The sequence below is a fragment of the Rhizophagus irregularis genome, chromosome 9, assembly GCF_026210795.1.
Source record: "Rhizophagus irregularis chromosome 9, complete sequence".
NCBI classification, from domain to species: domain Eukaryota; kingdom Fungi; phylum Glomeromycota; class Glomeromycetes; order Glomerales; family Glomeraceae; genus Rhizophagus; species Rhizophagus irregularis.
In genome coordinates, this window is record NC_089437.1 from 996,478 (window position 1) to 1,118,373 (window position 121,896).

The window sequence follows — 121,896 nt, forward strand, 5'->3', positions numbered from 1 at the left end:
GATTTCCGCCTCATGGAACGTTGTAATATTATTATCAACAGGCGCCTTAGTACTAGGGATTGTGATGAGCAAAAACTTAATGAAGATTGTTCTCAAGAATGTGCACATGGTCCGAAATGTAGGGAGGATCCGATCTCTCACACTTTTTCTTGTAAAGACAACTAGATAAGTATTAATTGGCACTAAAATCGAAAAGGTCCATCATATGAAAACATTTTTTTATCAATAGATGAAATATTTTTATACATTTATAGCTTGAATTTTGTTTTTTTTTTTTTCGCAAAAATTAAAATGAATTTTTTTCACTTATGTAACTTTCAAATTTTTATTTTTGAGTTCCTGAATAAAAATAATCAGAAAGTCTTTAAATATAATTCTGTTCATTTCCAGTCGATTGCATTTTTCGGTTGCAAATTGAGTTTGATTTGGTTCAAATTTCGAACGCGTTGATAATTCAATAATTTTTATTACTTACTCATGGTATTACTTATTTAAAATAAATGTCACATAAACGTAAAGAATTACAGCACACTATACCCTACATACAAAGGTATCCATACACTACATGTTACCCGGATTTTGGATGGTGTAATACTTTATATGGATCCTAAATTTTTTGAAGAAAATCATTCATATGGTTTAACTGAAAAATCAGATATAAATAATTTGGGAGTATTATTCTGGGAATTAACAAGTCGTTTATCACCGTTTGATTTTGAAAATAAAAATCATCTTGAAATTATTCAAATTTTAAAAGCAAGATATTCTTAATAATAAGCTGAGAGAAACCCCTATTCCAAGCACAAATGATAAATTTGTTTCGCTTTATAAAAGTATGAATAAAAGTATAAATTTCTGCAATAAGATTTAATATAATTCATTTATATAATAGAATACGGCAACATGAACGGCCATATTTTAACCAAGTAATTCAAGAACTTGACAGTTTTAATCCTATTGATCCTATTGATCGCGAAAACAAAAATATATTAACTGGTCTTAATTCTAACGAAAGTGAATCAAGTTGTGAAGAATATGACATAAACTCCGATAAATACAATATAAATGTTTATAGATAATTTCATATCATTTCTTTTTTATCTATTTTCGGACGGAATTTTCGTGTTTATAGATTATTATTTTCTTTATATTTGTAATTTTTAAAAATAAAAATAAAAAATTTACTTAAAAAACTATTCAAAATAATTTTAAATTAAAATAATTAATAAATTGATATCATAACAAATGGATTAATTTTTATTAATCAAAAAATATTAATATTGGTAAACGAAAATATTTAAGTTGGGTCACATTATAAATATTAAATAATTTGTATTAATATTAAAAAAATAATAAAATAAAATAAAGTTTTAGGAAAATTTATATGAATTTTCCCAATTAAAGATTACTAAATTGAAAATTACAATTATATAGGGAAATTATAGTTTTTCATAGTTATACTTATTTTAGTTCTTTTTTTTTTTATTTTTATCGACTTGCCAACATATTATTTTTATCATTTCAACCGTATCACTTTTAATCGTATCGCTTTATAAACAACTGTTTAAAGCAGTTTTTAATGCTTACCGTTCGTTATTTTATAATTTGTAAATATTGTAAATACGTCCAAATTCAATTTAAAATTAATTTAACTTCTCCTATTTTTAGAGTTTTGAATTCCGAGCTTTAATAATATTTTATTTAAATGATCCTTACATTCTTTTAAGATTCAGCGCGAAGAGATAATAAATATATTACTATTTTTGAATAACCTACATTAAAGACCAATTCCACCATTAATAAAATTATTATTATATAAATATTACAAACTCTTTAATTTCTTTGATTTTAATAATAGTAAATCCTACTTTGATGATTTAACTTAACAGCAATACTTACATATTTGTAATCATTAACCAATTATTCGTTATTCGTGAACTGTATACTCAAAAAATAAATTAGTGTCAATAATTCTTAATAAATTATTTTATTGAAAGTATTATTAAAATTTAAAAATCTTTGTAACCAACTTGACAATGATATGATTTTATATGTAAAAAAAGTATTTTTTATTATTTAATCAATTAAACAAATTTTATAACAAAATCATCAAGTGTATCGTATAATTAATTTCAAATGGAAAAAAACGAGCGAATCGAAGAATAATTACAATTATAGTCAATTTTTATTTTTCTTAAAAGATCCAAAAAAATGATAGAATATAAATTATTCAAATTATTTTAGTTGATTAACAGTTATTAATAATGTTAATGTTTTTAAATAAGTATTTATTTATATCTTGATCTTTTAAAATAAATAAAAAATAACCACAATAGTGAAAAAAACCTCGAAATCGAATGTAAAGACATTTTTTCTAAAATGGCCACATGATTTTCAAACCAATGTAATACAGCTGTAGCGTAACACAGCATGTGGGTGAAATTTCATGTAATAACGGATTTCATTATTTCATTCTAGTGTTTTTTAAATTTTTATTTCTTTTATTTTTATATTTAACACATCGTTAAAATTATTTCATTTCAAATTTCTAGTGTTAAAAAACTACCTTCTCATTTCCCTTAGTCGTCATATTTAGGTATCAAAAAATCATCATCCTTTTATTCCGGTCAATATTAAAAACATATTTTGCCGTTATTGAGCTATTTCCAGCGTTAAAAAAATTATAAGTTAAAAAAAATTTTATAATTAACTTACATTCCAAAACGAAAGACACTCAAGAAAAAACTGCGCCACAGCAAAAGAACCCGATATTTAAATGGTTTTTTTTTATCGCTGAGGACAAACTTTGTTGGTGGGCGTAAAACCAGTATATGCATGCGACAAACGCCGTACATTACGTAAATCACTTAATATGTATAATTAATAATCCACGCTTCAAGGAATGTGTTACTAAAAATAGACTAAAGGCATTAAAGATATTATTGGATGATGAGGTATTACAAATAATTTATGACTCTCAAGACTTTAAGAATCTTACTGAAATCGATTCTGGAGGATCCGCCTTGGTTTATGATGTATATTGGAAAAGTACATCAAGATTCGCAATTAAAAAATTCAACAAAAGTTCTAATAAAGAATCCATTATTAATGAGGTGTGTTACCGACTTACCGATACAGTTTTTGTTATTAACTTTTTTGATCTTTGCTTCTTATTTACAATAATAATAATAATATACTTTTCAGATTCATTTAACGGGAATGGTCAGTTCTCATCAAAACATAATTCAATTTTATGGAGTTACGAAATTAAAAGGTAAACATTAATAAATTATTTAGTAAATTTATATAAAGTTATTTATTTACACTTTTGTTTGTATTCTAGATGAAATGAATTATTCGCTTGTTCTTGAATATGCAGATGGTGGAACATTAAGAAATTATTTAAGGAATACTATAACTTTTGAATGGGACATCCAATTAAGATTTTCTAAAGAAATTGCGAGTGCGGTTTCGTGGTTACATGATTATAAGGAAATCATACACGGAGATCTTGTAAGTTTATTCAAATTATGATATTATTATTACGATTATTTATTTACGTAATTAACACACCTTTTTAGCATCCAAATAATATCTTAATACATAAAGATACAATAAAATTAGCAGATTTTGGACGTTCATGTCAAAAAGGATCATCTAATCATACCGAAGCAGTGTGTGGTGTAATACCTTATATGGATCCTAAATTTTTTGAAGAAAATCATTCATATCGCTTAACCGAAAAATCAGATATATATGGTTTAGGAGTATTATTTTGGGAACTAACAAGTCGTTTATCACCATTTGATTTTGAAAATAAAAATAAACTTGAAATTATTCAAATCAAGCAAGATATTCTTAATGGTAAAAGAGAAATTCCTATTCCAAACACAAATGATAAATTCGTTTCTCTTTATAAAGGTAATTATAAAAATATAAATATAATTACTATATTTCATGAAATAATATTTAATATAATTAATATAATTTTAATTCATTTAAATAGAATGTTGGCGGCACAATCTAGATGAAAGACCATCTATTTGCAAAGTAATTGAAGTACTCGATAGTATTAATCCAATTGATCTTATTGATCCCAAAAACAATAATGTATCAACTGATCTTAATTCTAACGAAAGTGAGTCAACAGAAAATGAAGATTCTGACTTGCCAAGTTGTGATGAATATGACATAAATTCCGATAGATATAATATATAGATAAATTTCATATCATTTCTTTTTTTTTTATTCTTCGGACGAAGTTTTTCGTGTTTATAGATTATTATTTCCTTTTTAGTATTTGTAATTTCAAAATAAAAATAAAGTTTTAAAAAACTAAATAATTTTAATTAAAATTGATAAAACTTGTCATACCGAAATTTACTAATTAAATAATTTTATTAATCGTATACAGTATTTATGATCGATAAGTTGTCAAAGAAAATTGGCCCGTCTACACGCTTCGCTCCGTCAAGAAGACATAATCAATGGAGGTAAACATGGATATATAGAATTGAACCAAGAAAATACGATGAAGATAAAAAATTAGAAAACTCGAAAAAACATATTAAAAATAGTTAAAATTAAATAAAAATAGGAAAACATAAGGTAACGTATTTAGGATAGGTAGTTTTAGAAAAATTTTTAGATAGATTAGGTTAGCATCATAATTGGATAAGTCAAAATTTAATTTAGCTTTTGTTAGAAGATGACTCAACAATGTAATTAGTCGTTTTAAAATTTTTAACGATAGCTCTACAAATAATTCTGTTTTTGTTTTTGTTTTAGTTGATTAGGTATAGAAATAGTTAATTTAGAAAATCTTTGGTTACGTTTATCCTCGCCTCGGTTAGATAACCCTGGCTTTGGTATGGAGGGATTCATTGTCGAAAGATAGTGAATTTCAATGTATGATTGTTATAATTATTATGTATTATGATGCGTTATATATACTAATAAAATTAACTAAATACGTTTATCAAAAAAAAAAAAAAGATATATTATGATACTATGAATTTAATAATTAGTTTATACACAATTTTTTTTTTAAAAAAAAAATATGTGAAATGATCCGAATCATGAGTATTTTAGACAAATAATATTTTAACAAAATTAATAAAATTTATTTTAAATATATTTTTTTTATTTTTTTATATACGGTAATAATTCCTTTGCTTTGTAAATAAAATCTTCAATGTTTATTTTTCAATAAAAATTTTAGAAATCGTTAATAAATTTAATCAATTTAAAGTTCTTGTAATCTCGGAATGAAATTTCTGATATTAAACTTATTTTTAACTTTATGTTTATTTACCAGCTACAATAAAAACAATAAAAATAAGATTCGTAACCAATAGAGTATACATCATTCATGTAATAAAGCAGATAAGAAAAAATTGTATAGCGCCATGCATACAATTGCTCTTTAACGTTGTTGCAATTGTGAAAAGCTACAATGGCAAAACATTCTTTCTTATTCTTGAATGGATTATGGATATATAGAAAGGGCCGAGGGCGTGATACATTGTGTTAACAAACAACTCTGCAGCAAAAAGGAATTTACATACCAAGAAATCGAAATTATTAATTTCATATTCACTGGGCCAAATTAAATACTATTCCAAGTCTTACCGCAAATATCATAACATCGGTATCATTCTTGCTTTCCATTTCTCGGTTAATATTTTAAAATAATTTAAAGATCAGTTACGTTACTATTAATTATCAAGATTCCCTGTATATCTTCCGCGTGATACAGCAGCTAAAATTCTAACCTGTTTATTGAATAGATCTTAGAAACTTCTGGATAAAATGAATAATAAACGAATATGTATTGAGAAAATGAAAATGGAGAATTGAAATTCAGATTTTCTCTAGTTAAAATATTAAACTAAGTTTTCGGTTTTGTAATTATAATACTATAATTATATAATATTAATAAAGGTAAATCATTATTTGCACATTAATTATACTTTATTATTTTGAGTGTGTTTAGACCCAAGTACAATTCAATTATGAAATAAAGTTATGTTAAATGTTAACAAGTTGTGGTGAACAATAAATGGCTCATCGGAGACTTGGTCGACAATGCCGGCGAAAGTAAAAAGAAATTTAGAAACTAATGTACTATAAATTGTACAAAATTCACAATTAAAAATGAGTTAAAAGTGTTTAAATACATGTTAGTTTGTAAAGTTTGTAATTTTTAAAAAGAGAAAATTTTTTTTACTAAACAAAAAATAAATAAGATAATCACATGACACTGGAATTAATTGTTGATGATAGCAGCAAATAATAAAATTATTAAAAAATTCATGTCAGGATAATTTATATTATGTAAGCAAAAAAATATTTTTGTAATATATTGAACCATTTCCGTGTCTGGTTGGACGTTGATACAAACAAGACAAAAAGTAGTATGATGTGCCACATTTTTTTCTGACATTTATATGTTCGCTCACTATATCATCTGTAGATTGTGATTTATGTATTTACCTTCTTAGAGGCAACTGCTCTTCATTTTCATGAGGTCGCTGGCTTTACAGAAAGACAGAAACCTTCAATTTTCCTAAATATGTTTATAATATTTTTACAATATAACAGTTTAGCATTTCTGTTATCTTCGTTCTAACTGTATTTATGCTTACAATATGTAGAAAATATTACATGAAAATTTGTAAAAAATATGTTTCGAATTTATATATTATGTGACAATCATATATCAAGCACATATTAGAAATGTAATTATGAAATTTAATTTTATATAATATGACAACTAAACATGTATTAGAGGTATAATTATTTAGAAAATTAATTTCATATGACAACCATATATTAAAATACACTATTACTCCTTTCATAGCAATTATATGTCTATTATATTGCAAAATTATAATAATATAATAATTACAGTAAATGCCGAAATATAATAACAGTGACTAATAATGATTACATGCCGAAAATATAAATGTAAGCAAATATAGGAAAGTAATTCAGATAATAGCCAGACTAGATTGGATGCCGAAACAGCTATGGTTTCCTCTGATTTAATAAAATCCGAACGTGACTTGATTGTATTTCTTTCATAACTACTGTATAGAAATTAACGAGCACTATTAGTAAATTAAGGATACTATAATGACCGGAATTTATCTAATGAATTTATTAAGTGTGGGGCGCAATATTATATTTGGTTTAATTTAATTTTTATTTTTTTTATTGCGTCCGCAATTGACGTTAAACTATGCGCGTTATTTTTTTAATTTTATTATGGAATTATTTTAGTAATTTTTAATGTTACATGAAGATCAAACTGAAAAAGGAATATGATTAGTAAAAAGAAGTTAAATGAAGATCATTTAAATATTAATTAAAAAGTTTAAAATGGAAATACACGTGAGGGATATATAACAATGGGCACGAATTTTGTTATAAAGGTCAATTAAAGTGATCGATAATCATGCCCTATAAGTTTATATTCTATAACGGATAAAAGATCATTTTCTATAGTATAAATTATCGTTATATAAGAAATATTATTTATTGAATTTGAAAAAAAAACTGAAGTCCGCTCAATGTCTATTTTGCGGTTCCTATTAAGTGTAAGCTGTAAAATTTCGTTTTTCCGATCCATATTTGAAGTTTTGAACTTGAACCTTTAATATATTGTACATATATGATCCGCATCCATATATTTAAATTTGACAGATCGCTTAGTTATTAACGTTAAGTATTAAAAAAATCTATTAATTTTAAGTGGTGATTCGCCGGAGAAGTAGAGAATGTTCTTATTTCTTTTCGGGGAAAGGGAAGTATCTCAGATTCCGGGTAGTTATGGCCCCGAAATTGATTTTGCAAAAATCCCGAAATTCGAAATGCCGAAAATCATATCGATCATTTCTATATTGGCGATAGCCGTTCCCACAAAATCGATTTCGATATGGAATCAAGTCATTCAAGTGTAACATCGATTTCAATTTTAGGAAATTCGATAATTCCTGCTGGAATTAAGTGCATAATTCCGGCCAAATTTACATATTTAATTTCGGAATTTCGGCTGGAATTTCGGATTTAGGAATTTCGGAATTTCGGAATTTCGGCAAATCGGTTTCGGGGTCATCTTTAGTTATTTCTACATGTGTCTAAAAGCCAAGAGTGGTAAAATAATGTTTTAAATAACTAAGCTTGCCTATTTCATGTAGAAGTAGTGTAGACACAAATAATAATCAATTTTTATTTGCCGGCCGTACCTATGCTGGCTATGCATGTAATGGATGTTTGAAACTTCATGTCAAAAAAAAAAACATTTGATTGGTCGATCAAATAAAAAATTAATTGTATATCGATCAATTAGTCGATCATTAATCCCTACAACGAATCAACATTACATCCGAAATTTCAATCAAAAAATTAATTGCGCGTTTGATATGCTCAAAAGAACTGAAACAATCATTACTTCAATCAACATCACGAACTTTGCTAAAAGCAAGAATTTTAAAAATGAGACATAAAAATTAATTAGTCTGAAATTTTCTATATTTATATAACGTCTGTTCAGAATGGTTGATAACTTAGTTTTAAAAAAAAAATATTTCTGTTTTTATATCACATTCTTTTCTCCTTAGATCTTCTGTTCTGGATAACAGTAAATTTGATTTTACCATTGATTTTTAACTCATATTCATTACCCTATCATCCTACCTTACAAAAACGATGAAATATTTTCTTTGGCTTCTCATTATCAATTTTATCGTCTGTAATATGCTGGTTCATGCATTACCTAGTCATGAAGGTTAAAATTTACTTTATATTAAATTTTTCTCGTAAATATTCAAGTTTCTCATATTTAATACTTGATTGAAATTTCATCAATAGATCAATCTTTCCGCCTCGTGAAACGTTGTAATTTTTTCAAGCGGCTTATTAGCGGTTGTGGCGAGCAAAAACTTAATGAAGATTGTTCGACTCAAGAATGTGCAGATGGTCTGAAATGTAGGGAGGATCAGAACACTCGCAGCTTTACTTGTAGAGAAAATTAATCAGCACTTTTTTTCATAAAAAAATCGAAAAATTCCATCATAAGAAAACTTTTTTTTTTATCAATAGATGAAATATTTTATACATTTATAGCTTGAATTTTGTTTTTTTTTTTTTTTGCAAAATTAAAATGAATTTTTTTCACTTATTTAACTTTCAAATATTTATTTTTTGAGTTCCTGAATAAAAATAATCAGAAAGTCTTTAAATATAGTCCTGTACATTTCCGGTCGATTGCATTTTTCAGTTGCAAATTGAGTTTGATTTGGTTCAAATTTCGAACGCGTTGATAATTCAATAATTTTTATTACTTACTCATGGTATTACTTATTTAAAATAAATGTCACATAAACGTAAAGAATTACAGCATACTATACCCTACATACAAAGGTATCCATACACTACATGTTATCGTAACACCCGGATTTTGGATGGTGTAATACCTTATATGGATCCTAAATTTTTTGAAGAAAATCATTCATATGGTTTAACTGAAAAATCAGATATATATAGTTTGGGAGTATTATTCAAGTCGTTTATCACCGTTTGATTTTGAAAATAAAAATCATCTTGAAATTATTAAGCAAGATATTCTTAATAATAAGCTGAGAGAAACTCCGTCCTATTCCAAGCACAAATGATAAATTTGTTTCGCTTTATAAAAGTAAGTATATAATTTATTTCTGCAATAAGATTTAATATAATACATTTATATAATAGAATGCTGGCAAAACGAACCAGTTGAAAGGCCATATATTGACCAAGTAATTCAAGAACTTGATGGTTTTAATCCTATTGATCCTATTGATCCCGAAAACAAAAATGTATCAACTGGTCTTAATTCTAACGAAAGTGAATCAACAGAAATTAAGATTCTGACTTGGTTGTGAAGAATATAACATAAATTCCGATAGATATAATGTATATAGATAAATTTCATATTATTTCTTTTTTTTTATATTTTTCGGAGTTCGGACGAAGTTTATTAACGAACACAGCCATATTTTTCGTGTTTATAAGTTATTAATTTCTTTTTTATATATAATTTTAAAGTAAAAATAAAGTTTTTAATTTAAAAATCTATTATATTGTTTTTTTAATAGCAAGAGCACTTGTTAATAATTATAAAATAGGATTCAATTTAAAATATTTATTAACTGAAAAATTTTATTAAATATATTATCTAAAATACGATCATTTTCCATATTTTTTTTTTTTTAAAAAAAATATTTTTGAGACTAATTTTTAAACGTATTAATTATTAAAATTCATACGATAGTATCAAATTTTCCTTTGCTTATCGATCATGATATATGACTAATAAAATTATTTAAATTATTTTGACATTAGTATAAAAATAAAGTTTTAAGAAAATTTATATGAATTTCTCAATTAAAGATTTATAGATTAAAATTACAATTATCTAGAGAAATTTTCATGTATGTTTTACTTAATTGTGCTTATTTTAAATATGATATTTTTTTTTCTTTGCTTTATTTTGTATTCATTAATTCCTTTATTTTGTGAATAAATATTTTTCAATATAAACCTAATCTTCAATGTTTATAATCATTTAATCAATTTAAAGTTCTATAGTAGTAATCTTGAAATGAAATTTCTGATATTAAACGCATTTCTAAATTTATTTATTATCCTATCAGCTACAATAAAATAAAATTTATAATCAATATATCAGATATATACACCATCTTGTAATAAAAAGGTTTAAAAAAAAAAGATGTATCGGCACAAAGCATACAAATATAGTCTTTGTATTGTAATGCTAGTGAATTTATTGATTGTGGGGCGCAGTATTATATTTAGTTTAAGTGTATAAAATTTTAGAAATATATTTTACGTGTAACGTACTATTCTTGTATTTATATCATTAATCCTTTTATTTTTAAGAATATTATTTTAATATTACTAAAAGGGAATATTTCTTTGAGGATCAATTTTTGGGAATTTTTAAAGATTGATAATGAAGCTAGTTTGGATAATGATATATTTGGATTTCCGACAACGAGAGGAAAAATGTTTACTAAGATCAAAATTCGTTGGAAAGTAATAAATGGGGGAAGTTAAAAGGGAAGAGTAAAACAAAATATTTGATGAAAATCATTTTATTATAAGTAGGTTAAAGGCAGAACTGTTAGATTATCATTATTGTCATATAATCTTGTATTATTAAATGAAATATTTTTGTAGATCAAGGTGGAAAACGTGCTTTGAGTATATAACAAAGAATGTGTCACAAAAGGTGATAAATAACCATTTTTTTACGAAATAAAATTCTTAAGCGGAGATATAGAATGGCGTGACACAACTGACACATTGTGATAACTAACAATCATTGCCGCCAAAAAACTCCGCAGCAAAGGGAATATACGGCTTCAAGAAATTTACATACCAAGAAATCGAAATTATTAATTTTATAGTCAATCATTCAATGAGCTAAATAAATACTATTCCAAGTCTTACTGTAAATATCATACTAAATATGAAGTAAAGAATTTAAAAAAAGAACAATTAATTTACTTTGAACAATTTTACGTTTAACAAATTAAATAATGGTAAAAAAAAGTTTTGATACTATATTTTTGATACGAGTTAGTAAGCATGTATTAACTAGTATTAACTTTTTTTAGCTTTAATCTAATGGATAACGGCCGCACTATCGACTATGATTTTGATTGGTTATAATAGGAGTATGAAAATGTAATTAATTCACGCATAATCAGTGTGAATTATTTATGATCAAAAACGTCAATGGACGATACTCTGAACTGAACAATAAATTCTTACTTTCCATTTCGGTTAATATTTTACGTTACTATTAACCGGGAATCTATGATATGACTTATCGAGATTACCTGCGTATTTTCCGTGTGGTACAACAGCTAAAATTATAGATGAAATAATAACCTATTTATTTAATAGAACTATAAACAGCAAGAACAGCAAACGTAGCGCGTATTCAGAAATTCGTGCTCGGGTGATTTGAATAAGTAACACTAAAAATGTCAAGAAGGAAATTTGTTTCAAGAGTGACATAAATTTAAAAATATAAATCACTCATATACGTAAGATTAATACAAAAATTATAATTTTACGCTAACGCAACGTGTTTATTCATTGATCTTACTATTTAACATCACTTTTATAACCAAGTAAACCAACTATGTATTTAATAAAGCTTACTACGTAATTTGTGCTCAATATGAAATTATCACAAATATCAATTTATTTTCATATAAAATACACCCAAATTCAACTTAATAATAATTTTTTCACTTTTTTTTCTTTCTCCTACTTTTTAAGCTTTTAAGTCTGAGCTCATATATAAAAATGCCATTAAATAACAGGAATTTACACGTTTCTTTTTATCTTATTCTTCGTAGACGTAGAAATCAACGAAGAATTCGACGGTATGGAAACAGAACTATGAGATTACATAGAAGGCGTGCAATAAATACGTTAAACCGGATTACACAATTACCTTTACAAATTACAAGTAATCCACTCGCAAATCAATTTTTTAATGGATCTCCTTTCTTTTAAAGTTATACTGTAAATTTATAACTCGAGGTAAGAAATGAATAATTGAATAGTATATATACTGTATGTACAGTATGTATATATTATTTGAGTATTATTCTTTCTTCCGTGCGTTCCATATATTTTACAACTAGATTTACACTCTTTTCTTTAAAAATTTCACGTAGATTAAATCTTCGACGCGAAATGACTTTGGCTCAATTGATCTGCAAATTGATCATCCAACTAATTACTATATGATGTATATAATTTCATTATATTATTATTAACGTTTTTTAAAATGAGTTTTGTCGAGTTGATAGGATAAGTAGGATAAGGATAAGATGATCAAGATGATCATTCATCATTTTTTTTCTTCCTTCTTTCATGTTTTCCTGTTATAGAAAGATCACGTGATATTTGACATATTTAAGTCATATGTACTAAAGATAAAAATAAACTTTAAAATTGTGCGAGAAAAAATTTTTTTTTTATTGAGCTCGTAAGATGTAAAATAAGTCTAAAATAAATGTCGGAAAAAAAACAAAATAGTGAGCATATATTAACTTTTTTATATCTTTAACCTAGTAGATGACAACCGTCTATCGACGGGCGGTTTTAGAGTTTTATTTGAAAGATAGAGCAGATCTTTTATTAGGTTAGCATTGACAGACAGTTAACTAACATTGCGGATTAAAGACATAAATGTATTTAAGGCGAGAAGGTTTTTAACAAATCCTTTTCAATTTTCTTATATATATTAGATGTTGTAAAGGACATTTTAATTAGAGTATCGTATATATAGAAAAAGAAATTTTACAAACGTCTTCAAGGCTTTTACTAGGAAAAAAATATAGAAAATTTTGTGTTGAACATAAAATGTAAACAATTTGAATTTTATAAGATTTATTCAAATAAATACAAGTTAAAATTAATTATAATAATTAATGTAATAAAATACTTGTAATAATTTTAATGAATTCTATTTAAACATTCTTTAGACCCTCCTAAATTTAAGCGACAAGCGGCAAAGAATATGTTATTATTTTTGAACATTCGTCTTTTAAAACTAATTCCATCATTAGTATAATTACTATAGGAACGTAAATAATTGGAGCGTATTCGTTATATAATTGCTACAAATTCTTTCTCTAATTTGAATAATAATAAATCCCTATTTTGATGATCTGATGATTTAGTTTAATAAGATCACTTACGTATTTAATGATTTTAATCATCGATAATATTCATAAAAACCCTTGTTTTTTAGTTTCCTAGACGATTTCAATCCAATTATCTGATGTTCATAACCTATATCCCTAAAAAATAATTTAAATATCAATAATGTTTTAAATAATAAATCATTCTATTGAAAATATTATTAAAAACAATAAAATCTCGTTATCAACTTGATAAAGAATATGATGATTAAGAATTAGACGTAATTCTGGGGATAATTGTCTTAAAAAAAAATTTTTCTATTAATTTATTAATTCAGTAAAATTTGTCAACAGAAGCTAAAATCATCGAGAGAATCGTATAATTAATTTTTAAAAAAAGCAAAATAAAATTATTACCTCATTTATCTTTTGCCATTGTATAAACCAGCCAAATATTAATATATAAAATAAATTCAAAGGGTTAAACATATAGAAAGAGTACTGCAAATACAAATCAATAATCTATAACTACAGTATAACGAAAGAAATCTATAAAAAAAATTAATGAATGAAGAAAAGTCAATGCAGATAGAATAAATAATTAAAAAATTAAATAGCCAATAAAGCAATGTCGCCAAAATATTAAATATTCTATGACTAGAACAAACTCATCATGAGTTTTGAATGTTTTGAATATAAAAACAGATATAATCAATAATTAAATAGAAAATCACATTAAATAAAAAATCACATAAAGCATAAAATACCCATCAAAAGAAAGAATAAACCTTAACTAAATAAAATCAACATCGCGAAGGGACCTAATGTATGTCTAAAAGATTTCCTGAAGCAAAAATAAACCTTTTAGCATAAAATCTTGGTAAAAAAAACTTGCAGTTAATTAGACAAGAATCTTGTTCTTACTTTCCTATATTTAAGGGCACATATGGGTATAAATTCCTAAGCTCCTAATTTAAGTTGCTATAAAAAAAACCTTCCATAATTGAGTTTTCTGTCATTCACCTAAAGTTATAATAATGAACTTTGAATTAAAAAAAAGAAGAAAGTTATCAAGATTAAAATTATCATTTTATCTTGCATGTGACCTATGAAGATCGGCAATTACTCCAAATCACCTGTTATATTCGTTTCAACATTGCCGCATGTATACAACGAAATTTATAGACACATTTGAAACTAATTTATTCTTGGCATATTTATTGTAGTACTTTAACTCATTGTAGAAACAAGAAAACAAAACTAAAACAAACAATTTATGGGCGTAAACCCAGTCTTTTGAATTTGCATGGGGTTGTTACATTTTTAAACTATACAGGTTTCTATCCTGTCGATAATGAGCTAATCAGCAATACGCAGCTGTAGCGTAACACAACAGAATGAGTTTATATATAACGGAGGTAAAAAAAAATTACATTTCTTTTATTTTAATTTAATTTACCTATATTAAAATTTATACACTTTTATTCTGGTCAATATTCAAAACACATTTTGCTGTTATTTGAGTAATGCCCAGCGTTAAAAAATTTTAAGTTAAAAAATTTATAATTAAATCAGAACATTAATCTCTGAAGCTTAAAGACATCATTTAGAATTGTTGACTTGGAAAACTGCGCCACGACTATCTTCAAGAACTCGATATTTAAGTGGTTTTTTTTTTACCACTGGGCCGAAAATTTTAATGTACACATTTTCATATATACAAATATGCCATTATTGAACGCCAAATGATAATTACTTTACCTAATTAATAATTCGATTATGACAGCTGCGCTTCAAAGAATGTGACACCAAAAATGGACTAAAGGTATTAAAGATATTATTGAATGACGAGATATTACAAATATTTCGTTGTTATGACCCTCTAGACTTTAAGAATCTTACTGAGGTTGCTTCGGGAGGATCCGCCTTGGTTTACAATGTATACTGGAAAAATATATCAAAACTTGCAATTAAAAAATTCGACAAAAACTTTAATCAGAACACAATTATCAATGAAGTGTGTAACCGATACATTTACTGTATATATTGATATTATTATTATTTATTAAATTCATTATTTTTTTCCAGATTCTTCTAACAGGGATAGTTAATTCTCATCCGAATATAATTCAATTTTATGGAGTTACGAAATTAAAAGGTAAAAATAATAGATCTTTGATATTTTTATGTTATGCAATATATTTACATGTTTTTTATTTACTCTCTTTAGACGAAATAAATTATTCGCTTGTTCTTGAATATGCAGATGGTGGAACATTAAGAAATTATTTAAGGAATAATACTATAACTTTTGAATGGAAGAATCAATTAAGGTTTGCTAAAGAAATTGCAAGTGCGATTTTGTGGTTACATGATAACACTAAGGTCATACATGGAGATCTTGTAAGTTCATTCATATTATTAAATAATTCGTTTATATTTACATAATTAACACATTCTTCTTTTTAGCACCCTAATAATATTTTAATACATAAAGATACAATAAAATTAGCAGATTTTGGACGTTCATGTCAAAAGGGATCAGCTAATCATACCAAAGCGTGTGGTGTAATACCTTATATGGATCCTAAATTTTTTGAAGAAAATCATTCATATGGTTTAACTGAAAAATCAGATATGTATAGTTTGGGAATATTATTCTGGGAATTAACAAGTCGTTTATCACCGTTTGATTTTGAAAATAAAAATCATCTTGAAATTATTCGAATTAAGCAAGATATTCTTAATAATAAGCTGAGAGAAACTCCTATTCCAGGCACAAATGATAAATTTGTTTCGCTTTATAAAAGTAAGTATGAATAAAAGTATAATTTTATTTCTGCAATAAGATTTAATATAATTTATTTATATAAACTAGAATGCTGGCAACACGAACCAGATGAAAGGCCATATATTGACCAAGTAATTCAAGAACTTGATAGTTTTAATCCTATTGATCCTATTGATTCTGAAAACAATTGTAATTGTGTATCAACTGGTCTTAATTCTAATGAAAGTGTATCAACAGAAAATGAAATTTTTGACTTGCCAAGTTGTGAAGATTATGACATAAACTCCGATAGATATAATATTAGTGTCAGATAGTTTCGTATTTCTTTTTTTTATTTTTCGGGCGAAGTTTATTACGAATACAGCCATATTTTTTGTGTTTATAGGTTATTATTTTCTTTTTTATTTGTAATTTCAAAATAAAAATAAAGTTTTAAAAAACTATTATTCAAAATAATTTTAATTAAAATTGATAAAATTTGTCATACCGAAATTTACTAATTAAATAAGTATAACATACAGTATTTATGATCGATAAGTTTTCAAAGAAAATTTGATACTATGAATTTAATAATTAGTTTATACACAAATTTTTTTTTAAAAAAAAAAAATATGTGAAATGATCCGAATCATGAGTATTTTAGACAAATAATATTTTAACAAAATTAATAAAATTATTCAGTTAATTATTTTAAATATATTTTTTTTATTTTTTTATATATGGTAATAATTCCTTTGCTTTGGGCACAGAAAAAAGCCAATGGAATTCTCTGTATCGCTTTTTGAAGAATAAGGTAACGAGTGATACAATAGAAATTCACGAAAAATACAAGACGCTAACACAATACAAGAACTTTATGTCCACCATCGTTCTTACCAATGAGAACACTCTCAGAGTGGAAAACGACGATAGGCGTACAGTGTTCTTAGATGTGTCACCATCCCGCAAGGGAGACCTTGAATATTTTAAGAAACTTGGTGACGCCATAAAATACCCAGGTGCTAGTGAGGCGTTCTATGCATACTTGAGAGCCATCACGGATGCTTATATTCCAACTATTGCGAAGCATGTCGTATTCACTCCTATCAAAGATTAATGCTACTAGAACTATATCAAATGAGTTAGGCATAAAAAGTAAAAAAATGCGTGTAGGTAAAACAACACCACAGGTTTACAGCATATCCAGGGAGGATCTATACAAAAAGTTCCTCAGCAAAAACTGGATTCATGAAACAGATGAAATAAACATAGAAGGAATTGATACAAATACTCCTGAGAAACCTGCATCTGATTCCAAAGCCTTGAAAAAGTTCTTGGCAAATATATATAGCATTCCTGCTAAGGATCCACTAGAAATTATATCCAAATTATTATAACACAATCTGCTCTACAAAAACTCGAATGCAAAGTAGTTGCAGATTCAGCTCCCAAAGAACATTTACAAGAGTTAAGGGAAAAGCAACTGAATCCCATTAAAGACACTAGTGAATAAGATACCAATGAAGTTATAGATAGTTTCTCAGACTGTTATCTGTCTGATGAGGAATCTGACCAAGAAGATAACTTACCTGCTAAGAAGTCCGTACCTAAAGAAGATGATGACTACGACATTTTAGATGACATGCTATCTGACTCAGATTATACAACCATAGATCCAGTTCCTGAACAACACTCAATTCCTAAACAACAATCTGAGTCTCCTGCAGAATAATCCACAAAATCCAAATCCCTCTCTGATCCTAAATCTTCTACAGAGTCTGTAGTAGATAGAACCAGCTTCTGAAAAGCAACCTGAGCCTATCCCAGAACTAGCTTCTGAAGAGCAACCTTATCACGAAGTTTAACCAAATGGGAGTCTTGTATTCATTAAATGACAATATTTGATAAGTATTAAAAATTTGCATTTCACTAGTCGAACGATGTCAAATCGGGGACCAATCAGGTGACCGAATTCCACCTGATTGGTTCCTATTTTTTTAAAAATTTTCATCAATCAGTAAACCCGATTGCTGCCAAAAGATGGCACAAAAGGAGGATACTCAGGTACCAATCGGGATATTCAATAGAGTATAATCGAGTATTAATAGTTACCAATAGGATATTTACTGGATATTTACTATTTGACATATCAGTATACCGATTGATAACTTTTTAATAAATTTATAACAATAAGAAATCTGCCGATTGCATACATTTTTATTTAAATTTATTTGATATTTTACAATAATTACATTTAATAATTTAAATTTATTAATTATTAAAAATACAAAATCAGAAATACTACTAATACTGAAATTTTATCTGGAATCCGGTATCCAGGTTGGAGCAAATTCCCTACAAAAGAAATAAAAAAACATTAAAGAAAGTTTTTTAAAAAAAGTTTCAAAAGTTAAAACTTACTTATGAAATTCCGGTATATACATCTATCAGAGCCGATTCCCTATAATAGAATAATAAAAAAATGTTTATTACCGTTTTTTTTAATAGTTTCAAAAAAAATTTCCGAAACTTATTACTTATGGGATTCTATGGAATTCGTTATACCAATTTCCTATAATAAAACATTTAAAAAAAACGTTAAAAACGTTTTTTTAATAGTTTCGAAAAATTATTTTTCAAAACTTACCTATGGGATTCGTTATACCGATTCTCTATAAAAGAATTAAAAAAAAAACGTTGACGTTTTTTTAATAGTTTCGAAAAAATATTTTTCGAAACTTACCTATGGGATTCGTTATACTGATTCCCTATAAAAGAATTAAAAAAAAACGTTGACGTTTTTTTAATAGTTTTGAAAAAATATTTTTCAAAACTTACCTATGGGATTCGTTATACTGATTCCCTATAAAAGAATTAAAAAAAAAACATTAATGTTTTTTTAATAGTTTCAAAAAAATATTTTTCGAAACTTACTTATGGGATTCATTATACTGATTCCCTATAATAGAATTAAAAAAAAACGTTAGTTAACATTTTTTTAAAAGTTTCGAAAAATATTTTCGAAACTTATCTATGGGATTCGTTATAACTGATTCCCTATAATAGAATAATAAAAAAATGTTAGTTAACGTTTTTTTAATAGTTTCGAAAATAATTTTCGAAACTTACCTATGGGATTCGTTATAACCGATTCCCTATAATAGTGTATTAGAAAAAAAACGTTAAAAACGGTTTTTAATAGTTTCGAAAAATTATTTTTTGAAACTTACCTATGGGATTTGTCCCTATAATTGATAATTGAATATTAAAAAAAACGTTTTAAAAAAATGTTAAAACATTTTTTAATAGTTTCGAAAAATTATTTTTCGAAACTAATCTATGGGATTCGTTATAACTGATTCCCTATAATTGTATATTAAAAAAAAGAGTTTCGAAAAATTTTTTCGAAACTCACCTATGGGATTCGTTGTAACCGATTCCCTATAATAGTGTATTAGAAAAAAAATGTTAAAAACGTTTTTAATAGTTTTGAAAAATTATTTTTCGAAACTTACCTATGGGATTCGTCCCTATAATTGAATATTACTTTACAGAAACTTTAAGTTTTCAAGTGATATCATTTTGATATCATTTCGATATTATTTCAATATCGATTTAATATCGATATGATATCGAAATGATACCGTTAAGATAAACTTAACGATATCGATTCTATATTGATTAAAAATGGTAAGTTTCTGTAAAGTAAAAAAAAACGTTTTAAAAAAACGTTAAAACGTTTTTAATAGTTTCGAAAAATTATTTTTCGAAACTAACCTATGGGATTCGTTGTAATTGATTCCCTATATTTGAATAATAAAAAAAAATGTTAAAAACGTTTTTTTAATAGTTTCGAAAAATTATTTTTCGAAACTAATCTATGGGATTCGTTATAACCGATTCCCTATAATTGTATATTAAAAAAAAAGAGTTTCGAAAAATTTTTTCGAAACTCACCTATGGGATTCGTTGTAACTGTAGTTTCGAAAAAAAATTTTTTGAAACTCACCTGGGATTCGTTATAACCGGGTCCCTACAATTGAATAATAAAAAAAAATGAGTTTCGAAAAATTATTTTTCAAAACTCACTTATGGGATTCGTTATAACCAATTCCCTATAATTGTATATTAAAAAAAAAGAGTTTTGAAAAATTTTTTTGAAACTCACTTATGGGATTCGTTATAACCGATTCCCTATAATTGTATATTAAAAAAAAAGAGTTTTGAAAAAATTTTTCGAAACTCACCTATGGGATTCATTATAACCGATTCCCTATAATTAAATATTAAAAAAAAAGTGAGTTTCAAAAAATTATTTTTCGAAACTTAACTATGGGATTCGTTATAACCGATTCTCTACAATTGAATAATAAAAAAAAATGAGTTTTGAAAAATTATTTTTCAAAACTCACCTATAGGATTCGTTATAACCGATTCCCTATAATTGTATATTAAAAAAAAAGAGTTTCGAAAAATTTTTTCAAAACTCACCTATGGGATTCGTTATAACCGATTCCCTATAATTAAATATTAAAAAAAAAGTGAGTTTCGAAAAATTATTTTTCGAAACTCACCTATGGGATTCGTTATAACCGATTCCCTACAATTGAATATTAAAAAAAAAAGTGAGTTTCAAAAAATTATTTTTTGAAACTCACCTATGGGATTCGTTATAACCGATTCCCTACAATAAAATGTTAAAAAAAAATGTTAAAAATCGTTTATTAATATCTTCAAATAAATGGTTTTTTCAGTTTAATAAAGTTTCGAAAATAAAATGTTTGAAACTTTTGTGGGATTCTGGTATCCAAATCGGAACCAATTTCCTAAAAAAAAAAATTTTTTAAAAGTTTCAAAAGTAAATGTTTGAAAAAAAATGTTAAAGATAGTATGAAATAGTTTAAACTTTTTTTTAAGTTTCAAAAGTAAATATTCGAAAAAAATGTTAGTGTAAATTTCAATAGTATAAAATAGTTTAATTTTAGTTAAAGAAAAATAGTTTATCAATAGTCTAATTGAAACAATAGAAATCAATCGGTAAATTTAAACTGAACGATAGTTATCAATCGGGTATTAACCTGATTGATATTCGATTGAAGTGTACACCAATTTCTAACTATTGAATAAATCAGGTGACCGATCAAAAAAAAAGTTACCAATCAGGTAGGTACCCGATTGGTCAGCGTTTTACCTGTGTAAGTTGAAGGAAGAGTTTTTTTATTTTTTCTTGTCTTTAGGAACGTAATTAACATTCCTTTTACTTCTTTTCTTTAGGGAACGCCTTCTTGGACTTTGATTTTAGCTTGGATTATAAAGGTAAATTGGATGAAGGGTATTTTGTTTTTTTGTCTTTAGGAACGTCATTAACGTTCCTTTTTGCTTATTTTCTTTAGAGGGACGCCTTCCCAGACTTGGATCTCAGGCTTGGGTTATAAAGGTAAGATGGGGAAGTGTATTTTTTTTATTTTTGTCTTTAGGAACGTAGGGTTTTGATCTGGATCTGGTCAATCCGGATTCAAATCCAGATTCCCTTGTTTTTTGGACATCTGGATCTTACTTTTTTGTAACAGATGAATCTGTTTTTATTAATTTGAGCCAGCACTATAAATTTGGCCAGAGCTAGCAAATTTTGCAGACAATTATTAATCTTTGACGTTTAATACTAATTCTGGTCAAAATTATAATTTTGGTCAGAGTTAAGGTCAAATTTAGAATCTGGATTCTATCTGAATTGCTTTAAAAAATAGGATCGAAACTCTATAGGAACGTAACTAACGTTCCTTTTTACTTCTTTTCTTTAGAGGGACGTATTTTTGGACCTGGATTTCGGCTTGAGTTATAAAGGTAAGATGGGGAAGTGTATTTTTTTTTTTTGTCTTTAGGAACGTAATTAACATTCCTTTTGCTTCTTTTTTTAGGGAGACATCTTCTTGGACCCAGATTTCGGCATGGGTTATAAAGGTAAGTTGGGAGAAGAGTATTTTTGGTTTTTTCTTGTCTTTAGAAACGTAATTAACGTTCCTTTTATTTCTTTTTTTAGGGGGACGTCTTCCTGGACCTGGATTTCGGTTGAGATATAAAGATAAGTCGGGGAGGGTAATTTTGTTTTTTTAGTCTTTGGATAGTCTTTAACGTTCTCTTCTTTTTTTTTCTTTAGGGGTTTTCAAACCGGTTCGATTCAAATCTTAAACTTTTTATAAATATTGTGTCAAATAATTTGTTAAAAATCATGTGTAATAACGTAAAAATAAATACTATGTTTATTATTAAAAAATTTCTAATTGTCAATTAATATTAATAAAAAGTATTAAGTAGAAAAAATTGAATTCAGATTCATCGGATTCATCGGATTCATCAGATTATTCAGATATCCGGTCAACCATCTGGTCAAATTGGTGAGCAAGTATTGACCGGATATCCGATGATCTATCCGGTCAATCCGATGAATCATCCAGATCAATCCGAATCTGGTCAAATTTCGGATGGATGACCGGATATCTGGATTGACCGGATTCGGAGCATACCTCTAAGTGGCCTGCCAAAAGTGACCGACCACTTAAAAATTAATGACATCAGTTATTTTCATTAATAATTTTTATATTTATTTAAAATTAGAAATATAAAAACCTATTTTAAAGTATTTTTATACTTAATTAATAATAAAATTGTGTATAAATATCTAATTTTAATGTGAAAAAAAAAATTGACCTTTTAACCAGAGCAGCTAGAGCAAAATAGATAGCAAAAATCGATTTTTCAACTAAAAATTAGCTTATTTTCAAAAAATCAGAAAATTTTAATCAGCAGTTCTTGGAAAAATCTGCTTTTAAATCATGAAATTTGGTGAAATTTTATAATTTTTATATGTAGATTATCAATTTTGCCGATTTTTAGGAGGGGATTTCTCAGCAACTACTAATCAAATTTTTCTGATTTTTTGAAAATAAGCTAATTTTTAGTTGAAAAATCGATTTTTGGCATCTGTTTTGCTTTAGCTGCTCTGGTTAAAAAGTCAATTTTTTTTTTCACATTAAAATTATATATTTATACACAATTTTATTATTAATTAAGTATAAAAATACTTTTTAAAATAGGTTTTTATATTTTTAATTTTAAAATAAATATAAAAATTATTAATGAAAATAACTGATTTTATTAATTTTTAGGTGATCGGTCACTTTTGGCAGGCCACTGTATATGATATATCAGATAGTTATATCTAAATTTAGTAAAAAGAGCAATGGATCATAGATAATATTTAAGTATATCCAGTATCCCATAAGTTCATGATGCCAATAAGATTTCAGAGATATAACCGTATAGATGATTGTTGTCATGTGCCATACAGTGGCACAATCTTTCAACACCCACCTCCATATTAAATACTTCATGCCTAATAACTCTATAATATTAATTAATAATAGGTTGTTTTGAAGGTTATATTTAATTGTGTTTTTATGCCTGTAAAATTAATTTTGATAATAGTGATGATTATAAAAGCAGTGGTGAAGATGGAAGAACATTTGATTAGTAGCGTATCTCAAGTTGCACCACATTGTGTTATGTCATTGACATGAATTCAGTACGGCTTAACATATCAAAAATATAATTATCATACAATATTGATATCAATAGTTTATTTGTGTACAATATCAAATATCAATAGTTTATTTGAGAATGATCTGCATTAGCCATAAATATTATACGGTTGTATTTATATTGGTTAACGTAGTGACATTAACCAGTATAAATACAACACCGTACAATATCATAAAATATTCTTTAACAAATTTGAAAACTAGTATTATGTATTAAAAAAATAAATTTCATTTTCCTTTATTGTGTTTATACTCTTTAATTAGCAGTACTATTTATCTCTTAATCTATTTAAAATATTATTAATTAAATTAATTGGATCGAAATCCATATCATATGGGCCGATCCTTGGAATCTAATTTTTTTACACAAAAATAATTTTATTAAAGCAAATATAAATTATCATTTATATAAGAATAATAAATTTATACTAGATAATGCAAAAAAAACTAATTAATTATATAATTTTTAATTTTTTTTTAATATAAGATATCATTAAAATTTAAAAGATCAAATATAACTCTCATGACAAAATCATTGATAATTCTTCGTAGAAATAAGCTATACAAATAAATTTACATTCATTTGAAAGAGAAAATCGAGATCTATCTAATGAATCTAAAATCAAGTAAATTGAATCACTAGTTGCTCAGTAATTACGTTCAGTATATTTATTGAATTTTATCTAAATTTGATCATTAATTACTTCACATGTAGTGATTCAATTTGAATGATCTTTGCTCCCTAAGGTGATGCCAACTTTTATCTTTAAAATAAATTTAAAATAATTCGTTTAATATATGTAGATGTTTAGGAATCATCAATTATATTATTAATATAAAATTTTATAAGTTTGATAAAATCTGATATAAAAAGATTTATTAAATACCTGTAGATGCAAGCTACACGAATGAAATTATATTCATTTGAAAGAGAAAATTGAGGTCTATCTAATAAGCCTAAAATCGAATGAATTGAATCACTGGATTGTGAATAATTACGTCTAATATATTTATTTTTAATTTTTAAATTTGATTTGACTTTGATCGTTAATTACGCCTCATCCAGTGATCCAATTTTCCTGATCTTTGATTCTTACGATAGAGCAAATTCTCAGCTTTCAAATGAATGTAAAATAATGACGTTAGCATATCTCCAGGAATAATAATGCACGATTTTGTCACCTGCATAAAGTCCGATCTGAAAATTTTATTTCTTACCAAAAAATGCTTTCATAAGAGAATCCCAAATTCTTTTACTTTATTTAAAAGATTTTATTTGCCATTTAAGGATTTTAGTAGAATAAATCTAATAAAATAATTTTAAAAAATAAAAAACAAATATATAATTAGTTATTTTGAAAAAAAAAGAATATCTTATTATTCATTTTACAACTATTTTACATCATAATTATTTTTTATTTCATGTATTTTTTACAAAGAAAAAACAATAAATTAAAGCTAAAAATTATGAAAAAATATGTCTTATCTATGTATATAAAATATTAAGTTTTTTCTTTTACTTACCACTTAAAAATAACTGCTATATTTGCTTATAAACTTTTTTGTCATATTTAATAAAAGTGAATAGAAAAATGATGGAAAAGTGATGGGTAGTGATGGGGAAAAAGAAGTGATTATTACCGTTATTTTTGAATATTGATTAAAAAAATTTTTTTTATTTTTTATTAAATCTGAGTTACGTAAATATGTAACACATATTTAATTTAGATTTGTGTAATGTTAATCTTACTAAAATATTAAATTTTTATAAAAATCTTAATTTAGACTAATTCCAAAAATCAGCACATATGTTATTATCATTATCATCTTATCTTATTAGCATTAGTTTAATATTTATATTTTTTCCTAATGGAATAAGAGAAAGATTAGTGGCTATATGCCTAGCTGATATTTCTGTTTTCTTATCATTATGGTAGTTCGTAAAAAAAAAACTTAAAACTTGAACACACATAAGTGCATGTAACAATAAATTTAAAAGACATGAAAATGGAATGTCACTGACATGACGCTAAAAATAGTTTACATAACTATAAAGTCCTCCTATCATGAAAAATTATATGAAAAAAAGATGAATCAAAATTAAGCACCCTTTTTTTACTATAGAGATGCTTAATTTTAGGTGATTTTATAAATATTACTTTCTCTTTAAAAATTTTCAAAAATTGCATCACAAAATTGAGATTTTAGACTGCTAATTCATACTATGATGGTATTATGATTGATAATTTGTATAACTGAATGATTTTTATAAATATGGAATTTACACAAAATACATTTCGTAACCTGTTTGAAACTCTCACAAAAAATGCTGAAGGCTTTGTGCAATAGAACTGTCAAGCAAAAATGTTTCTCATATTCTGTTTATCAGAAGAAACAGGTTATCACTTATGCTAAACTACACAGATAAAATAAAGCAGCAAGACACTTTGATCTTAACGCCAGTATCACTGGTCGAAATAGTCCAAATTGGCTAAAAATTGGATGTCCGATTTTAGGCTAAATTTGGTGATAAAGATGGCTGAATTATCAATCCAAAAAAAGTTCTGATTGGCAGGCCAATCAATACCGATCAGAATGTCTGAATTGTATCTGAATTGCTTAGTATTTTTAATCTGAATTGTTTAAAAAATATATTCATAAATTTACTGAATTGCAGTGAATTTATTCTAAATTATGATAAATTTTGATAAATTGCGATAAATTTTAATCTGAATTACAGTAAATTTTAATCTGAATTACAGTAAATTTTAATCTGAATTACAGTAAATTTTAATCTGAATTACAGTAAATTTTAATCTGAATTGTGGTAAATTTTATTCTGAATTACAGTAAATTTTAATCTGAATTGCAGTAAATTTTCAATTATAAATTTTATTCTGAATTGCGGTAAATTTAATCTGAATTGTGGTAAATTTTATTCTGAATTGCGTCTGAATTGCAGTTAATTTTATTCTGAATTGCATCTGATTTGCAGTAAATTTTATTTTGAAATTTAAAATATTACATATATATATAAAACAATTTTATCCAATTAATATTACAGTTGCCTGAAAACTTGAAAGATGAAGTAGCCGTTTAAAATCACTTTACTGAATTTCCATATATCTAAAAGACCTCAGAATAACATTAAAAATGTTTAATTGCGTAAATAATAAAATACTTTTTTATAAAAGTTTTGAACTTTTTATTTTGAAACTAACCTAGGAATTCGATATACGTTAAATTCCTTAATTCCCAGAAAATCAAAACGTTACCTGTAGAATGGCAAATCAGAGACAATTTCCCTACAAAAAAAATAATAAAAATAATAAAAAAATGTTAAATTAAACGTTTTTTATTAAGTTTCGTCAAAAAGTTTCAAAAATCGAAACTTTACTTGCAGGATTCCGGTATCCAAATTGGAGCTGATTTCCCTGCAAAAAAAATCAATAAAATATAATTAAAAAATGTTAATATTTTTTATTAAGTTTTGTCAAAAAGTTTTGAAAATCAAAACTTTACCTGCGGAATTCTGGTATCCAAATTGAAGCCGATTTCCCTGCAAAAAAAAAAATAAAAAATAATTAAAAAACGTTAAAATAAATATTTTTTTATTAAATTTTGAAAATACGAAATTTTACCTATAGAATTAGCCAAATCAAAGCTGATTTTCTATAAAAAATATAAAAAATGTTAAAAATAAACGTTTTTTATGAAAGTTTTGAAGAAAGAAACTTTGAAACTTTACCTATAGTAGGATTGGCCAAATCGAAGCTGATTTTCTATAAAAAATATAAAAAACATTAAAATTAATGTTTTTTTATTAAATTTCAAAAATATGAAACTTTACCTGTGGATTTGGCCAAATTGAAGCCCCGCACTTTGGTATTCTGAATCCACAAAATTAAGAACAAATGTTAGTTAACGTTCATTAAAATAAAATAAAAAAAAATTTTTTTTTTTCGAAGTTTCACCTTCGAAATGCAGCTCAGAAAGCCAAAACCCTAAAAAAGAAAGAAATCGAAATGTTAGTCAACGTTTTGTTCAAATAAAAAAAAAGAAAAAAAATGCAGAATTTCGAAAAGGTACCTTCGAAATTCCATCCAGACATACGGAAACTAGAAAACCAAAAACCTAAAAAAAAGAAAATCGAAATGTTAGTCAACATTTCGTTTAAATAAAAAAAGAAAAAAAATGCAGAATTTCGAAGAGGTACCTTCAAAATTCCATTCAGACATACGGAAACTAGAAAGCTAAAAACCTAAAAAAAAAGAAAATCAAAATGTTAGTTAACGTTTCGTTTAAATAAAAAAAGAAAAAAAAATGCGGAATTTCGAAGAGGTGCCTTCAAAATTCCATCCAGAAATATGGAAACTGGAGTGCTGAAATCTAAAAAAAAAAATAAAAAGAAAATCGAAATGTTAGTAATGTTTCGCTAAAATAATTTTTTTTTCCCTAAATATCTATTCTTTCTCCTTTAAAGAAAGTTAAAGAATTGAAATCTCCTTCTTTCTTACATCATGTTAAATACAGTCAACTCCCTCTATAGTCACTCCCGTTATAGTCACATTCTACTATATAGTCACACCAGTTGAATGTTCAAAACACTTTATTATTAAAATCTATCCTATATAGTCACAATCTATCTATAGTCACTATCACACCTATCCTCAAAAATCTTATATTAAAAAGAACTATTTATAATCACAGTTATATAAAGAATATATTAAATAACTTGGCATCTAATAATCGTACAAAGATGTATCATAGCTAGTGCTCTGAACGAGTCGAGTCAAGTCGATTATTGAACAAAATCATACTTGACTCGGAAAAATTGAGTCGAGTCGAGTCGAGTCGAATCAAAATTACAATAATTTTAGACTTGGCTTGACTCGACTCATAAAAAGCATTAAATCGAATCAATTCGAATCAATTCGAGTCTAACTCTGAGTTCGAGTCAAGTCGAGTCGAGTTTAAACCGAATCAGACTCGAATTTTTTATATTTTTTCATTGTAAAGTGTAAATGATTTATATAGATTATTTATATTATTAGTTATTCTTTATTTAATAAAATAATGTAAATAGCAAACATTAAAAGTTAAAACATATTACAAATTTATATTGATTATATTATATAAAAGTATTTACGTAAATAAAAAATTATTATAAATTTATAATTCCACTTTTCACCAAGACTTTAGGCACATACACGCCCAGATTGTTTCAGCTGAAAGACTGCATCTTTTTTGTGTCACAAGATCAGTTCTACCAGAAAAAGCTCTTTTAACAGGAACACTAGTTGCTAATGTTAAATATAAAATAAATATTAAATAAAATATTTTTAAAACCAATAACTGTAGTTTTAATGGTTTATTAAAGGTATATTTACCAGGAATAGTAAGGATTAATATAAAATTAATATAATTAATACGAAATTATTTAATTTTGATCATACTGTACCTTCCACCATTCTAGTATATTAATTTCTGCAGATAAAACCGGATATTCAAGAAACAATTCTAGTTCATTTTCATTTGTTGAACGTCTTTTTTTATATATGTGATGGAATAGGTTATCGTTAGGCTCACTATTTCGATCTGATTTAATAGTCATTGATGGTGAAGGTGTATATTGTGTGTTATATATATTAAAAATACTTGTTCGTATTTCAGTAATGTATTCTTCTTCCCAATCGTTGTCTTTATAGTATTGAAGTTTTAATCGGGGATCAAGAACTAAAAAAAAATATTAAAAAGTTAAAATTAGAAGAAAAAATACAATATTAACATAGAAATATAAAAAATATACCTGTAGATATATTATACACTAAGGCGGATGTATAGTGGTAATATTTTTGAATTTTTTCCATAGCATTCTTTGCCGCTATTTTTATAACTTCATTTGTATTTTTATTGGTTTGAAGATCTTCAATTTCATCCATAAGCCAATTATAAACTGGCACGGAGTTTGAGATTGTTAGGAATCGTGAATGGGAAATATGATTTGTAGCACGAGAAAATATCTAATATAATTATAAAAATTAAAAATTAATAGGACAATTACATATAAATTTACATACTCCTATAGTTACATATCAGGGTCCAACAAGAAAAATTCGCGCGAACTTTTCTTAAAATAATAAATCTTACACATAATAAATTTTTAATTTTTTCCAATAATTTCCATTCGGAATCTACTAACTCCCATTTTCTTAAATCTCTATCTGCTGTTACAGTGTTATCCAAAGCCTAGTATAATTATTAAAATAATTAAATAGTAAATAATACAATTTATATAAAAAAATTTTATTATTAATCATCATTAATAATAAAAAATTACCTCTCGTAATTCACAACTTTGTTCTATCATCGCGTAAGTTGAGTTCCACCTTGTTTTCACGTCGGATATAAGTTCTTTGTTTGGGAGGTGAGCAGCTTCACATTGACGTCTCATTTTGCGCGAATTTTAATAATAAGTTTGCGAAGCTATAGATATAAGATATAAATATAATATAAAATCAGTTTAATCTTATAATGATATAATTACATTAACAATTTAACCTAAGTACCTAACCTTTGGAATTACTTCAGTTATTTCATCAGTATCATTTAAAAGTACGTTTTCATTTTCCACATATCCAACTTTTAAACTAGAAAGCGCTGCTTGTGCGGCAAGGTTAATGATATGAGCCAGACATCGAACATGATTGTTTTTTGTGGTAAAATCTATACTCCTCTCTTGACAAACTGATTCTAGTGACTTCATTAAAGTATCATTATTAGAAGCATTGTCTGTTGTATATGCTATAATCTATTATTTTCCATAAAAATAATTTGTATTAAATAGATTATAAATAAATTTTTTTTTTTTTTTTGATAAACGTATTTAGTTAATTTTATTAGTAAATATAACGCATCATAATACATAATAATTATAACAATAATACATTGAAATTCACTATCTTTCGATAATGAATCCCTTCATACCAAAGCCACGGGTTATCTAACCGAGGCGAGGATAAACATAACCAAAGATTTTCTAACTAAACTACTTCTATGCCTATTCAACTAAAACAAAAAGAAAATTATTTGTAGAGCTATCGTAAAAAATTTTAAAATGACTAAATACATTGTTGTATCGTCTTCTAACAAAAGCTAAATTATATTTTGACTTATTCTATTATGATGCTAAACTAATCTATATAAAAATTTATCTAAAACTACCTATCCTAAATACGTTACCGTTTATATTCCAATTTTTAATTGATTTTTAAACTATTTTAATCTGTTTTTTAAATTTTCTAATCTTTTTCTTCATTGTATTTTCTTGATTCAATTCTATATATCCATGTTTACCTCCATTGATTATGTCTTCTTGACAGAGCGAAGCGTGTAGACAGGCCACTTTGTTGTTTCCACTCCATACGAAAGCTATTTGATCTTGAGGCGTCTCTCTTATAATCCGATCGTCTATTAAGTTCTTGCAATTCTCTGTTTTTGTCGATGTAATCATTTTCTTTCTTTATCCATAATCCTTGTTCTAAGTCATTGATCTTTATAGATTCGTTAATTGCATTCATCAGATTCATTTCCTTGATAAAATATAAAATAATAAAGCGTGTCCCTTTGACTCTAATGATTTTTCCAAAAAAAGCGTAATAGGTCTTAATATATTCTTTATCACTAGTACATCATCATTCTGAGCATCAACTTCCAATCGTTTGACCGCTTGCCAACGCAATTTTTCTTTAACTTCTTTATAAGATAATCGCGAGTCAAACATTCTAATAAAATATTGTCGACCATTTCTTGTTAAAGACACGTTCACGCCGCCCTCTTTGTATATCTTTTCGTATGCATTGCTAAAGCGCAGCGTCACTCTAACGGTCTTGTATTTGTAACATTTCTTAGTCCTCATGTATTCCACAAAACCTACATTGTCCCTTAGTTGGTAAAAAATTTCTTCGTCGCTCCAATATGCTGGTATATCGTAAAATGTGATGTTACGTGACCTAGCGGTAAAATGTTTTTCCAGACGATCTTTATCATTATCACCAATCACTCCTAACTCGATTACGGTGATCGTCCTATTTTTAGCTTGTTGTACTCGCGCCCTTTTCCTCTTTTTGTTGAGGTGTTTTTTCTTTTTCTGCTTTTCATTATCTATTTCCATTTTTGTCACTTGACTCGTTAAATTTTCCTCTTTTTCTTCTAGCGCTTTTATTTTTTTCCATAAAATATTATTTGCCTCTGATTTCTTCAATATTATTTATTCCTTAGCAATCACTTCTGCTTCTAAATTCCTAATTCTATTTTCTAAATCTTGTATTACTAATTCGTTTGTCAAAGCACTTTCTGCCAAACCTTTTTCCAAATTCTCAATTATTTTTTGAAATTCTGAATTTTGAAATTCCATTCATTGAAGTGTAGTCGCAGCTGTTTTCTCACGTCGAAGAAGTACTTCTAAACTAGTTTCAACATGTACTCCTGCAAATTTTATTAGGAATAAAGATAAAAAATAATACACCGCTGGCACTTTCGTCTCCGGTTTGTTGAGGCGTATAGGTATCTTTCCCGGTTTTGAAACAGAACCAACTCTTAAAATTATCGATTTTTCCAAATCTATGTATTCTTCAATTTTTTTACACTTCACGACCTCTGCTAAAAAAACATCATAAACATCGTGAAATTGGTCAAAAAATTTTTTCATATATATCTTCTTGTCATTGTTAACCCACGTCGTGACCTCTTCATCGTCGTTAATTATTCCTGCGTCCATATTATATATCTTTAAAAGCGAAAATAAATTTTATTTTTTGTAAAAAAAAAAAAAAAAATTGGTTTAAGAGATCAGCGGAAAGAGTTCTTCCTCAGATTATAAATAAATAAAAAACAATAAAGAATTAATAGTTATTATATCAATATACTTACTTTAGTAAGAATTCTCATATCATCACAACATTGGATAAAAGTTTGAAATAGATTTTCTCCAGAATGCGGGCCAGATAATTTACAAAAATCGATCAAAATTTCTTTTAATTCCCAGTTTTGGGAAATCCAATGCACTGTAATTTCGAGAAATGAAAGGAAGTTTGAAAAAGTCCACGCATCAAGTGTAAATGCAAGATGACCTGGAGCATTCTATTAATATTCTAATGTGTTAATATTTATGAGAATTATTAAATAAAAAATAGAGGTACCAAATATACCTGTAAAATATTTTGTATTTTATTTCTCTCTTCCTTAAACGCATCTATAATATCATTACGGGCTGTATCTGCTGATATAGTTTTAATATTAGGGAATAATAATCGAAATATTTTTCGAAGTTGTTCATTTTCTACAACTGTAAAGGGTTGGTCATCACAGTCCATAGACGATCCATTTAGTGATAAATTCATGAAATATTGTTGCAGAGTTCCGAACGAGTCAAGTCGAGTCGAGTTATATGTAAACTCGATTCAACTCGAGTTAAATCGAGTTGAGTCGAGTCGAGTTAAAATTATAAAAATATAAACTTGATTCGATTCGAGTCAAGTTGGCCCGTCAAACCAAATCGAGTTGAGTCGAATTAAATCACGTGATTTTATTCGGCTATGCCGATCATTTCCTTTTTTTGGCGATAGCCGTTCCACAAAATTCCATTTTTGTAATTTTCAAAAATTTTTCGTCTCAGATTTTGTGTAACATAATTTCCAAAAAAGGAAATTCCATAAATTTGGCCGGAATTATGTTTAATTCGGCTTAACTTGACTCGACTCGATTTTATTAAATTATTAACTCGATATGAATCGATTCGATTTGATTGTAATTTTCAACTCGACTCGACTCGACTCGACTCAACCAACTCACGAGTCAACTCGACTCGTTTCGAAGCACTAAGTATAACGCTAAATTTTTATTAATAATTTTTATTTATCGTTAAATATTGTATAAATGTATAAGGGCCGTGACATATATTACCTCATATCATTTTATTATAGGTGTGTTATACCCACCCCCAGGTAAGATATCTGATTACGTGAATGTCAATCATTTTCCTTTTATAGATCTAGAATTATAAAAAGGGCTGAAAATTTTTTTTTAAAAAAAAAATGTTCGAATTTTGTTTTTTTTTTTATCGGCTTATTAGCACTCACTCCAAACAAAATACACTAAATAAAAACGATAGATAAAAAATTTAATTGTATAGTAGTTTATTTTGTATTCAAAAATATATTTATTGATTCTCGAGCATTAAAAAATTCCATCCAAAAAAATTATGCCAACATTTTTAATATGACGATCATGCATATTGCTGCATATTGCTGCGTATTGCTGCGTATTGCTGCAAGGAGAGAAGATTATCTCGCTAGTCGCTACAAAAAAAGAAATTTGAATTGCTGCGGAGTTCATGACACGTTCAACTTTCAAGATTTGATTTTAAAAACTTTTAATAAAACAAATGCGTCAATAATTTTATTTCCAGTGCTAAAATGAGTTGTCAAACCTTCTTTCTTAGCCCCAAATTTAATAAGAAATCAATTTTTCATTCACCAACAAATAAGTACCAAGAGTTTGTTAATGCTTATGTATATAGTATTATGGTTAAGAATGGGAACGGAACTCCCAACCGTGCTGATATTTGTAGTGAAGCAGCAAAAGAGTGGAACAAAATTAAAATCAAGAGTAGACCGGAAATTGATGACATGATTAGAAATTATCTGGCCATGCCACATAATCTATGTAATATGCAAACAATAAGGCCATTACCTTCTGCACCTAGAGAAGATTCACATCCTCCTCTTCCTACTCTTCCTGCAATTTGTTCGGCAGATCCTATACTGGAAATTTTTGTCAATGCATCAGCACAAAGAAAAGCGGTAAATGAGATAAAAATAGCCGAAAAAAAGATTAGTGAATTCGAGCAGATCTACAATATTTCAACAGATTATCAATTTCGACATGATACGTACTTAAAAATAGGAAGTCATCGAGCTGAAATTGAATCTAACAGGAAAAGAATTATTAAATTAAAAAGGAATGCTGATTATGCTCAAAAATGCAAAGAAAAAAAAAGAAAAATACTTCACGAAGACCAGATGGTAATACTATATGATAAGCCTGGTCGGCCCCCATTTCTTTTTGAACATCCAAATTTGCATGATCATATCCACGATTCGATCGAGTTTGGAGCAGCTGATAAAAAACGATGAAAGAAAGTGATTAAAGTAGTGCGAACTATCGAACATTTGCACAAAAATCTTGAAGAAAATTATGATGTTTATATGGCGAGAACAACATTGAACAATTACCTGCTGCCTCGCCAATCCAATTCTATAGCCGCAAAAGCACATCATCATCCAGCGTGGGTCTCAGTAGCGGGAGTTTCACGTACTGAAACACGCGACCATCCTGATGGTCATTATTGTCTTGCATCTACTAAATATGCAAGGCAATTTGCTACCGCCTTTGCCGATAATTCCGTTGTTATTTCACAAGATGACAAGGCGAAGATAGGTTTTGGAGTACCTGCTGTAGGTCGAACATTTCATTCGTTGCAGTCAGTTAATGAACCTGTTAGTGTAGCCGACCATGATTTTCCTCTAGAAAATGCGCAGAAGTTGGTTCTGTCAGTTTACCTTATAACAAAACCAAACGAGTCAAATGATAAATTACGAACAGGACAACTTGCCATTTTTGTACGCTGTCAATGGTCTCTTGGTACGTCTTCACTCACACACATGCAAGATCTTGAAAGCCTTGTCCTGGATCCTCAATATGATGATGTATTGAAAACCAGTGGAGAAATTCGACCGATCTGGGTATTACTGGTAGATGGAGGGCCGGACGAGAATCCAAGACATCTAAAGAACATTAAAATATACTGTCAACTTTTTTGAAAGTTTGATTTAGATTACTTGACTGTTCGAACACATGCCTTAGAACAATCCAAGTATAATCCTGTCGAAAGAGGCATGGCTACACTATCTGGAAAATTGGCAGGTATTACACTACCGATTGATCACTTTGGATCGCACCTAAATACACAAGGTAAAGTGATTGTTCCAGAATTGGCCCTGCGAAACTTCCGATATGCTGGAGAAACACTTTGCGATATTTGGCGTCGAGATTTGATTTTTGGGAAAAAAGTTGATGCACGGTATGTTGAAGAGCTATCTAATCCATTCGAAAATTTAGAGTTTGAAGGTACAGACAAAGAAAAAGCAGAAGAACAAAAACAACAAAAAAGAAAACAAGAAAAAGGAGACGACTCACCAGAATGTTTTATGCTATGGTCATGGATCGAAAATCACTGCTGTAATTTATGCCAGTAGTATTCTCTTGATATTAAACGTTGCATGAATACAAGCTGCTGTGGACCACCTCGTGCAAAAGAAGCCATGGATTTTCTTTTTTCGAATAATGGCTTTTTGCCTCCAGTTACAAAAGCTAAAGACGGACATTTCACAAATGCCATACATCTCCTTGAATATTTTGATCTCATGAAAATTCCTGGGTACGATTTTCACTGCCTGTCCCTTGATCCACTAGTCGAAATAAGGCAAATCGGCTAAAAATCGGATATCCGATTTTAGGTCAAATTACGGCTGAAATATGTCCGATTTTTACAAAAAAATATATTCCGATTGTTATCCGATTGACTGCCAATCAGATGTACTTTGGAACTTAAATCGGACATAAATCAGAACTAAATCATACTAAATTCGGACAGTCAATCAGATGTACTTCGGAACTTAAATCGGATATAAATCAGAACTAAATCATACTAAATTCGGACAGTCAATCAGATGTACTTCGAAACTTAAATTGGACATAAATCAGACTAAATCATACTAAATTTGGAAAATTATTATATATAGAAAATTCGATTTAAATTTATTATCGTTATATATTAATTATCAGAAATATTTACAAATAATACATGAAAAAAAAAAATTTAAAATAAATGTAATCAATAGTCCCGCATCATTCAGCTAAATCATCACCGGCTCCACTTTTTTGACTATCGATTAACACCTCTTCCGTTTCTTTACCATAGTCTTCATCATCTTCGTCGAAACCACTTCTACTATCGATTTCCGTATCATATATAAAATCCTCTTGCTCGACATATGACCATTATGGAGCATCTTCAGGGTGCATTCGGTCGAAGTGTTAAACTTCATCATCATACTGGCGAGGTCGTTGTAATTTTGCTGTTTGAATATCTGCCGAATGTGAGTCGATGACGTTTCGAAGTAAATTTTTTAGCTAAAAAAGACAATATAAATAAAATAAATACAAAATAAAAAAAAGGAACAAGAGTGATATATCGAAGTATAAATATCGAAGTATAAATATCAAAGTATAATAAATATCGAAGTATAATAAATATCGAAGTATAATAAATATCGAAGTATAAATCTCTTGTGATCGCCAAAAATAATCATAGACGCATACGATCGTCTTATCTGGATTCTCTTCATCTGACTCACTGATTTCCGGCGAGTGGTAAGATCGATTTGCCAACATTTTTAATAATTGGCATTTTTCATAACCAATTATTCTTTCGTCACTTTTCCTATAAAGATCCTTTGCAGCCTTAATTCAACGCAATTTTTTCTTAAATGATAAATATATAAGAAAATTAGCATAAATCATTAACATGATGATAAAGGAAAAAATTCGACAATTTTACATTTTGTATGCGACTGTTGTTGTGAACTCTGCGACTGTCCTCGTCACTTTTTCCACTTTTTTTCAGTTGTGTTTGTGATCTTCGCGACTTATGGAGGGCACTTAACCAGTTCGTCAATTGTGCTACTGAAGGTTTATAATTCAGAAACATCGCCCTTTGAAGTTCGGGAATTAATCTACTGCGAATTTCAACATTTTTTGGACTATTAAACGTTTCGTTATCATCCAAATTGTCATTAGGTTTAATAGTTTTGAGGATCATTTTCATTTCAATCTTTAAATCAGAACAATTAGTATAAAAGTATAAAGACTGTACAATTCTGCCTAAAATTACAAAATTACAAACCCTCACCTCCTTTTCACGTTGTTCTTCTTGTTCTTCTTTTGGTTGATTTTCGGCGTAGTGTACCGTCTTCTTTACTTTTTTTGACCCATCCGATTTGAACCGTTTTGCTAACCGTTCTTCTGGAACATCAATAAAATCAAGGCTTTCAGATGATGATCGTATCTGGTATTGTTCGAGTTTCGTTTTTAATTCGTTAACCTCTTCTTTCAAGTCATCATTTTCAGAACCAAATTCTGCGTTAACACCAGCAAGAAATGCGTTATCTTCTCGTAAGCGAGCTATTTCAGTGGCAACGACAGCTGTATGTTTGGTTAATTCATTATTTCATCATTCTAACTGTAAACACTTCGCACGCAAATCGGATACTTCTTGAGATAACCTCTGATTCTCTGTATAAAAATGTAAAATCAACAAAAAAAAATACTAAATCTAACTGACGATATATACACGATACAGACCTGTTGATGCATCATCATCATCGCGGGTAGGTTCATTAGTTTGATATCTGACCGGAAGCTGAAGATTTTTATATCTCTCTTTTACACTTTGAGCTCGTTCATGACTTGGCATAGCAGATGGTGGTTGAGTATTGGACGAACTTTTATTGATGTTAGTAGTTTGAGCTCGCTCATGAATTGGCGTGGCAGTCCCTTCAACAGCTTGTTGGATATTAGACGAACTTTTATTGATGTTAGTAATCGTTTTATTTCGATTATCACTAGCCAAACCTTTTTCAGTATTTTTATTTTTTCTATTTTGGATCATTATTTTTTTTGGTTGCGAATTTTGGCTCATTATTTTTTTATTTTTTTTTTTGGTTGCGAAGAGTATTAGACGTTAAAACTCTAAAAAGAAAGGTGAGAAAAAATGAAGTTTTATTTAAAAAATTAAACTTTAAGAAACTTTCGCCATCATACTGATCGAATAGTCTATTTTATTATTAATATTATTAATCGAACGATTTGAACGCAAATCGACATCATGTAATATTTATAATTTAAGTGATAGTTGATGATTTTAATAAATTTAATATAATTTAAGTATTATATTGACAATTAAACTCTAAAAAGATTAAACTCTAAAAAGAAAAAGGTTGGTGAGAAAAAATGAAGTTGTTTAAAAAATTAAACTTTAAGAAACTTTCGCCATCATACTGATCGATCGAATAGTCTATTTTATTATCAATATTATTAATCGAATGATTTATATTTATAATTTAAGTGTAGATTGATGATTTTAATAAATTTAGTATTACATCGACGCAGTTGATGATTTTAATAAAATTTATTCTAATTTAAGTATTTTAAACGAATTATATTGATATTATTGATATATTATTAACAATTAACTTTATTTCAAAAAACGTTCACAAAAATGACGAGAAAAAGATCATTATCAAGTATACTCAATGAAGAATCAGATTTTAGACCTCATGCCATACCTTCATCACGTATACAAAGAACCAGATCAGTGTCAAATATAATTGACGAAGAATCTTCAAATCAATCTTATCCTACATCATCACGTATTGGAAGGTTAGTTGCATGTAATTGTTCTGAATGTAATGGACGATTAGTAGATCCTCGTACGAAAACTATCCATGAAATTAACCAAGATTCAGAGGATGATGATTCAGAAAGAACAGAAGTACATCTACCTGATGAAGCTGAATTGCCTAGTGACGAACCATACGAAAGTGCCTCAATATCAAATGAACCACGAATGAGAGAATTGGAAGCTGAATTGCTTAGTAGACAATGATCAAGAAAATATGTTCGACCGGTTATAATTGCTGAATTAGGAGATATAGTAGATGATAAATCTTCTGAATCTTCTGAATATACTACGGAGGAAGATGCAAATATCGATGATAGAAATGAATCATCTGATAATGAACCATCTAATGATGACGAATACCACGAAATTTTTAAAGATTATTCATGTCCACCTTTTGAACCATTTCAAGATTCTGATACTGAACAATCAATAAATAATCGGTTCTTATAGATATTATTATGGATCATGAGCTTCTGAACCAGGTTTAACTTACCAGAAACAGCTACAGAATCATTGATAAAATTCTTGAAGCTTGTTCTAACAGAAATCAGTAGTCCTGATTTTGACACATTTCCTGACACTTTATATCTAGCAAGAAAAGCCCTTAATCTTGAAGACCAGTTTCATAGTTTTGTGGCGTGTTCCAAATGCCACAAATTATACAACAAACAGGAAATAAAAAGTTTTCTCCAAAATGAGCAACCTGCCATCATGAAGTGTTGCCATGTCGAATTTCCTAATTCGACAACTCGAAGATTAAGGTTGTGCCAAACACATTTGGCACAGAAAACAACATTGTTAAATAACCAAATTTCAATCAAACCTGAATTATTATTTCCGTTTGTGAGTATTAAGCAGCAATTGGAAGCAATGTATCGTCAACCTAACTTTGAAAATTCTCTAAGACATTGGATAAATCGTCCAACTTTCGATAATATTCTAACTGATATATACGATGGTGAAGTTTGGAAAACTTTTAAAGAAACGACAGATGAAAGTTCAAATAATTTTTTTCGATCTGATGTTGCTGATTCGCACCTCAGATTGATTTTGAATTTGGATTGGTTTCAACCCTTCGACGGCACAATCCACAGCACCGGAGTAATATACGCTGCAATCGGTAACCTTCCGAGGGATATCAGATTCAAGCGCAATAATATCTTGATTCTTGGCTTATTACCTGGCCTAGATGAAGTAAGTTTACATAAGATTAACCACTATCTGGCGCCAATCATTAATGAGTTGAAGTCACTTTGGGAAGGAGTGACATTAAATAAAACGTACATCAGGAAATTATATAGTGCGAAAAGTTGCGCAAGTTTACACATCATAATATTTCGTAAGCTTTCAGACCCGCCGCAAGTTTGCGTAAGCGTAATATTTCGTAACTTTTTAAAATATTTCGAAATATTATGATATGCAAAGCTTTGTAATTTTACGATTTGTAATATTCCGTAATTTTGCGGTTCGCAATATTTCGTAATTTTACATAATATTTCGTAAGTTTTCAGACCCGCCGCAAGTTTGCGTAAGCGTAATATTTTGTAACTTTTTAAAATATTTCGAAATATTACTGTATGCAAGGCTTCGTAATTTTACGATTCGTAATATTCCGTAATTTTACTGCGTAATACTTCGCAACTTTTTAAAATATTTCGAAATTCTATGATGCGTAATGTTCCATAATTTGACGATTCGTAATATTTTGTGATTTTACACAACTTAATATTTCGTAATATTTCAAAATATTTCGATAAATAATACTTCATTTTCTGTACTATAAGTTTATATAATGTATGTTTTATTAGATATAATCATAAAAAATTACAAGTATTTATTAATATATACAGAATACATAAAAGTAAAAAAGAGAAAGAGTAGAGTAACAATATTATTAGACGTAAAAAGAAGAGAAACAGCTATAGTAACGTTAGTATTAGATATAAAGATAAAAGAAATATTGTTATTATTGTTAGTATTAAGGTAAAAAGAGTTAAAGAAACAGTAAAAGGAGTAAAAGAAACATGGATATTATCGTTAGTATTAAAGTACAAGTAAAAAGAAATAAAGGAAACGTAGATAGTATTGTTAGTATTACGACATAAAGTAACAAAGAGGTAAAAAAAAACGCGTTAATATTAAAATAATTAGTATTAATAAATAAATATTTCTATACCTGCAAAGTAATTGAACAAAAGAATAAAGAAATAAAGAGAAAGGAAAAAATAAACATGTTGTTAGTATTGTTAGTATCGTTAGTATTAAAGTACAAGTAAAAAGGAATAAAGGAAACATGGATATTATTGTTAGTATTACGATACAAAATAACAAAGAGGTAAAAAAAAATGAAAATAATTAGTATTAATAAACAAATATTTCTATACCTGCAAAGCAATAAATTATGAAATATATGTAAATATATTGTATATAATTAAAGAAATAATAGAAAGAAGAGACAAAAAAATTAAAAATATTGAATAAAAGAATAAAGAAATAAGAAACAAAAATAAATAAGACAAAAACGCGTGCATGATTAAATGATTAAATGATTAAATCACATGCAAGGATCAGCCTAATTTGATTGGCCAGAAAATACGATATCGTAAAATTACGGAAATCCGCATTTTAAAAAATCACAGAAATTGTATATGCACAATTACTAAATATTATCCCCTCGTGATAAATTAAAAATTATCAACACAAATTCAACACAAATTTAACAAATTTAACGAAATTTGGCCAAAATTAACAAATTTTTACCAGAATTATCAACACAAATTGAACACAAATTGAACACAAATTTCAGCCACGATTTATTTATGTCACACCCGTGTTGTTAAGAATTAATAACCATTTTATTTATTAAAACTATATTAATTATGGTAAAAAAAATGCTATTACGTGTGATATATATAAAAAATAATATTTATTTTTTATGCAACCCATAATTCTCTAATAAACTATTTACATACCGACCTTCCTCCTCCGTGTTATAAGAGTCAATAGAAAGTATATCATCGTCAGCTATGCCATCATTGGCCGCACCATCGTTGGCCGTACCATCGTTGGCCGCATCATCGTTAGCCGCACCATCGTTAGGCCTACCATCGTTAGTCACATCATCATCAGCCGCACCTGCTCTATCGTCAGCTGCTCTATCACCACCATCGTCTACATCATTACCATCATGAGAATCATCGTCCGAATGTGTAAATTTATCCCTATTTTCCAACTTTTGCTAAAAATCAATAAATAAATAAATAAACTGTAATTCAAATAATTCACATTTTGCAAATTGTAAATTAAAAACTTACTAAGTTGTTGATTATCTTCGACTTCATTATACTTTTGCTCATTTGAATGTTTTGATTATTAGGATTTAAGTACGTTTCACATATGCTAATCGCATACGCTATTTATGTTTTTGAGGGATTTTTATTTTCTTTTCGCAACTTATCAATTATCAGCGACATATATGTCGTAGGTTGCCCATCTTTAACCTTTTTAAATAGGTTGTTGTAACATCTTTTCACCTCCGCCTTACTCTTCCATTCCTGAATCTTTGACGGACTAGCCTGAGTGTTAATAGACGGTAATTTATGCCCAGTCGCTTCGAAAACAGAATACATAACGTCTTTAACTCTAGACGTGAACGTCCCTCGTATGCTTCTATGTTGTTGTACTAACTATTAAAAAAAAATGTTAGTATGAAATTTAATAAAATTCATAATTGCTTTAACTTACAGTCGGGGCAATTTTTTTTTCGAAAAAAATAATCCATTGATTTTTTTTGAACTGGCGCATAAATTCCGGATTTTCGTCTTTTAAATATTTTTCGGTAGCGAGTTTGTACTCGTCTTGCGAAGGATAAACAAAATTTTCAAATAAAATTTTCGACACCTTCTTAACGAGCTCCTAATCAAACGAGGTTAGCATTTCAGATTTACATTAAATAATATTCATCTTTATTACCTTTACATACTCCAGATCTATTGTATTATTATTATTTTTGTTATTATCGTTGAGCTTTTTTTCTATGCTCGAGAGACGGGTTTCGAGATTTTTTTGTCCGGTGATAAGAACTTCAAGCTTAGAAATTATCTGCGAATTGGTTCTTAATAGTTTTTCTATTGTTTTTTTATTAACTTTAACAATAAAATATAATTTAACTATATATTATATAATTTCTTTTATAAAGAATATGATACATATTATGTCATATATACCATCAACACTATCATCAGATATTCTCACTCGCTTCTCAGCTTCGCTACCCTCAGTACTACGTTTTGAAAATCTTTCATTATCGTCAATTCTTCGTTTCTCGCCACGCTTTGTAGCCATTATGATAATAAATTTGAAACGAAAATATGAGAAAAAGGAGGAAATATATGAGAAAAAAGAGGAAATATATGAGAAAAAAGAGGAAATATATGAGAAAAAAGAGGAAATATATGAGAAAAAGGTGAACTAGAAAATTCGAAAAGGATGAGGAAAAAGGGGGAAATACATGAATCAGAAATTCAGAAAAAGGAGGCAAGCTGTCATAAGGTAATTTCCGCCATTCTATACTAAAAAAGAAAAAAAACTTGCGAAATATTGCGAAAAATGGATGAACTAATGCGAAATATTACGAAAAATGAATGTACTAATGCAAAAATTTTGCATCGTGATATTACGAAAAAATATTGTAACACTTTCATAAGAGAACTTTAAAAAAAAACTCTCGTAAAAGCACATAGTACAATCGAAATATTAATCAAATCCAATTTATAAAAAAATAACATGTTACACATGTTGGGGCTTTTATGCATGGAAAAAAAAGTTGCAGCCAGTGAACTCATTTGGCTGATCAGATTGATAGTGCTTATAACCTGATTATCGCATAAATTTGTGGCTGATCATCCGTCCATTATTGTAAAAGCGATTTGCCGTGTTAAGCCAATAAATTTGCGGCTGATTATCAGATGATTAGCCGATTGAATAAGCCATCCGAATTCTTACAGCCCGTTACAGCAAATTCAAAATATGCGAAACACTCAGCACTTTTGCTGTCAGATTCACTTGGCAGGTTGCCGGCAAATTGAAATAGTAAATAAAATAATAAACAATATTTATATGGTACATCATAGACTTGTTACATTTATTTTTAGATTTGCCAACCCACGAACTCGGCAAGTTCCCGACAGCAAAATTGCTGAGTGTTTCGCATATTTTAAATTTTGCTATAATGCGTAAAATTGCGAATGATTCCGCGATATTAGCCACCAGATTCTTACAGCCAGTTCCATTCATTAATGCGTAAATTTGCGTAGTCGTGTCTATTCAAATAACTCAATCAATTGTAATCCATTCAATTAATTCATTAAATTTTTACAATGAATTTGCAATATAATTTTATTAGCACATATAATCTCATATAAATTAAATAGTGAATTGATACTTTTCATCAAATTTGACGCGTTAATTTAGTAACATGAGTTTCAAATGCCCCCTTTGTATGCGAATATTCAGTCAACGCTTTGCATATACTCAACACGCCCAAAAATGCTTAAAAAATGTAGAAGTAGAAGTAGAAGATGATGATGATAATAATGATAGTGAAAAATATAGCAGTGAAATGGATACAAGAAGTAATCTAAGTAGTGAATATGAAAATGATAAAGTTGAGGTAATTATGTTATTCCAGATTATTCTTTTTAAAGAAAAAGCTCAAATTATACTAACTCATTTTGGTTTATAATTTTAGGTGAATGATGATAATAATGTACAAAATATGTCATTTGACAGTATTGGAAGTGCAATATCAGAGATGAGCCTTGAAGATAGTAACTTTGAAAATATATTAGATTCATCTGAAGAGCCTGAAATTTTTGAAGAACCCAAAAATCTCAATACCAAAACTTGCACAGAATTTCCTAATGATGCTTATAAAGATCTAATGTTATTAGTAACGAAATATAAAATAAACAATAAAGGTGGTAATGAAATAATACGTTTTTTTAATAAACATTCAAATCTTACAGAATCACCATTACCAAAAAATATCGAACAGGGACGAGCATTTATGAATAATATGAAGTTTTCTAATTTAGAATTTAGTAAAGTTCTTATAACAAAACATAAAGATAAAGATTATTTTCTTTATTATCAAAACTTAATACAGTGCATCAAAAATATCTTAACTGTTCCTGACATAACACAAAATTTTGCGCTATCTTACGAAAACTATGAGGTAAATAGTAAATATTAGTTAATTCAATAATTTAAATAATATTTATTTTAATTTATTTATATTATTTTATAGTATAATAGAGAAAGTATTTACAGTGAACAAAACACTGGAAAATGGTGGAAAACTACGCAAGAATCCTTACCTACTGGTTCCAAATTATTATCAATTATTTTATATTCAGATGCAACAACTACAGATACATTAGGAAAAAGTCAATTGCATCCAATATATATTACATTAGGTAATATCCCAATATGGCGTCGTAATAAACAGGATGCAAAGCAACTTTTGGGATATTTACCAATTTTAGAAGCTGCAAATAAAGATCTGGTTCGTGATACCTTTCATAAATCTTTACGTCATTTACTAGAACCTATTATTTTATTAAAAGATGGTATAGACCTTTTTATAAATAATGAAAATACCTGGTTTTATCCTAGAGTTTCAACTATTATTGCAGATTGGCCGGAGGCCGCAAGTTTTTGTTTAGTTTATAAATCCTCCAATTCAAACCTTCCATGTCACTCCTGTTTAGTTAAAAGGGAAAATCTTGCAAATATAGACTTATCGGTTAACGATGTAATACTAAGAACTCATGATGAAATGCGTAAACATTTTGAAAATGATACACAAAGATCTGTTTGCATAGAATCTGTACATAATTTTTTTTGGGATTTACCGTAAGTATGCAAAAGTAGAAATAATTATAATAACATATATATCTATTAATTATAAATATTTATATTATCAAGGAATATAAATATCTACTTGGCTACTGTTCCTGACAGAATGCATCATTTAGATTTAGGTTTATTTCGTTATCAAATTATCTTCACGTGCGATATCTTAAAATTGCAACATGTTAATGGTAATAAATTAGTTGAAGAAGTAGATCGCCGTCTAGCAGCAATCCCACGTTTTCCCGCCATTAAAATTTTTTCCAATGGACTGCAGTCAATTGCAAGATTAACTGCTAATGAATATCGAAGTTTGATGAAAGTCATGATATTTGTTATTGATAATTTATATGATGAAAATAACAATGAAGTAGATAATTTTGTAAATAATGATGATCTTACGAAATTGTACGAATATTGGAATGAAATGTATATTTTAAGTAGATATGAAGAATTTAGTGAAAGGGACTTGGAGAAATTTAATGTATGTATTAAAATTTTAGTAAAATTGAAAATTTAAATTAAATAAATTAAATTAACATTTAAGTTTTAGAATGCAATACATAGATGGGCCCGGATGTTTGTCAAGGCTTTTAAATTTGTTTCTCCTTCCAATTTGAAGTTACCTAAATTGCATTCATGGGTTTATCATATTATTGACTCAATACGATCTTATGGCGCAATAAATGGCTATACTACAGAAACTTACGAAAGTCTTCACAAATATTTCGTTAAAATACCCTACCGAATTAGCAATAAAAAAGATGTCAAACCTCAGATTTTACGAACTGTAAGTATTTGAAAATTTTATTTATTGTATATATTTATTATATAACTTAAGATGGAAATTAAATTAATAGATAAAACGTCAAGCAATATCTATTAGAATGTCTCAACATTCAGTGAATCCGGCAAAAACACCTCGCACTTGTAAATTTTCTGCAAGACTCTTTGAATTCTCTTTACAAGATGCAAATACATTTTTTAATGAAAAAAAAGATTCTGTAGACAATAAAATGCAGACTGGTTTTGCTAGATTTATAAGTTGTCTGGATTCATATCTAGATTTACTTGATGGTTTCACAATTATTGGTGAAACCCGAATAAACATATACGGATCGGTAACACTGGAAAATGGTGCCATAATGCGTGCCACAAACAGGTATCATAATAAAGTATGGTTTAGCGACATAGCTATTTCAATGGATTCTGAAGAATCAAATGATTATATATCAGACAAAGGACTTTGTTATGGACAGGTATTTTTCCAATTTATGTAATAATTTATTATAAAAGTATTAATAAATATTTATTATTTATAGGCCTTATTGTTAGCAGAAGTATTAACAGACCCACCGCTAAATCTCGCATTAATTCAATGGTACGATTTTAAATCTAAAAGGAACCCATATTTATATGGATGTCCTCACTTAAAATTGATAGAATTATATAACTTTGTAGCTATAGAGTCTATACATGGTGTCGTTCACATAGTACCCCGATTTGATAAACAAAATGAATATTTCGTAAATAAATATATTTTTTAGTCACTTGATATAGGAGTTTTGATTTATTTTAATAAAATTATATCCTTAAAAGAATTTATGGTCACGTTTTCCATATCATAAATAAAATGCAGATTTATTTATTTAATTATTAACAACATGGGTGTGACATAAATAAATCGTGACTGAAATTTGTGTTCAATTTGTGTTGATAATTCTGGTAAAAAATTTGTTAATTTTGGCCAAATTTCGTTAAATTTGTTAAATTTGTGTTGAGTTTGTGTTGAATTTGTGTTGCGTAATTTTTTATTTATCACAAGGGGATGATATTTAGTAATTGCATGTACGACGTACAAGATTTTTTTTATGATTTTTTTAAGAAATGTACGCAAAATATTTAATCAGAATATAATTGTTTTATTTTTAAATATGATATATTGATGATTTTTTTTTAAAAATTCAATAGAATGTGCTAATAATAAATTGTTTTATTTTTTTTTTTTTTTTTTTTTTTGCAAGGTAGTGCAATTTGTGAGTTTATTAATTATATATAAGAATACAAAAGCATCTGTTATATAACTAATTTATTAAAACTCCAAACCAGTTCCCCATCCATAAGATTGCTCCTGTGCCCTACCATCACCTTATAAAATTCACCTATATCCTTCTATAGTTACTATTGAATTATATAGGATCACCATATTATAAGATTTAAATTGTTTTATTTTTAAATATAATATATTGATATTTATATTTAAATAACCAAAACATGTACATGATTTTTAATTATTTTTAATTGAAATCAAACTAAGATTTTTTTTTTTAAAAAAAAAATTAAAATAAATTAAGTGATTTATATCTATATTTAGAATCATGATATTTATATTTAGATAATCCATATCCGCATGAGATTTAATTAATATGTTTAATGATGAAAAGTCTAATAAATTAAATTTTAATTGAAACGAGAAATAAAATCAAACCAAAGAGGTATTGTTCAAATTTTATTTAAAGTGACATTTTACGACTTTCTTTCAAATTTTTACTCATCCCAAAATCAAATTATAAAAATAAAATCAAATCTAATAATGCCTCGCCAAACACGTCGTCGTTCCTATAACGTCCATTGGAACTGGGCTATGATGGACGAACTTGTCGACATACGCCGCGACAGAAACCGCGCCTACCATAATATTAATGGTAGAAGCCGCCATGATTTTGGGGACTCTGTTGCCAATAGGTTCATATGACTAATATCTATAATTTTCTTTAAGAAAGAATTTAAATTCAAATTAACCAATCCATTTAATTGAATCAGAATAAATAGAATATTTCGAACGAGGGTTTCCGGGCAACAGTGCAGCCAAAAGTGGAGGAACCTCGTCAGGGATTACCATGTAAGTAAATAAATAAAATTACATTCATTTAAATTAAATGTATTTACCGAATATTCAAACTGATTTTGATATTTAGAACTATGTCCTTTATCGTAATGGTACCCCTGATCGGCCTGGGCGGCGGCTGTGGACGCGTACCGGCCAAAAGATATTATCGCGAATTTAGAACGAGATTTTGGGAGAGGCCGGGTAATTATACTATAATAAAATTTTATAATTAATATTACATTCTATTTTACGTTCACATTTTAAATTTGATAAATTTGATCAATTTTAGATACGCGTGACGATCGTAAGAGAAGGAGAAACTTACCTACGTATCGTAGAAGATAATTATTTTTATTTTTTTATTTATTAAGTGAGTAGCTAGGCCCAGTCCGTACCAAATATCGGCTGGAGACTCACGTTTTTTTTGGGCTGTGACTGATACTGACGTCCACGCCGTACAGCCTGGGTACTATTTTATAAAATAGTAGCGAACAAGTATCAAATGTATATTTTTTTATTAAGTTATAATAAAAATTAGAATTTACTTTAATTTTTAACATAAAAATTGTAAATAATAAAAAATTCGTAAATAAAAATAAATTTGCTTTCCCAAACTTAAAAAAAAAGGTGTTTATATAAAAGAAAAGGTGTTGATATTATTTTTGATTATTCAATAGTATCACATGCCCCTTGTATACGTTTTACTGCATACGCAGTTTACAATCTCGTAAATTTTCAAAACGGAATATTACGCAGGTTTACAGTCTCGTAAATTTTCGAAATATTTCAACCGTAATATTACGCAGGTTTACAGTTTCGTAAATTTTCGAAATATTTTAACCGTAATATTACGCAGGTTTACAGTCTCGTAAATTTTCGAAATATTTCAACCGTAATATTACGCAGGTTTACAGTCTCGTAAATTTTCGAAATATTTTAACCGTAATATTACGCAGATTTACAGTCTCGTAAATTTTCGAAATATTTCAACCGTAATATTACGCAGGTTTACAGTTTCGTAAATTTTCGAAATATTTTAACCGTAATATTACGCAGATTTACAGTCTCGTAAATTTTCGAAATATTTCAACCGTAATATTACGCAGGTTTACAGTTTCGTAAATTTGCAGAATATTTTGACCGTAATATTGCGTAAATCTTACGATATTGTAAACTTACGTAATATTTTAACCGTAATATCACATAAATCTTACGAAATTGTAAACTTACGTAATATTTTGAAATTTTTCGAAATATTATGCCATAAACTTTCATAAACTTACAAAATCGTAAACTTACGCAATTTTTCGCGCTATAAAATTTCCTGATGTATGAATGTCAAGAAGGAAAAAGAATTCGCGCAGCTCTGATTCTTGTTTCATGTGACATACCGGCTGCAAGAAAAATTTGCGGACATATTTCCGCTTTGGTGTCGTGTCATAGATGCGAAAAGAAGGCGAATTATGAAAATCGGCAGCATAATTTCGCTGGGATAAATGAAATAGACGAATGGTTTACTTGCCGTGATTTGGCTCAACATCGTCAAGATGCTATAGGATGGAGACGCTGTAATTCGGACGCAGCAAGAAAGCGATTTGTAAAGCAAACTGAAGTTAGATGGTCCGAATTATTGCGTTTACCATATTTCAATCCAATTCGGTTCATTACAATCGACCCGATGCACTGCTTGTTTCTGGGCATCGCAAAATGGATTGTAAGAAGACTTTGGATCGAAAATGGCGTATTAACAACACATATTTTGAAAACAGTTCAGAAAAAAATGGATGAATTTAAAGTTCCAGCTGACTTGGGTCGAATCCCGGGAAAAGTCGATTGTGGAGATGGGTTTTCAAATTTTACTGCGGATCAATGGCGAATATTTTTTACAATATATGCAACGGTCTCTCTCTGGGAACATCTTTTTAAGAATGACCAGAAGATTCTTGTGAATTTTGTGAGAATTTGTTCAATTTCAGTAAGTCGAATTGTAGAAGTCGATTTCATGAGAGAGGCGCATCAGAGGCTAATTAACCTAGTGAAGTTGATAGAAGAAAATTACGGTCGTGATAAAATCACACCAAATTTACATTTATCACTTCACTTATGTGAATGCTCACTCGACTATGGACCTTTATATACATTCTGGTGTTTTTCCTTTGAGCGCATGAATGGCATGCTAGGTATAATATTTTAAATATTCTTGTTACTTTCTAAAATAATGCATTTTTATCAACTTTTGTTTAAAATAAATTTAGGCTCTTTTCCGAATAGCAGAAGGAAAATTGAACCGGAAATTATGCGCCGCCTGATGTTTGATAATCAAATCAGTAATATCATTAATTCCGGCGTGGAATCAAAGGGCCTAGATTTGATTAGTAATAGACCATCTGTTGGCTCTCTATCAGAAGCCGACCAATTTTCTGCTGATGAAATGAGGCGATTTTGGTTGACTTTAAGAAACATTCATGAATCGACCCACTCAACAGGAAAAGAAGCATTTCCGGGCGAAATGCTCAGACCAGTATTTAACGATATTGTAATGTCAAGTGATATGCTTGACTTAATAGTTGAATACTACATGGCGAGCTACGAAACGATAGAATTTCGGAAACCATTTGGAGAGGGTGCAGAAGATTCGATAATAGTTCAAGTTAAAATGAATCAATTTGGAAGGTGCCGAATTGGTTCTGAAATATTCGGCTCTTCAATATCATCACGTCATGTAAAAAGCTCATTTATCTTGGCAAAATTTATGACAGAAAGTGGTGATATCGATTGCTATCCTGGACAAGTCCAATACTTTTTTACACATGCCGTTAATTTGCCGGATGGGTTATCCGAACATAATCTAGCATTTATTCGCTGGTATAAACCTGCAGAATCATCAAATATTCGGTATCATTTCAGAGTTAGAGATGACGAAATATGCAATGTTGAATTATGGAGTACCAAGTTTTACCCAGAATCCCGCGACTGTATTATTCCAGTTCATCATATTTTTGGCCGATTTATACCAACGAAATACCGAATTTCAGGCAGGAGAAGTTCAAACGTCTATTTAGCGGTAAATCCAGTCAATAGAAAATTTCATATTTGCTGAAATTAGTATCTTTTTCGAACTTTATTTTGATGAAATGACATATAATTTCAAATAATACAAATATCGGAATTTATTAAATTTCAAAATAATACAAATTTCAAATAATACAAATATCGGAATTTATTAAATGTTAAAACAATACAAATTTCAAATAATACAAATATCGGAATTTATTAAATGTTAAAACAATACAATACAAATATCAGAATTATTAAATGTCAAATTTACATATAATATAATTATCGGAATGTCGAAATATTATAATGTGCAAACATCGGAATTTGAAACAAATATCGGAATTTGCACCGCAAATTGGCTATGCCGAATGTCATCTGATATGCAGCCGATTATCGATCATATCCGAAATTTATCTAAAATTTGGCCGAAATTTGGCCGATTTGCCTTACTTCCGATTTGCCTTATTTCGACTAGTGTGATCAGACAGCCTATTCGCGTCTTTGTTGCTCCGCGTGCAATAAGTATTTTCCAACTTACTTATTTAACGAACCACAAAAAAACGTTGCATCCTGTCAGCCGTGGACGACCTAAAGGGAAATCTAGAGAACAAAATTCGAGAGTCCTTGACGATTTCTCTCTTCTTCCATCACAGCAAAAGCAACCTCTCTTTGACGAAACATATTTAAGAGATTGCATGTCAGATAAAGAATGATAGTCGTATATACTGAAAATTTTTTTAATAAAGCATGTATAAAATCTAAGCCACTAATATCACGTGATTTATAATAAACTGTGTAACCTAAGATCCCCTGCCACCCACCCACCCCCTAAAATATTAGGTAATATATGTCCTGGCCCTAATTTAAATGACTAATATAAAAAGCAGAAAGGAAATAAACTTACAGGTATTTCTTTCGTAACAAACTTATCCATTTCACCAGTGCTTTCTGCTTCATGTTCAACTTTACTGGGATGTTTCCTTTATAAGTGTTTGTGAAGATTTGTTGTGTTTCCGCTAGCTCACTTATACTTAGCGCTTAATTATTTAAATTGACACAATTTTATATACAAAAATGATTAAAAATATATTACAAACAATATACTCATTCGCAGTAATTACATTGGGCTTTTGTTGATTCCTCAACCAACGTAAAATGAGACCTAACAGTACTAGTAGTTTGTGAAGAACCACCAGAACTTAAATTTTCAGTCATTTTAAACTGATTAACATATAAATTGGGAAGTTGTAATACTCGAAGGAAAAAAAATCGATATAATCGATATAAAAAAAAGATCGTTATGAATAATCTAAAAAAATTTACGTATTACGTATCGATTTCAATTTGGGTTACACGAGTTGAGTCAATTTCGATTTCAGATCAAAATCGACTCGACTCGTGATTAACTCGTGACTCGACTCGTCATATCAATTTGGGAAAATTATCAAATCGAACTTGACTTGACTTGACTTGACTCGACCAACTCGTGAGTCAACTTAACTCGTTTTGGAGCACTAATCATTGTGCTAATCCCAATAAGCTAATTAAATAATGTAGATCTGCAAATGGCTGATTCAAATCAATCCACAAATGGAAATCATGCCAGAACTTTTGAGCAAAAAAAAACATAATAGGCAAATTATGCCAGAACTTTCCAAATATCACTACCGGATTAATTATTGATCTGACACCATGATCTGACCCGCGATCTGACCCACGATCTGACCCTAAAGATTTGCAAAATATCTGACGGCATCTTGGCCTGGCTTCATTATTACAAAAATAGCACTCTGTTGATCGGCCATTATTACAAAAATAGGATATCTGGATCTAAAAATAAGAGTACTGCGTAAATAACAGGGCATAGTTAAATCACAGGAGATGACGTTTACATGATATCTACGTGATTTTGAAAGAAAATATACCTTTAGAAAATGATTATTTATCCTCGAGCTTCAGGACCTTTATTTTCGGCATTATTAAGCAAATCTACCACTTTTTCTGTGAATGTCACTTTGTGTAGTGTCGCAACTGACCTACGACTTAACCACCCTTTTTTACCCTCCCCTATTTGAATAATGAAATCCACTATGTGGTCGTCTATTTTATTTCTAAGATATTCTGCTTTAAAAATATGACCAGCTTGAATGGATGCTTCATGAAAGACCTTCGCATTAAATACCTCCTTCATTAAGCAGTGATATGCTTTTTCTCTTGGATCATCGCATTGGTTTTTGAGCTTAATCGAAAGATTAATAAAGTTATCAATCCAAGGCATGTTTTTTCGATCGTATGATAATACTTCGTGAACTTCATCGACTATGAGACCTTGACATACAAGTTCTCATAATTCCGTATCCGATACTATCATATCGTTGGAGTGAGATGATAATCCCTCTGGGATCGTTTCATTGGCTGATGATGAAGTTGCTGATTCCAAAATTTTACGGTTAAACGATATTGAGTATGATATATACCTCCCGATGTTGTATAGTATAGTTGACAAATATCTATACAGTATAGTTTTTATCCATACAGTATAATTTTTTATTTATTTTATATAGTATAGCTTTTATCTATACAGTATAGTTTTTTTATACTATACTATACACCATCGAAGGTATATATCATACTCAATAACTATATTATCGAAATTTTATATCTTTACATTTACTTGAAACAGTCTCACTCACATGTATACTTGTCGCCCATTACCCAAAAAAGGTTTAAACAATGATTCATAAGAATCATAGCCCTTCATGATGAGATGACGGAAAATAACTATTTTTAGAATTAATAAGTCATCTAACTATTACAATGATTATAACGTATTAATTAGTACTTAAAGGGTTAAAGATCAGCCTGATTATCAATCTAATCTCTTTCTTTTCCAAACTATTGTCCGATTATCAATCTAATCTCTTTCTTTTCCAAATTATTTGTATGGCAAGTTTATCAAAGCTCGACAATTGGTTGAACGATTATCATGAACAAATATGCAATCGACATGAGAATAGAAAGTATGAAGATATTGTCAAGTTCTCTGAAATTTGTACTAATACCCGAAGAATTAATGACATGCAAGCATCAATTTGGGAACTGTGCAGAGTGTGCGTGTTAGGAGATGCTAACCGGGCGGGAGAAAAATACAAGGCGAAACCGTGCAATTATATACTCCCTATCCATAGAAATGAAAACAATGCTCGCGATGAAACCATGTGCATTTTGCAAAAAACTAGCAGACGAGTTGAATCGAAGGGGCTGGGCGATGATAGTTCATGTATGATAGTTGATACGTTTGTTGACGAATCCGTCCGTCGCAATTTAGCATCTTCTATTTCGTATGATTTACCCACCAATAGCGCTGATCCAGAAAAGCTTGGCTGTTACTATAGATGCGTCGCAAAATTTGGATTTAACCATATTATTGTAATTGGAGGATTGTCATGTGGGTTGCTCTTTATTGATTGCTACAAACGGGTTTTTCAATGGGAGGATATGGAACAGGTGTTATGGCCAGTAGGGAATTCACTTGAAGATGTGATTCCATATGAAGATCTTGTCATATGGACTGTAGAAGATGGTGTCGTGTATGAAGAATCCAAAGGTATGTCCATAGGCATTGTTATTTATTTTAAAATTAATACTGTCATTTCTTGGCTGTGATTTAATAATGGGAGTAAAGATGTGGGATTTTTTTTTAATTAAGTTTCTTCTTTTTAGATTCTTTAATACCAGATTCTCTTAAAGAAAAAGGCACAAAAAAAGGCACAAAAAATAAACGCTCAAGGAAGAAAAAGAAAAAAAAATAACGGAATCAAGATGACTTTATATATTGCTTAAAGATCAGAAGATTAGAAACAAAAATAATATTAAATAATTTACTATTTTACATTGTAACAATTCTATATTCAAAACAAAAATGATATAATATCTGCTTGTAATTGCTAAATATATAATTTAATTCCCCTATCGAATTGCTAAATATATAATTTAATTCCCCTACTCAAATTATCGAATAAAATATTCGTGCTTGAAAATTGAAATATACAATTCAGAAAAATCTACTTCTCGTACGCCTTTAAACCATATAATATCCTGACATTAGCAGTGATTCCTGAGCCGAACGAACTGAAATTAATAATTATTACTTGTAAGCCAGCTAAATCAGTTTCTGAATACGCTATACTTTATAAACCTTTTTCATACCATGACACAATGTTTAGATATGCCTCAAGACTTTTATCTAAGACTTTCTTGTTGAACTCGATGATAAAGGGGGGCCGAAGTCATGATAGTGTAAAGATAGTCAAAATCATGGTACTGTATCATTTGTTTGAGAGAGAGGATATCAAAAGTATCGAATCATTTTGCGTCTGCACGTAATCATGCGAAAATTTATCTACAATTTAAATGTGGAGTTACATATATTAATTATAGAAGATCGAAGCTTTTGGATGCCTGATTAACAAATTCCTTAATTTTTCGTATCCTTTCTGGAACAACAATATCCAGTTTTTTGTCATACCATACTTCAAGAAGGAAAATTCCATTATCTTGACACATGCATCATTTTTTCCGATCACGATTAACAATATCTTCGAGTTTTTTAACATCCTTATACCAGCTAGTGCTATGAAGTCGATGCTGAGCCCCTTGCACCTCTAATGCAATTCGATATTTTTGGAAGAAAGCATCAAGCTCTAATCCATTTAAGAAAGGAGGGCGATATTCGATAATAGATTCCTCATTAAGAATTTCCTTAGCTATCTGGATACATCTAGTCTGGAATTTGCGATTTTTCTTATCTTCTCTCTCTGCCTGATCCTGCTCTAGTTTTAAAATTCTAGCATCTATTTCTGCCTGATCCTGCTTTAGTTTAGTGATCAATACTTCAAACCTAGCTTTCTCATCAGTTATCTTAGCCTCAAGTTCAGTGATCAATACTTTAAGATCAGATGACATGATAGATAATATTTTCATACACGAAAGAATTATTCAATGTTACATGTACGTGGTAAATGTAAAATTGCTTTATTATTACATGCAAAAAAATAAATACAAATGTTCGGGACGTAGCCCGTGATACATGACGTCTATGCTAGTGTCCTATACAATTATTTTTTTCTTGATTATCTCTTCTACACGGCGCTTCTTATTTGCAGGTTCTTCACTAGCTGATACCCTATCTTTTAACAAACCCACTATAACCCCTAAAATCCTCTTCACATTCTTGCGCAAGTCGGTTCAGTCAGAGAGATGCGATACTCAGTCTTGCTCGTACAATAGATAGCCTCGGTGCTATGTAGAATGAAATACCAGTCCGTGGCTAAGAAATTGTGAGAGTTAGTGTTGCAAAAGCGAAACAGAAACCTTCACTAGAGTCATTTTCTCACCTGTTGTGACGATACCATAGACATATTCATACTCCTCGAATGCTTCATCAGCCGTACGCTTTTTCTTGAGCGTATCTAAGTTCATCTATGTTTACAGATGACGATTGGTTAGTATATTCTGATAGAAGGATAGTCGAATGGAGGCTAGACATAAAAAAGGTATTACTTACTTCGCACGAACTTCGACATTGCATAAGGTTCTGAGCCACTCCTTTCCCTGGCTGGTTTTGCTTTCCTTCGGTTATGCATATTATTTCTTCGAGCAAATCATCCAGTATTTTCTTGATCGCATAATCTACACGGCCGGAACTTTCTTCACCAGATACATTCATCTGAGGCAAGATTACCAATCCTCCGAGGATGCTGACAGCAGTATGAAGGATTGTAGAAATGTATTCGCAACGCATAGCCTCATTACTATCTACGACTGGCCCCATGTTTTTTATCCTACGAAGAATGTCATCAATGCAGAGCTTAAGCTCTGGAGATTTTTCATCGATTGGGTGGGGACTATAAATTCAGAATACGTGAGTTGTTATTCGTAACGAAAAAAGGTTGGCATGTGCATAACTTACCTGGTGTGAACTGGGGGATGCTCGTTATACTACTACTCTTAATGCCGTATTTTTCTAACACTTCCTCCAAACTGCGGTATGAGGAAAACGCACGCTTCTTTTTCTCCTTACACTCCTTAGCGAAGTCCGCAAGCCTTGACGCAGGTCCTCCCTTCATGCCATAATCTCGAAAATCTTGCTTAGTCGCCTTGAGAAAGTCCCGGCCATTTATTCTCTCTTTCTCGATTATAATCTTCCGGTTCAAGCTCTAAGTCCTCTTCCTTATGCAAGAAATCTATAAGCTCTTTCGTTTTATATTTTTTAATTTCGTCCGCCAACGAGACTGTCTCATTTCCAGCAACAGTAGTAGAGGTGGAAGCTGGAGTAAAAGGTGTACTAGTTTCAGACATAGTGTTACGTTTTTATAGGGATATTGGGCTCGGATAAAAAAAAATAGTGTTACGTTCCGGAGTGAAATAAAAATTTACTTCTGGGAAAAGCAAGCGTTAATATATGATTTTATGTAGCACAGGCATTGCATCATCACACGTGACCCGTTTCTCATATACGTTCGATAAAATAATACTTTATTTATGAAATAAAACGTTGCCGGAACCCGGCCTACAATACATAAAAATTGCGACTATATCGCATACTAGTTATAATAACCATATACATCCTCCTCTACAAGAATATGGCAAACGTCCGCAGTGAGATTCTCATCGAAAAAATCAGAAATCAAGCTCCCTTCTCGCATAGCAACGTATTTTACAGGTCCAAGGCGATATGCGCGAAGATAAAATGGAACGTTTCTGAATGGCTGTGGTAGCAGTTGCTGAATCTGAGTGTGGAGGTTTCTGACCGCATTTCCAAGAGGGATTGTAACTATTAGAGTGACATTATTGTTTGGAATTCCAGTGAAGCGACCGGTGGGAATTATAAGGCAGTTGAGAGTAATATTGGCCATATTTTCGTTTTCTGGAATGTAAGGGCTCGTTGTGAGAAATTGTCGCTTGCAGTAAACATGACTTCTGGCATATACATACCTCAATTATTTTTGCGGAAAGTTGGCTGAACTTCCACGTACCTCTACATGCTTTATATCTTGCTGGGAAAAAAGAGCGCCAAGCCGAAGTTAAGGAGATAAGAATAGTGATTAGCATTGTCGTATGATGCCAAGAGTTCTATGAAGGCACTTGCAAATGGAATCTTCATACCTTTTCACATGGAGATCTACCGGAAACACATATAGTTGGCTTTACGCCTGGCGATCTCGAAATTCTAAAGTCCTCAGCCCTTCATAGCATATGTTTTTGCCGTAACTATTTACTTTTGGAGTTGGTCCTGTGTTGCATGTAGACCTCCTTTCACATTTTTCTCATGATTGTTCAGGAAAAAATAAAGAATAAAGGTTAATATGTTTTTTCCATATATATGCGAAAATTAATATGTCGTACAAGACCTGACTGATGATCCACTTATTTTTGTCGCACAGGAGTGGCCCAGCAAATTCTTCCGAGCTGGTGATCCGGGTTGATGATCAGTATTCCGGACTCGGCCCTTAAGGCGCTTCGCTAAATTTTCCGCATTAAATATATTACTTTATTATAGCAATCATGGCAAATAATAATCCCGAAACGCTTGCTCAGTTTTATGGACTGTTTTTATATAAGAAGAAGGATATAATAGCTATTCAGGAGAAACTCGGTATTGGCCCTGGCAATGCAAATGAATTAGTAGTGCCTCCAGATTCCGAGCTCATGGGGAAAACACTTGCCGATTCTTACGAGCTGTTGTTAGAATTGGTAGGGGATTTAATACCGATTCAGGAGAAACTCAACATTGATGGTAATCCCATTCTAGAAGAGGCACTCCGAAGCAATAAAGCTTCTACGGATATTCCATTTGGTGAAATATTTAATTTGTTTATGTGTTTGGAAGAGGATATAATAGCAATTCAGGATAAACTCGACATTGTTGGCTATTCTAATCAAGAAAGGGCGGAAGAAGTTGATGAAAATATGAGAGCATGTCTCCGGAAGCTTAAGGAGTTTCATGGTCCCTTAGAGGATGATCCAGGTGTGATATTTCCGAAATATGGTGAAATGAGTGTAAAGAAAATTATGTTTACTGGAGAGGGGCTTCCATTATTTCCGAAGCTCTCTCCTCAACAATTGCACGAAATATTCGTCAAAAATCCATCTAGTGCCGGTCAATGCCCATGTCTAGAACAGGTTAGCTAATCTATATTTTTTATCACACAGGGCGCAAAAAAATCTTCCGAGCCACTCAGGGTTGATGATCATTGTAGGATCGGACTAAAAAAATCCTGCCTCATTTCTTCCCTTCGATCAAAGATCTTCAGGGTGGATAGCTATATATCAAATTAAGAAAAAACTATTCAGAACCATATTCACATTACCACCTCAAAGTTCTATGAATGAGGGGGATTTTAGAAACCAGCTAACATTGAATCTATTTCTGCTATCTGTCCATTGAAAGGGTTATAATCATCATTTTTAGGCTGAGATACCAGGCTTGGTGAATTTTCAGAATCAGATATGGGCTCCTTCGATTCTGGATCACCTAAAGCGTAATTTTTCCCCACATCAAGATGGTTAATTTTATGTCTTAATGCGATTTCTGAAAGATTGTCAAGATGTTGAGGGGTTGGATTTGGACCGGCATGAACCATCGAGGCATGTTTAGCTCCTATTTTTCTTAGAAGCTCAGGGGTAATCTCATCTTTGTCCTGATTAGTTTTTAAACTCTTTATAAATTTGGCAAATGGCACATTATTACGCTTTCCAGTTTCAGTATAAACTGGATCACGCAACTTCCCAGCTTTAATAGCGTCTTGAATCCAGGTAAGTAATTCCCTAGCACGTTCTGGATCCTTTTCCATAGAGAGTAAGCGCATAGGCATCGGTTTATCTCTTTGTTTGTGACATCCAGTGCAATACCAAGAATAACCAGCTTTATACCACGCTGGCAGATCTTTGGAATCTAGTTTGTAATTAATAATCTAGAGAGATGATACTTCAGCAGGCCTCATGCTCAACATCACTATCACATTCGCGAGATCCTGCATAGAGGGAATTTTAGAAGTATCAATATTCTGGAGTCTCCTAAGCACTTTCTCAAAGGTGAAATGTTCTGGAGTTCTACCTGGATTAGCCAAGTACTTCTCAGTCCGCTCTTGCTGGATTTTGTTGGAAGCTGTAGTAGTCTTTGAATCTTTGGCATAGCGATCAATAAGTTCACGATCGGCCCCATACTCTGCTAAATACTTACAAAATCGTGATTAGTTTGAGCTAGAAGCAACCATTTCCTTATCATCAATTACTCCATCCTTATTTCCTTTTGGTCCCAAAGATAAAGTATTAATGAAAATATCCCACTTATCTTCACTTTTAGCGACTTCTTGGGCCCTTTTCCTGACAGAATATATCTTATTTCTCTGATCTGGCATGAGAGCCCCTATCTGCTCTTTGCTAAATGCACTTTTTTTTCAGTGCCTCTTGTAAGGGCTTCCTTAACGCACTTACGGGCCTTCCAATCTGGAAGTAAAGCATTAAGTTCAGAAGCATGTTTGCTTAATTGTTCTGGAGTTGACTTAGCAGATAAGTTATATCTTTCTAAGAACTGTTCTAGAATCAAAACGAATTTATTAGTTTTTGCTTTTTGGGCCTTTTGGATGGGTTCTGCAGTAGACATGTCGATATAAGTAGACTTCAGTTGTTTCTTCTACTTATATTATGTGAGAAAAAATTCAATTCGAAAAATTTTCCTAATTATAGATTTCGGGATACTATATAGCAAAGGGTTGAAGGAAGGAAAAAATAATAATATATCTTACACAGTCCTAGAGACTAGCTTTGGCCAGTATTGAACGTGAAAGATATGTAACACATTTTTAAATATCTATAATAAAAGTGAAGATGAAGTTTTAAGATTATTAATATCAAAATTACCTCGTATGAGTCACTTTATCTGCGAATACATCAAGAGAGATGGTTCAATCTGTGGAAAAGGAAGCATGAGTGAATTAGGATGCGCCAGACATTATAATGCCTTTCTTCGAACAATATGTCCTGTCTGTAAAAAGGGAACCTATTCCGATACTGGAATCTGTAGCACGCATAGTGGAATTTATGACCGTGCTTGGCATGAAAATAAAAAAAATAAAACAGAATCAGCGGGTTTACAAAGTAAACACGTCACCATCTGATGTAGTTAAGATACTTATCTGAATAATGAATGATCTGGGCTGAAGTATTATTTCTCCTGTCCTATAGAATCGAAGAGTTCCTGAATATCGTTATCTGTTTTTAGCCTATATGGTGAAAGTTCTGGTGCACCTTTATCTCCAAAACCAGTACTATTATATGGCTGACAATTAATTCGATATGAGTATTGCCAAACTTGTTGTCCCTTAGGCCCTATTTTTTTTTATCACTTTTAATAGTATAGCCACACCAATTACCAGCAATTGCATTGATTGCCTTTATAGTCAAATTAAGATCTGGTGTTGTCTTAGCATGAGACTTAAAGCCAAAGAGTGATAAAGACTGATTTCGAATTTCTATAAATCTTTCATATGATTGCGTAAATGCCTCTGATACCATACTACCAGAAAGGATATGCTTGTCATTAATACCAGTAAGCCTAGTATTTGAAAAAGTTCTTGTATAACTTTCCAATGATTTGCTGAATAAGATTTACGCAAGTCTTCTGCCACTGATTTTTCCAGATTCTCTTCAGCTCTATAGCAGGCAATTTCCCATTGTATATTTTCCTCAGCTTTCAATCCCTTTATTGCATTCTCTTCATCATAACCTTGCCTTCGAAAATAAAACAATCGTAAGAAATGCTTCCGAGCTTTAGGCGAACTAAAATTTTCAACAAATTTTCTATTGCAAATATTATTCCAATCTTCGATATTCATGTCCTTGCAATAAAGATTCTGCATATAAAAACATTTAAGTACTATAGTATCTGCGATAGAGCGCTCTTGATCGAATTTAAGGACTTCAGCTTTTTCAAGGCTAAGATTCTGGGAAGTAGTAACTGCATTAAAATCTGTTTCTTTAATAACTAATGCTTCAACTCTAACTTCATTACGGATTCTTTTATGGTTTCCTATAACTTCTCAAACTCTCATCCATTTTTATTAGTTGGAGAGAAGCACCGGTACTGACTATAAGACTACAAAGCTTCTCAATAAAATATCTCGCAGAAAGACGTTTCTGATGCTCAACTTCAATAAAAGTTATTACAGCTGGAGACTCATCAACTTTATAAGAAATGGTATTATTATTCCATTCACGATGACCCTTTATTGCTATAGGTAAGTTATTAGGCCGAGCACTAGTAAGTTCTGCCCAAATATTTTCATGACCTGGCGGGTAAAAAAGCTCATTAGAATTTTTCTGATAGAACAAAGAAACAATACGACGAGGACAGTCACGAATTCGATAAAGCATTTGTGCAAGAGCCTTAACATGAACTGGAGTGGCGATGTTTGTAATAGCTATAACTATATCAAAGTGACCTGTAACCTCGAATGATATTCCCGTCTCCACTGTATTTGTATAAGCTATACAGTCAAGCTCACTCTAAGCGACATTAATATCAGAAAAGTCTTTTTGTCGCTGTTTTCCATCCATATCCCTATAATATGCACGGGCTCTAACAGGTGAATTATCAGACTTAAACAACTTAGATGCTTTTTCTACTAATGCTCTAGCCATCACCGCTCCGGTAGATATAAATGCCACACGTTTACCCTGCCTCAAAAGGTCATATTATATTCGCATGGCTTCTGCTTTACTATTTGAATCATAAATAAATTCAACCGTCTCACCTACACGAGGCTGGTATCTATTATCAATTATGTAAATACCTTCCCCACGATATATCTTAAGGAATGCTAATATTGATTTATTTGCAAAGGCATCCATGGCCAAAATATGTCTCGCAGATCTTAAGACATCATGCATTGCGTTTTCAGATTCCCGTGCATTTGTACTGCTAGAAATTTGACGCATAATGGCATTGGCTTCATCGAGAATAGCCACAAATGGACGGACTGAGAACTTGATATGAAACAGACTCTCAACCTGTACTATGTCCCGCTCATTTATAGATAAGTCTCCTTGCATATTTTGGTAGTTGCAAATTCAAAAGCCAGATGCTTTTAATTCATTAAGTTTGGATTTTGATTCATTGCTAAGAGACTTTCGGTAAGAGATCCAGATATAACATGGTAAAGAAGAAATATCATGTACTTTATCTTTCAATGCCATAATAATCTCTCTTAATGCAGTAGTTTATTTTCCATGTCCCTGGGGGAGAACGAATAAGAGTAGTTGTTTTCTCAATACTCAAGAAATTGGGATATACTTCTGGAGCATCCTTTAATTTTTCTACATTAATTATCATTTCTGATAATTCTACAAGAGGACGTGGATTTGATATAGCATCACCTATTCTTTTGACTATTCCTCTCTTAGGTTTTGCAGAAATTTCAATTACTTTTCCAAATATTAATTCCTTATGATTGGGTTTGTACTGTTTCTGCCAGTAGCATTTAAGTATGAAGCACCCATTACTTCGAAGAAATCCATATATCTGATCCTTTTCATGTTTAATTTCGCAGATAGGACATGCTTTATATGACTTCGCTTGGAAGTTGACAAATCCCTTCTTAATGCTACCAATCTCAAGCCATCCAAATTTTGCTGTAACTAAGCCAGCTCCCGTGTTTAAAGCGGTTTTATCTTCGATGGGTTGGAACTCTTCTTTTTCTAGTTTCTCAAAAGAAAAAGTTCGGGGCCAGATTTCAGAAGCATCTAATTTAGGCTGAACTAAATAATCTTTTAACTTGCAATATCCTTCCTTGATTAAAGAAATCACAGGTCTTTTGACTCTATCTTCTTTTGCTAATCCAAGGAGCCGAAGACTGAAGCGTGATTTATAAAGCCCAAGGTCAATGAATTCAGAGTATAGTTTTCCAACCCTATCAGCAACTTTTTCTACAAAACCCCTAAGGTCCCTATAGTCAATAAAACGGGCATAAGGATACACGATATGCCAACTGCATTTATCAGTATTAGACGAACTAGCCAAGGTAAAAGCATTTAAATTTATGAAATGTTTTAAGCCAAAGTATATAATATCGGCGCAGGCAATTAAGATCTTGGATAATAAATCTTCGCGAGTAATTTTATATTTATCTAAAGAAGGGAGTTCAGGATTCATTAGATCAGGCTTTTGCCTTGCGTCAATATCCAAAACTAGGCGAAGAGGCAGATTTCCATCAATGCACTCATGGGTATCGGGTAACCCATAAACTTCAGATGGATGATTAACTACTGTAAAACCCTTTCCTGCCACCTGAACTATATATTTTGAATAAATCTCTTCAGGATGATAGATGCCTAGAAGAGAGATGTCATTTTTATTATTAGACAAATATTGAAAATACATATGATCATCATAACCAGACTCAAAATCAAGGTCCGCTAAACCAGAAAAGAGTCTAGTTGCTTGTTTTATTACTTCAGGGCGAGGCCTGGGCTTTTTTTGCGCAAGTAGCATGGTAGTATATGTAAGAAACTAGTATAAAATTACATAGAAACTTGTAAATCTTCAAAATAAAAAATATATGTGATCGAATCTAACAATAATGCAGTAGTACCGATATGGTAGTACCCAAAAGTAATACCTAAAAACAATCGATGCAATATTACCCAAAAGTATCCTTTCATAGCAACTATACAAAAAAGAGTTCTAGAAAGGCAGGAGCGAAGAATAAGATATAAAATTGGTAGTAACCCAAGTTAGAATAATATATAGAAAGAAAATAAGAAATTACAACTTAGGATACTACCGGCGATAGGTAGGAAATAGGTCGGAAAGACAGAAAGGTTCAGGAGAATACACGAAAAAAGGATATGAAAGCTGTATAGCCTGAACTAATTTGGCACTTCAAGCCTCATCCTCGGCAATCAAAAGGGTTATGGAAGGCAGGATTGCGCATCTGGGTTAAAGCTGCCGCCCGAAATTATTTCCTAATTCCGAAATAATTTCGGCCAGAATTTTATTTCTGAAACTAATTCTGAAATTCTGAAATTCTTCTGAAATCCCGAAATCTTTCTGAAACTCCCAAAATTGTCCGAAACTTCTCATTGGCCTATTATAAAATCACATGACTTTATAAATTTGCTAAAATTTTATCTGTATTCTAATTCCACAATTCTGGCTTCGTAGCAATCTTCCTGACACGTGTAGCTTCGTTTTAAGCCTATATTCACTTTGTGTAACATCAGTGCATAAAGATGCATAATTTCCTTATATGGGGCATGGCTAAAGCGGGGCAGGGCTGCAGTGGCTCAAAAAATTTTGTACCAGATTCTCCCGACGGCACATAGCGGGAAAATATTTACCCATAGTGGCACAGCTCGTCACAACAGTGTCGCTGTGGCGTGGCAGGGCCGGTCCTTCGTGACGGTGAGGCTCGTGCCAGCACTCGCCACACCCACGAACGACCTCCCAAGCTCAGTCACGGCTCAACGTTAGTGCTGCGCGCCACGGGTAAATATTTTACCGCACGCGCCACATCGTAATCTGAAAATTTTTTGAGCCACATTAGCCCGCTTTAGCCGTGCCCTTATATGGTATATACATTACACAAAGTGAACATAGGCTTAAATCGAAGCTACACATGTCAGGAAGATCGCTACGGAGCCAGAATTATGGTATTAGAATACAGTTATAATTTTGGTAAAAATTTTAATTTGGTCACGTGATATTAAAACAGCTAATCAGAATTTCAGAATAGTTTTGGCATTTCAGAATTAAGTATTTTTCCTAAATTAATTTTACCATTTCGGTTTCGGCAAATGGTAAAATTCTCTAATTTTGGGTGGCAGCTTTAATCTGGGTCACCAACTCGGCACTTCGTGCCTCATCTGGCAATCAAAGAGATCATAAAAGGCGGGATTGCACATCTGGGTCACCAACTCGGCACTTCGTGCCTCATCTAGCAATCAAATGGGCATCTTCAAACCTCCAACTAACCACCACCTCAAATGTGACGGGAAGGTGATGGGGAAGAGCCCGCAACCTAAGCCAGAAATGTTCTGGAAATATTCTCATCACTAGCCCGTAACTATAAAAGGGTGTTCGGTGCCGTAACAGGATCACGTAACTGGCACAGTAAAGCGCAGTACAAATTCAGCATCCAAGCTGGCCTGAAACTGGCAAACTAATAGAAACACTCAGGTTTCCAGTCAGTTCCATGACAGCTCCAGGATACTACCAGGACGCTATCAGGACGCTACCATGGCATTAATTTCCAAAGATCGGCCAAAATTATGGTATAAAGCCAGCCAAAATCTGAACTGCAAATTTACTGCGCCACCTGACGATTTTTTTACACCATTTCAGCAACTTAAAAGGCCAGCAAATGGGCCACATCCTCGACCTCAAATATGGCAACCAAAAGGGTCAAAGAGTGGAAAAACCAACTTTACTCCTATATAATTGTTAAAAGGCTTCAGAATGGAAAAACAAACCTCTGCTCTGCTTAGCGACCAAACAGTCACAGATCAGTGAAAACAGATGGATAGCAATAAAGCATCAGAAGGGCATAGACATTGTAAACGGTCGAATATCAAGCACGAAATAGTGTTTGGAATCAAATATATTCGAATATACTCGAGTATTCATTTAAATTTATAAAGTGTATTCGAATAATATTCAAATAAGTTAAATTTCCTTTTATAGTAATGATTTACATAATTTTTAGCCTGAATTATGATTTTAACTCAGTTAAATTTAAGGATTTAATGCCCAATTAAAATTTTAACTATACTATATCTGGCTAAATGAATACTCGAATAACCACTATGCTTATTCGAATACTTGAATATACTCGAGTTATTCGAATAACTGTTACATGATTCCAAACACTAGCACGAAAAAATGATAAAATTCAATCACCAAATATAATTACCAAATATTAAGAACGAACAAATTAATTATGAATTGACGTAAAAGGATAAATGATTAGCCGAAAAAGGATAAACATTTAGGAAGAGTAATGATCTACACAATGTAATATTTATCGAATGATTGACAAAGAACAAATAGAATAATTAGGGTCGATCAATTGCGGCTTAGCAATCTTTAACAATAAGAACAACTAGAAAGAATAATTATAAGCCACAAAAGATAGATTATAAGCAAAACACATAAAGCGAATTGAAAGAACATATAAAATAATATCAGAAAGATTAAAGAACATAAAATAATATAAATGATAATATAAAAAGATAGTATAAAGATGAAATATAAAAGATAACATATTAAAAAGAACATATATAAAAAGATAGCATATTAAAAGATAGCATATTTAAAATATAGATAGCATATTAGAAAGATAGTTCAAAGATAATATGTAAAAAGAACATAAAAGATAGTATATAGATAGAATAGAAAGTAGCATAAAATTTGTATAAATAGAGAGCGGAATTCAAAGTAATTCCACAGTTCTCATCCACAGAACTCAATAAAAATATAAGTTTCATTTAATTATTTGTTAGTAAAGTTTAATATTAATTAGAGGTAATAGGTTCGCCCTAAACTTTAATTAATGTTTACTTAATTAATTTTAATTGAATAAAATAAAATCTTAAGATGAATTAAATATACATTTTTGAAAAGTAATAATTCGTAGCGAGAGCTATCGAAGTTTGAAATTAAAGGTAAAAGTGGATATAATTTGGGAAAATTTATTAGAGAAGTTAATTTTATTTTATATCGCTTGATGTTTTATATTACTAACGTTATTTATGTCGTGAACCAAGAATGTTGTTATATGTTGTTGTATATTGTTCATTGATTATGTTGTTTGTTAATTATGTCGTTGATTAATTGTTCGTTCGTTTAATTGTTCGTTTGTTCGATTATTCGTTCGTTCGACCATGAGAATGCCCGTTCGATGTGGCAACTCTGTAAATTGATGACAGAGGGAATTGGGGGATCTTAACATGTAAAAATAAGTAAGTATGCATCAATATCTATAAGTAAGCATCACTATGGTGTAAGTAGATAAATTAAGTAGACATCACTATATATATAGTGATGTCTACTTAATCTATCTATTATTGTCAATTTTCCATAAATCGGAAGTGCATATTTGAATATTAGGCAAATTTTAGATTGATTTGCCATTTGTCTGATTTTTTTTGATTTCAACTAGCATCAATTAGCCATTAATCAAATATAATGATTTTTTGCTGGATTTTTATTAAATTGTCTGATTGGCATCAATCAGATATGCCGATTTGTAATGTTAGTTGATTTTGGTCTGATTTTTAGCTGATTTTTCATATGTCCAATTTTTTTGATTTTGACCAGTGTATGGTAAGACATTGGGTTACGGCAAGCAAAGGCTGGAATTTTGAACTTAACCAAGACAGTAAACGAATTGGCTTAGGCAGAAAAGCCTTTTATCCTGAGGCTGAAGAAAAGCTGTATACTTGGCTTATTGAATAAAGATTGGCTGTTACTTATACAATTTTATGAATTAAAATGCAAAATATCCTGAAAGAGCGTGAAATGATAACTTTATATGGTGGTTCAGCAAAAGAATTTAAAACTTCATGTTAGTAGATATCCTTCTTTATAAAAAGATATAAGCTATTCTGGAGATGACGCACAAAGATTTTCCAGAAGCTACCAAGTCAAACAGAAGAAACTTTGGCTAAATTTCATCAATTTATTAATAACTTGAAAACCAGAAAATCTTTTGACTTATGCAATATTTTCAATATGGACGAAACCCTGGTGTGGTTTAATATGGTGAGTAATTTTACTATTGATCAAAAAGGGGAAAAAACTGTTCAGATCTGCAGCACTGGTAATGACAAAAACTGATTTACAGTGGTTTTGACATGTACTGCAGGTAGTATCTTTTTTTTTCAATTTTATGATGAGAAACTTTTAAATTTTACAAAAATTCATGATTCCAATTTACAGATAGAACCAAGCTTCCTCTGATCTGTATCTTTAAAGGTAAGCGATTATCAAAAGGTAAAAAAATACCTTCCAGAATAGTAGTATAGTTTTAAGATAAAGGTTGGATGGATAGTGAATTGATGAATGGGTATATTGATTATCTAGGTGATGAAATTAACAAGAGAACTGGAGCCAGAGCTCCAAAGTTAATGGTTTATAATTCTTTTTGAGGACATTTAGAGAAATCAGTAAAAGAGAAATTCTGTGATTATGGATTTGATTTAGGCATTATACCAGATGGCCTAACAAGTTTATGTCAGCCACTTGATGTTGTGATAAATAAACCATTTAAAGCAAACTTACGTAAGGAATGGCACCTGTAGATGGCTGCTGGTGGTGCTGGATAAACAGATAAAGGTAACCTTCGACATGCCAAATTCAGTGATGTGTGTGAATGGGTGAAACGTTCTTGGGATGGGAATTTCTGATGAGATCATCATAGATTCTTTTAAAACTTGTGGTATCTCAAACGCTTTGGACGAAGTAGAGGATTTTGATAATGAAATTATTGATATTAGTGATGATGATCTGGAGGATGGTATTAATGATAATTTGGAAAACGATGTTAGTGATGACAATTTGGAGGATGACATAAGCTGTGATTATTCGGACATTGGTATAAATGAATAGATAAAGTAATAATTTTGTATCATTTAATAAAGTTGATAAAGTTAATCGATTTGTAATTATAACATTTATAATGTTTAAATAATAAAAAACTTCAATTTTTTGGGGGTGCTTATTTTTAGTATATATATATAATGTGGGGGTGCTTAATTTCGGGATTATACGGTAACACAATTTCCATATATTTTACATTTTTACAATCCTAACTTCCCTTTAAACATGAATCCTTGTCCCTAAAGGAAAGTGTCAATTATCAGCAATTTCCAGAGGAAATCTTAGGAAATTCTCAATTATAAAGGTAGTTTGCTTATATAAAAGTATTTATGTTACACAAGTTTCATCACTCACTTATAAGCAAACTATTTGAATAATTGATAATTTCTTGAGATTTCCTCCGGAAATCACTAGCAATCGGACCTTTTCTACAAAGTTATTCAGAAAAATTCCAGGTTTTCCACATTTGTGAAAACTGATTTCCTTAGGGGGTGACATGCAGGGGGTCGCACTAATTTGAAAACAGCGATAAAAAAAATTCTTAACGAAATTCTCTATCAAAAAAAAAATCTCACTTGTTAAAAAAATTTTCTAACGAAATTATCCATCAAAAAAAACTCAGACTTTTTTTTTATTAAAAAAAATTCCCAAAGAAATTCTATCAAACAAAAAATAAAAATTCTCTACAAAATTTTCTTAAAAAAGAAAAGCCAGTAAAAAAAAAAATTATTCGTGTAAAACAAAAAAAAATTTTTTTTAAAACTACGCTAAACTTAAAAACATGTGATCGACAAAATATCAACCCTGTGCTGACAAAGAAACTAATTTTTGACAAAGATAAAATTATCGAGTATAGTCGGATTAAATCAAACACAGTTGGACAAAAACATCAAGCACAGACGGACAAAAATATCAAGCACAGATGGATAATAATATCAAGCACAGATGGATAAAAACATAAAGCACGGACAGATAAAAATGGGGTCTTCACAAAAACGTGATTGAGATTGAGATTGAAATTTAGTATAGAATTTCAATCTTACTAACATATTAAGATTGAAAATTCTATATGAAATCTCAATCTCAATCTCAATCACGTTTTTTGTGAAGACCCCCAATGCCAAGCATGGTCGGATAAAACCATCAAGCACGTACAGATAAAAACATCAAATAAACATCAAGCACATACAGATAAAACATCAAGCACGTACAGATAAAACATCAAGCACGTACAGATAAACATCAAGCATAAACAGATAAAAATATCAAGCATGTGATAGATAAATATCAAGCATGAACAGATAAAATATCAAGCACTACAGATAAATATCAAGCACATGCTTGATTTTTCACCCGCCCAATGCCTGATAGTTTAGTCCAACTCGGCTTGCCATAGAATAAGTAGCGCTTGTAGTTTCTTAACGGTATTAGTAATAAAAATTATATTTTGTGGGTGAAATTTAACCGTGTTGCACGCGTAACTCGTTATGTTTTTCTTGTCCCGAACTTCGTATTTATTTTTCGCATGTATTAATAAAAATTTTTCTTGGCAAAAGTGATCGGCATAACAAATTGTCACGCCGAACTTGAAATGTGTGACGGCAACAAATTGCATATTTGAATGAATACCTATTTTCAGCAACTGAGATGTAAATAAAGTACAAGATTCTTACGTATATATATGCACAGTATGCTGTCGATATGTGCTGTACTTTCTTTACATCTTGGGAGTATAAATTTTATTTCTCCATATTGTTTACAGTTAATTTTCGGACTTATCTAATCATTAGTGTTTCAATTAAAATGGGTTCTAAGCGTCTCGTTTTTTTGCTGCTCTTATTTTTTGTTTCCATTGTTTCTCCCGCTTGCACCACATTTAGTACCACATGCGACTATCAAACCGCATGTGCATGCCCTAAGAGCAATCCCCAGGGCACATACTGTGGTAGTGACATTGGTAAGCATGGGTCATTTTTGTATTTGTATATATATCATGGCTTGTTTCTTATCAACTTTAACATTTTGGTTTCATTTCAGGATGTGATCATACTCATGTTTATGAATGTAATCCTAACGGTGGAGAATGTACAACTTGTGATTATGGTCTTCGTTTTTCCTGCGCGAATTGCGGAAAATTAGCTTGTCCAAAAGCTCCACCACCACCTCCACCACAAAAACAACCAAATGAACCAGTAAAACAGCCAACAAAGACACCAGAAACCAAACCGCCAAGCCTTCCTCCAGCTGTTTGTAGTAACCCTATAACGCGAAATTTTGTTACGGATTTCTGTATTTTTGTTGGTACGCAGACAATGGTATTAGTTACAACAGGTTGGACGATTGGTGAAATTACTGCAACTTGCGTTGCGGTAGCAGCTCCATTTGCATTAGAAACTTTAGGTGGATCTGAGAGTATATGTCTTCTTGTAGTCTTTCTTGCAACTGAAGCAGTAGCTGCAGGTCTTGTAGATCCAGCATGTAATAATATTTGCTAATTATGATTATGAACAACTCTTTCTTATTTTATGTATCAGTTGCTGTTACGAATAAATAAAGTACCATTTTGTATGTAATCTGATACTCGCTAGGCCATGTGACGTCTTCTATAGTCGCAGTATATCACCTATAAAAACATTTGGCGTAGTTTGCTTGAGTCCTGATTTTTTTTGCTCGAAAGTTCTATTAGCAGTCGGTCAAGAAATTTATCATGCTTTTCCCGAAAGTTCTGGCGTGTTTACATTTGATTAAAGTAGCTCATCTACTGCATTACAGATCTTATTTACAATGAAAAAGGGCAATAGCATTCATTGTATGATATGAATTACCGTTTTTGGGCGCTCCGAAAGTATTTTGCGCATCAAAGCCAGAAATTACGTGTTATGATCATCTACTGCGTCTCAAATCACGATCGGCTCCTGATCTCATACAAAACAGTAATTGCCTTTAAACAGTAATGATAATAGGATTCGAGTGTAATACATCCCATCGTACCATGGAATAGAATTGCGTAGCTCATTAATTTTTTCCTGAAAGTTCCAAGCTTTGCAATATATATATATAATATTACTAATTATGCCCTGCTTTACATTTTGCAGATCCTGCGGTGAAATGAACTGGGATCGCGCGGAGAAATATTTTACGTTGATCTGTCTCTCAAAAAACCGTAATACAACGGTATTTCTTTTAAGAATATATGATGCCATTATTAATCCGGATTGATCCGTTGATTAGCATCACAACATTTTTCTATTATTTTTGTCAAACTGTCAGATTTAAAAAAATTATTCTTCCACAAATTTTATTAATTTTGGCCAAACTTATAGCTCCAACTCAAATAAACCGATGCCAAACCGTAGTAAACCGCGGATCGATCCGTTAAAAACCCATCCGGATCGAAGCACTATTTATTACAGTATTTGATGAAAATCGAGAGAACATATAAAAATGTAATAACTTAAACTGCCGTCTCAACTAATTAAATCGGGTTAAATCCTAGTTTCTTGTGCAGTATAAAAGAAATCCTTTCCAGTGCGTTTACGCAAAAATACAATCTTTAACTGTTATTATCTAAAGCAAAAAAGCTCTAACGAAACATTGTTTCATCAGTAAACATATTTCTCAATAAACTTTACCACGCATTGCTTATTTAAAATGACCAGCTTAACAGGTTCCTTAGGTTCCTTTAAGACCACATCATTCAGCTCTTCGGGTAATATACCATTTTGGGTCATACCCGCCATTTTTTTACTCATTATTCCAGTTTGGATCGCAATTTCTCCGTCAAAAAATCTCCGATGATATCTCTGCACGTGCTAAAATCGCAAATGATCTTATTGCAGAAATCGGAAAAATTAAGACGCGTGATGATGACCTCACCAAAGAGGCGCAGAAAATCTTAACGATGATTAATAACTTAAGTGCCAGACTTGATACCATCGAAGAAGCCTGCCGTAATAATTTTGGCAGAATTTCATCTGAAATAAGCTCTATCAATGCTTTGATCGAATCTCTCCAGAACGAAATAATGATTCGACATTACGCGCTTGCTGTTATCAGCCAGTCGAAACTGATCAGCTGAGTGTGGCAAGCCAATCAGAAACATCAAGCCAGCCACATGCATGTTCGTCTGGAAGTTCTAGTAAGCAATCCGGAATTTATATTCCATGCCTTCATGACTTATAATTCGATATATTTGCAGGCTCTGGTCTAATAACATTAGGAGGTATTAGCTTGGCTGTCTGGACCCGATTCAAGCAACTTTTCGATCAAATAAGGGAAGAAAAAGGACTTAATTCGGAAGAGATGTGCTTTCACGTAGCAATGGAAACCTGAACACTTGGAGGGAAAATTAAGTTCGAGGTTTTTATGAAAGAAATATCACGAAGATCGAAAGGTAGTTACATTAGCACATTAGATGATATTGGTTTATGGATAGATAGTAAAAATAACGAAAACTTTCCCCCTTGGGGCGCTCCAGAGGAGCTAGATAGTTAGTATGGAGTAGCGGGAAGAAACTGCCATTATTGCATTGCAAACGTCTAGGGGCACATTTCTCCCTTGAAACATCCGCTACCCCAATAAAGGGATTGGAATCGATTCTGCGATAGTCGAATTAATCGAAAATCGCATGAAAAAATCGAATCTGACGCCTAAACAATTTTTTCATTCTTATGACCTTTTATGATCTTAGTCAATTGTTTCCATTGATGTTTGACCTAAAATAATATAAAAAATTTGTGTTTTAACGATTAAATAATATTTTAATTCCGGCCGGCATTAAAGCTCGGCCGGAATTAACTTCGTGTAACTTAGAATTTTTTGTGGTACAAAACTTATACCAATTAATCGCGCTTATAAGTAGCTATGTAGCCAAATTTTGTGTAACGTTACTGCACAAAGGCTTTTGCTTAAGCGAAACTATTTCTAATGGTTTAAAGTGGTCAATTTGACTTAGAAAGTGGTCGATTTGGCCTATTGAAAATTCATGATTATTAGCTACTTCAAGGCCAAATTGACCATTTTCAAGAGTGACAATCTTGATGTAAATATTAAAAGAATAATAAAAATTCGATTTTTACGTAAAAACCATGATCATCCAAATTGTAACATCCCAAATGTCATGATTTTTATGTACATAATATCGATTAGAATCGATTAATCGAAACCGAAAATCGAATTTTTAAATCGAATCTTGAGATTCGATTAATCGCGATTAGTCGATTCTATAATCGATTCTCAAAATTAGAATCGATTCCTATCCCTACAGTCCAATATCTTTTTTACTATAACTCAAAAAATGCAATAAAAGGTTTACTGTGAATTTTAAACGTGTGTGCGTGTTTTCGAGTGAATGACGTGAAACGTCGTAAAAATAAATGTTTTATTAGTACAGACTGAAGGATAAATACAAATCGGGACATTACGCCCGTGATATATGCGAAAATAAACACTCCTATGGAGCGCTTCGTAGAAGCAATGGTTCGGGTTATTGCCCGTGATACATGATATCTACACTAACTAACTCGTTTCACTTCTCCGCGATTTTGCTCAATGACTTTGACCTTTTTATTTACCGAGACCCCTCACCACTTTGAGAAGCTCCCATCTGCTTTTGCGCCTCCTCCAACAACCAAACAATATGACCGAGGACCTTTCCACCTTAGTTTGCAAATTCTCGTCTTTGTACACGACAGTCACTGATTCCGATAGCTTAAACGATGGTTTCCCTCCCCGTCTAACATGCACTCCATAAAGTACCATTCGGACGCGTCTGTGACAATTCCGAATACCCTATCTATACTCCGGCCATCGTCGATTTCATCTGCCTTGCGTTTACGTGACAAGGTTGATTCCATCTGCACGGACGCCTGTGCGAACCCTTTCATAAAATCTTCTTTCTTAACTTCGATTACACCAAGGACCCTACCAGTCGGACGACATTCTACTGCATAATCAAGGTTTCCTTGCCCAAACCCTCAAGTTTTTCCGGTATGAGTTTGAAATTATCTTTGTAAAACGAAACCCCGGCAGCTAGGTAACAGTAAGAATAAATGGTCTTCGTTGCCTCATAGGCCCTGTCGAGGGGAGTAACATCTTGACGAAATTTTTAATTCAGCCATTAGATGCTTAACTACAGCTTTGGACTTTTCGCACTACCACACGAAAAAACGGGATACACATCAATGCTGGGATTCGGGTCATCGCTAAGACGTAGAGTTCACACACTTTCGGGAAGGTCCATTCGTTGGAGGGCTTCGAGGAAGTCTCAATGAGTACAGTAAACTTGAAGCTGCTTTTTGCCACGAACACCTGAAGCATCTCACGCAGGTCTTGATCGTTACGAGGGGTATTTCCACTGTCATTTAACATGTTAAGTACTGCACCATCATTTTCGAGTGCTGGTGTCTGATTTATAGCGCGTATGGAGTTTTTGAGGACATCGAGGGTCGCGTGTTCGATATTCACAGTCCACTTGAATCCCTTCGTTCGCTTCGGACTCACGACAACGTCGAATGTTGTAATGCAATAACAGGTTTAACAATACTTCTTATAACCTGAGGTCAGGAAAAAAATACGTACCATGCACGGACTTGTTGAGTAATGCCTGCAACGAAGCGACCTGGTCAAGTAATTCCTGTTCGCGATTCGAAGTGGCAGTCGACGCGGGTGGTTCAACTATTACATGAATACATTCTTCGGCCGGTGAGTCAGGAAATATTTCGAAGTCTTTTTTGTGGCAAGTAGTTCGGGTTGGTCTGATTACGCAAGAGTCGCGATCGTCATGAATTTCCACCTGAGCTTGTCTACAGGAAAATGGTCGAACTCTGGTGCCTTTTTCGCCTTAATAGCTTCCTTGAGCTCGCTAATAGGTTCGTCACTACTTATTTTAACAGAGAAAGCGTTCGCGAATGTGTTTCCTGTTTTTGCGAAATTTTATTGGTGAACAGACATTAACTTCTTGGGTGATAAATGTGCGAATTCCATTACAAGAATTATGGGCAAAGAAGAAAAAACTTAGTGTATATCACCGAAATTGCTTATTTGCGAGATTAGGAAAGGCGAGATGGTTAATTCTGCTTATTACCAACCCAGAATTCATAAGGGTCGTATGGCCGTTTGCTTTATTGTTAGAAATTAATAAAAATCAATGATAAAAGTGGCCACATTGAAGTTGCGGGCTTGTTAACCATAAATAAATTCACATGATATACCAAAAAAATACTCGAAAAAAAGAAAAAATTATGTTCATATGCAAAATAATGAGTTTATTATACACGCGCGTCAGATTTACACCTTAAAATATAAGAAAATTTCAATATTTTACTTTTATTTATGAAATGGTGGAAGTTTATCCCGCGCGTGAGATGTAAAAAACGCTTTTTTTTATTATTGTTATTATCCCGAATTTATTAGTTATTTTTGGGAATTACAAGTCGTTTATCTCGTTATTGCCATTGTGATAATAAGACCTGTGAGTTTACGGTTTGGGATTGAAGGGATTGAGTCATTATATGCTATTTACAAGAATAAGATAATTGGTTGCTTTTTTATTAATAATAGCCCGAAGGGATCCAAAAATATAAGTATTATATATTTACAGTATCAGATCAAAAAAAAAAAAATTCTTATAATTTACTGTGTAATTCAACTATAATTTTAATAAAAATTTAATAAATCAAACTATTTTGCTGATGTCTGAATTGTGTTTTTGCGTTTAAACATTTATGCATTTAATAGTTAATATGATTGTTCTATCTACAGTTTAAAGCAATTTCTTTTTTTTTTTGGTACTTTTAGTACTCTAGATAGGAAGTTTTAGTTTCCTTGTTTAAGATTTGTAATTTAGAACAAAATTGTAGTTGACCTGGATTATAATTTTTTGTTACAGATTTGAATTAATTTATAATTTCTAAACAATGAACGCCCTAAGTCTCAACCCTTGAAAACTTCTTTAAAGAAGACTACCTTATTAAAAAAAAATTGAATGAGAATGTTACACAACACTAGGTTTACAAAATCTGGCTCCCAAAAAAGGAAATGATTGATACAACGCATTACAATTCTTAGCGACTTTGCACGTGACAACTGAAAGTGATGACTTTGACTATTAACATTTCAAAAAAGATTTCCTTATAATAATGGCATATCAGAATGCGGATCAGAATACTTTAGTTTAGTGTTGTAACACTAAGAAGGAAAATTTGCCTTGAAGTGAAATGAATGTTACATAAATTCAAAATATAAATCACACATATACGCAAGGTTAATATAAAAATTATCATTTCAAGTATTCTACGTAATTTGTGTTCAACATGAATTTATCATAAATAAATATCTAATTCATTTTCATATAAATACACCTAAATTCGATTTATTTCCCTTTTCCTATTTCTTGAGCTTTTTCAAGTCTGAGTTCATATATAAAAATGTAACAGGAATTTACACGTTTCTTTTTACTTTATTCTTCGAAAACGCCGAAGTCAACGACAAATCCAACGTTATAGACGTAGAATTGTGAGATTGCACAGAAGACGTGCAATAAATATGTTAAACCGGATTACACAATTACCTTTACAAATTACAAGTGATCCATTCGCAAATCAATTTTTTAATGGTTCTCCTTTTTAAAGTTATACTATATAAAAGTATAATTCTGAGGTAAAATAAAATACATATTTATATGTATAAATGTAGATTTTTTTAATAATATTCTTTTTGCAATTGATTTACATTCTTACTTTTAAATTTCATATTAGATTAAATCTTCGACGCGAAGAGACTTTGCACATTGGATCTGTAAATTGATCGTCCAATTAATTTATTACCCTATTTTTTTTTCTTACATTCGGAAGTTTGCGGAGGATGCCGATACCACGAGTCACATGATACAAACTGTATACGAATAAAAAAAATTCGATAGTTCTCTATATTTCATAGATTAAATTTTTAAAGGATTCTATCTGGTTTTTTAGATTATTACTCTTTTATTTCTCTTTAATGTAATATATCATGCCCATTTTTCTTGTATGAATAAATAAATATGAATAAAAATTTATTATAAGATGCACCGAGAAAAAAAATTCTTGACCACGTAAAATGTTAATAAATGTCATAAATATCAAAGATGTCGAAAAAAAAAACGTTGCTGCTACTGGTTAACACCAGTTTAAAACCAAACCCGAGACCAATAAATAGTGTATTGGTTAACAAATAGTGAGTATTTATTAACTTTTTTATTGTCTTTAACTTAATAGAAGACAACCGTTTATCGACGATGGGTTCGACAAGGCGATCTGGTTTTAGAAATTTGTGAAAGGCAGAGCGGATCTTGTAAAGGGTTAATAGGTTAGCATTGTGAATTATAAAAGCATTAGTATATTTAAGATATAAGGTTTTTAAAGAATCTTTTCAATTTCCTTAATTTCTTTGACTTATCATTATTTGCCTAGTAATATACATTAGATGTTGTAAAGGACATTTTTAATTAGAAATTTTTATAGAGGCTTTCGGAGTATTTTTCTAGAAAAAAATATAGAAAAAAATTTTATGCGTAGAAAATAATATATAAATCATTACGGTAAATTAATTACAATTAATTTATATAATAAAATTATTTGTGTAATTTTAGTAATATTTTATTTAAACATTCTTCCTAAATTTCAGCGTCAAAACTCAAAAGGTAAAGAATATATTGATATTCTTACTCGAACACACTCGTCTTTACATTAAAGACGAACTCCATCATTATCATAATTATTATGGAGCATAAATCTCATCTTTGGAATGTATTTATTATATAAATGATAACAAGTTCTATAGCTAATAATATATCCTACTTTTGATGTATTTTTTTTTGTATTTAACGATCAATGATATGTAATCACCCATTAATTTTATTGTTCGTAACCTGTATACCTTTAAAAAAAAAATCATTCTAATAAAATATATGCTAGATCTTGAGCAAAAATTAGATGTGATTTTGGAAATAATGAGTGCAAAAAAAAATTATTTTTTATTAATTAATAAATTAACTTCGGCCAAATTTGGCAGCAAACCACTGAGAAAATAATACAATTAATTTCAAAAAAAGGCGAAATTACCCTTTGCCATTGCTAAATATTAATATTTAAAATAAATTTAACAGGTTAAAAAATGGTGAAAACACAAAACCTATGTCTATAAGACTATCATAACTAAAAAAAATTCAAAAGAGCGAAGATATATACTTAAAAGAGTATAAAGAAATCAAAAGAACGAAAGATATATAATTAATAAATAAAGAAAGTCCAATAATAAAATAATGCGGATAAGTAATTAAAAAAGCCAAATAGCCAATAAGGAAATATCGCTATAAGAAGCAAGGCTTTGGTTAAATAGCTAAAGACGATTAAATATTCTAATGACTAGAGAAACCAACCACTTCCCAAGAAGCACTTATAATAAGAGTTACATGCTAAAGAAAGAATCTCTTTGAAAGGTAAAAAACAAATCTATAATTAGATTACATAAACAAAGCATAAATATCCATCAAAGAAAGAGTAAAGTTTACCTAATTAATTAATTCACAAAATCAACATTGTAGAAGAGTAGTACTGATTGCTAAAATACTCCCTGAAGCAAAAATAAATCTTTTAGTATAAAGTCATTAAAGTATATTAATGAAACACAATAATCTCTTAATTTCCCAAATATTAAAGATCACACAAGTATTGCTCCATAGACTAACTCTTTATATATTATAACTATTTCGTTTGTCAGTCAAAAATTAGTTCTGTCAAATTGCATTAACATAACGAACTCTAAATAAAAAATAAGAGATTATCGAGATTATCACAACGTTCTTGGAAAATCGTGTTGTATTAATGATATTCAGGATTTCAGGTTGCATTAATGATATTCAGATACTATTCAGATATACTGTAACCGAGTTTTCTAGCGTGATTTTGTTACCAAACAAAGTTAATCAATTTTCATTATATAGTATATAATGACGTCATCATCTGATCTGCGATCAATGTAACTCGTAATGACGCGGTTTTACAGTCTATTCATCTCTCTACTCGTCTATAGAATGTATAGAATGTAATAAGGATCTGGTACCTAATAGTTGATAGTAATAGGCGCGCGCAAAGTATTAAATACCAGTTCCACAGCTCTACAAGCTCCGCACATCATCTATATCAAAATTACGTCCCAGAGTCACCAAATTCATGTTAGTTATAAGTCATGTTATGTATTATTGATTTTTTCGCGTATGCGATAAATCTTTCATTTCTAAAAAAAACTCTCTCTGTATATAGAAATATAGGCTACCAGTTACCTTTCAAGGTTAGACTAAAGGGTAATTTTAAGAAAGTTGATTTTCTCCGAGTCCACGAGTCGAAGCAGTTCCTTCTACGTAGGGAATTGAGAGTTTGGGTTGTTGTGGAAGAGGTTCGCCTTTTATTAGCTTTGGCAGCAGCCTTAGTCTCCTTAGTTTATTGGGCAATGATAGAAGGGAGAGAGCAACAAAAAAAATTATTTCTAAAAAAACAATAATAAAAAAATCGATTTTGTTACTTCATTTTATTTTATATTTTTTATGTATGAGAGTAACGGGTATTAATTATCGGTAAGAAAAAATTTATTATTATATTATGTAATCATCCGATCTTTATTACAGCGCTATTTTATATCAAAAAACTAGATGATAGATGAAAGCTCTTTGAATGGAGCATTACTGGTTTTCTAGATGAATGCAAAATGACTTAAGAAGCTTTAAAAGAGGTGTGTTATTTTTTATTTTGCAAAGTGAGTAACTCCTAAGCAAAATTAGAACGAATTACTCAATTGAGTCGGGGAGTTCACAAATTTTACTTAGGAGAATACTTGAATTGTTTGCTTGGGTTGGTGAAGAGTGATGAGTGATTTTTTTAAGTAGGTAACTCCTAATAAAATCTAGAACGGATTACTCAATTGAGTCGGGGAGTTCACAAGGTTGACTTAGGAGAATTACCTGCTTTTTCTTTAATTCTTTTTACTTTATTTTATTTTATTTTATTTTATTTTTATTTTTATTTTTATTTTTATTTTTATTTTTTTCTTCTTTTTTCTTTTAATTACTTGTTTACTTGTTAACCAACTTAAGCAAACATTCTAACTTTGTTATTGGTAAAGTCTGCTAGTTCTAGAAGAGGAATTGGCTATGTCTTCTTTACCATTAAATTAAATTTAGCACACTATTAACGATTTCTTTTTTTTCATAATAGTAAATACAGAAATTTACTCAGGAAATTGTTATCTGAACTTGTTTTCTGCAATTTCTTTGACTGAACAGATAACTTCATCAGATGAGATACATTCGTCATGTTCAGATGAACTAGGCTAAAGGTAAGAATCAAAACCTTCAGACAGCAAACCCATACAGAAAAAAAAAATGAATATTAAAATCTTGCCTTATAAAACTGTCATAATAAGAACAAAGCCTCTTGATTCGAATCAAACATTACTTAATAACGGATGATTATAATCGGAGGTCACAGCGGGAGTGAAAGGACGGTTGATGTTCATTATATTCATAACGGAGAGGTGGTCAAGGTAATAATAAAGTTATGCACTTAAACAAAGTCTTAAAGTTAATATCGTATTTTTATTTTTTGTTTATATATCTAAGTACTGATTTTTGATATTAACTACAAGCATTATTGTGTTACTGGCTTCGTATCGACGCCACAAAGGTGTAGTATTCGTTTCGCAATTCGCATAAATCAAGACCTAACGATGTTAAATATAAGCTGGAAAATCATCACAATGAATTGTACTATCGCAACTGGACTAGATAGTGTAATAGATAAGATGTGTCTGGCCAATCAGCATTTAGAAAATTAAAGAACTTTGCGCATTATTTGCACCACCATTCTCCACTTTATTATTGTATTCTTTAAATGTTGCTACCTAGCTAAAAAAATTAATTTCATATCAACTATTCCGTTATGCAATTTCCACATTTGAACGTGTGATTTTTTCCGTGTTAAATAATCGTGATTTCGTGGATATGTTGCCATGATTACCATGATTACCATCAATAAAAGAAAATGATCATCACAAAAAAAATGGTGTTTTTTTTGTTTTCAGATTGGAGGAATATTAGATCATTAATTTCTGGAACAGAGTTTTTTTCGATTAGTGGAAGCCTATTTGTCACTCCGCTTTAGAAGATCCCCGTACTGTCACAAATTTTGAAGTTTTAATGTAACCTTAATTAACTATTTAAACAATATAATAAAATGTAACGATCGATATGTAATGCTTTAATTTGGGGTAGATCGGACCGGAAGGAGATTGACCGATGCACGATATGTAACGCGAATATCTTTGTAATTCTTGGCAAAAAGATTAAACTTTTATTAATTGCGTTCTTAATAAAATAAATAATAAACAAATGATTTCATTTTAACATCATAACACCATTACAAACCCCGTGGTGACCGTTTTGCTAAATAAACATATCCATTGTTTTATTGATTTTTTGTATCACTTAAATAATTAAGTTAAGTTCTCGCGTAGTTGAAGACGCAGCAATTGTAAGCGATTTATTATGCTTTATAATTTAATAAGTGTAAATGACATTTTACTGAAAAGCCATTTTAACTTTTTAAAAACGATTTTCATATTTTTTCATAATATCAATTGGTAATGAGTAAAATTTTATATTTTATAAGGCCAATAAAAAGTCTTTAATAACCGAACTTTGAAATTGTATAACGTATATAATATATATTACAGAAAAAAAAAATTATGATCAAAAATGTTCAAAATATTAACTTTTTTTACTAAATTAAATTAAATTATTTTTTTGATTTTGTATTACGGAGATTAAATTTTTGATAGTTTCTTCCATAGAATTTAATTTTCCAGAAAATTCTTTTTCCATGGATAGAATTTTTTCTTTCAACAATTTATTTTCACCACCATTATTATTATTATCATTTTGAAGAATAATATTATTATTACTAACTGATTTAGATGAAATACTTGAAGATTTTGATTTTAATAATAATTTCTTCTTATTTTCATTTTCATCAACAAACCAATATAATGATAATGGAGTTTCTTGTTCTTTTCTTGGTGATGCAATAGAATCAGTTTCAGTTGAATAATAATATGAAAGATCTTGATAATGATCATTATCATCATCATCATCATCATCATTATCATCCCAAGGATTTTTGTCATCAACTTTTGATAAGAAATTCTCATGATTTTTTCTTGCTTTCTCGGATTTTCTTAACCATTCTTCAATATAATCTGATTTTCCGATATAATAAATATATCGAGGATTTCCTCTTTTACTTCCAAGAGGTTTTTCGATCGTTTCATAATCTTCGATCAATTCCGCTCGATATTCTAATACTGCATGTCTACCAATTTCTTTAGCATCATCATATGCACCACTGAAAATTAAATATTATGTGTAAGTTTTATTTGAAATATGATTAATATAAATAAACATTAAAACTTACGTCATGATCGCAATCAACATATTCTGTAAAATTGTGACTAGAAGGATACTAGCAATAATAGAATAAACATCTATTGGCCAAAAATTCCATTGTTCTAATTGATCCCAACGACCACCAGTCCAAAAGAAAACTGATTCAACAGATTTAACAAAATTTGTGAAATAATTATCTGATATACTTTTCACATCAATCACTTGTTCCACTTTATATGGTAATGGTTCACCCGTATCCGAATCAGTAGGTGTGATTTGAAAGGAGGAACCATCAGGTTTAATGCCTATGGATTCAGTATCATTAAGTAAAACGAACCTATTAAAAATAAATTAAATTTTATTATAAGTTTTAATTAAAATATCGATCGTTAACGTTATTTTTTGAAATTTTTTAAAACCTTCACTTACATAGCATGACCAAATCCGAGGACAACCATTAGGATAAAAATTAAGAAAGGTATAATTTGTTTAAAGATATTGACTATAATATAAATGTAAGCTCCAGATCTTTCAAAGTATCGTAACAACTATTTTTATTAAAAATAAAGTTAGTATCAAAATATTTAAACGTTACGTATATTTAAATATTCATTCAAAAACTTACCAAAAAAAGTTCAAACCACATTACTAAAACTGCAAATGAATTAAAAATAGTAAATATTCGATCGTCTTTTACAATTTTTTCAGCTTGTTCTTGAAATGCTTCTGGTTCATCAACTGGATCGGGGTTAACAATAGCATAGTATATACCTAAACTAGTCATCACTAATGGAAAAATGACTGAAAACAAATCAAAAAAATTATAAAGCCCAAAATATCTTCTCCATCCCTCATATTTTAATTGAATTCTTTCAGTATTCAATAAATAAAATCCCAACCAATAAAATAAAGCAAATAGTACTAATATCCACGAAATACTATTAATTTGTTCATCTAATCCTTTAATCGCACCGCTTATAAGTGCAAAAAGAAATGCAAATACAACGTATATAAGCGCATGTCTTAAGAAATGATTTCTTGCCGCTTTCCATTTAAAGTCAATTACTGCGGCCATTGATGGATTATCATAAATTTCTGCACCATTGTCTTCTCTTATCATTCTCAAGAATGGACTCAAATGATGCTTTTTTTTAAGCACATGACCACGTGGCCAAAATAACAATTTTAAAAATTTGAAAGGAATCTTCCAGTTTTCTACTCGTTTATCCTCAAAAACTTTCTCAGGGTATACAGTAAAATCTGGAAGAGGTACCATGTAAACCTGATTAATTAGCGAAGAATTAGGGGCAGTTGTTTTGCTCACTAAATCTGAAATAATTTTCTCTCCACTAAAAAAAATGACAGGAAAAAAAAAAATTAATTATTTTTGTTTACGATCTGTGCTACATTTAATCTCATTAATTTATATTAATATATTAATCCCTACCTTTGTTTTCCTTTAACGATTGATTTTTGTAAGAAATTACGCTCTTTTCCTTTCTTGGTGAGACCCAAATTTACGTTTAACGCATGAACATCTTTATGATTACTTCTATCCATGTCTTTATCACGAATTTTAGATTGATCCAAGTAAACTTCGCTGGCACCAAAACAAGGCCTTTGAAATAATTCTTTAACATAAAATTCTAAATTATATTCATAAAGGGTCGGAATTGCTTTAGCAACGGTAAACATCCAATTTGAAGAATATAAAGCGTTATTAGAATAATAATCTAATAAATATTTAACTATTATTGTATCTTTACGATAACCTCCTTTTGTACATACGATAGAGATTTCAAGATCAGTATCTTTCGCGAGTTGACCACCCCATGAATTACATCTCGGAATATGTAAATAATCATTTTTTCCATCAGATATAGAAAATAAAATATTTCTAATAATATATGTACAATTACCACGAATTAGATTTGCCATAATATCATAACGTATATCTAACATCCTCCATAAACCACATTTTTTAGTTAAATATTTTCTAATGATACGTTCAGTTTGTTGAATCAAATCATCAAATTGATGTTGTCTTTTTGGATCTAAAGTTTGACCTTTTTTCCCATTAAAAAATTCCAATGCTTCACAAGCATGTACTGGAGGATTAACTTTTTCAGGCCATTCAAGTGTAACTGTGTCTCCAGGTTCAGAAAATGAATTTATAGAAGGAATATATAATGTTAAAGAGAATTCTTTATGACCAACTTCTAAAGATTGGATTTGCATTGGTCTATTAAAATTATTTGTCCAAATATATTCAAGAACTTTCGTAGATGATAATGATGACGCTTTTGAAGTTGACGTTCCACTTTTTCTTTTACGCCATACTTGAACTGTAGATTCACCAATAAATAATTGAATAGATTTATTATCATCAAGATAAACCGAAGTACGTTCATAATTTTTATTTAATATCCAAGGTTCAGGATTCCTAATAATTCTATTTTCGAACTTAGAACCTAAATATTTTCCATAAGAATCGTAAATTGAATGATAATTCGTAGTAGTAATAGTTGCTACGGCAGTTGATGAGGAAGTATTGGACTTATCATTAAGTTGAATAATATTTCTTGTATTATCATTTACAGGATCTAATAATTTAATTATTTCAGAATCTTGTAATAAAGAAGTAATATTCCCATCATCCGTAATTGTAATAAGATTTCCTGAAGCATTAGCCAACCTTTGATGATGCTCACATTTTTTAGGGAATAATGAAAAAGTATCATTTATCCTTCTAATACAATTATCAGAACTATTAAATAAATCCCAAACTACAATAATAGGAGTATTAACAAATTCTGAAGTAACTTCATTATAACTTTCTTCTTCGATAACGATCAATAATTTTTCATCATTCTTTACGAAATCAAAAAATAGTATTTGAATATTCGTTTCATTAAATTTTTTTGTAGTAACTTCCAAACCATTCTCCATTAAATAAATGGTAATACTATTTGCACCACGACAATAAGCGAATAAAGATTCATTATTTGATATAGCATAACAAGAATAACCTTTTCCTAAAAATGAAGCAGCAGTTTCTTCAGATTTTTGAAAAGTATTTTCTAATAAAGTTGTTTTTAAATTATACATTTCAACAGTTTGTATTTTATTTTTATAACTTTCTACTACAAAACGACCTTTTACTAAATTTTGTTGAATAGAAAAATTAGAAATTTCACTATTTGATAATTTGCTTGGTAAATTAAAATTTTCAACGGATTTATCAGAGAAGAGATTAAACCAACCATGAACATAATTTTCATTTATCATGGAATAGATTTTATCATAATGAATAGAAAATCTTGAAATTCCATAAGAATTTATAAGAGCTAAATCTGCCTTTTCAGAAACCGAACTATCATCATCCAAGAATTTAATTATACCACCCATATCATTAATTGAAGAAGAAATTCTCGCTTGTTTAGCAGAAGATATAACCCAAGTATGTTTAATAGTTGAATCAGCATTATTAATATCATCATCAAAACAAGAGACGGCAATTAACACATCAGTTGTTTTATCAGGCAAAGTAATTTCATTAGACACAGTTAAACTCCAAATTACAGCGGGAGCATCAAAATTTTTAAAACTATCATAATTCAAAGTATATAATTTTGATATATTATCGGATTGACATAATTTTAATTGATAAGTTGTGGTATTTAATGTTACTATCTGATTGCCGTCCGGACTTATAGCTATATATTGATGACCATTATAAATATTCCTTTTGTTATACTTTGATTCAAAAGAAGCAATTGACCTAATCTCCGCTTTTTCTTCGTCACCATGTAGATACGATGGTATTTGATTAGTTTTCTGGAATGCAAACATGATTGTTACACTTTTATACGTTATATATTTAAAAAAAAAATTTATTAACCCTTTCAAAGGATTAATTAAAAGGAAGGTGAAAGGAATTTTTTTTTAAAAAAAAAAAGAAAAGAAATTCTTTTTTTTATTTATATTTTTTATTTTTTTACAAAAATCCTTTTTTTTTATTTATATATAAAAAATTTATGCAAATTAATAATTTATATGTAACTGTATCCTTATTTTTACATAATCATGCAACATGGATACCGTTTACTTATATACCGTATTTGCCCAAAAATAAGCAATCACCGAAAATAAGCAACATGATGGCCCGCATTATAACAAATTTTGGCCCACATTATCAAAACTTGGCCGGCATTATGTGCAAAACTTGTTGGGCAAATACGGTATTCGGATTTTTTTTTTAGCCATGAAGGAACATTTGATAAAAATATAGATCGAACCATTAATGTAATTACTTGGCTATGAAGAAACATTTGATAAAAATATAAATCGAACCATTAATATTATTACTCGCACAGTATTTATTTGGTATTTGAAACTCAATGAGAAGTGATCGGATTTAATATAGCAATCATTAATTTAATGTTGTACAAATTCACTAAGAATAAATATTGTACGATAAACAATTTTCCTTTATTGTCTGTATTAGTGCTTAAATTATTAATCTGAATTCCATGCAAATGCAAAAGAAGCCAATTATTTTTTGTAAACAATCTTATAAACAATCGGAGATTCCGTGCATTAGCAAACAAAATATATACTTTATTATTTAACGTAATCAATAATCCAGCTCAGCCACATGTATTAATATTAATAATACTAATTTAATTATAATTTAATTGAAAGAAAAATTTAGAAAAAGAGATTTTATAGATATCTTTCTTTACTAAGAAAATTAAGCTGCGTCAAAGACATAAATATTTGAATAAATTTGAATAATTTATTCAAAAAATACATATTCATTATAATAATATATTAAACCATTTTGTTAATTTTATTAGTATTTTATTATTAATCCTTTACTATTTTTTTTTATTTAATCATTAATACCATTTGTTGCCATACTTAAAAATAATTAATTTTAAAATTAAAAAAATCATTAAAATATAATAATTTTGTTAATGAATAAAATAACGCAAAATTAATCCGAGTTTGGAAGTAAAGTAGCAATACAAGCAATAATATTTGCTTATGTCATATATATTTTATTATAATGGATATTAATAGATCGTAATTATTTATTCGTTCTGTTCTCGTCTTCTCGATTTTCCGATGTGATTCGATAAAACAGAAACATTTAAATCCTTTAGAATGCCGGCCAGAATAATTTAGTTTACGGTAAAATAAAAGGAAAATTTTGCTTCAAAGTGAAATGAATGTTACATAAATTCAAAATATATTTCACTCATATACGCAAGGTTAAAAAAATTTTACGCTTGCGTAACTTGATTTTTATTCATCTTTCTATTTCAACTGTATCATAGTCTGTACCTATTTCTTGAGTTTACAAGTCTAAGTTCTTATATGAATGATGCAGGAACTCATCCGTTTCATCGTTCTCACGGCTAATATGCTGCTAATGTTACTAAATCGAAGATTCAAAAACTATTTTGTGCTCAAGTATAACAAGATCAATAGTTTGAACATTCTTTTTTTAGTTTTTTAAGTCGAGTAAAAGTAGAAAAAATTCTTTTGTTATACTAAAAAATAGGCTATTTTTAGATTATTTGTTCATCAAAATAGGAAACTCTTAAAAACTTTCTGATATATTTTTGACCAAATCAGATCTCTCATTGGTCTATCAATTGAGATGTTTAATAACGCCCTAAGATTATTTTAATAATGTCAATTAACAATATCGGTTTGACAAGTTTAGGGAAAACTTGTTGGATGAAAGTCCACCACAAAGCGTTTCAACTTCAATAAAAGATTATACCTCTCCGGAGAAAGTAGTTGAAGTAGTAAATTATTTGAGGAAAGAAAGGAAGAGAATGGAAAAGAAAATGGATCCCGAAAAGGAAAAAGAGATTGAAGAAGCGGCAATAAAATACAAAAATCAATATTTAGAGTTGGTCACAGCAGCAAGAAAGAAATTGGCGGATGCGGCTGAGGCAAAGAAGGCAACAGAAGAGAAAACCAAAAGTATAAAACAAGTTACTCCAGTAGAGATACATGAATACAATACCGTGAACGCTTCCTGCTCGACAAGGTTATTATCTAACCCACATTTAAAAAAAGAAGAAGCTAATGAAGATTGTGTAAAAGAGGGTAAGAAGCGAATTATCGGTAAACAAGGGGATAGAAGTAAAGTGGAGGAGGGTGAAGAGAGTAGTGAAGGAGAGTGAAAACGTATAACGGAAAAGGTAAAAGTAGAGTTAGAAGTGTTAGGGGTAGAGGAGCTCAAGGTAGAGGTAGATAGCAGTAATAGCAATATAGTAGATAAACATAGAAATTGGGTTGTAGTAGTAGTCAAAGGGGGTTATTGTTCAGTTTCAAGTATTTCTGTGTTTACCATGTAATTTGTTCTTCTACACTTTACTTAATAAAGAAATGCGTTTATCGAGTTAAGGAAAAAAAAAAATATCGGTTTGATTTTAATTAAGACATCCCTTCGAAATCATTTAAATAATAGTCAGTTACTCCTTTGCAGTACGAGAAAAAAATGATTTGTTTAACGGCTTCAGCAATAATGATAATAATATATCTGATATATATACACACACCTTAATATTGTCTATTACTATCTTTACTGCCGTCTACTGTTGTCTTTCTCAGTTCCTCAAAAATGTTTGCTCGCTTCGCACAAAGAAATATTTTTCGATACGCTCAAAGAAGCATGCATAATGGCCACCTGTTAATAATAACAGTAACGCTTTAAACGGTCAGTAATATGCTGTAATAAATTTTATTAATATAATAATTTAAATAAAATAACTAAAATAATATAAATTCTTGAAATAAATTAGTTCCTAAAAATATTATGGTTCCATTAGGACCCAGAAATATATATATAAGGGAAAATTTTTTTTACTATGAACTGTACGCAGAGACTTTTTATATGAATAGTACGCATAATTGACACCCGATATTGAAAATCCTGCAAAAATACGCAAATAAAATTTCAGACATTAAGTTATTAATTATTTTATCATGATTCTATATTATTTATAAAACCAAATACTAATGTAAAAAAATAGAATTTATTCTAATTTACCATTTTTTCAATAATATTTTTCTTTTTAACTTTTAGAAATTTCTTTCAAATATTACAATGCGGTTAACGTACAGTAAATATATAAGAATAGCCAAATTTAGGCCAAAAATACGCAAACTAATTTTTACATATAAAAATTTTGATAAAAAATACACAATCTTGATGACCTAACTATGGATGAAAAATTCTTAGATTGTACGCAAATCAAAACTTTACTCTGTCTAATTTCACTATGATGGCGACGCATCTGTGTACCCTACCCCTGTATATATATTTCTGGGTCCTGTTCCATTGGTTCCGGCTGCGACTACTCTTTCCGGAATAGTTTTTAAATTTTACATTATTAATTAACGGATGATTATACGATTTTAAGGTCAATCCATAGATCGGTGGATATGAACGAAGTCATCATTAAATCATTTCAATGATTTTATGATTTGGTTAAAAACTTAAAGCTTAACTGCTATGATTTTAACATATGAGTAATACTATTTTTTGTCTAAGCCTAATATCACTATAAAAAACGTAGCACCATGTCTGAAAGTGAAGAAGTCAAGAAATATAATACGAATGTATTTTTGCGCAAGGAGGAGGATAGGGTCTTGACGACGATGACTTGGAAATTATTCGTCAGTGAAAAATAATGGACCGTGAATTCCTAAAGATGTACAAGCAAGATTTCAAAGATAGTGGACCAGCGTTAAGACTTGCGTGCGGACTTCGCTAAGAAGTGTAAGGAGAAAAGGAAGCGTGCGTTTTCCTCATACCGCAGTTTGGGGGAAGTGTTAGAAAAATATGGCATTACAAACAATAGCATAACAAGCATCCCTCAATTTGTGCCAGGTAACGTCCAGCTTTTTTCGTTATAAAATTCCACGAGTCAGAATCATATTCAGCTGTCTTCCGCCTTTCATTTATAGAACATCATTTAATCGATTAAATAACTAAGCAAAAGGAATTAAGAACTTAATATAATTGACTGATAAATGTAACCCCAGATCTAAAAATATTTATAAATACAATTTTGATATCTCGTAATCGGTATGTGATTATACATTTTTATTGTACTTATTGAGTATTCTCTTTAGGTAATTGATATACGAAGAATTAATTATATAATTAAATCGAATATCTCATGCAATTTGATAAACTTTATTGTTACATATCAAATTAGCACATGAAAAGGACTTTTTAATTAATTATTTAAAAAATTTAAAAGTTACAACTAAATTATTATTGATAATAATACCCAAATCAAGGTAACACAATCTCGCCCAGAAATCAAACATAAAAATTTTGTACTACAATACTTTTTTGAATTACTGATGTTTATTTAAAAAGATGGATAAAAAGTCTATCAATATTGGATAAAAATCTATCAATATTAGAATAATAAGTCCATCATTATCGGAATCGTAATAAAAATAACTGTGAAATATTATGGCTGCGCCGTGAAAAATCAGCGATATCCATGAAATAATATATTAACCAATTCTCGTGTTTATTTTGTCATTTTGTCAGAAAATTTAGAACAAGGAAACTTCTTTCTATGTGAATTAATCAATCAGCAAATGACAATTGTAACTGCAAGACCAAGGTTAATTCATATGCTTCATCAGAAACTATGGCTCTGTAAAAAGAAATATACGATTAAATAAAAATTTATTATACTTATATAATTAGTTATTTTGGTGATAGATTTTTCAATAATAATCAAACAGTCTAACAAAAATGATTTTATTAATTATTTAATTATATGTCTTAGATATTATATCGTAGTACAAATGATGTCTAATATAACATTGTCTATTTGCCCGAGTTGAGACGATTAATAGTCAAATACGGTCAACAAAAGGGTAATGTTACATAAGAAATTATACGTCTTTCAAATATACTTATTTAAATACTCTCACGATGAGCAAAATGAATGATTCCACTTTTAATTCCTGAAATGGACAACTTCTTCATTTTTTATTTTAAAAAAAAAAGGAAGCTCAATAAAAATATTTTTTTTTCAGATTTGAAACCAAATCAATCATCGTTGCGCTTATTGTAACAAAATGACAAATCTTCATCCGTTCATGGTCGCTGTGTTAACCATGAATGGGTCTGTAATAATATCAAACAACATAGAAATGAAAGATAAATAATTTCCTTTGTCGGTTTTTTCAGTTTTATGTAAATTTATGATCAAACAATTCTTTTTGTACGATATAATGGTGCAGAAATGCGGAGAACAAGATCTTTACAACACATTTCTTCAGCCTTACAGGTACCTTTCAAAGGGTTTATTTCTTATAATAGAGTCTTGTATTGACGTTTATACTCTTGATGTTCTACATAGAAACAACTACACTCTTTATCCCGTAGATTACAATCAACACCAATGTAGAGGACAAGAGTGCTTGGATGTCGATAGCGATAATTACAGTCTGGGAACGCCCTGTGTTATCTGTATACGAGAAGCTCTTGTCCTCCAATTTATCCAAAAAAAAGAAAGAATGAAATTCATAAAACCAAAGATATTTTACGAATATAATAATTACAAACCTGGGTAAGGGAAAGAGGTGAAAAATCTACCAAGTAATAACCTAAGATTATAGTTCTAGAAGAATTGATTATGACTGAGATTATATATTCTTAAGATTTATAGCATATGATACTATAGTAGATATACTTTTATTTTTTTCTAGACTGATTATAACTTAAATAATATGCAATTATAAATATTATTGCTAATTACGAAAATATGTGAATCAGATCATAGATTGGATAAATCCAAAATTAATGTGTCCGGCAACGGTAAACGTCTCTTGGAAATCAAACTCAAGAAGATAATTGCAGTTTCTTTTGGAGCGTCAACTGCCGTGAGGCCCGGACCGAGGAAATGCATGATCAAAATTCGACAGGATACCGATCTGCTCAATTACCTTAGACATATCCTCCCTCGGGATCAGCATTTGGAAGTGATGCCGAGAATGGAGTATTGAAATCATGGAAATTGCTCCGAAATGAATACCTGGACTCATCTGAGTCAAGTGAAACAAACCTTCAAGAAGAAAATAGTGATGAAAGTAATATTATATCCCTGCAAAAATTACAGGATGTGCCTTGTCAACTTCTTGACCAGTTGAAAGATGAACTTAATAATTATTCAGAAAAAGAATTACCGCTGAATGAAGATCTTAGAAATACTTTCGTTGAAATCTTTGGATAGCCGAGGTTTTTCCATTGTATTTAAGCCATTCAGGACGTGTATTGTGGTTTTTGGACAAAAATAAATGCTTATTTATGTGGACTTTCAGGAGCTAAGGCTGAGATGGCTGAGAATATTTCAAAAGAAAAAAGGAAAAAGAAAAAAAGAAGAAATCGAATAAGAATAATTAATTTAAATCTAGCGGCAAATTTATTAGGACATGCGAATAAAGCACAGGCAAAATTCTTCAAAGAAAGGTGTTTTTTGTTTTTAACACAGTCTTTATTTATGGTATTGCGAGAGTATTTTTTTTTTACGTAGAAATTTTCTATTAATTGTTATATTGGAGTTTAGTGATATGCATTTTAAATTTTTAATTACAAAATAAACATACTGTACTTAAAAAACCAGTTGTCATTTATTTTATCATTTATGTTATTGAGAAAAATATATTTTTTTTTCATGTACTTTATAGCATACTGAAATTTATTGTGATTAAAGCGACTCGATAATTTCTTTATAAATCACAAATAAAAATGTGGATGAACTTTCTCATGTGTAATTAAATTAAATGGGATGAAGATTTGTTCTTAATTGTTCCGGATTTAGGAGCGAAGCTTAATTCGTGATCGGTAATTATTTGAATTGGATTGACAACAGATATCCCGGTATTTTATGCTTTGGAACAACCATTTGGAACCTTATGGTTTCAATATTCTTAATTTTCTTTATTAACATCAATTTCATTAGTTGTTACGTCAGATGTTGGAAAAGTTATTTTAGTGTATCATACTTTTTGGAAAAATTACAAACGCTTTCAAAAACGAAGAACATAATATTATATAAATCAAATTGAATCCAAATAAATACAGGTTAATAAAATATAACGGATAATAACCTCACATTCTTTTAAAATATATATAACTATCCCACACGTCTTTTCGAGCGCCAGGAATTGAGAAATGGGGACTATAAATATCATTTATTTAAAAGCATTCTTCCTAAATTTCAGTTTCAAGAGCTAAAGAATATATTGATATTCTTGAACGAACTACTTGAATACACTCGTCTTTACATTAAAGATAAATTCCATCATTAGCATAATTATTATAGGGACGTAAATCTCATATATAAATGATGCAAGTTCTCTGCTTTCTCTGCTTGACTAATAATAAATCCTATTTTGATGATTTAGCTCAATTAAATATACTTACTTTACTTACTTGATTTTTTTTTTGTATTTAACAATCAATAATATTTAATCACCCATTAATTATTATTGTTCATAACCTGTGATACATTAAAAAAAATCATTCTATTAAAAATATGTTAAGACATAAAAATCTCGTTACCAATTTTGATAATGAATATGATGACCAAAATTAGAATTAATGAGTGTAGAAAAAATTATTTTTATTAATTAATAAATTAACTTCAGCTAAATCTCGAGGAAATAATATTTAATTTCAAAAAAAAAGGCGAATCAAAATCTCTTTGTGAATCATTTATCCTTTGCCATTGTTAACCAATTCAATGGGTTAAAACATGTGAAAGAACATAAAACCTATATCTATAAGACTATAAAGGAGTATAAAGAAAACCAAAAGAACGAAGATATATACTTAATGAGTGAAGAAAGTCTAATAGTAAAATAATGCGGATAACCAAATAATAAGGCAATATCGCCAAGATCAGTGCGATATTAGCAATAAAAAGCAAGTCCTTAGTTGAGTAGCTAAAAACGATTAAATATTCTAATGACTAGAGAACCATCCACTTCCCAAAAAGCACTGAATTACATGCTAAAGAAAGAATCTACATATGGAAAGCAAACAAAAAATCTATAATTAAATTACATAAACAAGGCATAAAATATATATCAAAAAAAAAGTATGACTAAAATATTCCCTGAAGCAAAAATAAACCTTTTAGCATAAAGTCATTAAGTATATTAATGAAACACAATAATCTCTTAATTTCCCAAATGTTAAGGTACAGTATTTTTATTATTCTTAGACACCTAGCTCTTTATATATTATAAAAAACTTCCCATATTTCGTTTTTCAGTCAAGAATTAGTTCTGTCAAGTTGCAGTAACAACGAACTTTCGAAACAAAAAATAAGAGATTATCGAGATTATCCACAATATTTTGGAAAATCATTTTGAATGTGATTTTTTTATCGTGAGTTGTAACACCAACAATTTTATAATTAGGATGTAGGGATGTGAAAAAAATAATTTTGGGATAAACCGTTTCGTACATTAATATTGTACACCCCCCTCAGTGTGTGATTTTTAAACTTAAACATGTGATGGTCATGTGCGGAAATTGTGATTGGTAGTGCGCAAATATCGCAAAGCGATACATGAATAATTTTTTAATGGTGCGCAAAAAAAAATTTTATCACCATATTATGTAAATTTAGCTACTAAGTTTTTTTTAAAAAAGAAGAAGCGCAATGTAATAATTATAGTTATACAATGCTTTTATTTTCTTACAAAATTGAATATTCTTTATTAATTGAAAATGATATATGGTGTATCGCAGTGCGACACTTTAAAAGGGTAGTGTGTGCGGAAAATCATCACTCAATTCAGTCATGTGCAAGCGCACACTTCCGCACCAAAATCACACACTGACCACCCTCCGACACATCAGGAAATCATTCTAAAAAGGAAATGACGGTTAGTATAATTTATAGAAACTTCTATAGAATTACTCTGTACATATGAATTCTGCGTGAAATTTTGTGATTTGGCCAGAATTATGCAAGATCAGCCAACATTACGATTCGCAAATCGTATATGGATAATTTCCAGTATATTCGTGATGATCCTGACTCAGCCTTTGAAAATAAAATAAATCAAATTTATGTACGTATGTCAAAATATATTATTTTCACGTTTGCATTCTTATTCTTTTCTATTTTAACCGTTTATCACTTTCAAAAATAACTATTTAAAGCAATTTTTAGTAAGTAATTTGTAGTTAAGCATGAATTTAATTCGTTTTCGTATAAATACTACACCTAAATTAGATTTGAAAAATATTTTTCAATTTTTTTTCTCTTTCTTATTTATTGAGCTTTTAAAGTCTAAGTTCATATATATAAAAATGCCATTAAATAACAGGAATTTACACGTTCCTTTTCACTTTATTCTCCAAAGACGCCGTAATCAACGACGAAATCAACGACGAATTCAACGGTATGGACGTAGAATTACTAGGTTGCATAGAAGACGTACAATAAATATGTTAAACCGAATTACACAATTACCTTTACAAATTACAAGCGATCCATTCGCAAATCAATTTTTTAATGGGTCTCCTTTCTTTTAATTTTTAAAGTTATTAATGCATAAAATGAAAAATTTTAAGGTAAACCAATAAATAAAATACATATTTATATATATATTATTTTGATGATATTCTTTTTTTCGTATGTTACACATACTTTACAATTAGATTTACATTCTTATTTATAATTTCATATTGATTATTTGTAGATTAAATCTTCGACGCGAAGAGACTTTGCATTGGATCTGCAAATTGTGAAATTGTGGCAAAAAAAATGTGGCGAAAAAAAAAACTGTGGCGAGGTTACCGTAGTAACAAAGTTTCCTATAGTTAGCTTTTTTTAACGAAGGGTGAAGCCATTTTTGGGGCGAGTAGTTTTAGTAAATAATTTTTGTTAATATTATGTATTGTAGTACCTCAAATATTCTTCTTACTATGTAATTAACCATTCCGACAACTCTTCTAAAAATAAAAAATATGTATATGAATAAATAACTTAAAGATTCACCAAGAAAAAAAAATCTTGAACACGTAAAATGTAAATTAATAAATGTCAAAAAAAAAAAGTTGCTGCTATTATAGTAAAGGTAAACCTGGTCAACACTAGTTTATTCTTATGAAAAACAAAAACAAGTATACCAAGATCAACGATTAGTGTCCTGGTCAACAAATAGTAAGTATTTATTTATTAACTTTTTTATTATCTTAGAAGACAACCGTTTATCGACGACAAGGTGATCTAGTTTTAGAATTTTATGAAAGGCAGAGAGGATCTTGCAAATGGTTAATAGGTTAGCACTGTAAATTATAAAAACTTGTGTATTTTAAGATAGGTTTTTAAAGAATCTTTTCAATTTTCTTAATTTTCTTTGACTTATCATTAGTTGAAAAAATCTGCCTAGTATATAATATATTGTAAAGGGTATTTTTAATTAGAAATTTTACAGAGGCTTTCAAGGTGTTTTACTAGGAAAAAAATATAGAAAAAATTTATGCGTTGCGTCGAAATAATATATAAATCATTACGCTAAATTAATTACATTAATTAATATAATAAAGTCTTTTGTAATTTTAGTAATATTTTATTTTTAAACATTCTTCCGAAATTTCAGTGTCAAAAGGTAAAGAATATATTGTTATTCTTGAAACACACTACTTGAACACACTTCGTCTTTACATTAAAGACACATTGTAGAGCGTAAATCTCATCTTTGGAACGTAAATGATGCAAGTTCTCTACCCGACTAATAATAAATCCTACTATTGATGATTTAGTAATTTTTTTTTTATTTATTTAACAATCAATTAAGACGTAATCACCCTTCAATTATTTTGTTGTTCGTAACCTGTATTACCTTTAAAAAAAACCATTTTATTAAAAATATGTTAAACCATAAAAATTAAAATCTTGTTACCAACCTTGATAATGAATATGATGACCAAAATTTGATGTGATTTTGAGTACAAAAAAAAAATATTTTTTTATTAATTAATAAATTAATTTCAGCCAAATTACCATCAAGGAAATAATAAAATTAATTTCAAAAAAAAACGAAATACAAATATTATCTCTTTGTGGATTATTTATCCTTTGCCATTGCTAACCAGCCAAACATTACTATTTAAAATAATTTCAATGGTTAAAAAATATGAAAGGAGTACTGAAAACGCAAAACCTATGTCTATAAGACTATCATAACTAAAATAAATTCAAAAGAACGAAGATATATACTTAAAGGAGTATAAAGAAATCGAAAGATCGAAGATATACTGTATTTTAATGATAAAGAAAGTCCAATAATACGGACAATAAGGCAATATCGCTAAGATCAATGCGATATTAGCAAAAAGAAGCAAGGCTTTAGTTAAATAGCTAAAGACGATTAAATATTCTAATGATTAGAGAAACCAACCACTTCTTAAAAAGCACTTATCATCAGAATTACATGCTAAAGAAAGAATCTATATGAAAGGCAAACAAATCTATAATTAGATTACATAAACAAAGCATAAAATATCCATCAAAGAAAGAGTAAAGTTTACCTAATTAATTAATCCACAAAATTAACGTTGTAAAAGAGAAGTACTGATGACTAAAATACTCCCTGAAGCAAAAAATACATATTTTAGCATAAAGTCATTAAAGTATATTAATGAAACACAATAATCTCTTAATTTCCCAAATGTTAAGGACACACAACTACACAAGTATTGTTTCTAAACTCCTAGATCTTTATCTATTATTAAAAACTTCCCATATTCCGTTTGTCAGTAAGAAATAGTTCTGGTCATAACGAACTTTTGAAATAAAAAATAAGAGAGATTATCGAGGATTATCACTAGGAGCAAGTACGAAGCGTAGTTATCGCACATCATCACGTGCCGGTTGGACAACAGGATTTTGTGGCAAAAAGATGTTTTTGTTTTATTACATTTTCGGAATAGTGAGTATTACATTTGTGAAACCGATACGAGAACATAATAAACAGGTCATCACGTGACTTAGTGACAAAACATCACAGGGTGGTGTGGTAAGATTTTCCTCGATACGAATAACGGGTCAATTCGGGACTTCGGGTATCATGGTTGTAAGTTGTTACAACTAGAATTACAGTAATCATAGTAATCATAGTGTATATAGTGTATTCATTCGAGTCATTCGTGTAAAAATGATCGTTTTATGTAAGGGTTGGTAAAGTCGGTCCTAGTCCGGTCTTAATCCTAAGACCCACAGCGGAGAAGTATCACAGATAGTAAAATATTATCATCAACAAAATTTTACACTCGCGTGATCACAGAAATTATTCATGTTTTAATTAGTTAAAAATATTTCACCACCTACTTTTTGGGAACACCTCATTTGTCATCCCATTATTTGTCACATGCGTAATTCTTAATGCCGGCCAAAATTACTCGACCCTCAGATTGGTAATGTCTCAGATTTTTGATGTTACGTTTTTTTAATTTTTGAAAATAAAATTATTTCGAGAAAATAAAAACACATGTATAACGAAATTTATTCATTGTTTGATTCGTTTGAAGGTTTAAATCAGTGAAATCAAATTATGTGTAATACTTTTAAATCGGAAGGGAGATTGACCGATGCACAACATGTAACGCGAATATTTTTGTAATTCTTGGCAAAAAAGAAACATTCAAAAAAAAAAAGGTTTATCCATTTTATTAAACTTAAATTGCAATAAATAATAATAAACAAATGATTCATTTCAACCACAAAAAACATTACACACCCCCGTGACATCTTTGTTTTTGGTGATCGTTTTCTCCATTGTTTTATTGATTTTTTGTATCGCGTAGTTGATGACGCAGCAATCGCAAGCGATTTATTAAATATTTTCTTAAGTGTATATGATATTTAAAAGCCACTTTTAACTTTTAAAAAATGATTTATATATTTTTATAGTGCCAATTGATAATAAGTGAAATTTTATATTTTTTATAATATATTTTATGTGCTCAAAAAAAGACTTTTTATTGATCTTTCAAAGGATTAATTAAAAAAGGTAAATGAAAGAAATTTTTTTTTTTAATAGAAAAAAAAGAATATTTTTTGGTTTATTTTTTTTATAATAATTTTTTTATTTAAAATAATTATTCGATAAAAAATTTTCGCGCTCATAATAATTTATATGTAACTGTAACCTTATTTTACATAATCATGTAATATATTACACATGTAATACCGTTCTATATTTAACAATAATTATTGAACATATTCGGATTGTTTTTTTAATCATGTACTTATATTCAATTAATATGATACTCCTTATGTTGTACAATTCACTAAGAATATTTACTTATTCGTATGTACGATAAACAATTGTCTGTATTAGCACTTAAATTATTCAATGGAAAAAGCAGTTATAATAGCGGATATAATTGCCATTTTTTTTTCTTCTCGTAACAAACGGAAATTCCGTGCATAAGCAAACAAAAATGTCTGAAAAAATGGATGTATCTTAAGTTAATGTATTAATATTAAATTTATTATTATATTAATGAAAGAATTCAAAATAAAATTCGAATTTTAAAAAATTCTTTATTAGTTCAATGTGAAATGTGATCGAATGTAAATAATATTTAAATCAATTAATCTTCGCTTTATTTGACATTTTGGAATTTCAGAGTATAATTTATTAAGTAATACAATGTATATATTGTCTGAAACTGAGATAACTTCTAAACCAAATTTCTCTTTTAACAACAAAAAAAAAAATATGTTTAATTTTAGTTATTTTTAACTTATTTTTATTTTTACTTCACCTTCTAATTGTATCATGTTTCATATAAAAAAAAAGATATTTTTAATTTAACAAGTTTTTACCTTTTTTTTACAAGTTTTTTTGAACTAGTTTGTATTTTTCTTTGTAATTGTTATCTTTATTGTTAAAACTTTCGAGCAGGAGTTTACCGATAGATTACGGCGAATTTTATTTATAGATCATAAAATTTGTTTGTATTACACATTTACATTTAGAGTCAAATTATTATGATCTCTTCGGAGTTTTCGGAGTTATCTGATTATTGCTTACTGTTTTAACTTTGAAACAATATCAACAATTATTCCTAAATAAAATTTTTCTTTTTTTCCTCGTTATATAATTTCTTTGTTAAAAAAATGATAATTAAAATATCTTCATTATTAAAATAATTATCATAAAAAAAAGGTATTTAATGACTAATTATGATTTAATAATGCATCACTTTTGATTTTTAATAATAATTCTGGAATTATTTTGAAGATAAACAAGTTAAAACTTATAATCAGAAAGAACCGTTTTTGTAATTTTTAATATCGTACAAAAAAAATACAGCTTATTAAATAGATTTAGATGTAATAGTGCCGATCGTTAACTGTTAATGGATCACGTCATTTGTAGGTTTTTGTAAAACTAACTATTATAAGTAATTTATTAAAAAATATAACTTGTCTGACAAATTGTTTAAATATTGTATATTATTTATATTCCATAAAATAGTCATTTCTTGACATATTAATAAAAAGTTTGGAAAAATCGAAAGTTTTTGCGTTACGCAAAAAAAATATTTGAGATCGATATTCGACACGATATCTCTTCGATTCTTATATTAAAGATAAATTTACATCAAATTTAAAATTTTATTCAATTCTGAGAAATTGATTAATTTGTTATAAGAACTTTTAATCATCCCATATAATTATCATAATTTTCAATATTATCATCAATTTACCTACTTCATTATTTTTTATCTTCCAAAACTTATTACCTAAATTTGATCTATATAATCAGTTTAATGAGTTTAGTGGCAAATGTTCATGGTGAAATTCCAACTACATTAAATTATAAATAGGTTAAAAAATATACTGTACATTTTAATAAATTTAAAAGTAATATTCATTATATACGATTTTTTGAAATTTAATTTTTGTTATTTTCTTGTACTTTTATCAAATATCATATCATGCAAAAAAATATTCCAATTTTGAACGTTATTTAAAGAAAAATCGCACATACTATAGTTAAATTTCATCAAATATCCGACGAGTGGTCATTTTCGTTCATGAACGTTCGCGCCATTTACAGAGCGAAAAGAAAAAAATGTCATTTATATTTATAAATGTATGAATTGGAGTATTTTAAACAGATAATTTAATCTGAACTATATATTGTGACTTCATATCATCAATACTTCACACATTTATCTTATAATATGAATCACACGAGGTGGGTGCAATTGATAGTTATGGATTATAAACTAATAATAAGAAAATTTTGATCTAGTGAATTAGTTATTTTTGAAAGATAAAGATTTCAAAGTTTTGAAAAAGTTAACGCAAAGTTATCCTCCAATTATCAGATGTGAATTAAATTTGAAGTATAGAAAAAAAAATACAAGAAATAATAAACTGATAAAGTGTATAGCTCGAGTTCTTTCTATTTAAAATCTTTCAGTTATATTATATCTCGTTATCGATTTCATCCAAAAAATTTTAATTATGGATAATATATTAATCGATTTATTTCTAAACTCAATATCATCACATCTGGTGGAAGTTCGCAAATACAATGACAGTCATCATTTGCAGCATTGATAATACAAGAAAGTAAATTAACGTGTCACGTGAATCTAATTTCATTGGATTGTCAATGTAGATCATCATGTGAAATCGTTGTTTATTTTCAAAGGTTAGGTACATTTCGCCGAAAGGACGTTTCGCCGAAAAATAGGGCCAACATTATGCAGAATTATAAATAACTCAGGCCAGAGATTATTTTTCGGCGAAATGGCTTTCGGCGAAATGTCCCGATACCTTTTCTTTCAAAGTATGATAATAATGAAAGAGTAAAATTAAATAATTAAATACACTACTATTTAATGATGCGATCCAAAATGACTAGTTCGATATCGATCCTATAACGTAGATTCAAAATTCATTTCATGAAATCTGATAATTTTGACCAAGCAAACAATCAACTTTCAATATGCTTTAGGGCATGGTTCACTTTCTCGTAAAAATCCATTTCATAAAGTATCAAGGGGACAAGGCGAAATTCAAGTATTGTAAGTATTATTTTAATTAATTTACGTATCAGTATTCTGGTTTCCATTTTTATACACAATCCAACTTAGGTTTATAATACATTTTAAACTCTATTATAGCTTTTCATGATGACAGACGAAAAGCTTGGAGGTTTCCTCAACATTTCAAAGCCTGCTAAGCCATTGTATAACTAACACTACGTGACGTTCTCCTTCCAGTCCTCCATATGAGAATTAATAGTAGTCGAAATTTTTTTCTTAGATCTTTGTTTCTCTTTCTTCACAGTAATTTCTTTTTGATATCTCGATACCACGCGATTGTTGCTAACAGTACCACTATCAAAATCAGCTAGAAATCCAACGTTTTTTTCCTTTTTCTTTTCCAAAAGACGTACTGTATATTCCTTTTCTCTTCCTTTTCAATATTTTTGGTTAAATTATTTAACAGTTTTTTTACTTCATTGATTTGATTGTTAAATGGTAAATAATGTGGATTATATTTGATTTCAATCTGTGCTGGATTTGTATTTGTATTAACACTAATAACGAATGTACCAGTCTTCGTATTAATAGGTTTAAGTTACGCCCTTCACGACCGATTAATTTTTCAACTTCAGTATGTTCAGGATGTTGAAATTAACATGAGTCTTGGGTGTGACATTTTGTGATGAAGATTTTTTAAAGAAAGGTAAAGGTTCAAAGTTGAATATTTTATGACTTTTATATATTGAAAATTTCCTTATTTATAAACAAAAGCTCAATTTTTTGTGAATCAAATACTACATGTGATTATCACGAACAAACGGCCGAGCTATATAACTGATACGGAAATGTTTTATACAACCGCGATGGTCTGAGAAGCATTCTCAAACAATCTTGTTGCACAAATTTATTCCTAAAAACACATACTACAAACAATAAATATCTTTCGATTTCGTAACTAATCATTTGGAACTTACCGACAATTGAATAATCTTATGTATTTTGAAAATATCTAACTTCTTGATTTATATGCTGTTCAAAATCTTTCTTCGCTCAATTTCTTTCTATTTTTGATTTTATATTCTTATTCTATGGAAAAATTATAAGTTATTATAATAGATTTCATAAATTTATTTAAGTATAGATGTGCATTTTTGGAGAACACGTAAGCATTTATCTGAATGTAAGATGCAATTGTTTACGTGATTACTTCTTATATTCAGTAATTTTAGGATTTATCTGTAATGATGGCGAAATCACCATAATGAGGGCTGGAGACATTATACTAACGATTGGATTTTTCTTTTTATATGTGGTATAAAAATAAAAAAAGAATATAAAGCAATATTACTTCTATCAGAATCATTGAATTTAATACTGATATTTTATAAACAAAATTTGAATAAATAAGTTAATAATCATATTTATCATAATGATTTTATGTATTTGACATAATTAGCTTTAATTGACGTTGAAGTTAGAAGTTAGACCTTTACTGAAGAAATTCATCAAGTAGTTCGTTATATACTGATATCACGTGATGTAAATTTTATATAATAGTATTGACCCGAAGGGGTAACACGATATTTCAATTATTTCATCCACCATAACCAATCAATGACTAGGTTATTGCGTCAGTCACACAAAAATGGCTCATACTACCCTACGAAAAAAGAATGTCCGGAATTTATCACCAAAACTGTTCGGAAATTGTCCAGTATACCTATAAAATGTCTGGAAAATGTCCGGAATTATGAAAAATATGGTGTCCGGAATTTTTTGAAGTCCGGAATTTGTCCAGACATGAAAAATTCAGGACAAATTTCGGATAGACAAAACTGGACAAATTCTGGACACAAAAAATCCTGGACATATTTTGGACAATCTCTGGACAAAAAAAACCGGACAAATTCTGGTAGTTAGACGAGAAAAAATTCCAGGCAAATTCTGGACAATAAAAAATCAAAAAATGTAAAAAGCAAAAAACTGGTATTCAAAACCTTTGCGTGTATACTAAGTAAACTTAAAGAGCAAGCAAAAATACTATCTATGATGTTAATTTGAACTGCTATAAACAGTTATCAGTTAAGTATTTGTATAAGGAATATATCATTGATATCATGACTTGCAGATCATTTCAGAGAAAATTTTTTTTCCGGACAAATTCCAAATCTGGACAAATTTCGGACAAAAATCAATGTCCGGAAAATGTTCCAAATCTTGCGCGTTTTCGTATGTTTTCAGGACACTCATTTTGTCCGGAATTTGTACAATTATATTCCGGACAATTTCAGAATATTTTCCGGACGCATTTTTTTCGTAGGGCTATATCCAATGAGTACGCTTTCACATACCATCCTTATTGATAAGGAAGACGTACAATGACTGGGTATACGCTTATAATAAAAAAATATTAGCTAATATATGTCACTGCCCTTAAAGTAATGAAAAAATTTTGAATTAGGCAGTGTATTACTAAAGATAGTTATCCATTTTCGACTAATTTTATAATATAATTTATAACTCTTCTGCGCCAGTATACAATTAAAACAAAAGTCTAATTTTCATATAAAGGGTATATTTACATAATCTAACTTTAAATGGCAGTTGAGTATTTTATTTAAGAGTAGTAAAATAAATGTATACTGTAATGACTCACGCTATTAATAACAAAGCTGTAATCAATAGGATTATGCCACATAGTATTTCACATTCCCAGCCGATTTGATTCGTTGTATCAATTTGTAAATTCCAAGAATTCCAAGAGATATCCAAATGTAGGTTTTGAGTGCCGTTGTCACGTTTATAACTACCTGAAAGTGGCGCTTTTGTACTTACTTTAGTCTAATAAACGTTCTTTCTTGGTGTTTTAAATTACATGAGCCATGGACGATAAAGTTGATAGATTCTTTTGTGATACCTTTCATGTACAGTATCTTATATATATATATATTCATATAATATAACTACCCGATTTTATACTAGTTTTCAAAAGACAAAGAAAATATACTCAACAAATTTTTTTATGTAGGACTCAAGGAATTGTAATTCCATTCGGGGTCCAGGGAATTATGGTAAGAACACCTTTTTGTCGACCAATTATAATGATAACGTTTTGGGACGTAGTGTGCCTATTGTGGGCACACTATGTAATGAAGAAGATGAGTTCCCAGGGAGTGATGAGTTTTCAAAACAAGTTGACATACCTTGCCAAAATGCAATACCTCTTGGTCGACCAAATCAATATGATGGAATTGAATCACCTAAACCATCCATCAACAGTGAATTTGATGATTTCGGTGAAAAACGAGAGGATAATCTGAATCATGTTCGGAGCGTCGGTACGCAGTGGGGATCTATCGCCAAGGACAAAAACCACCAACCTGAATATAGCGAGGGCGAGAGTAAACGCAATACCGGCACTCAATCGGTGCTATCAGAATCCTCAAAACGAATCCAGACTCTGTCGGAACAATTGGGGCCATTGCTCCGAGTCAATACCCCTGGGGGCAGCACACGGTACAAGAAGAAGTTCTGCCAACTTGTACTGCCGAACGATCAGCCTAAAATATGCAGTAACGAAAATGATGCCTCCTTGTGCCAAGTGTTCCCAAGTGATGAGATTGATGGAGGAGATGGGTATCGCAACAATTACCCAATTTTAATTGATACAATTATGAAGCCTAACCGTTGCTATATTGCAAATTCACTTGGTTATGGGATCCTCGATAAAGATCAAGATGATTATATCAATTATATAAAAGAAGAACTTAACATTTACATTGAGGAAGTTATGGAATATGACTTTGATCATATTATCATAATTGGGGAACAAGACTGCGGAATACTTTTCCTGGACTGCTTCGGCCGTGTGTTTATTTTGGACGCTATGTCAAGTACATTAGTGTTTCATGGGGATTACTTCAAAGGAGTGGAAAGTGTGACAAAGGGATTTGAGCTTAAATCGGTGGAATGGATCATAGAATCTGATACAGGGAATATTGTTGAAACTGATGATGGTATGAATAAATTTGCTTATTTTAAAAATTATTATTTTTTATAACTATTTATTTTCTCTCAGGTTCCATGCATGATCTTGTCCCTTTTGTAAAGTTACTAATGAAAGAAGAAAAAAAGAAAAAGAAGAGTTCAAAAAAGAAGAGTTCAAGAAAGAAAATTCACTGATTAGTTTATATACTTTATCGTTTTATGCTTGCTATTAGGTGGAAATTATTACAGTAAAGTAAACTCTTGTTGTTAATTGATGGAGATAGGGGAAATTAATTAAATTTTCTCTTTATATTACAGATTACGAATGCTACATTGCAGGTTTGAAATAATAATTACAATAATACAATGAACAGATAAATATAATATATATAATAATAATAAACATGTATAACGTTAAAATATGTAAAATATGCATAACTGATTGATAATTAGTTTGTTTCTGAAGCACACTGCTTAGTTACTTAATACAAAAAAACAAAATGCATATCATTGTGAAATATTCATTTTATCTGTGAAAATATTAACATATATTCAACATATTGTTTCAAATAAACTTTTCCGCATCGTTTATTTCGAGATTAAGCGTGGAGGATATTGAATATGTTATAGCTAAAGTTTTGAAATCGAATCAATGTCTCCCTTGAAGCATTAGCTCATTAGCTTCTGCGGGAGATAATCCAGTTGTTTTAGCGAAAAATTCCCTGGAACCAAGGCAAGGAAGGAAATAATGAAAACTTTCACTCTCGAAAAATTTATTTTTGAGAGGCCACTGCGTGATTTTGATGTACTGTACATCAAATTTTATTCTAATTAACGTATTAATGAAAACAGATATATGTATCAGAACGATGCGATTGCGTAATCTTTGCCCTGTAAATCTTCGTTAACATTGTTTTCTAATTATTACTTTGCGGTGTCCCGTTACATGCTTTTGATGGATAAATAACTCAGATTATCATAGGCAACACATCTAATAAAAAACATATTACTTGTTTATACAATAATAGTTCCTTTACTTTACATCTCCATCTATTTTACTTATTCCTATTCTTTGAATAATATATTGTTTCCATACATATAATACACGATATAAATCGCTCTCTGTCGTTATATAGTAGTGATCCAATTTTTTACTATACCAAGAAACACCACACAAGACAAAAATTGTCCTCTATTGTTATCTATTAATAATCCAATATTCTATTAACCGTATCACAATTATAATAAAACAACGCAGTAAGATAACTTCCTTCTCAACCTGACTACATCACATTGATCTCCTAAAAATTTGTTATAAATATTTGTGCTTTTCGAGCAGTCTCCCTAGAAACCTAGGTTTCTAGAACTTCCTTTGCAAAGGTTTTAGGGTGTTCCTAAGGCTGATGGCAAACTAATATTCACTCGTTCATAAATTTTAGGTGTGATTGGGTCTTTACGAAGATTACAAAAATAATACCTTGGAAATGCAAAGCTATTACAACCTGGCTATTACAGACTTCGCAAATTAAAAGTAACAAAAAAATATAAAGAATTTCGAAGGTAAATAACAATATGTAATTAAATTTCTTGTTCTAAAGTTCATAAAGAAAATGGATATCCCTATCGTATTTTTTTTTTAAAAAAAAAAGAAAGATACAATTCGATATATAGAACAACTCTTTGTTATATATACATACTGTATATAATCTCTTTTTTTCAATTTTCAGTACTTAAATGAATTATTTATTCTAATGGAGTTATTATGTAAAGCCATTATGAATCTATAATATATCGCTCCGATTTTCATAAAATTTGATTGTTGAATGATTGTCCACCCACGACTTACCTATTATAGTCCCAAGTTTCACAAAAACTGTGTATATAAATAAACTTCATTTAGCAGAACTACATAATACATGTATTCGCCATTTATCAAAAATCTTAATTTTCACAGTTGTTTCGATAGAGGGACTATAGAAAGTCCTGACAAGCAATTTTATATACGAGGAATGTAATATCGTCACTTTAATAGAATAAATAGCGCAAAACCTTCTGAGGTAGGTAACAAGAAAATTAACTAAAGTATGATTACAGCATTTTCATAACTATTTTATTTCAGTAGCTCTATTTTGCGTTATGGGCGAACTTCAAACCTAAGGAATTGTAGTGCAATGTAATTCGGAAAAAATGAGCTAATTGTATGACTTCCCTTGATACATTTCATTAGGTAATGATTTAAATTTCAATTTAAATGTCAAGTACATGATATTAATAGCGTTTATACAGTAGCTTCGGACATTTACAAAAATTTACACATTCAAAATCTGTAAAAACACTTACTGTAGGTTATGTTGATGTTTAATTGGATCAATTTTCTTTCAAGTTTTCTTGAAGAATTTAATTTATGAAACATTCAGATATTCTAATGATAAAATGGACGCCATCCTGATCATGCATGATCCAAAAAAAAAAAAATTTTATACCAAAGAACTTGATACTGCAGGTATTGTTTCATTTCGTTTATTTATATTATTCATATATTCATATTTGCTAAAAAACTCTCCATGATTTTGTAAAGATAGTGAAGATCAAGATGGTGAAAAAGAGGAGAAGAATTAGTTGTTACAACTATCGTCACTTTAATGATTCTATGTTCAAGATAACCTCCTTCCATTAAAAGAATCTGCAGCATTAGATGGATGAACAGTAATGAAATGATTTGTACAACAATTGATCTTACTTCCAGTTAAACAATTTTAGTTATTATTACGATATTAAAGCGATTAAAAATATATCATAATGCATTTAACGAAAGTTCCAATTAAGAAACAATCAGGAGGCCCTACTGTATAATCAATTTAATGACCGTCTAAATGCTGTTCGAGCAACTTGTTGCGGAAATTGACAGTAACGAGCAATGAAGGAATTCATTATGTCTGAGAGGTACAAATAATACTCCATCAAATGCGTCTATCAATATGGCTTGTTACAAAAGTCAATATTGAAGTGGCTGGTATATGCGTTTTGAACAACTAGAGAGCGCAATTTCAATATTTTGGTTGTGAGTTATTACATCCGTCAAGTTAAGTAAGCATCAATTTATATATCAAAAATTAGTGAAGTAGGTATACGCGACGAACAAAATTTCGTGATGATGATGGTAGCGAACAATTTAAAAGATTGGAGATTTCTCAAAACTGGAACGGTAATAGAAGAATGGGCGTACTCTTAATAAATACATCAAGGATTGCTTAAATGAGTGTCTAATTTAAAAACCAAATGTGATCGAATGTGGTCGATCGAGATGATTTGGATTGCATCTGCCATATTCTATAATAATAAGCTTTTTTTCTCTTTTATCTCTTTGTTTATTATATTAACTATTTCTTTTTTAAAAAACGTCTTTGTCATCCATTCATTTATCTTATAAACCTATCTGGACGACAAAAGAATTAGAAGAGATAAAGAATTATACAATTCGTACGACTTATAAATATACATGAATAGGAAATTGCTTTTCAAACTTATGTTTTCATCAGTAAAGATTTAATTTTTTAACAACAATATTTAAATTAGATATCATTTTTAGTGGCAAATTTTTAATTATTCATTTACTTTATAGTTTATTCTTTTTCTATTATTTCAAGATTCTTATAATTTTGTAGATTTCTTTTTATATTACTCCGTTAATTTTTAAGATCAAACAAAATAGCTACTAGTAGGTATTCAAATTTTTTTTTTTGATCTCTAATAATTAGCTAAATCAAGTCTTTCTTATCTGGTATGGTCATATTAAATAATGATCATAATACTTTATTTACGCGCGACAATAAGCTTTTTCCAAAATGTATAAATTTTCAATTAATAAATCTGTTATTTTAAGAAAATTCTTATAGAATAATCATTTTATTACGAAAAATTTCATGAATTTTGATAAGATTTAAATTTATAAACATAAATGAGGATTCAACTTATTTAAATTAAATGAACCTAATTATTTTGGACTATTAAATTTTACATGATAAGAAAAATAAAAAATAAAAAAAATTTTCTATGTTGATTACATTGATAAAATTATGTGTAATATCCCAGATTTAAATTTGGAATAATCTTATATATATATAAATCACTCTTTTAGCATTTTTATTCCGTCTACAGCCAAACCTTGATATATACCATTATATGATTTCCAATATATCGTTATTCTGAGTTTTAATGTGCGATAATGAAAATTTTTCATCGAAACACTCTTTTGATTTACAGTAAATAAACGTTGATTAAAAATCAATTCCTATAGTATCAAGTTCTTTGGTGCAAATATTCTTAATTGTGTAACTTTGATCAGGATGTAACGTCCGTTTATTATTAAAATAATTCAAATCTTTCATAAATGAAATTTTTCAAAAGAAATTGGAAGATTGATAAATTAGGCATCATCATCTTAAGTGATCTAATTCATTAGACGCAATAAGGACTTGATAATACATTCACCATATACCCTGGCCGCAGACTGGGACAAACTTTACCCATCAGGATATCATTAACATATTTTCTCGCTTGAATCAGACGTCTTGCAGTAAATTGCAAATGGCTCAGCATTAAACTGAGACACTTCATCTCGGAAAAAGTTTGACGAATCTCTTGCTAGGCCTCTGTATAACCTAATAATTCTGCGCTCTTCCCTCTTCTTTTTCAACTTTGTTTTTTTATCAAATGCTCTTTTTGTTAGAAAAAGGATAATAATAGATATTATTTTAAAAATTTTCTTAGAATTCATATTTTGATTTTTGCAGAGATTCTTTTCTATTTCTTTTCTTAATTTGAATTTGTCATCTGTGAACGAATAAACTCCGGCACTTGTTAAGAAAAATCGATAGGGACCTTAAAAAGGATTTGGTAGGTCTACATAGCCCTAAATCCACTAATTAAACAATAAGAGAAGAGGAGGCTTTAACTATCTATTCGAAATAAGAATGGGTGTATATTTTCTTAGTGGCACATCTGTACCTATCAAAGCCCAAAATAAGTTCTATTCACCATTATGAGATATAATAATTTAAATGTCTGTTAAATTCTTTTACTTTGATCCATAAATTTTCAATACTATTAGGCTATCACCATCTCGACTATTGCGTGAAAGTGTGAAATTGAAATTAAAGTGTATGCACAAATTAAAAGAAATAAGTGTACAATACAGCGAAAGGATAATCATAAACGTTTTTTTCCTAAAGGAACTTTATCAACCAATTTCTTTCACTCATTTAGATGAATTTTTGAATTTTTACGAATGTGTTTTTCTTCAAGAAATTCCATAATCAATTTCACAAACACGTTTAGTTACCAATTTCGTAAACGCGTTTGAATAATTTTTTATGAGTGTTTTTTTTCTTCAAGAGTAATAAATAACATTAATCCACGATGTTATTAGAGAATGGAGAAACAATCTATGAAAAATTTTTCAGAGAAATGCTGACGCATCAACTGAGACTACGATTTTTAATTAACAAATTTATTCAGTAGAAAAATCGTGATATGACTACAGTAGGGTAAGGGTAAGGGTAAAGAGGACTAAGTGGATTATTGGAATAAGTGGATAGATTAGGAAAAGGTAATAACCTAATAGCAAGATTATATAGTGATGTTTAAATGAGTATAATAATAATAAATATGAGATGGTTTGAAATTGAATAAATTTTCTATTTCTTTATAAGATGCAATTGTTTACGTGATTACTTCTTATATTCAGTAATTTTAGGATTTATCTGTAATGATGGCGAAATCACCATAATGAGGGCTAGAGACATTATATTAACGATTGGATTTTTCTTTTTATATGTGGTATAAAAATAAAAAAAGAACATAAAGCAATATTACTTCTATCAGAATCTTAACATATATTATAATGTTGCATTTTTTCTTTACGGTAAAATAAACTAATTGAAATACAAATTATTTCATACTTAAAATAAAATATTATGAATCATTTTTCTCATTTAATTTCAGTATATCAAATAGCAATGCATAAATGAAATGGTTATTGTAAAATAGGCAGTTCTTACAGTAACTTCCCAGCCAGAATTTTATCCCGTTTGTAAATTTAGTCTAATTTAGGCCGATATCCTCTAAGGAATACAAGCAAAAGAAGATCAGAAAATTTCCTCTAACCTTTAAATATTCTTATCCCAACATATCTATTCACTAATGTCAGTAATGTGTAAAATAAAAGAATCATAAAATGATTTCCAATGTCGCTTTAATTTTTCAAAAATCTTTTCATCTTTTTCTTCTTCCTCATTGTCGTCATCATAGTCATCATAATCATTCAAATCATTTGAATACTCGTATTCTTTATCCAATTTAGGATCAAACTTTACTAAAAAATAAAAATTAGATTAATTCCGAAAGATAATTTATAAATTTCATAAATAATATATATGTACATATAGAATACTTACTATAAAATTGAAGATTTTTACCAAAGTTTCGGTGACATAAAATTGTAATTATAAATAATAAACTTAATAAAATTAACATTGCAAATGTTGTAACTGAATATAATTTAAAATTATCATAAATATAAAATAAAAATAAAAAAACAATTTGTACGATGATGGCGACATAAATTAAAAAAATATAAAACTTTAACTCTTCTTTAATCTAAAATTAAAAAAAAATTAATAAATTTCAAAATTATAATAATAATGCTAAATACATAATAAACTTACAATTTTTGAACTGAATATTAAAATAAATAATGGGCAAAAGTATACAAACAATTTTTCAATAGTAATGTGTTTAACCAAAGAGATACCCCCCGATATAAACATAATAACATCAAATAGGAAAATAATATGTAATATTATATATAATAAGGAGTTATAAATTTTGAATATAATGTAAGGCTCTAATGTTAATTTTTTTTTAAAAAAAAAAAACGGAGAATTCAAATCAATATTAATAAATGATTTTAAAAAAGATCATTTCATAATCACTTACTTTTTAGATCATGTGGCATTGTGATTTTAGTACGTGAAGTAACATTCCAGTATCTAAATTTACAACATATTTATAAAAATTTGCTTAGAAAATTAACTTGAATTTTTAATCTGACTTACTTAATTTTCCACATTATAATAAGTAAAATAATATATAAAATAACAAAAAATAATATTAAAGCAATAGCGATAATAATTGGAATAATAAATGTCTTTCTACAATCCTTTCCATCTTTTAATTGTTCTTTGTTTACTTTACATGATATTTAAAAAAATTAATTAAGATAAAAAATTAAAAGTAAAATAATAATTAATTATAAAATTTTGTTACTTAATAATAAAAGATAACGTATTTCAACTATTCCATGTGAACAGAAGTAAATCTCCAAACGCACAAGATCAATTAAAAACGAGATTTGTAACATATTTATTACGCAAAAAGCTAATAAATAAAGTAATGTCTTTTTAAGAAACTATTTTTATGAACGAAATAGAAATAATTTTTTAGTAAGGGATAATAAATATGGGAACAAATAAGTTAATAAAAACCAACTTACAGTATAAATTCCTGACATAAAAATTGTAGACACATATAAAATCAACCAATTCGTTCTTATTGGCAATTTAAATAGGCATATAATATAAATTATAATTTCACTAAAAAATATTCCCAAGAATATAATATTAAAGTAACGATTTCGTGAACGGAAATCCATTCTTTTTTTCAACTTATATAAGGACCAATAGAAAGTACATTATTTTTATAGATATTATTTTTTACCAGTTTTACAGGTTTTACTTTAACGATCAGACTCAGCCACCAGTATACTTGCCGTCAGAATCAATTCCATGAAGCTTATACCGCAATACATTAAATTGCCGATAATATTAATACCAAAAATACAAAAATTACATAAAGAAAGTGAAAATTTTTTCTTGTTATGTGTAGATAATCTGTAATCCGTAAATCTATAAGACGTTTTGTCAAATATCTAAATGAAAATCGTAATTTAATTTGGCAATTCCGACGCCACCTAATAGCCACCAGTGAATAGAACACTAGGATAGTATTAAAAAGGCTAAACTTTTGTTGATCAATTAAATTATGCGTAGAATTCTTGAAAGCTTCTTTTAATTATTAAAAGCTTGGATTGCTTAAAATTAGTTTCTATAATAATATTAAATGATAAAGTTTAACAATGTTTTTAGATACAATTTATAATTATCGATCAACTGAACCAGTTTGGTTTAGATTTGTTCGAGGTTTTTTTGCCATTATTCTCATGGGGGCAATCATTTATTATTCAAGCATTCAATTTCATAAAATTAACAGAGATGTTACTGTCATTCTTAAAAATGTTAAGAATGGTAGGGAATATGACAAAATGGATTATGGACTCAATATAAAAATGTGTACAGGAATTTCTAATGAAATGAATATTGTTACAAGAGAAGGGAATCTTACGTCGACACAAATTAATAATCATACTTCCTATTATCAAATTGTTAATTTAAACTATAAATTATCTTCTTCTCCACGTATGTCACAACCTTCACTGATTATCACCACTACTCTTAATAATCTTAATAATTATACCAATCGAAATATAACATATGATTTTGATTTTTTTTTATATAATATATCTCTTCTCAATATTCCTAATAATTTATTATTTTTAAGTATTGAAACATTTCACTTTACTGAAAATGTTGACAATGTTGACCTTCCTGTCACAACTTTCGATAACTATAGATTTGACAATGATTTTGAATATCTAGAATCATTTATTTCTAAAAATAAATTTGGAAGAATAGAACCAGCTCATTTCTCACTTTATCTTGGTCAAACTTATTTTATATCTTTTAATCCAATCATTGTTAATGATAATGAATTATATAAATTAGAATTAAATCCGCAACTAGAACAATTACCCATACAGTTAGCGTCTAATGAAATTCGTCTTTATATTTATCCACGTTCAAATCCAAGAGTTGAAATAAGAAGAATATATGATTGTAAGCATATTATACTATATAATATTTGTAAACTCAGATTTGTAAAATAATTTTGTTTAATATAAATTTAATTTTATTAGACACAGATTTTTTATCTAATCTTGGAGGTTTTTATGGTGCCACGGCCGGTAAGCTATAAATAGTAACATTCGAATTAATCAATCAAATAGATAAACTGTAAAATTAACATAATTTATAGGGATTTTTTATTTACTTTTTGGAATGCAAAAACATGAACCATGGTAAATAATATTTCGTAAAACAAGATTAAATTTTTTATATAAATTCCAAAACTGACAATCTTTAATATTAAAGGGGTTTAGCACAAAAATATCTTTTTACTTGCATGCCTTGTAGAAAAAGTTTAAAGAAAAAATTTGCAAGAAAATATGTTTCATCTGCTGGTATTCCATTAGCTGAAAAGGTTAATAAAAGACCTGAAGGATCATCTTTAGAGGAAAGGGTTCAAATCTTGGAAACTTTGTTACGAGATTATTATTTAGATGATTATTATTTACAGAAAGTTAAAGAAGTTAAATTTAAACACAAAAAATTCACTAGAGAATATGAGATGATTAGACAAGAAAATGAAAATACGGAACTAAATACTTAAATATTAATTTTAGTCTAGAATTTTTACGTTTAATTGGTCACGCGTAATTAATTTATTGGCAGCAGTAATCATTAGGTATAACCGTATTCGCGATATAAATGAATAAACTTTCTTATTTAAATTGTTTTCAAACAATTTTGGAAACTTCTTAAAATATAAAAAAGGTTTCATTTATTTTAACTATAATTTTTAAACAAATGTTCAGATATACTGTGACTTATTTGAGTATTTATAGACAGATAAATACATAACCTCAAATTATCTTTATGAAACTTTATCCTTAATTAAAATTTACAAACATTTTGGGAAAATGTTATAGATGGACTTGGGACATTTTTTGAAAATAGGTCTGAAGCACACTATTTACAGATTCTTTGCTACAATTTATAGAAGATAGTTCATCTATCTTCTTTTTTTACATTATCAGTAAAAAACAACTTACTTTGTAAAACATTTATAACGTAAGTTATATGATAATTTTGAATCTTTTAACAAGAAAAGTTTGGTTAGTGTTTTGAATTATTAAATTAGTTAGCAACTTATTAAATCATGTTATTATTAAAAAAAGAGGAGAATTAAAATTAGTAAAGTACTTTTTTTTGAATGTGAGAAACTATTCTAACTATTATAATACTTTCAAAAATATAAATTTCTTTTCATAAATAAAATTTAAACAATTGGATTTTATCGTTATACTGTATATTATAAGAGCTTAGTTGTTAATAAGACCTTCAGTTGTCAGGATTTTTGATATCATTTTAGGAGTGTAAAAACGCTAAATCATTGTTGTAGAGCGGCTTGGCATATACTGATATACATTGATGAATCAAATTCGCTGATAAGCTCCTTTGACGTTAGCTTCACTGGTTTGAGCGAAATAAAGCGGTTAACACAGAGTACAATTAAAGGTAGTAAACAATAAAACACTTTTTTTTGCCACTTTTTATCGAGATTGACGCGCTCATAGAATTCCTTTTATTCCATGTTTCATTCTTACAAAAAAAAAAGAACGTGAGGTTGAATTTTTGCGAATAGGAATACGGCACCCTTCCAAGACTATGCAACTCCTGCTTCAGAAAATGATTACGTAAATTACCTTTTGTAACAGTAAAGTCGCAACTATAACTTGCTCATTATCTCAGCAATAATTCTTTTTCGGATGTAATAGTATCGCTTTCAAAGGCTTGACCAATAGACATAAACATTGATTTTAACGTTATAAAAAACTCAAGTATGATAAATCTGATGAAGAGAATACGAATCATAGTTATCACAGGCCTCATCTGGAAATTACCGCCTGCAATGTTCATTAAATATGACAGTATGTAAGTAGTAAATGGTGGAAATGGTGGGAAGTAGTGTGTGTAATTTGCGCTTTTACGATCACATGTCATCAATATTTTAAACTGTCGTAAGAATAATTCCTTGCTCGTAAAATATATTCATTCTCACTCCTACGTGATCTGTCGAATTATTAAGCTATTGTTGCCCAAAATTAAAAACACTACCTTGAAAATTTACCGCTCATAGAAAACAAAAAATTTTACGGTTTTTTTTACATTATACTACAAAAAAAAATACATAATAAACAATATGTATTCATGCTTTATTTTAAAATATATCACATTAATTTATAAAAAAGGTAAATTTCTGTACTTATTGAAAGAGTTTTGAAAGAGAATCATAAACATTATCGATTAGAATAATAAATTGAATTTTTCTTTTTGTCCTAAAAAATAAACTTAGGGTAATTTTTGGATATATTATTGAATATTATTGGACGAAACTTTTTGTGATATATAATAACTAACCGGGTTAAATTGTGGCTATTTCCTTCGGGAAAAAAAAATAAAATAAATAAAATAAAATATTGAAACAATAAGCCAAAAAAAAAAAAATTCAAAGCCATACCCGAAAATATTTTTATTTAAACACTTCTCCTTCCAACATTTTTTTCTTCCCTCGTTTTTTTTATTAAAAACTTTAACGGATAATGAAAAAATATATAAAATAATTTTATTTTACCTTTAATAATCTTAAAGAACTTATAGTAAGCATTTCTATTAAGCTTTCAAATACTTGAACTTTACTCTAAAAAAATGATATTTATTTATTATAGATGATATATTTATAATATTAAGCAATTTTATAACATAGAATATAGATAAGAAGATTTAACACAATAATTATTATTTAACTTGTTTCTAACAATAAAAGATCCAAGACTTATAATTCATTGTATTCATTGTAAAATTGTTTTTTTTTTCTTAAATACGAAAAAGAAATAATTTCAAGGTATTATAAGGTTATAGTTGAAGAAGTAATATCTATTATAAAAGACAAAATAATTATAGACTTCAAAAAGTTTATAGGCAATATTGAACACCATGAATTATAGATTACTTGACATTTAAACATTTATCTTAAGAATAAACCAACAATTATATTATACCGAAGGATACAACAGATTATCACGATAAGAAAAAGTAATATCTAAGGTAAAGTTAAAGATGACG

At 29.3% G+C, this 121,896-nt stretch overlaps 33 protein-coding genes across 36 annotated transcripts; 17 read left to right on the forward strand and 16 right to left on the reverse strand.

Annotated features, from left to right (window-relative positions):
* Nucleotides 1-2,831: 2,831 nt before the first annotated feature.
* OCT59_029240 (uncharacterized protein) lies at nt 2,832-4,218 on the forward strand (the record flags this gene model as incomplete). The annotated part of the gene is made up of 5 exons (XM_025317036.2): nt 2,832-3,113; nt 3,205-3,274; nt 3,344-3,513; nt 3,582-3,921; nt 4,007-4,218. The coding sequence occupies 5 exons, from the start codon at nt 2,832-2,834 to the stop codon at nt 4,216-4,218; spliced, it is 1,074 nt and encodes a 357-aa protein (XP_025179193.2).
* Nucleotides 4,219-9,376: 5,158 nt separating this feature from the next.
* OCT59_029241 (uncharacterized protein) lies at nt 9,377-9,926 on the forward strand (the record flags this gene model as incomplete). Its single annotated transcript, XM_066142499.1, has 2 exons — nt 9,377-9,521; nt 9,757-9,926. 2 exons carry the CDS (start codon nt 9,377-9,379, stop codon nt 9,924-9,926), a joined length of 315 nt encoding a protein of 104 aa, XP_065994574.1.
* Nucleotides 9,927-15,130: 5,204 nt separating this feature from the next.
* OCT59_029242 (uncharacterized protein) lies at nt 15,131-16,968 on the forward strand (the record flags this gene model as incomplete). Its single annotated transcript, XM_066142508.1, has 7 exons — nt 15,131-15,151; nt 15,333-15,434; nt 15,520-15,750; nt 15,822-15,891; nt 15,964-16,136; nt 16,203-16,542; nt 16,612-16,968. The coding sequence occupies 7 exons, from the start codon at nt 15,131-15,133 to the stop codon at nt 16,836-16,838; spliced, it is 1,164 nt and encodes a 387-aa protein (XP_065994575.1). The 3' UTR covers nt 16,839-16,968.
* A 412-nt stretch (nt 16,969-17,380) lies between these two features.
* Nucleotides 17,381-17,620, forward strand: OCT59_029243 (uncharacterized protein; the record flags this gene model as incomplete). The annotated part of the gene is made up of 1 exon (XM_066142516.1): nt 17,381-17,620. One exon carries the CDS (start codon nt 17,381-17,383, stop codon nt 17,618-17,620), a length of 240 nt encoding a protein of 79 aa, XP_065994576.1.
* A 46-nt stretch (nt 17,621-17,666) lies between these two features.
* Nucleotides 17,667-18,235, forward strand: OCT59_029244 (uncharacterized protein; the record flags this gene model as incomplete). The annotated part of the gene is made up of 2 exons (XM_066142525.1): nt 17,667-17,833; nt 18,040-18,235. The coding sequence occupies 2 exons, from the start codon at nt 17,667-17,669 to the stop codon at nt 18,233-18,235; spliced, it is 363 nt and encodes a 120-aa protein (XP_065994577.1).
* Nucleotides 18,236-27,459: 9,224 nt separating this feature from the next.
* Nucleotides 27,460-28,339, reverse strand: OCT59_029245 (uncharacterized protein; the record flags this gene model as incomplete). The annotated part of the gene is made up of 7 exons (XM_066142533.1): nt 27,460-27,535; nt 27,624-27,660; nt 27,850-27,875; nt 27,952-27,991; nt 28,076-28,105; nt 28,191-28,235; nt 28,318-28,339. The coding sequence occupies 7 exons, from the start codon at nt 28,337-28,339 to the stop codon at nt 27,460-27,462; spliced, it is 276 nt and encodes a 91-aa protein (XP_065994578.1).
* Nucleotides 28,340-30,657: 2,318 nt separating this feature from the next.
* Nucleotides 30,658-32,274, reverse strand: OCT59_029246 (uncharacterized protein; the record flags this gene model as incomplete). The annotated part of the gene is made up of 4 exons (XM_066142546.1): nt 30,658-30,912; nt 31,110-31,161; nt 31,458-31,693; nt 31,792-32,274. The coding sequence occupies 4 exons, from the start codon at nt 32,272-32,274 to the stop codon at nt 30,658-30,660; spliced, it is 1,026 nt and encodes a 341-aa protein (XP_065994579.1).
* A 2,302-nt stretch (nt 32,275-34,576) lies between these two features.
* Nucleotides 34,577-35,117, forward strand: OCT59_029247 (uncharacterized protein; the record flags this gene model as incomplete). Its single annotated transcript, XM_066142564.1, has 2 exons — nt 34,577-34,963; nt 35,067-35,117. The coding sequence occupies 2 exons, from the start codon at nt 34,577-34,579 to the stop codon at nt 35,115-35,117; spliced, it is 438 nt and encodes a 145-aa protein (XP_065994580.1).
* A 1,953-nt stretch (nt 35,118-37,070) lies between these two features.
* OCT59_029248 (uncharacterized protein) lies at nt 37,071-38,892 on the reverse strand (the record flags this gene model as incomplete). Its single annotated transcript, XM_066142574.1, has 6 exons — nt 37,071-37,173; nt 37,279-37,355; nt 37,545-37,685; nt 37,783-38,055; nt 38,134-38,426; nt 38,586-38,892. The coding sequence occupies 6 exons, from the start codon at nt 38,890-38,892 to the stop codon at nt 37,071-37,073; spliced, it is 1,194 nt and encodes a 397-aa protein (XP_065994581.1).
* Nucleotides 38,893-42,610: 3,718 nt separating this feature from the next.
* On the reverse strand, nt 42,611-44,028 carry OCT59_029249 (uncharacterized protein; the record flags this gene model as incomplete). The annotated part of the gene is made up of 6 exons (XM_066142585.1): nt 42,611-42,922; nt 42,999-43,096; nt 43,229-43,370; nt 43,429-43,599; nt 43,657-43,829; nt 43,911-44,028. 6 exons carry the CDS (start codon nt 44,026-44,028, stop codon nt 42,611-42,613), a joined length of 1,014 nt encoding a protein of 337 aa, XP_065994582.1.
* Nucleotides 44,029-53,081: 9,053 nt separating this feature from the next.
* Nucleotides 53,082-53,758, reverse strand: OCT59_029250 (uncharacterized protein; the record flags this gene model as incomplete). Of its 2 annotated transcripts, none has more annotated exons than XM_066142601.1 (3): nt 53,082-53,268; nt 53,448-53,580; nt 53,665-53,758. In XM_066142601.1, the coding sequence occupies 3 exons, from the start codon at nt 53,756-53,758 to the stop codon at nt 53,082-53,084; spliced, it is 414 nt and encodes a 137-aa protein (XP_065994584.1). The 2 variants fall into 2 exon arrangements, with proteins under 2 accessions (XP_065994584.1, XP_065994583.1); XM_066142600.1 differs by having other exon boundaries at nt 53,144-53,210.
* Nucleotides 53,759-54,485: 727 nt separating this feature from the next.
* Nucleotides 54,486-54,821, reverse strand: OCT59_029251 (uncharacterized protein; the record flags this gene model as incomplete). The annotated part of the gene is made up of 1 exon (XM_066142608.1): nt 54,486-54,821. The coding sequence occupies one exon, from the start codon at nt 54,819-54,821 to the stop codon at nt 54,486-54,488; it is 336 nt and encodes a 111-aa protein (XP_065994585.1).
* Nucleotides 54,822-55,486: 665 nt separating this feature from the next.
* On the forward strand, nt 55,487-56,596 carry OCT59_029252 (uncharacterized protein; the record flags this gene model as incomplete). The annotated part of the gene is made up of 2 exons (XM_025319556.2): nt 55,487-56,150; nt 56,267-56,596. The coding sequence occupies 2 exons, from the start codon at nt 55,487-55,489 to the stop codon at nt 56,353-56,355; spliced, it is 753 nt and encodes a 250-aa protein (XP_025173493.1). The 3' UTR covers nt 56,356-56,596.
* A 1,172-nt stretch (nt 56,597-57,768) lies between these two features.
* On the reverse strand, nt 57,769-58,133 carry OCT59_029253 (uncharacterized protein; the record flags this gene model as incomplete). Its single annotated transcript, XM_025319557.2, has 3 exons — nt 57,769-57,872; nt 57,940-58,024; nt 58,110-58,133. The coding sequence occupies 3 exons, from the start codon at nt 58,131-58,133 to the stop codon at nt 57,769-57,771; spliced, it is 213 nt and encodes a 70-aa protein (XP_025173495.2).
* Nucleotides 58,134-58,381: 248 nt separating this feature from the next.
* On the reverse strand, nt 58,382-59,250 carry OCT59_029254 (uncharacterized protein; the record flags this gene model as incomplete). Its single annotated transcript, XM_066142637.1, has 3 exons — nt 58,382-58,449; nt 58,515-58,585; nt 59,150-59,250. 3 exons carry the CDS (start codon nt 59,248-59,250, stop codon nt 58,382-58,384), a joined length of 240 nt encoding a protein of 79 aa, XP_065994586.1.
* An 859-nt stretch (nt 59,251-60,109) lies between these two features.
* Nucleotides 60,110-60,736, forward strand: OCT59_029255 (uncharacterized protein; the record flags this gene model as incomplete). Its single annotated transcript, XM_066142647.1, has 1 exon — nt 60,110-60,736. The coding sequence occupies one exon, from the start codon at nt 60,110-60,112 to the stop codon at nt 60,734-60,736; it is 627 nt and encodes a 208-aa protein (XP_065994587.1).
* A 209-nt stretch (nt 60,737-60,945) lies between these two features.
* Nucleotides 60,946-61,419, reverse strand: OCT59_029256 (uncharacterized protein; the record flags this gene model as incomplete). The annotated part of the gene is made up of 1 exon (XM_025319558.2): nt 60,946-61,419. The coding sequence occupies one exon, from the start codon at nt 61,417-61,419 to the stop codon at nt 60,946-60,948; it is 474 nt and encodes a 157-aa protein (XP_025173496.2).
* A 99-nt stretch (nt 61,420-61,518) lies between these two features.
* OCT59_029257 (uncharacterized protein) lies at nt 61,519-62,210 on the reverse strand (the record flags this gene model as incomplete). 2 transcript variants are annotated; one of them, XM_066142664.1, is made up of 3 exons in its annotated part: nt 61,519-61,782; nt 61,840-61,973; nt 62,042-62,210. In XM_066142664.1, the coding sequence occupies 3 exons, from the start codon at nt 62,208-62,210 to the stop codon at nt 61,519-61,521; spliced, it is 567 nt and encodes a 188-aa protein (XP_065994588.1). The 2 variants fall into 2 exon arrangements, with proteins under 2 accessions (XP_065994588.1, XP_065994589.1); XM_066142665.1 differs by lacking the exon at nt 62,042-62,210 and having other exon boundaries at nt 61,840-61,965.
* Nucleotides 62,211-62,771: 561 nt separating this feature from the next.
* Nucleotides 62,772-64,246, reverse strand: OCT59_029258 (uncharacterized protein; the record flags this gene model as incomplete). The annotated part of the gene is made up of 5 exons (XM_066142670.1): nt 62,772-62,935; nt 62,980-63,040; nt 63,154-63,608; nt 63,685-64,111; nt 64,190-64,246. 5 exons carry the CDS (start codon nt 64,244-64,246, stop codon nt 62,772-62,774), a joined length of 1,164 nt encoding a protein of 387 aa, XP_065994590.1.
* A 54-nt stretch (nt 64,247-64,300) lies between these two features.
* Nucleotides 64,301-64,657, reverse strand: OCT59_029259 (uncharacterized protein; the record flags this gene model as incomplete). The annotated part of the gene is made up of 1 exon (XM_066142679.1): nt 64,301-64,657. One exon carries the CDS (start codon nt 64,655-64,657, stop codon nt 64,301-64,303), a length of 357 nt encoding a protein of 118 aa, XP_065994591.1.
* A 127-nt stretch (nt 64,658-64,784) lies between these two features.
* Nucleotides 64,785-66,095, reverse strand: OCT59_029260 (uncharacterized protein; the record flags this gene model as incomplete). The annotated part of the gene is made up of 1 exon (XM_025311241.1): nt 64,785-66,095. The coding sequence occupies one exon, from the start codon at nt 66,093-66,095 to the stop codon at nt 64,785-64,787; it is 1,311 nt and encodes a 436-aa protein (XP_025173498.1).
* Nucleotides 66,096-67,841: 1,746 nt separating this feature from the next.
* OCT59_029261 (uncharacterized protein) lies at nt 67,842-68,042 on the forward strand (the record flags this gene model as incomplete). Its single annotated transcript, XM_066142691.1, has 1 exon — nt 67,842-68,042. One exon carries the CDS (start codon nt 67,842-67,844, stop codon nt 68,040-68,042), a length of 201 nt encoding a protein of 66 aa, XP_065994592.1.
* A 2,952-nt stretch (nt 68,043-70,994) lies between these two features.
* OCT59_029262 (uncharacterized protein) lies at nt 70,995-71,210 on the forward strand (the record flags this gene model as incomplete). The annotated part of the gene is made up of 1 exon (XM_066142700.1): nt 70,995-71,210. One exon carries the CDS (start codon nt 70,995-70,997, stop codon nt 71,208-71,210), a length of 216 nt encoding a protein of 71 aa, XP_065994593.1.
* A 1,794-nt stretch (nt 71,211-73,004) lies between these two features.
* On the forward strand, nt 73,005-73,696 carry OCT59_029263 (uncharacterized protein; the record flags this gene model as incomplete). Its single annotated transcript, XM_025311242.1, has 2 exons — nt 73,005-73,158; nt 73,239-73,696. 2 exons carry the CDS (start codon nt 73,005-73,007, stop codon nt 73,694-73,696), a joined length of 612 nt encoding a protein of 203 aa, XP_025173499.1.
* Nucleotides 73,697-79,812: 6,116 nt separating this feature from the next.
* OCT59_029264 (uncharacterized protein) lies at nt 79,813-81,022 on the forward strand (the record flags this gene model as incomplete). The annotated part of the gene is made up of 6 exons (XM_066142713.1): nt 79,813-79,859; nt 79,958-79,997; nt 80,174-80,200; nt 80,456-80,497; nt 80,756-80,778; nt 80,865-81,022. The coding sequence occupies 6 exons, from the start codon at nt 79,813-79,815 to the stop codon at nt 80,968-80,970; spliced, it is 285 nt and encodes a 94-aa protein (XP_065994594.1). The 3' UTR covers nt 80,971-81,022.
* Nucleotides 81,023-81,469: 447 nt separating this feature from the next.
* On the reverse strand, nt 81,470-82,089 carry OCT59_029265 (uncharacterized protein; the record flags this gene model as incomplete). Its single annotated transcript, XM_066142724.1, has 3 exons — nt 81,470-81,549; nt 81,619-81,691; nt 82,000-82,089. The coding sequence occupies 3 exons, from the start codon at nt 82,087-82,089 to the stop codon at nt 81,470-81,472; spliced, it is 243 nt and encodes an 80-aa protein (XP_065994595.1).
* Nucleotides 82,090-82,188: 99 nt separating this feature from the next.
* OCT59_029266 (uncharacterized protein) lies at nt 82,189-82,739 on the forward strand (the record flags this gene model as incomplete). Its single annotated transcript, XM_066142732.1, has 3 exons — nt 82,189-82,217; nt 82,399-82,413; nt 82,502-82,739. The coding sequence occupies 3 exons, from the start codon at nt 82,189-82,191 to the stop codon at nt 82,737-82,739; spliced, it is 282 nt and encodes a 93-aa protein (XP_065994596.1).
* A 2,132-nt stretch (nt 82,740-84,871) lies between these two features.
* OCT59_029267 (uncharacterized protein) lies at nt 84,872-89,526 on the reverse strand (the record flags this gene model as incomplete). The annotated part of the gene is made up of 5 exons (XM_025319560.2): nt 84,872-85,633; nt 85,703-86,011; nt 86,104-86,222; nt 86,300-87,023; nt 87,122-89,526. The coding sequence occupies 5 exons, from the start codon at nt 89,524-89,526 to the stop codon at nt 85,018-85,020; spliced, it is 4,173 nt and encodes a 1,390-aa protein (XP_025173501.2). The 3' UTR covers nt 84,872-85,017.
* Nucleotides 89,527-91,402: 1,876 nt separating this feature from the next.
* Nucleotides 91,403-92,105, forward strand: OCT59_029268 (uncharacterized protein). The gene has a single exon (XM_025311244.2). The coding sequence runs from the start codon at nt 91,524-91,526 to the stop codon at nt 91,875-91,877; it is 354 nt and encodes a 117-aa protein (XP_025173503.1). The 5' UTR covers nt 91,403-91,523; the 3' UTR covers nt 91,878-92,105.
* Nucleotides 92,106-94,962: 2,857 nt separating this feature from the next.
* Nucleotides 94,963-95,963, forward strand: OCT59_029269 (uncharacterized protein; the record flags this gene model as incomplete). Its single annotated transcript, XM_066142757.1, has 4 exons — nt 94,963-95,300; nt 95,392-95,413; nt 95,507-95,548; nt 95,682-95,963. The coding sequence occupies 4 exons, from the start codon at nt 94,963-94,965 to the stop codon at nt 95,961-95,963; spliced, it is 684 nt and encodes a 227-aa protein (XP_065994597.1).
* A 12,688-nt stretch (nt 95,964-108,651) lies between these two features.
* Nucleotides 108,652-109,951, forward strand: OCT59_029270 (uncharacterized protein; the record flags this gene model as incomplete). Of its 2 annotated transcripts, XM_066142765.1 has the most annotated exons (3): nt 108,652-108,663; nt 108,798-109,785; nt 109,848-109,951. In XM_066142765.1, 3 exons carry the CDS (start codon nt 108,652-108,654, stop codon nt 109,949-109,951), a joined length of 1,104 nt encoding a protein of 367 aa, XP_065994598.1. The 2 variants fall into 2 exon arrangements, with proteins under 2 accessions (XP_065994598.1, XP_025173505.2); XM_025330558.2 differs by lacking the exon at nt 108,652-108,663 and having other exon boundaries at nt 109,656-109,785.
* Nucleotides 109,952-115,947: 5,996 nt separating this feature from the next.
* On the reverse strand, nt 115,948-117,692 carry OCT59_029271 (uncharacterized protein; the record flags this gene model as incomplete). Its single annotated transcript, XM_025326970.2, has 6 exons — nt 117,309-117,692; nt 116,872-117,224; nt 116,753-116,805; nt 116,482-116,660; nt 116,212-116,413; nt 115,948-116,129 (listed from the first exon to the last, which is right to left on the reverse strand). The coding sequence occupies exons 2-6, from the start codon at nt 116,883-116,885 to the stop codon at nt 115,948-115,950; spliced, it is 630 nt and encodes a 209-aa protein (XP_025173506.2). The 5' UTR covers nt 116,886-117,224; nt 117,309-117,692.
* A 258-nt stretch (nt 117,693-117,950) lies between these two features.
* Nucleotides 117,951-119,558, forward strand: OCT59_029272 (uncharacterized protein; the record flags this gene model as incomplete). Its single annotated transcript, XM_025319562.2, has 4 exons — nt 117,951-118,767; nt 118,848-118,895; nt 118,967-119,009; nt 119,083-119,558. The coding sequence occupies 4 exons, from the start codon at nt 117,951-117,953 to the stop codon at nt 119,378-119,380; spliced, it is 1,206 nt and encodes a 401-aa protein (XP_025173507.1). The 3' UTR covers nt 119,381-119,558.
* Between the last annotated feature and the right edge of the window lie 2,338 nt (nt 119,559-121,896).

What these genes read in the sequence shown, in the direction of transcription:
- OCT59_029268 (XM_025311244.2), top strand. Translation starts at nt 91,524, where the DNA reads ATGGAAAAGAAAATGGATCCCGAAAAGGAAAAAGAGATTGAAGAAGCG.